This window comes from Aythya marila, assembly GCF_965140915.1.
Source record: "Aythya marila genome assembly, chromosome: 1".
Taxonomy (NCBI): domain Eukaryota; kingdom Metazoa; phylum Chordata; class Aves; order Anseriformes; family Anatidae; genus Aythya; species Aythya marila.
In genome coordinates, this window is record NC_139042.1 from 102,007,814 (window position 1) to 102,151,992 (window position 144,179).

General features: G+C 40.0%; 2 protein-coding genes across 3 annotated transcripts; both read right to left on the bottom strand.

The window, feature by feature from the left end:
* Positions 1-1,765: 1,765 nt before the first annotated feature.
* On the bottom strand, positions 1,766-9,524 carry ADAMTS1 (ADAM metallopeptidase with thrombospondin type 1 motif 1). Its single transcript, XM_082773324.1, has 9 exons — positions 8,370-9,524; positions 7,809-8,161; positions 7,235-7,367; positions 6,632-6,799; positions 6,048-6,334; positions 5,606-5,792; positions 5,328-5,503; positions 4,253-4,428; positions 1,766-3,872 (listed from the first exon to the last, which is right to left on the bottom strand). The coding sequence occupies exons 1-9, from the start codon at positions 8,926-8,928 to the stop codon at positions 3,131-3,133; spliced, it is 2,781 nt and encodes a 926-aa protein (XP_082629450.1). The 5' UTR covers positions 8,929-9,524; the 3' UTR covers positions 1,766-3,130.
* Positions 9,525-35,443: 25,919 nt separating this feature from the next.
* On the bottom strand, positions 35,444-83,959 carry ADAMTS5 (ADAM metallopeptidase with thrombospondin type 1 motif 5). 2 transcript variants are annotated; one of them, XM_082780793.1, is made up of 9 exons: positions 82,219-83,959; positions 70,822-70,954; positions 54,877-55,044; positions 49,074-49,357; positions 47,281-47,464; positions 46,705-46,880; positions 45,662-45,837; positions 42,009-42,127; positions 35,444-40,909 (listed from the first exon to the last, which is right to left on the bottom strand). In XM_082780793.1, the coding sequence occupies exons 1-9, from the start codon at positions 83,119-83,121 to the stop codon at positions 40,899-40,901; spliced, it is 2,154 nt and encodes a 717-aa protein (XP_082636919.1). In that variant the 5' UTR covers positions 83,122-83,959; the 3' UTR covers positions 35,444-40,898. The 2 variants fall into 2 exon arrangements, with proteins under 2 accessions (XP_082636919.1, XP_082636918.1); XM_082780792.1 differs by having other exon boundaries at positions 35,444-42,127.
* Between the last annotated feature and the right edge of the window lie 60,220 nt (positions 83,960-144,179).

Consider the following 144,179-nt stretch of genomic DNA (forward strand, 5'->3'; position numbering starts at 1 on the left):
ACTTAGCTATGGTTAACTACACGGCTGACTGATCTAACCCAGGTAATACAGGTGCTTTGGAAAGGCAGAACACTTCAGCACCTTTTGTTTAAAAAGGGGAAATTGCTGCGCTTACTTGGATCCAAATTCCCCTGAGCATAAAAGGCGGTTCCTGTGAAATACCATTGCTCTCTCCCAACAGCCTCAAGTGCTACTGCAAGATGTCGAGTATGTCAGCACCTTGAGCTTGCTTTAATTGATATGGGTAGGTATGAGAAGCTGTTTCCTCTGCAGACCTTTCTTAGCCCTACTGAGTATTTCTTCTAGGTTGAGAACAAAGTTGGGCATCAAGCAGAAGTTAATTGCCAATTCCATAGATACAGAACAGCCTTGTAGTTTCAGGACAGTAGCTCCTTGGGCTCTTAAACGGAGTGTTTCAGGTAACACCAACCAACAGCTATGTGTTAGAATATGAAGTCTACAAGGAGTAAGAGCAACAGCAGAAAATGAAAATAAAAATGAGTTTTCTTTCTCTTGCAAATGTATATATATGCCTAATTTAAACCTGCTGTAGTAAAATATAGACATACGGAGAGAGAGAGAGAGGATAATTTAGGTTGGAAAAGACCCTTAAGATCATCAAGTCTGACCATCAGCTAACACTACTAAGTCCACAACTAAACCATGTCCCTAAGCACCAAAGCCATACAACTCTTAAGTATTTCCAGGGATGGCAACTCCACTGCTTCCCTACGTAGCCTGTTCCAATGCCTACCAACACCTAACCACCTTTTCTGTATGTAAAAATATGTAAATAAAAAGCACTGACTCTTAGGTATTTATGAAAAAATAAAGTGATTGACTCCTAAATAATACTACGTATAATACTAAGTAAAACTTTCCCCAGCATTTGTGCATGTCAAAGACAAAGTAATACTCAATGAAGTGTGACGTGATGAGAATTTTTCTATGTGCTTTAGAGGGGCCAGGATTTTATCCATGGAATAAAGTGGGAACAATTTCTTCAAGACAGAGTCCAAACATTGGCAAAGGAAGTTTTAATAGATTTTTACATGACACAAAGCCAAAAGTATCCATAAATGACTGATGTCTCAAATTCCATGGCAAGAATCCCACTGAGCTCAACAGAAGATTTTCCCTCGACTTCAGTGGTCATGAGATCAGAAATGAGGGAGCAAAAATCAGTTTCTTAATGCTTAATATGTATTTCAACATTATAAAACGTGTTACTAACAGCATTAGAACAGTTCATTCATACAGTACTTCTAATTAGAAAAGCATGATCCTGAGGCCCTCCAGAAATTTGTGAGGGAAACCTCTGACTGCTAGTTAATGGTTTTAAATTTTGAATACATCTTTCCCAGTAGGGTAAAGCTAAGTGGAGCAGGTAAAACTGCTACTTTTGTACATATTTTGTTGGTTATAAACACCACTGACAGCAATATTCCCTCTGTAAGCCATTATTAAAATCAGTGGCATCAGTCTAGTGGCAGGTTTTTTTTTTTTTTTGAAGATGAAACAACAGTGCTGAGCACCCAGTTAGTGGTTAAGCAATAAAATACAAAATTACTCGTTTAAACGTGGTATATGACATTATGGGTAGGGTTTTCCAAACCCCTTAACTAACACAGTCAATTAGTAGCCTAAGCTACCAGTATTTTTGAGAAACGTGGTTTAGCTTTTTTTATAACAAAAAAAGCCTTAGAATTCAAGCTCATTCTGCTTGATAGACTAGTTTTACTCCAGTGAAATAACGACACTCCACTTCCAAAATTTATAGGGTTCATTTATTACCTCTAGTAACATATTATACTGTATAAATACTCTATCCTTGTTATATGTCCTTTTAAAAAAGCGATAACTTAGAAGATCACATTAGACAAGAAGTATAAAAATAAATACGCTCATTATATGCATTTATTACAAATTATAACCCTTCCCAGAAGGGAAAGAAATATAAAATACTTATAAAGTATGTAACATCTATAGTAATATATTTTACTATATACATATGGAAAGCCATATTCTCTCATTGTCTATGGACTGGCACAAACTTTAATTATGCGAATGTTGGCGTACTGCTGTGGATGGACCTGCTATCCTTCAGCTTTGTCTTCCCGCCTTATCAGTGATTTGAGCACTACAAACTCATCAGAGGCCATTTAGGAGAGGTTCCCATGCATAGCGGGATTTCTTTGATCTCTTTTTACACGAATGCAAATAATTGCTATTGGCTGGTGTAAAGGAAAAGACTTGAATGTCAAAGTGTTGACTCAAGCGCCCACTGCCAAGAGTCTGGTTGACAGGATGGCAGGACCAAGCTTGAATCCAAGAAGCTCATGGAAGGTATGCAGAACGCACAAAGAGCAACTACTCATAGATGCTACCTGCTCCATGAAGTTTTCCACTTTTTCTAGCCTCTGGACTACATATGTCACTGCAACGGCATCAGAGTGGATGAGAGAAATGGACAGACACGTTGGAATGACATAATGATGCTTTAAAAAAAAAAGAAATTCTAGTTATTTGTGGAATTGACTGTTCTTGACATTTCTTAATCTTTACAGGTAGAGAATATGGCTTTATTTTTATATAAAACTATTCTCTGAAACAATAGCAGCCATTAATGACTTAGTTAAAGCTCCTTTTCTAATCCTGTTTTTTTTTTTGCCCTTCGTGAGGTAGGTAAACCCTGACCAATTATTTTAAGCTATCTTTTCTGCTCCCCTTTCCTACACATGGGGACTTGATCAGTACCACAATATAAATGAAAAGAAGGGAGAAATAACCAAACCCCAAAATGTTTGCTGAAACATGCTTTGGCCACTGCTCCTGTTTGGTTTAATTTGTAACAGACTTTAAAAAAGGAAATTCTAATGCCCTAGGGCCTTATCTGCTGAAGATGAGTGAGTGACATTGGTCTGCTATCCTATCAAACTTGCAATTGGCAGGATAGTTTTAGGGTGCAATGCCAACTAAGGTTATTTGCACTGTCCCACCTCAATGGATCCTCACCGTGAATTTGTATGCAGAACGTATGCGCTGCCTCTAACCCTCGTATATTCAGTGCATTGTTCTGAAGGAAAAAATAAAAAATAAAAAAAAAATTAGCTTTCCCAACTTATACTATTTAACTGCAGTCCGTAATGTTGCAGAAGTCTATCAGGTGTTTCGGTTTCTTGGAAGGCTCACAGCTTTCTTGGGGCAGCACGCTGCCATCATAAGAAATACATTTCAACAATCTCTTCTTGAAACCCTTCCCGCATGTCTTAGAGCAGGGTGACCAGTCCCCCAGCTGCCACTGCTGGCAGGGCATGTCAGCGCAGGGACGGACATCGCTGGGCTTCAGCTCCCGGGCACAGTCGGCAGCTGGCCGCCCCCGGGGGTCCCGGCACTCCACTGCCCGCCGCTGCCAGCCCGAGCCACATGACTTGGAGCACTCGCCCCACTCCTCGATGACCCACTCGGAAGAGATGATCTCCTTGATGGCGTTGAAGGACTCTTTCTTTTTACTGGGCACCTTCTCTGACCCAGGCTGAGCAGGTTTCTTCACGAAATAGGTGAACTTGATCTTGGGCTGTGGCAGGTCCCCCACCGTGAGGACCTGGATGGTCAAAGGCTCCTTCAGAGGGCTGAAACTGCGGATCCTCTCCAGGGCAGCAGAGGAGCCGCTGTATCTCAGCACGCTGCCCTTGTAGGTGATGTCCTGCTCCAGTGTCGACAGCGTGTAGTCACCATTGAGGATGTAGGTGCCATCCATGGCTTTGATGGCCAGGAAGCTGCCGTCATGTCTGGCACCCCGGTGATTTCGCTGCTTCACCTCAATGTTCGTTGCCCCAGCTGGAATGGTGACGACATCGTGGTAGCCAGGTCTGTCCAAGAGAAAAGAGAAAGACTGAGCCCTCTGCTCATCCCTGGGAAAGGGAAGAAGCTGCCTGGCACAAGACTGAATTTCATTTGAAGCTGAAGCATGAAGCATGAAGCTCACGAGCTGCTGACCTATTCGAGCCAAGGGATTAAGGGATTTGCAATGCCACATCCCACGTTATTGCTATGGCAGAGGCATGCCCGCATGTCAGAGGCTTCCGTCCACTGGGATCGCACTGTGAATTATTATCAGCCAACTGTCTTTGACACATCAAATCTCAGTTCCAAGGATAAACCGAGACAGTATCTCACTGACTTGGAAACCAAAAGCTGACACCCACAAAACATTCACCAGAACAGAAAGCAGCTGCAGTCATGCACTCACTTTGCTCTCACGAGTGTGCCAGACACTTTCTTGCACGTGGATCCATTGCCACCGCAGATGCCGCATTTGTCAAACTTCTTGTTGGATCCTATCATACGGTCACAGCCAGCCTTTACACACTGTCCCTGGACGCACACAGAGGTGGAGTCGGGGCTACATGGGGTACCATCCACAACCTTAGCAGGAAACAAGCAGTAGGGCATTTGATTAGAAGATGCATACTTCTTTGAAAATGCGTAATACAGATAACATACAAAATGGAGAAGATGAATAGCGAGAAGACCTACGGCACCGGTATTTTCAAGGCTAAACTAAAAACCAAGCAGCCTGTAGACAGTTGGAGGTATGCAGTGCTACTTGAACTCACTTGAAAAAAAATAAAATGCCATGGTGACAGGAGAAAACAACCAATTTCAGCTTTTATTAACTCCCTTCCCAGCCTGGAAAAGAGCCAACACAGAACTGTTTTAATAATTTCCTATACAGAAAGAACATTTTTTCTCTAATGTCACTAGAAGGTAGTCATGTCCTCAAAGTACAGGACCAAAATTGCTTTTAATGGCGTAATCAATCCTTTCTTTCTAGGAGTATTGCTCGACAATAAACATCTGTGTCATCACCCTGGTAGTTACTGGCTCTCAACATCTTACGACAGTGAGTTCAAGTAGCTACGCAGGACGAATTATTTTTCCTTTTGTTTACTTTAAGCCGTCAACATATTAGTAACTGGTATGAGAAAGCACCAAAGTTTTGGCAAAGAACCACCACAGTTTTCCAAACATATCTCAGTTTAATCAAACTCGTGGAAGGAGCGGAAAGGAAACTAGGGTGGAGTGGGTAGATGAGGTGGTATGTGTGAAATAACTGTAGGGACTGTGCCAGAATATTTAAAGCATGCTTGCACTGATCAGATTGTACATGTAGGGAGAAGAAAAGTAAGAATCTAGCATACATACAAGAAGAACAAATATAATTTCAGAATTCTACATGTCTCGACTCTTAATTTCACATGCAGAGTCAGATGAAATAAAAGTCTGATTCATGACTAGGTAGATGAGGGAGAGTTTTGAAATACCTTTGGCTGTAAAACAAAGAAATATCCTGTTCCTTTTGCTCGGCAGACCAGCTTGCATCTGTCCTTTGGAGAGACACCAGCAAACTTGGGTGTCCACTCCACTGCAGGTCCGCTTCCAAAGGGAGACTTGGAAAACTCATTATGCTTTTCACATTGTTCCTCTCTAAAGGTTTTGCCTGTAGGCAGAGGAAAGACAGGTGGACATGAGATCATCTTCTCTACATGGTCTTCCTCTACAAGATCCCCCTTTTCCACCTCAAAAATAGGGAAAAAATTACCATCATTATCCGGACAGTCCTCGATGTTACACGACCTGTATTGCACCCGCTTCCCTTCGCAGTATTTTCCCCCGTTCCTTGGGACGGGGTTGTCACACTCCCTGAAGGAGTACTGCACTCCACCACCACAAGTCCGGGAGCACTCTCCCCATGCTCCCCAGGAGCCCCAGCTCCCATGCACCGGGGTCTGTAATGACAAGAAGGAGAACGAAAGTGTTAATATAGTAAAAACAAAACCACAAAACCTGCAGCCATGCTCTTTTTTTTTACTTAAGCCACTTTTTAAAAGAAAAAAAAAAAAAAAGCTCTAAGCCTGTTTAATTAGCTATCTACCGCCATTTATTCAAGCCCTTACAACTGTTTGATTGCTCTCACTGAAGCATTATCTGTGCTACTCTGCAACCCAATATATATATATACACACACACACATTTATACTTACATCATAATGCTTCTTCTCAGTTTTATTCACACACTTGCCATTCATGCACCATTTCCCTTCTCCACAACTGGTGCCGTCCGCCCACGGGAAGTGTTTAGTTTGGCACACAAGCAGTCCTCCCGAAGTGCCGGTACACCACAACGTTGTGCACGTACTGGCTGCATCAGGGCAGTGCTTGGACTCATCTCCAAAAGTGAACTGGCACTGCCTGTTGGCATCGTACAATGTGCCAGGCAAGTCAGAAGGAAGCTGGATCGGTTTATGGGGCTTGTCCAACAAACACTCACCTGAAAAGGAAGAAAAAGGGGAAAAAAAAGAAACAGACTCTGTCAGTGAGTTCAGTTTCAGCAGGGAAAAATGTATTTGCATCTCTAGAACTACATTTGCATTGTAGCATAAGTCTTCAAGCCAATTTGTGCCACAAGTTTTGTAAAGTTAAGGTCCTTCTAAAATCATTGGCAGCACATAAAAGGTTAACACTATTCTTTAGCAGAAAGCACTCCCTTAAAAGAAAAAAAAAAAAAGCAAAGCAGTAAAACACAAAACCATAAATGCCACATGAATGGAAAGCTTAATAATCTTACCATGACCATTATCCAAAAATGTTGTAATCATGTAGGCACTACACGGAGACCAAGGCTGGCTGCGATCCAGATTGGAAAGCATAGATGCCATCATGTGGAAATCCCGGCTTATTCCATTAATACCAGCACACTGCTTTGCATCGTCATGAGGCATGTTAAACACGTGGCCTTAAAAAAAAAAAAAAAAAAAAAAAAAAGGAAAAAAGTTGGTGATTTTAGGAAGTCTGTCCTATGCATTACCAAGGCTATTGTATGTATAACCCTAGAGCTACTCAAAGCCTGGCCTTTAAATGCTGAAAGAATATCCTGATCTGGACGGTACCAAGTTTTAAGCAGATTACAGTGTATCCTCCCTCTCCTCAAAGGCTTTTTTCCTGCAGCCACAGTCCAGCACACGGCTCTTGCAGACTGGATTTGCTTTCCGCAGCTCAACCCCACTCCACAGCAAAGCTCTGCCTCCTTCTGACTGTGCCAGGGGAGTGCAGGGGCCCCGCGCCCCGCAGGGCGAGCTGAGCCGTCAGCAGGGCTGGGGAGCTCTGGGCTTTACGTCATCGAGCCAGCTTCAATTAATCAGCCGGAACCTCATTTCTAAGTTGCAAGTACCTAGCTCATGGGCTGTTGTAAAGGCAGCCTGTAAGCCGTCGTCTTCAATGATAGAGCAACTGCGGTTTAGATCACAAACTGTTCCCACATCGGCCATCCCAAGAGTATCACATGTTTTGGCACCGCAGAGGTCCTGTAAAAAAAAGGCAGTTTCATTATTAATCAGATCAGAGACTTAACCTTGGCAAGCAACATCCAACCCTGGCAGTTTGCCTTTACTTATGGAAAGAGCATAAATATTCAGCACTTCAATGGGTACGATGGCAAAAATCTGTCTTTGGAACATACACAAGGCTTACACGTAGAAGTAAAATGCATAATTTCCATACTAGCCCTGCTGGAAATATAAGGCAGAAGCACGCTGCATATACCGTGAGTTTCACCTGGGACAGCACAAACGGTAAAACAAACGGCTAAATAAAAAGGGACTCATTCCAACTGCAGCCTGCTCTGCTGAACCTGTGATGCCACTGGATCGCCCCCGAACACATTTTTGGGGGACTCCCAGCAGACAGAGCCTCTGGGGGTAGGGGGCAACGTGCGCAAGGGTCGGTTGAGCCTCCTTGTCCCTCACCTGCCTGGTGAAAAGGATTGCGGTGTCATAGTGCTCCGCGTGCCGGTCACTTGGCGGATTGTGCTGCTTTTGCCAGCTGCAGAAGTTTCGCAAAGTCAAGGCGGCATTGGAAGAGATGTCAGGTCCCTTCCGCTCCTCGTAGATGACCATGATCTTCACCACCACCAGGCTGATGGAGTTGCGGATGCTGGGGTGCTTGTAGAGCTTGGCCGCCACGGAGAACAGCGTCAGGAGGTAGTGCTTCAGCCCGCTGCCGTGGAACTCAGCCATGGACTGGTCGGCCACCAGCATGGTCTCCACGTAGCGAGGGCTGGACACGAACCGCTTTTTCCTTTTGCTCCTTGTTTCTGCCTCTGGAAAGCAAGGGAGACAGGGGCAAAGCACACGTGAGCGGCACAGGGGATGGCCATACAACCCCACACTGGGGAACCCGACACCCACCGGGACTCAGCACCCGACCTCGGGGCACCCTTAGCCGCGTTCCCCCCGAGGTGTGGCTGCGGCAGGCCCCGTCCCGTCCCCCCGTCGGGGCAGCCCCTCGCCCCCCTCTCTGCCGGCTACCTGCGGGCCCCTCTGGCTCCGGCTCCTCCGCCCCCGGCTCGGCCACGGCGCAGCGGGCGGCGGCTGCTGCTGGATCTCCCCGTCGGGTCCCTCGGCGGCGGCGGAGGAGGTGGACGCCGAGGCGGTGCCCGACGCCGGGGGCCGGCTGGATGAGGTACTGGCGGCCCCGCAGCGAGAAGGCTCCGCGCATCCCCGCGCACAGGCTGAGGGCGGCGGCGGAGCCCGGGTCCCGGTTGACGGTGCCGGAGTAGAAGCAGCGGGAGAGGTCGTCCCCCGACGGCGGAGAGGAGGGCGAGGGGGAGGGCGGCGGCCCCCCCAGGTACTGCAGGGTGAAGTCCGGGGCCAGGAAGCTGCTGTCGGGCTCCAGCTCCAGCGTCAGCCGCTCCCCGAAGGCGTCCAGGCGGAACCGCTCCCGGCCGCCAGCAGCGCCCAGGCGCCGCGGCCGCACCAGCGCCTGGCGGGCGGTGGCGGGGGGCTCGGCGCTGCACGGTCCCAGCGCCACCAGTACCGCCAGTAACACCGGCACCAGCACCCCCAGCGGGCGCCCCCCGGTCCTCATCGCGGCCGCCGGGCTCGGGGCGGGGAAGGCTGGCTGCTGCTGGCCTGGCGGAGCCTTTCTGCCTCAGTCGTTAATTTGTAAAAGGCGGAGAGCGAGATTTGCTTATATATATGTATTTTTTTTTTTTTTTTTTTTGGTGGTGGGGGGGTGTTGGTTTTTGCGGGCGGTGGAGGCTTCTCTCCGCCGGCAGTCCCGCGATCACTGCAGAGGCGGCGGCGACTTCCCCATGGCAGCAGCGGGAAGGGAGCGAGGCAGGGTGTGCGAGGGGCAGCCCGGCCCCGCTCTCCGGGCGCCTCCCGGCCCCCTTCTCCTTCTCTCTGCTCCGCTCCGCGCCGCCGCTCCTCTTTTTCCCTGCCCTCCGAGCGGGGAGGAAGCTCCGGCGAGTCCCCTCCGGCAGCCCCGGGCCGGCCTCGGGTGCGCTTCCACAGGGCGGGTGCTGGGGGACGAGTGCCGAGACACCCCGCTTCCCCGCGGAGAGAAGCGGGACGAGAAAGCAAAAAAGCAAAAAAAAAAAAAAAAAAAAAAAAATTCAAAATAAAATAAAACAGCGAGCGAGCGGGCGGTCCCCTCCGCCCCGGGCCCTCCGCTGCGATCCGGGCGGCTCCGCCGAGCGGGCTGAGTGCGGCGGCCGGGGCCGGCGGCGGCCGCCCTTTATGGGGTTCTGCCGGGCCGCCCCCACCCCGCCGGGGCCCGCCGCCCCCCGCCGCGCCGCCCCCCGCCCCGGCCCGCTGAGCTCACCGCCTGCGTAAGGCGGCGGCGGCGGGCGGCCCCCGCCCCCGGCCCCCCCACCAGCCCCCGGCGGGGCGGGACGGGGCGCGGCGCGGCGAGGCGGGCAGCCACGGGGTCCCGGCCCCTTCCCCCGGCCCCTCTGCCCCTTTCCCCGCCGCTCCCCGGCAGCCCCGGCCCCCTCCGACGGCGGGGTGCCCCCTCCCATTGAGCCGCGGGTCGGGGGCGCGGCTTTTCCTATTATTCCCCCCCCCTTCTTTCCCCTACACACACGCTTCACCCGCTCCCAGCACTACTAGGCCGTGCACCTGTAGTTCTGGGAAATGGTTCGTGCTGTAAATCGCTTAAACAGAGGCGCGCACGTAGGGGCAGCCAGGGTTTTTCGGGCCGTGGTGGTACAGCTAATCCGCCGCGCGGCCTGAGCTGCGATGGGCACGGCTGCTTCCCCCTGCTGCGAAGGCCTTTTGGAGGCCGAGGGCAAAGAACTGTCGAGAAACAGTGTTAGATACAAACACAAGTGCTGCTGCACCTATCAGTGACAATCCCCAAAATAAAATGCTTCAGCATCAGGTGATGCCGTGACTTAACACAAAGGTAAAACTCACACGCACCATCCTTGTTACAGAAGCGATGGTTTCACACATCCACCATTCTCTTAGGAGCACCTAAATCTAAACCGAAGGGTTTTTGTCCTAACTCAACGTCAGATAAACGTGGAGCTGTATTTCAGTGTCAACTGCACAGGCCAATTATCTGTCAAGTTCAGATAACACATTTGTTTCCCACGGCGCTGTGTAAATCCTACATTTTTAGAAACATCCAACTTTTCAACTTGTGCAAAAAAAGCACATGGATAGATGAACTGGATTTTCCAGTTACTTACTCCACAAAAGTGCTGTTGTCCCACACAACGATGAGCAAAATCAAATGGGGGATTTTACTTGGGATACGGCAGCCAAAGTCTGTGCATTTTTAGCAGAGCCTTGGCTTTGAGAAACTGCAACTGCTGCCCATTAACAAGTTCGGGACAGAAATACGCGTTCAGTTTTAACAGAGGCCTGATTTTTCTCTCAAGACTTGGAGATGAGTGGTGATCTCTACCCTTACCTTTGAGATCCAGCAGTGTGCACCCAGCTGTACCATGCTTTTCCCAGGACAGGAGACATGACAGAGGTGTGGCCCACTCACGCTGCTAGTTTTGTGTTGCACACGATAGCAGTTATACGTGTTTTGAAGGTTTGGGGAATTATGAGTTTAGCAGTCTAGAAATATGGCATTTAAAATGTAGAATTGAAAGGGAGGTCTTGTAACTTATTTTTGAGCTTTAGATTGAAAATAGTTATGCTTGCAAAGAGACCCATTAAAAGTACGGCAACCTCCAGCCTGTCACTGTATGGATACAGTGCATGCATCAGGAGGGACTAGAGCTGGGCCACTTCAGTGGCCACCAAGCCATCTACAGCTTTGTGACAATGTTTTGCTGGTCCTTTTTGATTTAAAAGCTCCGATTTAAAATCTCCTGACCACCTTAAAATATTTTTTTTGTGAGTAAAGTCTTCACTGTGTTCCACCAGGTGGCACTCGCTTATAAAAAATTCTCTTGAACAATGTTTTACGGTTCATCTCCCAGGTTTCCAGCTATGCTCTGGAAGAAACGCTTACATTTCAGAACTCTTCTCAGTCCTTCTGCAGTTAGGACAGTTGGTTTAAAGCTTTTTATATAATGTCCAAGAAAGTGCTTTAGGAAAGTGGCAACCACTCAGCAATTGCCTTGTTCTCCTATTGCTGGATGTGCTGCTGTGAAAAAGGCATGGAAACGATTTGCAGTAAGTGAACATGGGTGAAGGAGCATTTACAACTACAAGCAAAAGGTCTGGCTCTTAGCGGACATGTAGTGGCACTACACAATGAGTTGTGTAGTTTGCATAAGACAATGCATTGTCTTGTGCAAGACTAGGAAGCACGTGTATGCATATTTGCAATCCATATCATATCAAATCTGCAACCATATTATGTAGAAATGAAAATCCCTATTAAAATTATGATATTTAGAAAGCTAAACTTACCGAAAATTTGCAGAATTTCACTTAATGAGATTAAAACCTAGAAAAGGTATAAAGCATTTTTTAATAAATCGCTAGTGTTCTAGTGTTTCTCGGGAAAAATTCAAGACCTTGTAATGCAAAGATAGCCACCAGATGGAGCTAATAGATCATCGTATTTTAGTCAGCAGTGCGTTTTTTTTTTTTTTTTTTTTAAGTGGATTACCCATAAATGTTTACAGCATCTGAGCAATATTAACAATGGTGAAGTTTCAGTTTCTTTTCCAGTGTTTGTATAAGCTGCTGTTTCCAAAATGGAAAAAAAAAAAAAAAGACTTTTTTTCAGCCTTTTTGTTCAAATGCTGCAGAATGATAACAGGATAACAGCTTTAAAAAATGATAACAATTTAGTATTAAAACAGCAGATGGCACATTAGTCCCACTGAACAGAGGATGGGAGACAAAAAAATGCTCAAAGGAACACTTCCAATAACCTTAATCCTTTTATTTTTTTCTCCAGAAATTGATCTAATTTTGCAGAACTCTTGTCCCATCACTGCTGGTTACTACTGAAAGGCTCACCCATAAACAACACTTCTATTCCCCTACTCAACATGGAGCCATCTGAGAGGTTTGGCTTCGTGCAGAGAAAGTGAATCCATTGTCACTCAGGATGAATGGCTGTAGCGAACAAGATTGTTTATGGATTTCTGATCTACTCTAATGTCTTTTGTGATATACAAAATTGCAAAGCTTATTACTCTTTTCCATTTATTATAGATTTTGATGTCATTAACACTTAATTTTTATTAAGCAGGATAACAAGATGTTAAAGTGGAATATGACAGAAAACTCTGATTTAATGACTTCAACTTTAATGACTAGTAGGAACTTTTTTGGAGGAGGGGAACTGTGATTCAATTTGGTTAACAGTTTTCCCATAGTTTCACCTTTTACATGAGCTAACAATCAAAGTTGCTGAAAAATACACAAATTTTGGGACCCACCAGACTTTATTCCCAAATAGCTTATATTATAGGCCTGAATGCACTCAAAATGAAGAACTACCATTTCTTTCTGCTTTCCACTAGTAAGCTTTCATCAGAAACGAACCGAATGGGAACTTAGTGTACCTCTGGCTGCATGAGTCAATAATTTTATTATTCAGCAGATATAATGCACCAGACTTTTGGATTCAGGATTTAGGCTAGTTCAATTTGTAAAGGTAAGGGCAGCCAGGAAGCTTAACTTAATTTAAACCAGTAGAAATTAGAATCCGTTTAGTTGATGCCAGTCCTTACTTAGATCACAAAGATATTTTGCACTGACTTAATGTAATACCACCTCAATGATTTTAATACAATTGCAGGCATTATAAATGATGGCATAATTTCTCTCTTTAACATTTTTTTGCTGAGCACAGGTAGAGGCATATGTAATTGAGATTACTTTATGGATCTCCTAAAGACCATGTTATCAGTTGCCAAACTAGCTTTCAGTTGATTTTTTCTTGAAGCTTCTTTATAAAAGGTTTTACAAGCAGTTTAACTGTTTAACTGTTCCTGAAATTAGTGTGGTGAAAAGTATATTGAGTTTTGTCCACAATGAAATATTTTTGTCCATTTTTGCTGTAGGATAGGAGCAGAGGGAAATTAAAAATAGGGAGGGCAGAAGTCAGCTCTGTGTACAGGGAGTGCAGTAATGTGTCCTAATGTTCCCTTATTGTTTGTTAGGCAGCTGTAAACCCCCTCTAGTCACCTGTTGCTCAGTGTCCTCCTCATTTTACAGCCACAACTCGTAGTTTGCTCCTGGCAGTAACAGCAGGTCATATCCAATGAAGATGATGATGTGGGTCACACTTGAATGGATGTAGAGCACCTTTCCTTCTGTGGTTGACTGCATCCGAAGGAGGATGGCAGTGCATCACTGATGGTCTATGCTGGCTGACACGCTTGACCTGAATTGGCTTGGTGCGGGAGAGTAGGCCTCCATCCTGATCAAGAGCTGGCTCTACTCATAACCATGTATATTACTGTCTACCATAGTATCCCTATCTGATCCAAGACATCAAAGGTTGTTAACAGCTCCTGGCTGTTTGTTGACTGATGTGCTTGTTTGGACCTGTGAGCTAATGCATTTTAAGTGATACATTCTGAGACTAGTGGAGGCAAAGCTGCACATATATTTAATAACACTTTTCTGGCTAGATCAACACCTGAGGGGGAGGGGGCAGCCTAGCATTAAGCTTTTTGTTAATCTCTTCCCCCAACTATTATCAGTCACATACCTTAGCAAAATCTGTTACCAGAGCACAGTTGGTCTGAATGTTTGCATCAGAATGTGAATTCAGACATGACCATATCACAGGCAAGTGGTTTAGAGGACTGTTGGGGTCTGACACATGTATTTCTCTTCCTGGTGGTAGAAGTATTCCTACTGAGGAATTTGTGTTACCATCTAAATGGCTAATGGAACAGCTGACCTAAATCCAAATTTTCATGGTCAAAACAACTGCTAGTGTCAAATATACAAAAATCTCCCTAGAAAGAAGGGATCAAATAAAAGGAATCAGGCAAAACAAAATGTTGCATTATAGTATGTCTGCAAAATGTTTCAGAAGTTAAATATAACCGTAACCATAACGTTGGCTGCAAAGTCCCTTGGCAACTGGCAAAGAGAACAAAGCACATTCGTGCATACCCCGAGTTCCACTGACATTTTGATATTTTTATCACGCTGCAATTTCAAGATACCACACTTTCTCAGTGTACTTTGGGCACAAGTGCTGCAAGAAGCGTTACACTTCCCATGAAAGTTTTCATAATGAAAACTCATCACTGTACCTATATATATATTTTTTTACCTTCAAAACATTCACGTGATGTAGGAGAAAATTATTGTCACAGCAGATGAGGGCATCAACCACTGATTCCAGGGAGCTTTCTATCTTGCTAGACAGTGCTCTCCTTATTGCTGTCCTGGTCTAACTGGACATCCACTGGTCTTTCTTTGTGATGGGAGCCTGATACTCATTATAATAAATACCAAGAAATTTAGACGCAAATAAGAAATATTTTCTTTAAATTTCTAGCTGGGCAGTTCATTCACCCTAATTCTCACACTGCCAGCCGCACAAGCAATTGTGTCAGTTTAGCAGAGGAGGTTATGATGCATCCCAGCAAGTCATGGAAAAGAGCAGCTCAGCCTGGCAGGAGAGAAAGAAACACTCTGATGTGATGTTGCTGTCTTACCATTACTGGGTTTATTAGCTGGTTGCAATACAGCTTCCAGACCTAAACTGCCACATACATGTAATACTATGCAGAGCTTAACTTGCACGAGGACTTACTAATATGAGGATCCATTCCTTTTTCTTCCTCACACTCTCCCTGTATGATTTTGGTAGTCTTGTTTACATCCTTTATCTTCCCCTTATTTATTTCAGCTCTTTCTGCTGCACCCTTCCTCCCCATTATGCTGGCTATTCAATAGTTGGCAGTAAGCATATTTAACAAAGAACAAAAATCATTAAGGAAAGTGCTTAACCACTTTCCACTCCCCAAACAATTTATATACATGTTTAGACTCATCTAATCCATGTCTTGATAAAAGCTGATTTAGATAAGATTTCCTCTTGATGTGCAGGGCTGGGTCTGGCCTCCTTGAACTGCAGTTCTTGGTGCTCCTTTTGGTCTCAATTGTTCTGAGAGGGTCCCTCTCTTTCTCCCTTTCCCTTTCCAAAGAGCCTCAACTTTTCTCTATGTGCCTGGAGATTGCTGATGTTGGGTAAAATGCTTTTGCTGTAGCACCTGCAAAAACTTTCTTTTTGTTTGGCATAATGTTTTTCCATCTTGAATAACCATGCCGTCTAGGAAAAAAAAAAAAAAGTTAGGCCTTTTCTAACTGTGGTTGTATGTGGAGTCAGTGTATAGTATATAGGTTGCAAATTGGACAGAGCCAGACTCTTTTCAGTGGTCCCTAGTGACAGGACAAGTGACAACAGGCACAAACTGGAACACAGGTACAACCTGAACATCATGAAACACTTCTTCCCAGTGTAGGTGACTGAGCACTGGCATAGGTTGCCCAGAGAGGTTGGTGAGTCTCTGTCCTTGGAGATCCTCAAAACCTGTTTAGGCAACCAGCACTACGTGACCCTTCCAGAGCAGAGGGGTTGGACTCATGGACATAATGATGACCTCCAGAGGACTGTTCTAATCTCAACCATTCTGTGATTCAGTGAATTCTGAGTCTTAAGGCAACCCTGAAACAGTAGCCATTTGACAATTAAATGGAGAAATGCCTTCATTGCTCAAAAAGCAGAGCAAAACTTTGGTCAAATAGCAAGTTAGGCATTTCTGCATGAAGCAATTGAATAATAAGCCTTCATAGTTTTGAGTTTTACTTCTCGAAAGAAAGGGATTTTGATGTGGCAGTGCAACTTTTATAAGGCAAAAGAGTAGTTACCCAAGGTTCCCCAGTGTTCTCACTAATCTCAGCACTATCTGCAAGCAATTGTAGTGGAGATCAGCTGTTAGCTTCTATCTTGCTGCCAAACTGGACCTATATCACAAGTGGAGAGGTGCTAGCCAGCCAAGCATGAAATACTCTTGCCTACATCTATTTTATTCTGAACTGATGGAAATAACATGTAAGTGAGTAAAAATCTCAGCAATACATACCTCAAGAGGGACAACCTTAAAAGGCAGCTTTACTTAACAGCAAATTTGGGGATTTGCATCAGGATCTTTATTTAGATGCTTTAATCCAGCCATTCATCAATTTATACCATGGCCTAAGCAAATATTTCGGAAATGCTACAAGAGATTATAATGTAAAGTCATGGTTTTAAGTACCGTCCTATGTGTATAGGATGTATACCAAAATTTTTTTTTGTGTATACCAAAATAGGATAAGATGTCTTTGCAGCTTTTGGGAGGCATAGCTCTGCTACAGACTCCTTCTGAGATGAGGAGCAAATCACCTAAACTTAGGTTTAACAAAAGCCATAAATATGTAGAATCCAGTAGCTGGCTTAACTTTGTTTTTTAAAACCTTGCTGGCTTTCCAGAGCCATCAGTAATAATTGCCTCCTTCTAAACACTGTATTTTTGACTCCCTCATTGTGCATATGAGACTTTAAATGAGCAACTCAGTCATTAAAGAGTATCAAAAGCCCATAGTGAACCTTATCTTTAATTAACAGGTAGAAAACTGAGGCACAAAAAGATTCAGCAAGTTATTAGCAGTAAGACAAAATACCTTTGGCATTACCAATGCAATTCATATATATCTTCAGAGCCTTGCAGAGCCATAACTCATAACTTCATAAATTCAACTGTAGAGCCATAACTTCAGCTACTGAAGACATTCAGGACAGGGCTCATTATGTTGTTAATCTGTATTTACTTTTTGACAGCAGAACCCACATTTTGAACAGGACATGGGATGGTTACCTCTTAGTTTTTTCGGCTTTTGATTCCCCTTGTTTTCTGTTTATAGACTGGAGCTTCAGATTACTTCTTTGCACTTCTTTAATGTTAGGTAAGGAGTAAGCAAGAAATTGCAGGATTACAGAATCACAGAATGGCTGAGGCTGGAAGGAACCTCTTGAGGTCAGCTGGTCCAACCTCCCTGCTCAAACAGGGCCACCCTAGAGCAGGCTGCCCAGGACCACATCCAAATGGCTTTTGAACATCTCCAAGGATGGAGACTCCCTAGCCTCTCTGGGCAACCTGTGCTACTGCTTGGTCACCCTCACAGTGAAAAATGTTTCATGATGTTCAGACTGAATCCCCCATCTTCCAGTGATGGGAAAGGCCACTGAAATGGCATGTTTGCTGCTGCCACAGAAACTCATATCCTCAGCTTTTATCATTTGCCTGTTTACAGTGTAAGATTTTCCAAGGCATGCAAAATCTAATACTTGACACTTTCTCTGCTCCTCTATAAAGAAGCCTCTTACTGCCCTGCTTCCCTTGGTATATATGCACTTTTTGCATGCCATTGTTACTGCACTCTTCCATCAAATGAGTACAGCAATGAGTACTGTCACTTTTGAAGAAAGTAGATGCCTACGCACATGAGCACTTGGGAGAGTATTCCAAAAAACCCACCCAAAACCAACAAAATGAACAAAAAACCTAACCACCGCCACGAAAAGCAGCGAAAGAAAGAGGGAGTTCCATTCATCTTAGAAAGGTTCCAAAGGATTGTTAGAAACTGTGATCATAACAATAACTTTTAGCTATTTTACAGAAATAGTTAAACCAGTGAAATAATGAGCAATGTGACCACCAGAACAACATGCCAGATCAGACCGGTAGCCATTAGCAGAAAGAATTTGAGCTTTGGGGCAGCATGATCTTCCCTTTGCTACTCCCTCCAGTTTTTGGAAGATTTTAAATTACTGTCATAGTTCACTGCACAGTCACACGTGCTATCTCCCCAGCCAATCTGGAGCAGCTCAAGTGAGCCACTCCTCTGGCACATAACCTTGCTTGCACAACTCCATATTAAGACTATTAATACATTTTGCCCATGTGAGGAGCCGTTATTGTGGTGATGTAACACACAGCTCAATCATATAATGTTAACAAAGAGAACTTGAGCAGACACGTAGACCCCAATCCTGGAAATATTTATAGTTAGGCTTGAGTTCTGGCATCTTATTAACCCCTCGAGTGTTTGCAGAATTGAAAACATAATAAAATGTTGGCTAAAATATTCTGTTTACAAATTATATCAAGAGGAAGCATGTGCAATGACTTATTCAAGAAATGTAGTTTTTAAAACAAAACTCCCTTCCACCCATGCTCTCTGTCAGGTTGTACCATAGAGATTATATGAGAGTACAGCAAGAAATACCCAGATTTGTACCATCACTCTTGTTACCAGTATATCTTCTGGAAAAAAAAAAAAAGTTCCTGCTTAAGACCAAACACCAATAAGCTGGTAAACAAAACCTAGTTGTTTTTTTTTTTTTTTTGGTGTTTTTTTTTTTTTTTTTTTTTTTTTTTAACTTCCATTTAGCATCATTAAATTTCTCCTTTTGGCTGTAATACACATTTATGCAAGTCTTCACTATACATGTGTAGATAGGTCCTTTGATTTCCCTCCCATGGACATAAATTTAAGCATGGGACCTCTGTTGATGTGCTGCCTTTGCTCTGCCACCAGCTCTTTTTTACATAGTGTGGCACAACTATGTTATAGTTTTGGGTATTAAAAAACTGAAATCAGGGAGCAAGCGACATTCATGATACCATTCATGATACGTTCTTTCATATTTCCTTGAGTGTCATGCTGAAGTCAATTTATTTGACTGAATGGTTCAGATTGCCAAATACATGCTTTAAAGTTAAAAGCTATACTTAAGGTAAAGGTAGATATTTGGGTATATGATTAAGGCTCATCAAGAAAAAATTATCAGGTTTTGAAATGTCTCAAATCTGCTAGGAATATGTGGATCTATATCTACCAACCAGTCTCTGTACTTTGTCTCATTCTCTTACTGTTGAGTTCCACCTTCTATTTATTTAAAGGGTTATGTGTTTTAATTCAAAATGTATTTATGTGTGATTAAAATATCATGGGCATAAATGCATCATAGTTTCACATGGATTTTTTTTTTTTAAACATAATAATTTTATGCCTACCTAAAATCAGTGATCATTTCTCATCGTAAACTGGGCATAACTGGAAGGCAAGTGTCACCCGCACTCACTGGCAATGCTCTCCTGTTGTGAAAGAGAGCTCAGTCTGATGTCTACTTTGGCCTCTGGCTCCCTAGGAGTACAGCTGAGGCAACCCCAGATTCTCTGGAACAGATCTGCTGCCAACCTTTGAAAGAAACCTTGGGTTGCAGCTGCCTCTGCCTGGGTCAGCTGTGTGCTGAGGGACGTTTACATGCCCCTTACAAAATACAAGTGGGTGAAGAAGCAAGAGAGTGACCTCCATGCTGCTTTTGACTGCTCTGGGCTGTTTCAGACTTGGGGGAGCTGCTGGCCCAAGTCACCTGGGCAATGATGGATGTGCTGCTCTTCAGTGGTGCACAGGCAAGAGTGGAGCGTCAGTAAATAACTCCCTGCCTGCAGCTCCCAGCAGGTCCCAACCCAGGAGCTTTTTCTCTTGCCCATGTAAGTCCACCAGGGCCAGCTCCACACAAGGTGGCACTGGGTTGGTCCAGGGACAGTCTGGGGAAGTCCTGTAGGAATTGATGAGGGGCACTGACTGCAGAGGACTTTCTGATCTTCTGGGGCTGACATCCCATGGTCTGAAAGCTGTTTGCACACCATGTGGCTTCAAAGGCATAAATGAAAACAGCTAGGGAAATTTTTTCTCTGAGACTGTCAAAGTCCCGTGGGAGGGTTCCTGTCTGAGCCTGAACTTGTTCTTACGTGTAAAAAGTAGAACAACACAATTCCTGGTCATCTAGAAGATGGAAAATCTGTTATTGTGTGTTGCTTTTCTCAACATTTTATTTCTTAAACATTTAAATTCTCTAGGTTGTTGCTCAAAAATATTTATGAACTGGGAGTAATATAAAAATCCTAGCTACAGCACAAATATGCACAGCTGTCACATGTAACACACTTTTTAAAACCAAAGCATCACCAGGTAAGTTAGCAAATATGTAAAAAATTCCACTTATAAGACCATTTATTTTTATAATTCTAGTGATGCCAAACGATCTGTCATTGCTTTATATGGTAAATACATGAGCAAAAATAGGTCGTGTAAAGAAATTACTAATGAGACAAAAAACTGAAACCAAATTTAACTGAGAGGGCCCTACCAACTTTATTAATGCGCATTTCAAAGCTTTCCAAGAAAAATGTTGTCGTTTTACCTTTTCAAAAGGATTCAAACTCAAACATAGTATGGGAAACAAGCTGAAAAACTATAAACGCTAAAGCTATGACATAAGACACCAAAAGCTCAGAAACTGTAAGTGGCAACATTAGCTCATGATGTTTACTTCAGGGAGGGCAGAAAAGCAAAAGTCAATTAAGGTGAGGACATCCACTGCTAAAACTGGCAGCACTTGTTGCTTTATGTTAATCTCTGTGGCTCTAATCCCACAGTATTTTTTACATATCGGCAGACAGCTGCGCTTGAACAGAGGCCCATTCACTTCATGTCATTTGAGCATCTCTTTTGCATTCAAGGGCTTTGATCTGTGTGGCTGAAAGGAGAAAGTCTCTTCTTAGCTTCTGTCCACAGCAGCGCCCCGGAACACACACACTGCTTTCTTAGTACAGTGCAGGTCTTTTGTACCACTGCAACTCTGCAAGGGCTATGGAAATACACACGTATCTGTTTTAACTCCCCTGTGGATCATTTGATTATATAGTTGTGATGTGAGAAGTACCAAAAGCTGTAACAATGAGTGATATAAATGGTGGCTGTCCACAAGCCAGACATTTAATTGTTAGTGCCAATGAAAGGACATCAGGTTATTGATGTTGGAGGCTGCTGTTCCTGTAGCCTATGTGGACCATTGCAGGTGCAGTTTCATGATAAGACTCGCTTCCAGGTGCACATGGGTAGATATGCTTTCCAAGAGGAGGGATGGAGGTAAAGGGCACAATGGCTGTAAAAGGGCACATGATGAATTTCTGAACTGAATTACCTGTATCTACCTCCTGTCACAGCAGAGGAAGGAATACACTAATGAAGGCAATACCTTCCAGGCTCACATGCCTAAAATGCTATAAACTATACAGGCATAAACTCCCTCTTTGGGCTTATTTCAACATCCAAACAAGCTTGTGAGCTGTGTTTGATTATCCAAGGGTAGGGGAATGCAAACCTTCTGACACCTCCAGAAAGCCTCCAACAAGCACTTGGCCTAGGAATTGGTGCCTAGGGAGCATTTCCACACAGAGATAAGTTTAATTGCAGACATCAGCATTTTGTTTGGGAGGCTGCCTTGTCCAAAATTTTGCAGTGTGTGCATATGTCATTTCAAGCATAACAGCTAGCAAAAAAGGGTCAGCTGGTGCTCTAGACTTCAAGGCCAAATGCTGTAAATATCTAAAGTAAATGTTACACACATGAATAATGCCTTTGGCTCTGTCTATACAGTCTCTGGGATCATGAGTCAGGAAGCACAGCGTGAACCTTGACCTGCTCTGTGTGTGCTTACCTTACTGGCAAGGGGATACCCAAAGCCCAGCTATCTCCAAGTCCTGTACTCTTCCTATGGCACACTTTTCCATAGGGAGTAGCCAGTTAGCATGTTTGTCCCAGGGTAGTAAGGGATTAGGAGAAGAAAGGCATCTCTCTTCTCATCAAGGTGGAAGAAAACCCTGCTGAAAGAATTTCATACTTCACTCCATTGAATTTGTTCTTGCTTAAGACAAAATCAGTTGACAACAGGCCTTTTCAAAGGGACATTGTCATCTAATCCTATCTTAGACCATCTGTGGAAGGGCAGTTTTATGGCTAGATTTGGTTATTAGTTACCACTACCCTGGGTGTAGTATTTCATGTAGGCATTTGATTTTATGGCATGGATGTAGGTGTGTAGTTGGATTTTTGGGTGCTTTTTTTTTTTAAATGTTTGACATATGATCTGTTTTTGGAGGTAGGAAGGAATATGGAATAAAGATGGAATAGAAGTAATGAGTTTACTGTTGGTCTGATGTTAGGAATCAGAAAGAAGAAAGTTTGTGATATAGGGTGTGACTGGGATAAATAGATGATTATCTTATAAAACTGAACAAACACGAGCCAAAGTTGGAAAAAAACAGTATATCTAAATAGGAAAATATTTTTTGGCTTAGGGTTTGGGGATTTGTGTTCTAAGAAAGGGTTAGGGGATTTTTTTTTTATGCAGCATGGAAACACTCCCAGCAATTCATCCTCACATTGAGCTTGTCTGTTATCTGACTACTGCCACTCAACCATGTATGGGCTTCACTTAACTGTGGTTGTAGAGAGGGCTGGAAGTGTTTTGATTCTGGAAGAAGATTAAAATCATGTAATTAAAGGTAAGCAATTTTAAAAACAGTCTCCTGAAAATTGAAAAACAAAAATAAAAATGCAGTTTAACATAGGTGTCTGCTACCTATCAGGGTAATTTGCAGTCATCATGAACCAAATAGTCTAAGCCAAATATGACATTTGATTGGTTTTGCAAGTATGGACATATACTTCACCATAGGAGTGCCTTAAAGGAGCTTACAGGAACTGTAATAGCTGTCCTGTTTCAAAGAGGTGCTGTGGGTGAGACTCCTCTGACCCATTTTTTCCCTCAACTCTGCAATTTGGTATGAGACTGGTAAGGCACTTCCCATCCCCAGCAGCTCCACAACACCCTCATGCCAAACCAGAGGTCTAAACACATATTTTCTCACCCAGCTACTGAGCACTGGTCTACCTCTATGGTGTATTACACTGGCTGTGACCAGTCATACCTTGTTGCATTCCTTTCATGGATCCTGGCTGGTTGGTCCCATGGCAGCAAATAGTGACCCCACACTTGCACCCCCAACTAGCACAGCCTGTAACTGGTGCAGCCCCCTTTATCTCTGCACTCTGTCCATTTGTTCTTTAGAGACCTTAAATGCTAATACACTTTAGAAAGCAAAATCTTATAGAGAGCTGTAATCTGAAAATAAAATAAAATAATTATTGTACCCCCAACCCTCCCCACCCTCAACCAACCTCCAGACACTCTAGAAACAAGTTTAAGAAGCTTGTACCACGTGGTTAGGAAAAGACAGCAAATGTGTAATTGATTTGAATAATCTGTTCTGTAGTATAAGGGCCACCCAAAAGATGGCACTAAAAAACCTTTAGTTGCTCTACCTGCTATATGGACATACACAAACACAAACACATGCATGCATAAAAATAGCTAAGAATATTCAAAGAAATAGTTCAATAGCTTAGTTCTGTAATTTTGTGTGCAAAAGTAGAAATCCCCTTAGATAATTCTATGTTAGACCAACAGTAAAACTGAGGACAAGCACACTTATATAAGCAGAAAAACTTTGTACGTAAATATTACTTTTCTACACCACATGAAAACATTTATACTTTTCTAAACATGACAATGCGACATTTGGTGAGTAGCATAATTGTGTTAAAATTACTCAGGAGTTAGGCACTGTAGTTAAAATATTTGATTCTTTCAGAGCTACCGATGCCACCACTATATATTGACCTCTGTAAATATGTGGTTGTTGGGCCAGAAGTGCTTTTATTTATGTGAGTGCAATGTGGAGTAATTCCAACAATCCAAACAGAGCTGCATGCATTAGCAAGTGTTAGCAAGGACAGACTCTGGCCTATTGTCACTACCTTCTTAAACATGTAGGGCTGATTATTTTCATTTTTAAATTAGCTTAGTTGGTCTGTGCCGGGAAGAACAAGACATATTTCTACTAGTCACCTCCCAGTTTATGATGAAATAGCTGAAGGTGGAAAAAAACAAACAAACACAACAAACAACTTAACGATGAGAGTGTTCAGAAAAAGCACTAGAGGAAGAAACTTTACATCCTAGAGTCATTTTTTTTTTTCTTTCTACAATTTCAGTTTCACGACTTTAATCAAATCTCACATGTAAAAGTAAACAACACAAATGAAAGAACACCGCCTTTGCTTAGAGCAGAAGTCACTTGGGTACCAAAAAGATTTGAGAGACCCATTGCCTTCCACAAATGTTTGATTCCCATGTATTTTCTCTTTTGAATGTGGTTGCCTGTTAACCCAGAGATAAAGTAGAAGGATAAAAACAAACAAACAAACAAACAAAAAACATCCCAGGAACTGTGAGAGATGCGGGGATCAAACAGTGTAAAGTCTGCTTGGATACAAAAACTTCTTTCACCACATTTTCCAAAGCTTGTTCCCTCAGTGAGTCTTTAGTATTTTGCTCAGTTCTGCATTTCTTACTGACACAGCCAGAATGGACTCCTAAGAAGCACTGAGTTCTCCATAGCTCTATGCACTCATGAATTTAAAGGCATTTAAATTGATTGTATTGGCTCAGAAAAGGAAGTCAAAATTTTATGTTTGTGGAGTTTTTTCTTCTTTTATTCTTTTTTGACAGCTCAGGAAAGGCATTTGACTCATATAATCATTTGGTTACAATATGATTGCAACTGCTATTTTGTTGTAATAAAACAGAAACATGGATGTTGGGATTTTCTTAAGAGAATAAATTGGAGTGTATTCAAGAGAACTGAGTGCCACCTGTGGAAAAGCTGTGCACAGGCATGGAAGCACCAGCTGGCTTGGTTGCCTTTATTCACTATGGGTAAAAAAGCCAAAAAAGAAGAGACAGCAGAAGCGCACAGAATGAATGGGTGAGGAGGTGGGTTTTCTTATTTTTTTTTTCCTTTTTTTAAAAAATTATTATTATTATTATTATTTTTTTAGCACAGGAAAAAGATCTGCTCACTGAAAGTGAGAGATTCTGCACAGCATGGAGCGTACAAAGCCACCATGGCCTTTTCAGGTTGTGCATGGTGACATTTTCAACCTTATTGTCACAGCTTGTTGAAGCTAAAGTCTTACCAATATTAGTTGTGCAATAGGGATACTCAGCTGCAATAGTCAGTACTAAAATATACGTAAGTAATTAACTTAAAAAGGTCTGGAGTAACATAGTATTTAAATATAGTATATTAAGGCTAAATGATGCAAATAACTTGGTGTCTCTCCAAGACTTTCATAATTTGATTTTAAACAACATCATATTGGTTAAAAATTCTGCAAGTAACAGTCCTAGAAAACAAATGAGATCCACTTACGCTCTACAGAAATATATTTTAAAGAAGGGGGGGAAGAGAAGCATTTTTCTTAAAATCATCACAATATGCATATACACAGCATTTACATTGCAAAGAGTTTTGAACTCACTGTAGATATTTTCTGTACTGAAGAGGATGTATAGTTTCTTACACAAGCTTAAAGATAATTTTGCAATGAAGTAAGAGTTGGAGGAGGTAAGGGGGAGGGATGATAGAGAGTAAGAGTCTGAACTGGAACATTACTAATTCTCACAATGGTAGCTCAGTGAAAAAAAATGCTGCAGAACAAACCTTCCTCCATCCAGTCAATTTTTGGAAAGAATTATAGTACCATTTGGAACTGAGATTTTACTTGAAAACTCCTTGGAAACAGGATATCTCTTGCAAGCTCTTTCAGCCCTTTTGAGACCTGGAATGAGATTCATCTCACTCAGCTTTAGACATCTGCATTGTAGCTGTCTGCATCTGAACCCTATGTCCCTTTGTCACTGGAAAGAAATACGCATTTGTAATGTGCAATTCATCTAGCCTATTATGGACATCTACCGTAGGGTGAAATTAATAGCATGTGTGAAGTGCCCATTTTCCTCTGTAGAATCTAAAAGGTACCTATAAAGACTATTTCATATGCAGATTCCAAGTCTAAGGAATCCCCTCCACAGTGTCATTTTTTATATTTTTATTTTTTGAAAGACTGAAACAGTTGCTACAGTTTCATGTATTTACATGCAAAAAAGGATAAGTGGAATAGTGTTATAGTTTATACTCTTGGCAGACAACATGCCACTGGAAATAATTTATGACAGCAGTGTTTGTCTTTATCAAACAACTTGCATAAATATCAACCATTGTACCATAAAGTAGTCTGTAGAGCAGTGTGAGGCCAGGGATGGATTCATCTGATCAACAGTGACAGCCTCCTCCGCATCTATTAACTTGGACACTCTCCACCCTCTTTGTAGTCAATTGAGAGAAACATGAACACAGTTGGTCTTATCAAAGATCAGTGGCAAAAGCCCCAAGTGTTCCACCTTCCATGTATCTGCTTTTCTCCATTGACTAGGTAAGGTGCCCAGGTTGGCTCTTTAAAGACACTTCAAGAGTTGCTTTAGGCAGAAATAGTACTTCCATCACCAGTGGGGAACTGCTTCTGTGGATGCAGTTGCAAGAGGAAGCCTGAATGAGAAAAATAACCAAGAGAGCCAACCTGATGCTGAAAGCAGCCGTTAAAAACACTGGTAGGAGAGGAACAGTTATTTTAGATTGCTGTTTGGGAACCTAGCAGCCCATGGTACTTTACTGGCTGTGCTTCTGCTCACTGTGTGACTTAAAACAGGATAACTATGGATTTTATGTCTTCCAGTTGCTTCCTCTGGGAAACAGGGATAATGGTATCCTCTGGTGCCTCTCTATTTGTCACCACTTCATTTGACCTAGGTAAACATAGGTGAATTCTGAAATCTTACAGTTCAATTTCACAGTTATCAGAAACTTGGGGATTACATTTTGAATGGCAGCCCTTTCTTTAAGCTAGCTTGGTCCTGGATCAACCCAACATAACTTGTTTGGGAGAAAATCCAAACAATGAATTTATCAGTGAATCCTTGGAAATATGAATTTTATTTTGTTTTGCAGTATGAACAACATATATCAGAAGGTAAGCTGCAGGGTTGTACGTATGTGTTTTCCCCTTCTTCTAATTTCTTTTCATTCTACTGTTGTATACCATTGCAATGCATTCTGTCTCAAGTTTGGGAACTGTAGACAAAAGCGAGGAGCAGACCACTGTTGGTATAAGCATTCTTCTGTTTTGGAATTGCAGAGTGAACTCACGTAACTCCACCATTAGCCATTTGCCTTCCTGGAAATCATAACTCCCGTGCATGCTAAGAACGTGTAAGGGGGGCACTTGATGACTGCTGCTATGAAGCTAACCAGTGGGAAGGGATTTCTAAATACCCTGAATTGTTGTTGCAACAGCTTTGTATGGTTATTGTATAAAAGAAGCCAAAATTCCTGACATAGCTATTTAATACATCACTTTCATGGAGGCAGTGAAAATCCATCTAAAGGCAAAAGTGTCAGTAAGATAAGTACCTCATGGGGAGAAAAAGGGTCCTAACTGGTGAAAACCATCGTGACACAGAACACTAGGTGCCACAGTCCTATTGCTGGGCTTGGAAGAAAAACTGTAGCAGTGTTGACCTCACAGTTTTGGATTGGACCTCTCTCTCTCTCTCTGAAGTTGCTTCCACTCTATTTTCTGTAAATTTTAAGCTTGTATATGTATATGTGCTTTTGGGTGTTTATGCTGCTTACACTGTGCTTCTGCAATTTGTCTGCAAAATGCCTTGTAGACTGAAGCTACTGTGGTGGAAATTATTAATGACAACGATGAGTATAGTGCCAAATTATTACTGGAATTCAAGTCTTCTTCTTACCCCCAGCTAAAAATTGAGGTGACCTATGTTGGTTGTGTTGTAGTTAAAAAATAAAAAACAAACAAATCCTAATTCAGCCTATAAGAGAACTCCTTGTAAGTGGCTATTTATCTCAACATTGTGGTTCCAGATTCATTGCATTCTGACATTCTTGTCCATTCACATTCATTCCCTGTACAGTGGCTTGAAGAACAGTATGTTAGAGTGTTTGCTGAAGAGGTCTGTTATAATGTTTTCTCATAATAGGAGAGCATGAAATCATCCAACTATCTGCTGGAAAATGTGTTAATTATTTTCTGAGTGGGTAAAAGGTCACAGGCAATGGGACAATGGAAAGACAAGGAAGCTACATACAACTGTGCATTGGAATTAAGCTGAAGGAGGGAAAGTAATATTAGAAATAAGTCCATAAAGATAATTTTAAAGCTTTTTTTTTAAGGCTTCGCCTTTGCTGTCAAGTGCTAAATTCAAGAATTATTCAGCTCATGGAAGCAGAGATTCAGTAGCAGTAAAGAACAATAACACTTTATTTTCAAAATCATAAAGGAAATGTTGATCATTATGCAGGAAATACACCAGACTTAAAAAAAAAAGTCAAGTCACTTACCTCTAAGGTAGAATAAAACAGAAAGAGACGGGAAACTAACTCACCAACTTCTTAATTGCTATTATGCCAAGACTTTTAGAGAGTTTGAATCCCAAACATGTATTCTAGGAAAGAAAAACATTTTCTTTCATTGAACAGACCTTATGAGGTGGATGGCTTTTTCTGCCCCATCTTATCCCTCCCTGAGATTTTTTTTCCTTTTTTTTATTTTTTTTATTTTTTTTTTCCCCTTGTATGTACGTGTAAAAGCACAAAATCATTTGTAAGAAGTTCACTTAATTCCTTACTTTCAGCTCACATTTGTTACAAATTTTGTTTGGCTTCCAGTTTGCTAGAAGGGAAGGGAAGAGTGAGCTCCAGCCAGGGAATGCTGCTGTCCACTGAAAAATGTGTTTGGATGGTGGAACGCTTTTTCATGGATGGATTGTGGCTTTTGGCAGCGGAGGTGGCAGGAAGCAGTTGCCATAACTACTATGCCATAAAAAAAAAAAAGCCTTTAAGTAAAGATACTTTTTTGAAAGTATGCTTTTATTAACAATCCTGGTAGAATCAATCAGTTCAATATGATGGGTGACAGAATGCTAAATGTGGTCTCCTGGTTGTATGCTAAGGATATGCTTCGAGGACTGTATTCAGGCATTGGCTTGTAAGGTACATAGGGGAGGAAAATATGTAGACAGCCAGAGCACTGAATATAATCTGCCTTGCGTGGGATTTCAGGGCTTGGCTAGAATCACACTGTGGTGTTAAATAGCAGACTGAAATATATATATGTGTGTGTGTATATATATATATATATGTTTTTAAGGATGGGACTTACAAATTCACTGAAATGATTTAAAGGCATGAGTTAGTCTTAAATCAAGACTAAGGGCTCTGCCTTAAGTGTAGACATAATGTATCAATATTCAAGTGGCAGATACTACTTAGATAAAAAGCACAGATACATTTGGTTAACACTAAGTATTACTGTAGTAGGCCCAGGGATTTTCTACAGGGGTGGTTTATACCGGGTCAAGCCCAGCAAAAAGTTTTTCATCCTCAAAATTACACCACACATTATTGTCACTGGCAAATTGCTTTGGCACTTTTTTTTTTTTTTTTTCAGTTGGAATCAGAAAATATTTCACACCACTGAAATAACCTCTGCCTACTGCCATATGAATACCAATTTAGTTTTTGCGGTCCACTAGCTACTTTCCTGCAGTGCTTTGACATGTGTCCCAAATGACCAGGCTCATTTACTCATGGCACCTTTACTGAACCAGTCAGGTGAATTGGACTCATAGTCCTGCTTGAACACTGATTCCCAGGCAAACTTTATCCTTTAATTCTCACAGTTGTCTGGGGTCAGCACCTATGAGACTGTTCTTCAATGAGCCTTTGCTACTCATTGTAATGATGCTCCTTCAGCCAGGACCCCTACTCAGGTCCAGCAGAGAGGAGGAGTGTGCCCACTCTCCTTTTCCATTCAGCCAGCGTCTCTGTTTGGAGACATGAAGAGCCCTGGGGCAGTAGTTAGTCAAGATCACATCTAAATCCCTTGTCTACGAGGTGTTTCCTATAGTATATCCTGCTGACACAAATACATGTATCAAAGAAACTTTCTATTCTGTCTACTAACAGTTTGCTTTAAAAGAAAGTGTTATATTAGGAAGTGCATCAGGAATGAGTTATTCACTCCCACCCCTTTGTGAATTGTAATGTATATTGCAGTTACAATTGCTTCAGTCCAAGAGTAGGAGCCTCCTGGCATATCTAATTCAATAAATCAACTATGACTTTATTTAAATTGTTAAAAAGACTTAAGCCCCTAAATCCATCTGGGCTGTAATTTTTTTTTTTTTTTTTTTTAAAGTAACAATATCCACATTCTGAGCTCTGCAATCTTCATCTAATTGAAGATCTAATTTCTAATTGAAATCTTGAAATCTGTAGATATTTTAGAATCTTTGTTGTTGCTGTTGCTTACCTTTTTCTGGTAAATTTAATCTCATATGAAATAATCCTAAACTGAACTCTCTTATTAGTTGTTTCTTGTCCTTCAATGTATCAAACTGAAAGTAAAATCTTTTTTTCCCCCTCTATATACTCTCTTATTTTAGCCGTTTTACTTTGTATTTTACATTTTCCCCCTAATAAATTGATTTCTACAATATCAAATTCAACCCCCTAAATTTTTCAGAGTTTTTGGACACTGCTTGGCTATGGCTTACATCCAGATTCAAGACAGAGGAGATACTGTTCATAGATACTCTTGCTCCTTGGACCTTTCCCCCCTTTTTTTTCCTTTGTAGTTGGAAATGAAATTCCCCCCCCCCCCCCTCTTTTGCCAATATCCCTCTTTTCTAATCTTCTAGGACTTTATTGTTCTCTTACATACTTCTAGAAATCTGGCTAGGTCTGAAGACAAACCAGGTGATGATTTAAATAAACATTATGAATGCAGCCAAAGAAAAAGGCTCTTGGGGTAGAACATGCAGGCTCTGGGGAGCACAAGCCTCAGACTGGAGTCTCACTGGAAAGGCCTTCTGCAGGCTGAGGCAGGCAGAAACCTTTTGGAGGCAAAGTTGTTCTGCAGCAACCTCACAGGTTGCCTTGGGTTCTGGCTCTGACTCTGCCTTGCGTTCAGAAACTATTTTGGGAAAAATAATAGCCAGAAATACATAACAAACTCATTCCAAAATAATAATTATTTTGATGGAGAGTGAAATAAAACATCCTTTGGTTCCTTCTCCTCTCCTCCAGAGGAGAAGTTCTTCATAAATAATAATTCACTTCGTTGCCTCCTTTTAACCTGATTAAGGGCTAGCATCTTGATGATGATTTCCTGTATACATTAAGAGGCTAAGCTTTGCACAGAGAAGTCCTGCCATTTCCTTTCTCCCTTTGAAGAACATTACAGCTTGCCTGTATGGCCAAGAGTCTGATTGTGTATTTTGGCATTTGAATGCCAGACTGGTTGGTAATTTCCCCTTAAATCCTTTCATAACTCAAATTCCTATCAAAAGAGCCCATCTCTCTACAGCCACTGGGTCATCATGCAGAGACTGTCACCGCTATCGTTGGTGGCCCCTCTGCCACCTGGTTTGCCCCTGAGGAGCCTGCCATTTCACGTGCTTTTGTTTGGGAGTTTTCTGCAGCGTGTAGTTAAATGAAATATTAGCCAAAAACCCTCTGGATAGCTGTTAGATCTCAGCATGCCACATAAATATTAGCGTGAAAATATTCCTCCCAGCCCACACAGAATGCCTGTAACGCTGTTTTTTCTGGACAAAAACATTGGTAAGTACAGCAAGGCCTTCAGAAAGGACCACTTCCAGTGGGCAGGGTTCTGTCTTAAACAGACCACTTTAAAGTGCTCAGAAAGTTTCCAGTATAATTTTCGTTACCCTTTAGTTACAGACCACCTTTACTAGGTAGCACAGCAGCCTGTTTGCCAACCCCTTGGGTCGCTGCCATGTCAGCAATTGCTGAGGTGGCCAGCCGCCAGGCTTCAACTATTTCAAGATGTTAGTTACCTGAGGCTGCTGGGGACGGTACTGGGGTGATGTTCCCTTCTCAGATGCATTTCTGGTCTACCAGCAGATGTTTCTCTGTGGTACTTTCACTGCTTTGTGGCTGCGTGCAGCAGGTTTCCAGTGGGCCTCTGCGGGATTGCTTGCTGAGGGTAATTTGCACATTCTTTGCAAATCTCTGTGTGTCTGACCCAGGCGTGTGCTCCTCAGTAGTTATCCACACAGCTAGAGCAGGATTTATATCTGCAAACCTCATCAGGGCATAATGGCCCTCTATTATTAAATAAGCAAAATTATCAGTCACCGTGAGAAGATCCAGCTTCCATCAACAGAGGGTCCAGGCAGAACACCTGCTGCCAGGGCACTCACTTCATGCTGTACTAAATTTCTGTGGAAAACAGGGAAGTTTCAATTCTGAGCGTTTAATAAGCACACACCGGTGCCTGACCTATTTCAACAACAGTTCTGCAAGTGAGCAGCTCTACACACACACACACACACACACACACAGACACAGACACACACACACAGACACACACACACAGACACACACACAGACACACAAAACAACAAAAAGAAAGCCCACACCACAAATGGGTAAATAGGAGAGAAACAGCGATTAGCAGAGCTGCAGCTATAAAAAGAACATATTTATGATGCACACCTGTGTGAAGCACTCAGCTATGCTGGAGATAGGCATGTTCTTGCACATCTTGCACACATGCAGGATCTGCAGGTTCAGCTGGCTTCGCCCACTAGCATTAGCTCCCCACTGCTGTGCTTCTGGAAGCTGCAAGGGCAGGGAGCCCGTTTTTTTTTTTTTTTTTTTTTATGCACCCACCTGGCTCCATTTGAGGGCTGTTTGGAAGCATCATTACTAATGTAAGTCTGGACAGCAGAACTTGGTCCGCTGCAGAGGGTTTGCTTTTAGTTCTGAAGACATGGGTTCTTTAGGTAAAGGCTTACTGGGACAGAGGAATGGGAAGAATGGAAGCAGTAAAGTGACATCATTGAACCAAACTGCAACACCTGGAGTAGTGAGACTGTGGTGGTGATGGCTGCCATGGCCATTTTAATAACTAAATCCTTAGGTTGCATGATTGCTACAACAAAGCTTTATCAAGCAGTTGCTTAAGATTTTCTTAAAATCTTAAGATTTTTAAATGTGTGCATTTTTCCTTAAGCATACTTTTCCCAGAATAATCAAGGGAAACCATGGAAAATAATAATTTCTTTCCATGGATTTTTATTATAATATTTTTTCCCCTACATTTTCACTTCAACCCTATTGCTGGGTCAGTGTAGAATGCTGAGTGGTGTAAGCATGATGAATTCATTACTTGGGTCTTTGCGTAGTGTAAGAAGAGTGAGGCAACAGTGTAGGCAATGTGGAAAGACTTGGGCATTTTCTTGTTTGATTATTTAATATATTTTGGTTTCCAAGATATTTTTTAAAGGATCAGTTTGGCTGGAAACTAAAATTGAATCAAATGCATCTTGCATCCCAAACTAATAATGAGACTTGGGTCTATAAGTTCTGAGTCTTGGGAGTAAGTCTCCCCCATCGTATGTAATTATGTGTGGTTTCTGAAGAGGTGAAATGTCACATTATGAAGAGATGGAAAATACATTAAGAGAGAATGAGTTCATCTTCCTGATACAGAACAGTCCCTGCACAGTAATGGAATTATGACAGCCTTGGACATTTGAGAAAGTCTATACTGCTGTCTCTGTTGTATTTGATTTGTATATGAATGGATTTCCATTCTCAGTAATGGCTTTTTCTGAGCTACTGCATACTCTAAAATAGGAAATAAAAACATAATTTTGTGAAGATAGCACCTGCCATAATCATTTGGTGACACTGCAGCTTGTTTTGCAGACAAAAATATGAAGGAAGTACTGAAGTATCACTGAGGTGTTAATACTTGTGGAGTCCTGTAACAGACAAAAAATACTTAAAAGTAGAGGACAAAATTATGGAATAGGTTGTACAACTGCTGTTTCTACTTGCAGGTGGGCAGGGGGAGATGAGGAATGAGTGGAGGCTTTGACCTGACCCGGGACCTAAAAAGATGAAGGGAAGGCAGAAAACCTGTTAAGTCACTTATTATTGAAGAGACTGTGGAACAGGTGAATAACCTCCCTCAGCCCTTTAGGCAGGATAAATGGTAAAAATGCACTCTTGCACAGGATTTTCACTGCATTCTTCACTGATGTTGAACATAGTATTCTTTCTGATGTGCAGTGACCAGTCTTAAAAACATCTAGTGTAAGTGTGTAAACAAGGTTTTCTGAAACGTTTATATACATACAGAGTATATACAGATATATTATATTGTGTGTGTATATATATGTAGATCTAGACATGTACTGTAACAAGCACTAGCCTGATCGTTCTTACGTAATGTGGTTCAAGCACACTTGTATGTAGTGTAACAGATTATTATACATTTTGGGCCTGTCTTTATAAGTACTGGCTGCTCTGTAAAGCTTCACTGCCATTGTATGAACAACCTAGGAAGAAAAGCTATTCTTAGGCATGAGTACATGGTTTCTGTAAATAAGAATCAACATAATTTAGAATCTGTAAAACAATATAAATCAAACAAACAACAACAATAACAAATAAGCAAAGTCCAAAATTCAAAAAAATGTCAGCAAACAATAGATTAGACATGCACATGGATGGGGTGAGACAGTTTTTGAGTTGGGTTTGCTCTCACTTTTGGAAAGAGCACATCATTTTAGGGAACGTGAAAAACTCCAACTTAGTGTTACGGAATTAGAAAGGATAAGCAAGAAATCAGCATGGAAATTGAATTATAATGCATAATATAATAGTGCAGTTCTATTGGAAAAATAAGTCTTAGTACTAAAGTGTTTTAAGAGCCATGCTTCAACTGGAGTGTGTAAGTCATTCTTTCTTAACAGCCCAATCGCCTTAGTTGCTGCTTTTCTCTTTCCTTTGATACATGCTTTACTACCGTTTTTGCACAAACTGTATGTTTTCATTACTTGTTCTGGCTGCTTTTTACTACTCTAGTTAGGTTTACATTGATAATTATGAATCTCACTCTATCTTAATCCACTGTCTAATTCTGTTGGATGATGCTTTTGTATAGGTCTCACGGATTTCATGGGGGCTTTGCAGGGGCTCAGGTGATCACCAGTGTATACTATATCTACTGGACTTTGTCTAAGGCTCTAGAAAGGGACTGTACACACTGTTTTCTGCACTCCTCTGTTATATTTAATGACTCAAAAGAACACTTTCACATAAATCACTTAATTTAGTGATCAGCTCAGTCTCTTTTAGCTTACCTGTCATTAGTGGGTCACAAATGGCAAACAGTAGCCCACAAATATACCATATAGAACAAGTACCTGGACCTATGATACAGTTTATATTTATTACTTTTACTGAAATCACAGAATCAAGTGTTTTAAGATTACAACTGGTAAATTATACATATGTAATAGTTAACAAAACAAAATATTGGCCTTCAATGTGTCATAGTACAGTGTAGACCTTGTACAATTCAGTTCAAATGAATTTATATTTTGCATAACATATTAATTATGGTGTAAACTGGCTGACATAGTAGTGCTCTAAAAATGTTAATTCTCTTATATTAGACACAAATTAGAATGAAAAAAAGTTTTGTGACACATCTTAGTTTTCAAAGGGTACCAGTATTTCAGTCAAGTTATCTATAATGCACAAAGTGACACTTTCCGGAATATGTTGACGCCAATAGAGTGTACAAAGAGGCACATGAAAAAAAATAAGAAAAAATAAAGGTTGTGCTTTCCTGTTAGTCTTCCCTAGAATACCTCTCTAATTTTATCTGATGTTAGGCAATGACCTGACAATAGAAATTAAGTATTTTTATTGCTATACAGGGATACACACTGTCTCCAATTTACTTGAATACAGTGTATTATTTCCTATATCTGATGAGATTTTAGCAATGCATATAAGCTTGACTGTCAAGGAGTATGTTTCATATGATAAAACTATTAGAAAACTTCACAGTTCATATGATAAATTGTGTAAACCAGTTCCTATAAATTACAAGAGAAATTATGTTGTCACCTAGAGTGGTATATGTCTGAAGCAGCTCCTGCAAAGCCAAATGATGTAAAAAAAAATACTCTGAATTTAGTTGCACTGGTGTTAGATATACCTACGTATTTTGCCCTGTGAATGGGACTAATGGAGACTCGAATACTTGTTCATGTGTATGCGTATGTGAACATGTTTATACATACACATGTATATGCAAGCGCACATACAAAAATATACATTTCCATTTAGCTATAGCTAAGTTCTGTGTGTCCACCTATGCATTTCAACACGGACTATATGAGATTCTATCTGACATGTGGAAATGCTTTTAGTGTCCTTACAGCTACTGTGAGCCTCTGCAGACAGGTTTCAGGGCAAACAGCATTGTGAGTTTTGGGTTCAATCTGTAACTCTGTACTGCGCAGAGTGGCTGGACACTATCAAGATGTTTGTTACAGGGTATCTGGAGAGAAGCTCTGCAGCCATTTACCTAGAAGATTAACAAGGTGTTTGGGGCTTTTCAGTGTTTGTGTGCTGCCACTGAAAACTGGCAGAGCTACCCCAGAGCTATATATTGTGATGCCAGCTGACTATCTGACAAGTTGTCTCAGGTTAAGAGTCATTACCACTACACATGATAAACCAGAAATGTTTGCATTAGCAATGTTTTTTGAAACAAGAATGCTGAACTACCTTTACTATACAAGCTGGCATTCAGTGTACCCAAACAAAAACAAAACAACAAAAAAACCTTCTTGAAAATGTTACCAATGGCAAGTATGAATGCAGTGATGTACTCTCAATAACTCTATAAAAACTAATCAGTTAATTAAAAAAAGGAACAAAGACCTCAAAATCAGCAACTTTTTTTTTTTTTTTTTTTTTTTTTCCCCTGAAAATTTCAGCCCATGCTCAGAAAATCTAATTTTGGCTCTTGCCATAGGCTCCATCTTCCTCAGTGACAAAAAACAGCACAGCATTCATGAACATGAGAAAAAACAGTCGCCTAAATGTTTTGCTGAAAACCTAACATTATTAATGTTTCATCCTTATGAATCCTATTTAAAGCCTGCCCTAAAGATTATCAAAGTCAAGGCTTACTGTCATTTCCTGGCATTTTGGAGTGGGTCTTAAGGGAGACCATTACCCATTGGTTGTTGTAATTTTATCTAAAGCCTTGTGGCTGGCTCAGGGTCTTGGGTAGTGCCTTGACGGCAGCAAACAGCGCACACAGAGGCTGAGCTGGAGTTTAACTTGTGTGAATCTAGACACTAATGAGAAAGGTACTTTTTGGTCATTTGAAATAGATTATTTGCTGTCTGTAGTACTGTCCTTACAGTGAAGTGGTTACAGAAATAATTTGTATCGTTAAATAAATTGATTTTATGAGTTTATTTATATTGCATTTTTCACCTCATAATGAGTCCAGTGCAAGTTCCCTTGAGTTCAGCAGAATTTGGACTGGACGAACAGTGGAAGTAAGCAGATACCATTATTTTCAAGGAAATACTTGGAATGCATGCTTGGCTGGATTTTAGTGTCTAACTTTGCCTGACGTGGTGTGATGAGCTGGAATATAATGAAGCAAATGTATGTAAGTATATAAATGGTGAAAAGACTGAAAAGGCAGCTTTTTTAATGGTTCAGTCTACATAAACCAAATCTGGTGCAAATGGTAGGACTCTTACCATCTTCAGTGCTAAATTACCAAGGTGCGTCATAAGAATTGCATGCACCTTTCGCACCTTTATGGAGTCTGTTGTCTGATCGCTTTAGGAGCATGGATGTGTTTTTTTTTTTTGGTGATCCACAGACCTCTAAGACTTGCTAGCTGAGAGATTCTAGAGCTGAAGTGTAACAAAGCTCCTTTGAGCATGAGGTGTCACAAACTTAGAAATCTACAACTTGTCTAAGGTGGTAGCAGAAAAAAGAATATACATCTATACAGTGTGCACACACGTATACACATATACTCCTGTTTCATACAGAAAGATTTCTAAATAAAAACAAACAAAAAAATAACCAGTGCCATACATTATGTAAACTCACAAGGTGTACTTTCAACACAAATTTGAAGCATAAATTAGAGAGAGAGCAAGAAAGAGAGAGACAGAGATGATAGCAAACATTTTAAATATAGAATTTGCACAATTGGTATTTTTGTTAAATAAGAATAAATAAATTCATTACATCCGTTCACATACCAGTTGTAAAAACAATAAATTATTTTATTTTTTTCAGTGCTGTGTTGCTTTTTTTTTTCTTTTTTTTTTTTTTTTTAACAATTGTGATTAATCCACAAGATTATTTCCTCTCTTCCTTGTGATAAAACTGTTTCCACAGGAGGGCAGCTAAATTGAATTTCAGGTATACAGGCAAAACAAAGATGATAGACTTTTTCATAATGAGGCTGTCATATTTGAAAAGCAGATGCTCGGAAGAACACAGATTTTAAGGGGCTGAACTCCACTGAAAGCATTGGAGATGTGTCCCAAAAAACCTGCAGTGAGTTTAACACTGACTATTGTTTACTTCCATGCACAGAGTAATACTCTGGGCTTCTTAGACTGTGTCTCTATCCAGAGGAAGCATTTTATGAATCTTGTTTGGCATGACTTGGTAGTAATATAAGCAATGTGTGGCCAACAAAGAATTTAGTTTGAAACACAAGTTGAAACGACAAAGTCACATACCTTGCATTGATTTTTCATTCATCAGTTACATGAAATAGCTATGACTGAAAAAAGCAAGGTTGGCAATTAGAGTCTGATTACAAAGATCTGCTAAAAAGCAAGTGTTAAACAGAGCAGGCTGGTCTAGTTCATCTTGCATTTTTAGGATTGCTTCCTTTGTCTGTCCCCTTTGCCCTCTCACCATATAAAGGAAACTTCTTTTGCACATATATTTGCTTTGTTTAGTTTCCATATTTATTTAATTTTTATAAATAATCTTTCTAAAAAAAAGATAGTCTTGATCTAAGAAAGCTTTAAATTTATACCAGCTTATGGTATTCTTCTGGAATCTGAGTAGCATCCAAAAGCTTTACTCATTTTGTTCGTAATAAATTACTACTATGATGCAAACACAAATACTTGTACGTTCTCTATTCTGATAAAACATAGGAAAAAGAAATGCCACTTAATAAAGCATCTGTATGCCAAGACAAATATTAAGTCTATGCACATTAAATCTCCTTACTTTTCCTTTCCTGATGGTTTATACTTACTATGAACTTTCGTGAGAAGTTCTGAAACATTTGTTTAGATGAAGCAAAAATCTTAACTTTCCAGAAGTTTGCAAATATTCAGAGCCTTGATCTAAGTTAATAGGGTGATGTCAGTTATTAACAAGAGAATTTTCCTCAAGACCCATGTTTTTTATAGGACTACTTCTATTAGGTCATACTATTCTTGAAAACCGAAGATGACTAGTAACATTCCTTTGTAATTCAGTTTTAGGGAGGATGAGGCCCTAACCCTATTCCTGTTTACTTATAATAGAGTACAAAAACAGATATTTCTCCAGTTTCATACTGGTAGATGTAGCAACTCTATGCTGTTTTAAAATCATCACATGCTTTCTAGAATTCACACAAACACGCCTCAGTTGCAAAAACATGTTTATGTCAGCCTGGAGTGAGACCTGACCTTCTCACTACACAAGCCAACATGTTTTCTTTACTGATTTCATGACTGGGATTTTTCCTAGAAGAGTCTAGGGAAGTTCAGTGCTCAAATACCACTGACTCACAGTTGTGTCTGAAAATGCTCCTACAGTTTTACATTCTCCTGGGTGGATGAACTGAAAAATAAAAGACAGATGGGCTTCTATTTTCATTAGCAGATCATGACCATTTCTTTTGGTACCTGTTATTCTAGGGCTTTATTCAAACCCTGATGATAAAAAGGAAGCAATACTAACAGGGTTGGTGTCAAGCCTCCACCTGTTATCTGTATATGTTGAAATACCCTTCCTCGGTCACACAACTTCAACCAGACAATAATGGGATTCAGAAGCTGCTGCCAAAGAAAATTATTACTAGCTACTGCCTGTACTGTGGAAACAGCCTTATTGATATTGGGTAAGTCTTCCACATCCTGATGTGGTTTGACTTTCTAATGACCCCTCTGCCTCCCAAATGTGGTAGATATACAAAATATGAATAAGTTCTACAGCTTAAAAAAAAATAAAAACAAACAAAAAAATCGACAAACAAAAAGACAAATAGTTACAAACTTTTGCTGGTAAGATGAATACCAGAGTTAGACATGATGGACAAAACAGTGATAAAATATTAACTGCTTGCTGTGTTTTCCGACCTTTATAGCCTCTTCAAAAGATGTAGGTGCATCACACATTGTTAGATTCAAGGTGGAAGCCATAGAGAAAATAACAGAGAAAGCAGTTGTATACAGCCTCAGAATATCTGAGTTAGAAGACACTTGTTTATCTTACCTGTAATTTTTGGTTCTCTAACTAGTTTCTACAAAATACAGTATGCCTTTGTTTTATGGATAAAAGGAACTAGCAGCTATTGTTCATCGACAAGAAAGGCCCCGTGCTGTGACACAGCTGGAGCTAATGGAAAGTTTACTAAGTCGAAGGTATACACATTCTTTCTAGCAGCCAAATCCTCCTGCTATGTGTGTGTGACATACACATAGTAAGGAGCTGCTGATGGTGCTGGTATTTGAGCAATGTACTTGTGGGGATCCCTGGTCTGTGAACTGCTGCAATGCTCCTTTTGAGAATTTCTTGGTGGAAACACAGTATTTGTCAGAATTATGATCTGCTGTCAGGAAATTCCTGGAACAAAAATGCATTTCCTTTTGTCAAAACCAAAAAGTATTACTTTTTAAAACCAGTAGCAAGCTCTTCATTTTCCAGTAAAACATCTGCAGCCATTTCTGAAGACTGGACCAAGTCCACAGGGCTGTAGATATACTTTGGTCAATCACTTTGCTTATATAGTTTGTCTTTTTTTTTTTTTTTAATAGAACCAAGTGATATAAAGTGACATACAAAATCAAATATATTTACAAAACAGTATAAAATAAGCTACTGTGGTATCATGGGTACAAGTGACATTTTCTAAGGACATACTGTATTAGAGGTAGGTGAAAAATGGGGAGATGATTCTGTAACCTTCAAATATTCCAGGATCCTCCATTCACTAGTTTTTCTTCTTTTTTATTATTTTATTTTATATTTTTGCAGACGCAGAGGGCTTATAACAACTTTAATGCTTAGGTTTTTGACATATTAAGATCACCCTACTATTTTTTAAAGCAGTGCACATCTTCATTTGGTCCAAATAGGCAGATTCTGCCCATAATTTGAGACTATATGTAAGTACATCGAAGCCTTTGCTTCTCTCTGTCTGGGCAGACCTAATACCGGTATGTCAAAAATGGCTTCATCAAACCTCTTTTAAAGAAGATCACAACCACAGGTTAACACTTTTTCAACAAGCACTGTTTAAATGCTGACGGTCTCTGAGAGAGAAGACATCCTTTAGCTAGTTTTCCATGCCCATCTTTGCACTGGACAGTCCTGGTGTGCCATCCTGTGTCACATGTTCGAGAACAAGAAAGCCACGGCCCCGTAACCCACCGGGGCTGCATGAGCTGTGGAGTTACTTTGCTATTGCTGCCACTGCCGGTGACAGAGTTAGTCATTTGCCCTTGCTTCTTTGGCACGAAGAAACTGTAACGGACATCCACGGGTTGAGTTGGGTCAGTTGCAAGTATCTGCACAATAAGAACCTCTTTTGTCGCAGAGTGTCCCATCGCATGCAAGAAATCATCTTTGTGACTCCAGCCACTATAGTTCATGACAGTCCCATTGATGTCAATGATTGTTTCTGAAGTGGAGATCATATATTTTCCATTGACAAGGTACTCACCATTTTTCTTTTTCAGGGCCAGGTAGGCAGTAAACCTGCTCTGGTCCTTAGTCTTGAATTGCCGAACTTTGATGTGAGTTGCCCCTTCTGGGATTTTCACTATATCTGTGTAGCCCTTACTGAATGAGGGGGGAGAAAGAAAAAAGAGAAAAAGAAAGTACTCAGTAGCTGGTGTGAAATAAACCTTAAGTCTAATGAAGTTACTGGTACGATGCATCTTTACTTGAATCCATCTGGCTAGCGGCACATCTAAGATTAGTTTAATCGGGTTTCGTTATTTGTCTTGTGTACTGTTCTTTATGTTCTTGAAGAAATTTCTACTGCACTTACTTCAAATTGCTTAATCTTTAGCATTAGTAATGATTTTACATGAGTCAGATACAAAAGGAATGAAGAATAACAGATAGCTTATATATTTCAGCAAAGGGTGGGAGATATGAAATACGATGCACGTTCTGCCTGCCAAGGAAAGATAATGAGATATGCATTGGTTACAGCTGTTTCTTGCTGTCTTTGCTATAATGATGATTAAGGGAAGCATGAGCAGAGTAACAGCTGGATAGAGGTACCTTGGGAACATTTTAAAATAATCTTGATCACTGAGAAAAAATTTGTTTACTTTGAAATTCATAAAGCCGAAGATTAATTGTTAAGTGTCTAACACAAGGTACACTCAAATGTTTAATTTGTACCACGAAGTTCTCTTAGTTTCTACTTTGAAATGTTTTAATGCAGACTTAAAAGAAGATATTTAACTTTTCTACCAAAAGTGACAAGCATTCAAAACCTGCAAGTGTGCTAAAATTTTTTACTATCTCAAGTATATTATTTGTTTTAACTGTATGGATAAACAGAAAAGTCTGAATGCTGTACAAAGCTGTAAGCTACCAGCTGGACTTTGGAAACATTTATTTTCATTTCTAATTTTGTGATAAAACCATTCTGCAAGTACCTCAAATCTGAAAAGGTTAGTGCTGAAACATCTAGAGGAAAGGGAATGAGAAAATATACTTAAAATGTATAATAGTGAATGGGGTCCCTTGGAATTGTTTAAAGAATAGACTACTACCTTTGCAAATTTTTGGTTGCAAAAGTAAAGACTGCAGAGACTGCAGATTAAACACTAGTGCTATTCCCATGCTATTTCAAGCAGTTATAGGACAACTACTAAAAGTCCCTTGATTTAGCAGCTCTATAAACGTGAAGGAATATGGTGCAAAAAACAGGATGGGTGACTCTGCTCCACAGCACTGCACAAATATTTTTACTTAACAGTTGCCAAAAGAGCTCTGTTAAAACATATTATTAAAGTTACAAAATCATTTCTTCAAAAATTAAAAGAAATGCTAGAGAACGCAACATTTTCTTCAATATTTCATGTGCAAAAAGAAGCATGTGCATCTTTCATTCTCCTATTTCCCAACTTCTGACTATTTAACTTTACAGCCTTTTAAAAAAAAAGTTATTACGAAAGAGTTCTCCAGAAGATTGTGTTTTGATTGCTCTAAGGGAAAAAAGTACAAACAAATGTTGTTATGGCAATTGTCTACAATGGAAAATATTAGTTTTCTCTTACACATTTAATAATTTCCCTGTACATTTAAAATACAGGTTGGTTTATAGTGGATAGCAAAGAGGGAGCTGCTATTTTTCAGTGGAGAAAGATAATTTTACTAGAGCCACTGCCCTTTTATATACAAAAATAGTTTACAGACAATTGAGATTTCACTATTTTAATGAAGTTTTTTTTTTTTCTTTTTTTGAAGTCAGTCACTTGCATAAAGGAATCATCTCAAACAATATTCCCAGTAAAAAATAAATTCTTGACAATGCAAATTCAATCAAAATCAAGTTAGAACTGCTTGATTATTTATTACTTTCTATATGGGACAGCTCTTCAAATGCACTGAGGTTGAATTAATATTTTATTCTCTGACTGGTCTCATTTCAGTTAAAGTCATGATTTTTAGAATAAGATGGTACCTTCATAGGTATAATTACAGTAGAATCTCACTGATTCCAAGTATATCTACACTACAAATCTGGCTTCACTAAAATTCATGGAGTCCCTTTAGCATCTTTGCTGGAGCCCGGTCTGCACCACAAGGATCATTGCTAAAGCACATGAATATCTTGCACTGCCTTCTTCATTTAGACAGCTCAGACATTTCAATATTTACAGATTAGAATAGATCTGGTTTATATAAGTACTAAATTGGATGGAAATTCCATTCTTTTTGGAAGAGGTGTTTTGGCATCCCTAGGTGAGTAATCATTGGTTTACTGAGAAGAATATTGGTTATATTTATTTTTGGAAAAAAAAAAACACTCAGAGATATTTTTGACTGCTATTAGTTAGTACGTTGAAATGTATAGAAATAAAAAGTCATTTCAGGACTCAGATTTCAACTTGTAGTAGCATTCCATATGCTAATTTGGAAGATACTAAGCAAAATAAAGTTTCTGTAAATTTTAAAAGATGGTACACTAATTCAGTTGCAAGATGCTGAGTATAAATGTTCAGCTAAAAGTTCCTAAGAGTAGGTCACTACAGTGGTCCTCTAAAACCTTGGAATCTATACAAATGATAGTAAAAAAAATCTCATTCTTTTATGAACCTTAAGAATGGAAGGGGGAGGGAAACAAGAATTCAGACAGAAGGCAGACTTATTTGACATTGGTAATCTGTAAAAAGCTTGCTGCTGCTCTCAATATGGTCAGGAAAAAACATGGGGATGTTGCTTTTCTTTTGTTCATATTAAGAAGTATTGTAGTTAAAAGCTGAATATTCTGACAGAAAAACGTCCTACAGATAACTGCTATAAATATTTTAACTTAAAAGAAGTACATCTGGAGATCAATATGATCCTAGTGAACACTAAGGGATGTAGAAAATGCCACTTCTGACATTTCATCTAGTCATTTAAGCTCCCTGTATACTGAGTGGTGTGAAAAGGTATTTTTAGGGTATAATCCCTCTCAGCTGCCAAGGACGACTTTTACAGCTGTACTCTAATGTTGTCTGCTGCTTCTCTCCACTAACTTACACAAGGATTCTGTCACTTAATCAGGTGGGATATACTTAGTGTTCAAAGTTAGATGAGATCAAACAGATTCCCAGAGCATAACTTCCTAACGCAGCATCACCTGGGAAATGCAGTTTCAGATACACACGGAGTATTCTGACCTCAACAACTGTCTGATGCATCCCTCTCTTCCCTTCCCTCTCTCCTCTACAAACCACAAGTCATCTGCCACAGCAAGACTGGCAAATAACATAAGATTCTATGCCTTAGTCTGCTCACCTGTATCACTTGTACTTTATGTCAGAAATGAACTAGGTACAGTGTTTTGACAGGTGATTATTTGCAAGTTTCAGGGTATTATTAAGAGGCCAGCTGTAAATATCTGTAAACATCAAGTAAATTGAATTCAGAGAAAGAAGGAAGGAAGGAAGGAAGGAAGGAAGGAAGGAGGGAAGGAAGGAAGGAAGGAAGGAAGGAAGGAAGGAAGGAAGGAAGGAAGGAAGGAAGGAAGGAAGGAAGGAAGGAAGGAAGGAAGGAAGGAAGGAAGGAAGGAAGGCACAGACAAGTAGAGATACTATTTGCACAGCAAGTATTTTTTAAATATTTGCTAATACTCTAGATCAATACCTCTTTTTGGTAAAGGTTCCCATGACCTTTGTGCAGCTGGAATTGTCTCCTCCACATACCCCGCACTTATCATACTGGAGCTTTGAACCGATGATGCCATCACAACCAGTTCGGATGCATTTTCCCCGGACGCAGACCGAATTACTGTATGGTCGACATTCAGTACCATCAGTTACCTAGGTAATCAAATGCCTGTTAGTTAAAATTACCACAGATAAAATAAAAATAAATTGGTTTGTGAATCTAACTGGTAAAAAAAGTTACTTATTTACGTGACCCATACAGAACAGAGTTCCTATCCCGGCAGCCCAGACTGAGTTTCTCTAACATTCACAGCACTAAAGCAGATGAGGTTTAGGCAGGGGCTGAAAGCAGTGACAGATAACTCTAGCATAAAACACTAAAATGACCCTGACTTTAATGATGAGCTTACAGTTTATTAATAATAATGATATCAGTACTTGTATATAGCCTCTCACTTGAGCATATCAGTTCACCTTATTAATGCATATATCCTCATAACATTTAGAGGCAGAAAACTGCAGATATAAGTGTAGGAGACATTTTAGTTCAAATTGCATCACTGCAAGTCAAATCTACAATAATTGGCTAATTATTTTATATTAATTGGCTTTGTATGAGTTACTCTAGACTCCCTTAATATATTAAGACTCCCTTAAATTCAGGGTAAAATTTGTTCTTTTACTCATGGCACTCTTTCTCCTCCAAAGGCCACCAGACTCACAAATGAGTCTGCAGGCAAAAAAACATTTATCCACTACTGAAAAGAAACCTGTGCAGAATCCACTAACAGACCCAGATTTTTATGAACCCACATATTGAAATGTGAAAATACTTGACTAATTTCAGAGGTCAGTTCTGGTCCTACTGTATAACCACTGGATCAAACCATTATATTTAATGACACAGTTAAAACTTTGAATCATATGACTAACTTATTTTCCCTTGCTGTACGGAAAGATTTCTAAGATACAGAATACTTCGCAGCTTGAACATGAAGTCATGATTGGAGATGCCATTACCTTTTGAGAAAATACCACATAATAGCCAGTTCCTTTGGCTCGGCAGGTGAGCTTGCAAACATCTCCAGGAAGCACTCCAGCATACTTGGGGACCCATTCAACAAATGTTTTGACACCCTTTGCATCAGACTGATAGCCATTCCTTGCTTCACACTGCTCTTGTCGAAAAGATTTAGCTGTAGAATTATTCAAATCATTAGCGACTATTGCAGACTGTGCTATAAAAATCATCACGCACTCACACCTATTATTCCAATTTCTTTTTAACTTGATTTTTGAAGTTACAACACTTCACCTCTTTTTAACTTTTTTAGCAATCTTCCCATGCTATGAAGGACTAGAGCTAGCATGATGGTTCATTTTCCAGGACAAATTTCTTTTCATTTCAACGTCCTTTCTGTCTGCAGTCAGTGTGGGGTTGGGGGAAGAATTAACATATTGTATGAATGATGAATGTCTTGCCTTGGTAAGCACATTTTAAAGGAAGTACAATAGATCTTTGTTGTTTCTTTTCTCAGTAGATGTTCAATATTTACTATCTATGAAAACAGAGGCTGGAGCAAGTACATAACATACCATTTACTGGGCAGGGTGTGACATTGCAGGAGCGATAGATGGCCCTCTTGCCAGTGCAGTACCGGCCGTTGTTTCTAGGAGCTGGATTGTTGCAGTGACGATACGCAAACTGAACGCCTCCACCACAGGTACGGGAGCACTGTCCCCAAGGTCCCCAGGACCCCCAGTTACCATGGCTTGATGCCTGAAACATATAGAACAGTGGGAGGTAAGGGTGTGAATAAAAGTGCTAAATCTCAGAGACACTGCTGATGTTTTCCACAACTGAAAAGGCATTTTGTTGGTCATTTTAACTGGGGATAAAAGGCTTTCGAGCCTTCTTTTTTCCCAGTAAAATTTATTTCTGTCTTTTATCTGCAGATTGATGGCACCTGATTTGTAACTGTGCATGCAAGCACAATATAGGCCTTACTCTTAAAGCCAGCTTCAGCCCGCTCATTGTAGAAATACATGCATCAGAAATATGGACTATATTTTCATGTGCTGCTCTCTTATTTTTTGCTATTCCCACCAACAGGCCCCCATAAACTAGCTCCAGGGGATTCAGCTCCCAGAACATGTTCATAAGGCTACCTACGAATAATAAATGCAATTATTATGATGAATAGGTATTGCTCTAAACAACATATGCAAGCGTTCTTAAGCATACCTGAATGCTGAATTCTAAAGGACAAGAGGCAAAATCCCTTATGTTGATGAGGGATGCTACAAATACAACACATGCTACAAATACAACAAACCACCCACAGTTTTGCCAAATGGATTATCTGTCCAAATTGTGGTAGTAGTCTACTAAGTCTAAGTTCAGGTGATCGCTGCTGTTTTTTCCTTTGTAAATAAATCATATTGAATTTCAGAGTGTTTTAAAGGCAGTAAATAAAGGCATAAAACAAAAATGTTGGCAGGGAAAGTGGAGTAAAAGTTCCTTCAGAACCAACTAGTTAACATTTCAAGAATACTGGCAAGAGGTGGAGCCGTCAGATACAGTTTGCAACTCTGCTATTTTGGCTCCCTAAATACAATATTGCAACAATTAACAGACATTACATGAAGAAATATACCATTCTACAAAAAAGAGTGTTACAAAGGCTGTAGCTTGATTTGAATGACTCTCATATTTTGTGTCTTCGCAAAGCTCTGCAAGGCTGTCTCTCTCCTGTAGGTATAACAGAAAGGGCAGTGCTACTTACTGTCTTCCAAGTTAATTTCAAAGCATTTGAACTGTGCAGTTGGCAATCTCATGAACCTGGCCACTCTCATGAACCTGGGGACTCTTAAGAGCTATTAAGTTGACAGAGGGGACTCTGTCACTATAAGTACAAACTATCTGATCCAGAAATTGTATCCTGTATGAATGTCATCAATCTTTCTCTTCACTACAGTTAGGTCCCTGGACACTTCTGGATGAGGGCTGTGAACTAGATTTACAGATTTAATTTACCTCAGAGTCCACTGCCAAGAAGTCAGGAAGCTATGAATAGTTCCTTGAGAATCTTTCCACACATCCTGAGACCTGACTTATTGAATGGGTGAGTCCTCTAGTCTGAAAGGATGTTCTCAGTTTTCCATGATCGAAGGCTTCCGTACTTCAAGAAGAAAACTTCCTGAATGAAACTTCCTGAAACTTAGTAGCATTTTTCCTGCATCCCTTACCAGTAACACTCCAATTACATGCTAAAATATACAGTAACTTTCAATCTGACTTTTGTCAAGTCCCTTTCCCTCCCACAAAAATCAGTGCCTTTGAGGGTTACTCCTTCTAAAATTCCCTAGGGTCATAGCAGGTAACTTACTGAGTAGTATTTTTTCTTCGTTTTGTCAACACATTTTCCCTGGAGGCATATCCTTCCTTTTCCACATGGTGTCCCTTCCACAGCAGGCAGCTTCTTAGTCAGACATACCATCTGACCTTGACGAACAACTGCACACCACAGGCGAGAGCACACATCCATACCAGGACACACCGTGTATTCGGATCCAAATGCCAATTTGCACTGACGAATGGCATCATAGGTTTGCCCTGGAAGCTCCTCGGGGCCCAGGATCTGCTTTCTTGGTTGGTCCAGCAAACAGTTACCTAAAAGAGCAATCCAATCTATTATTACTCATTACCTTGTTTTCTCTGCAGTGCTACTAGTCTGTCATTCATATTACGAGAACTGATAATGACAGTGAGAATGACAGTGTCAAAGGACACTGATGTCAGTGGAAAGACTCTCTGAGGTGTCTGAGGTTTTGTACAGGTCTCTGAGGTTTTGTACAAGGTCATATTGCAACTGTTGTGTCTCCCAGGAGTATACCAGGTGTCAAGCTATTTCCAGTCCAGGAGTGTAAATTGGTTTTATTCAGGTCCTTTGCTCCTTCATTCTGTTTTCCTTTATTTGAATTGACTCCGAATACATTCCACTCTATCAATATGTGATTTAAGGAATGATCAAGACTCATGGAAAAGTAAACAAAATTCCCATTTGAATTTTGAGCCAAAACATCAGTACTACTGAGAAAGAGAAGCCAGAAAAATCACAAAGAACAGACATTTAGCTCATGAGGCACTTAAATACAACCACCACCACCAACAAAAACAAACAAACAAACAAAAAAACCCCACAAAAAGATCAAAGGAAAAACAGAAGTTGCATATTGAAACTAATGTTGGTGGTAAATCTGGACTGGGCTTCCCTTGTAAAGAATGATAGTTGGTGGCTTCTGGAATTAGTTTGAAGAGGGCTATCAATTTTATACAAACATGCACAAAACAAATAAACACAAACAAAAAAAACAGACAAGGAAAAAATAGCATAAATATAAAATACAGAATTGAATATGTGTGTTGAAATATACTGCAGAAGTAAAAATTTGTCTGGCACACTGAAAATGAGAATTTGCATTTAGGTTCTAGACAAGCTACTAATAGATTTTTTTTTTTATTATTATTATTTTTTTTACTATTGAAAAAACTCAGTTATTGACATGCAGAACTATTTATTCAGCATAATCTCTTTTACACCCCATGAAAGGGGTATGTGGTCTGGGCAAGCTTCACTTATCTTTGGCCAAAATAACTTAACACAATTTACATCACTTTGCAACATACACCAGTATTCTTTGGTTGGATCATGAATGAAAAAAGGCTATCTAGAAAAACTTCACTGTTTAAACTAACTGGAACTGAATTTCAAGCTACAGCAGTGAATTTAAGAAAATCAAATACCCCATCACTCAATGGCTTTTGTTTTCCCTCTAGAACATACACTGTAGCTTTTTTTTTTTTGTCCCCTCTTAAGGCTAAGGACAATTAGCCAAATGAGCCAAAAAGTCTTTCTACATCATCGCTTACTACCAAAAAGCTATCTTGTTAAACTTTTTGTATTTATCCTTTGCTGACCCAGATTTACTCTAGCCTTATCTTTCATCTGGATTATGCTAGCTTCTTAAATAGAGACAAGGTGTGCCAATGCTAACCGATGAACGGAGCATCATGAGATAAAGGCATTTGAAAGTATCCTAGCATTCAAAGTCTTTTATAGTATAAAATATTAAAGATATGGTAAAAAGTGAAGAAGCACAGATTTTTTTATTCCTGCGGTTGTGCTATTTTTTAAAAGCAAGAACAGCAATTCACTACATTATAATGTACAGAACATGTATGTACTACTACTCTCATTTTTTGTCCTGAGTATCAAAGAACATTAGGGTGCCTTGGTCTAGAGCAACATACTTGACTGATGACAGTATTAATCAAGACACCTCATTCTCTTTCCTCAGTGTTATGTGCAATATAGCCTGGAAGGCAGAATAAAATTTGTGCAGGAAGCAGATAACCAGGATATAAATTAATTAAATTAGAAATAGTCCTTTCATTTTTTTTTAATTTTTTTTTTTTTCAGGTTACAAAGAACACCAAGCACTCTGACAAAACACAATAAATTGCAAGCAATAATACTACAGTCTAGTGGCTGGCATGACAATAAACGCAATTATCATCTTAGGAAAGAGTTGGCTAAAAGCAGATGGAAATAAATGTCACTGTATTCTGGACACTAATTGAACATTTTCTTTCTAAATGTCAAACTGCTGTCTGGGGTCATCTTATGAGTGTAAAACAAATGGTGATATGATGACAACGATGATTAAAGTTCTCAGAGTGGGCCTCGGGAGACAGAGAATCAGCATATTGATCATCCCCAGCCCTCCTGGTTGACCTTGGGTGAGACATTTATACTGAAATTTACTTAGCTGACCATAACTGTATGTAATGCTGGTGTCTGCAATTCAGTCAGCTGTCATATGCTTTACTAGTTAGTACAGGCAAACGAGTCTGTGGTGTAATTCAGGGCCACTAATGCAACTGATGACATCAAACCACTTATGCTATTGATTACTCCCCTTCATGATGCAATGGGAACTTAAAAATCTGCTTTAGGTGGAGCTACCTACATAGCAAATATACACTTTTTATAAGATGAATCTACTTATCAATACAACTTTCCAAATATATAAAATACGAATCTCAGTTCTTGACAAATGGATGTCACAAAATTCAAGAGTTATGATGATGTTTGCTGTTAGAGTGGTATGGAGCGAGTATTTAAATCTATATAGATAACTTAAAGCTTTGACACAATATTGACTACTTGTTTATAATAAAATACCACTCAAAGATCCAGGTTTCTGGACTTTATTCACATTTCATTTTGTTTAGTCATAAGGAGCAGTGGATGAAGTACTTCATATATTTATTTCCTCACACCAATACTGCTATGCCTGGTTTATCACAAAGCACACTTCATAAGCTCATGCCCATTCAAATCGAAAGCACTGTGCAGAATGCTTATGTTGCACATTAAAGAACGGAAGAGTCTCTTCTTGCTCAGTGTTTTCCACATAAACTTCCTGTGACTATACAAAAACCACTCACAAGCATCTTAAAAGAAAGCCTGGTATATGAAGATCTGCATTTTCTCATCATTCTGTTGTAACTGATATTTTGTGCCTTCTTTGACAACATTATGCCTGCAGCACTCCTCAAAAGTACATCTGAATGGGTATTTTTTTTGTTCTCTGCTAGCAGTACTCGAGAGATATTCTCGAGTAGAGGAGAAAGGATTTTCTCCTTTCAGTGGGAAGACTACAAAAGAGCACCTTATCTAAAACAAAAAGGGAGAGAAAGCATGGTAGCTACACAAGTAATAAGTAAGTACATCTGCCACAGCTAAGGAAAAAAAACTAAGAACCCCAAAAGCAGAAGTATGCTCATTCTGAAGCAAACATGGAAATATGGCACATTTGCTCTGTTTTATTATCAGCCCAAAGCAGTCTGAAAGGTGGCGTCATGCTCTACTAGGATTCTGTGGCTTTTGGTATACTCAGTATGTGTTACAAATGAGAATTACAGAGCTATGGATTTATTCACTGGCTGGAAGAAAATAAAACCAGAAGCAGTTCCATTCCTATAACAATACATGTCCTCTCAGCACAATAATTTGAAGAAACTGCACTTTAAATCATTGACCTTCATCATTATTTCATAGATTGTATTTGTGTTTTGCCAAGACAAATCTTTGATTTAAAATAAATAGCTAAAAATGTTAAACTTCAACAGAAAAGGAAAGCTGTTATGTAGACAATGTCTCTGAAGGCTTAATCTATCAAGAAAACAGATTTCCTAAAAATTGTAGTTTTGAAATTGTAGCAATAGTATCAGTAACAAAATTAGTTCATAGATCTGACTGGAGGTTCACATTTTCTGTGAGTTATTTTGTCCTATTGATAACTCTTCGAGACTACACGCCTGAGTGGTAACTACTCATGAGTATCAGAAAGGGCAATATACCCTAACCCATCCGTTAACAAACTGACAGATCCTAAGCATTTTGTGTGCAGCAAAGAATACATGACTTTGTGAAAAGTGTCAGCAATGGAGGACTACTAAACTTCTTGTGCAGGAAGGCAACACTCATGCTGAACATGGAAACCATAATGCAGCCCTTAACGATTTAAAGCGCCTACCGACTTGTGCTGAAAAAAATGGCAAAATCATATTTTTAGACCTGTAGGACAAATTGTTACAGCCCTGCTTAATTTCCATGTTCAGACTAGGATCAGACCATGGATAAAAGTCCAAATTTTGAGCATTCTGCAGTGCAAACAAGCCAAAGGTAAGATGTATGGTAGAAATGCTCTTTCTTTTTGTTATTATTGGAGGAAGTAGCTGGCTGGATGCATAGGAAGGTGAAAAATCCAGATCACAAAAAAAGGGAGAAAATGAATACAACATTTCAGTTTGGATTGGAGATTAACAGAAGAGGATAGATATAGATACATACAGACAGATATATTCATAGATCTTTATACTCTGTACATGGTCATACATGGGTGGTGAGGAAGGTCCCTTTTTTACCCCAGTGAACACATACTGTAAAATTCCCAGGTGAGAAGAAAGGCAATGAATGTACCTAAACTCAAAAAGGAAAGATCTCTTCACATGTGGAAACTAACTTGGTAATATTAAGTCAATGCCAGAGTAATATGGACCATAAAATAGGACAGCACAGATTAATAGATCTAATAAAACTGGAGAGAAAAAATGAAGTCATTCTCCAGATAGGAGAAAAAAGGAGAAAATATTTCAGAGAGCACTAAAATTAGCCAACACAATATTTAAAAGCAAAAACTTTACATTCAGCAGACTTACCATACTTTTTATCCATAAGTATTTCAGTTACTATAACAACTTGATCCATTCATTCAGTTATGTCATTTTTATCTCAGCTTTTTGGAATTTGAACGGTTTAAGAACTGCAGTTGCTTTGGAAGCACAATGCAGACTTTAAAATTCATTTAAGAGTGCAGACTATTATTACTACTTGGTGGAAAAAATGAAAGTTTTGTACTTATTCTCCAAAGGGTAAATGACATGTTTAACGAATATTACTTCTAAGACTTGGAGGGTAAGCTGCTGGGGCAGAAGCAAACTTTTCTCATGTACAGAATAGAAGAGTCTTAATACTTGCTTATGGCTCCTTTACATAAACATAATAAATATTGTAATAATAAATGCTGTAAATGGTAAGAAGAACATATACCCTTTGCTCATATCTATCATTGCTCATATAGTCCAATGCTATGTAGATCATAGTAACCTCAATTGCTGTGAGGAAGAGGAATTTGCTTGTGTCCTCTGTTTAAAATACTCTCTGAACTCCTATATGTGGCAAAATTATATTTTTAGACTATATTATATTTTAGATTATATTTTAAATTTTTAGAAAAAAATATATTTTAGATATTTTAGGGAAGAAAAGTCTAATTTCATGTTTAAAAAAGAAAAAAAACACACTCTGTTTCAAAACAAGTTACTGCCAGCACATGCTCCATCAACTCTGTTCTTTTCTTGTGCATTTGAACCATGCAAAGTCGGGGTGAGACCCTGACAGTCTTTTAGACTTTCGCCTTGTTTTGCAAGCACTTCCAAGATAGTTCTAAAGATGAGCAAGGAAAGAAAAATCTGGCATAAAGTGTTCTTATTGCAAAAATGGATTGCAGCAAAAACTGACATGTAACTGATGCAAAGTGTGTGAAGCAAAAGATACATACCATGACCATCATCAAAAAACTCTGTTATAGTTGCTGAAGTGCATTTGGACCAGGGTTTGGAAGCATCAATGCTAGTCAGAATGGAGGACATTAGGCGCTTATCTTCCATGGAGCCAAAGTTTTCCTCACAAAATTTGGAGTCATCGTGGGAGAGACCAAGCAAGTGGCCTGTAGAAATGAAACAAATATATAAAATGAAACAATTATCCATAGCAGAGTTTACCAGCTGGAGCTCACAGTCAAAGTAAAATGAAATGCATTATTTTTTTCTCAAATTTCCAACAGCAGCCAAAAGCTTGAAATCTGGTATCTGCTCAAAACCAAAAAAGGTGTAACAGTTCATACCATTACATATAGAAATGTCCGCAGCTTATATGCCATGAAATTGTGTTGATTTAGATCTGATGAAGACTACGGTGAACTGTACTTTTTTATATTAGCCATGAATTTAGTTTTCAATGTTTACCAAATCATCTGCTGCGAGAAAGACTGATACTTCACTCTACAAAGAACTTCTGTGACTTCTTAGAAAGGTGTTACATGATTTTTCGAAATGAACACAATGATTTTTATTTATGGAGTAACTAAGCAAACTGTATGTGAATTCTTACACTGCGCTCCTCATTGAAGAGTGGCACCTGGACAAATGAGAGCCAGATGTGTGCTCAGGTGGCCAGAAGGCTAACAGCATCCTGCATTGTATAACATGGCCTGCAGGACTAAAGAAGTGATTGTCCCTCTGTACTCAGCATCAATGTGCTGGAACATGTCCTGAAAAGGGCAGCAAAGCTGGTGAAGAGCCTGGAGAACAAGTCTTATGAGGAACAGTTGATGGAAATGGGACTATTTAGCCTACAGAAAAGGAGGCTTAGGGGAGACCTTCTCTCTCTCCAACTACCTCAAAGGATGTTGTAGCAGGGTGGAAGCAGACTCTTCTCCCAAGCAACAAATGATAGAACTAGAGGAAATGGCCTCAAGTTGCACCAGGGGAGGTTTAGGTTGGATATTATGAAAAAAATGTTCACTGTAAGGGTTGTAAGGCATTGGAAGGGGTTGCCGAGGGAAAAAGTTGAGTCAGCCTCCTTTAGAGATCTTTTCCAAACTAAATGATTCTATGTTTCTACCCTCTACAATATATCAAACAACTGGAATAATGTTTTCCAATAGCCTCTTCCATGTATTGTGCCTTATTTTGTGGGAGGGTGCTTTTTAGTATTGTTTTGGTTAGGGTTTTAGCTTTATTTTTAAAACTATATGGTATTGGGTATTTATATCACAGAACACAAAACAATGTGAACACAGAGCAGCACATGATGTAACTTGCAAAAATCCTGAATAAGATTTTTGAATATGATAGGTAGAGTTCAGGATTTTTGAATATGATAGGTAGAGTTCATTCCAGTGATAGATTATTTCCTATAAACGTTGCAGCAACTTTCACTGTAGTTCAAAGATCCCTACCCTCTCTAGCCTTTGGGCAACAATAACAGATTGCAGGCAACCCACTTTGTTCCCTCTGTAAATATCCTGTTTAACATTTCCATGCCCACAATGGATTATCTCATTGCCAATTTACTATCCAAGAGGTAGAAGACTGAATGGGTACCAAAGCTGTAGGGAGCTCAGGCCTGAACTTAACATTCACAGCCCAGGAGATGGTTTGTTGGACATCCAGGGTTTGACCAAGAGGGCTTTAATGATAAAGGCAAAGACCACCAGCCCATCACAGCCACTGCAGAGGAATAAATGTGACATAATTTTATGTTTTGGTATAACTGCTGTACCCTAGCTTAAAAGTGGCAAAAGTAGAACGGCAGAATATCATACTCTGATAGCCATGACAACAGTAATAACAATTACAATGCGTACAATACAGTCTGGAAAAAGCAGAGTATCAGCAAATATCTATTTTCTGCTATATTGTTATCATCTGCTTTTGGGGAGAAGCCAAGAGGAAAGAGATGGAGGCAAAACTCACTGTCTAGCCATACTTGAGATTAGGAAAATAGCTATCCGATCAGAAATATATGATAAGGCTGCAGAAGACCAGAAATCATGGTTTCTGGCAGCCTTACTCCCAGTGATGCTGGGTTCCTGACCTAAGGATGTAGCTACAGCAGATGTGACAAGAGGCCCTTGATCTGTCATTTCAGTTGAACCAGTGATGACAAAGAACAGACAGTCTTACATCCACAGCTACTAAATCTGCACTGGAGGGGAGAAGGAGAATGAAGAGAGCATTTCTTTTATTCCTCTCTTCTCCTGATGTGCACACATTATCATAGAAACACAGAATCATTAGGGTTGGAATAGACCTTCAAGATCATCTGGTCCAACCATCAATTAACCAATATCATTCAGCTATAGCTACTATTTGAAGAAAAGGCCCTATAATATTATACAAGCTATCAAGAATTTATTCAAGCTACCTGGGTTAATGGTGATAAGAGTCAAATAATTAATACCCCTTTCCTTGCTGTTATTTGCTATTGCCATGCTGCACTGTTGCGTTCACAAATACATTCCCACAGGAACAAAGTGATTCAAACTTTTATACCAAAGGCACATCTAATTACTCCTGTGTTTCATATGCTAGATTCAGGACTATTATTTTCTTATAGGTAAAAACACTTTCCTCTGGTGATGCTTATTATATACGGGCCAGATAATGCTACTTTTATTTTGCACTGTCAAACAGGCTGAATGTCAGAAGGTACATGCCAAATTTCAATCTGATATAGCATTACCAAAATACTTGCTCTGAAGATATGACATCTTTGTTTTATTTAAGCCAAAAGCTGGCGTTGAGCAAAATAATTCACTAGTAGGACTATTATTTCAAACAGACACATTTCTCTGACAAATAACCAAATAATCAGTGCATCACTTCTAACTTTAAACAAATTCTCTGGGTGTCACAGGCTAAGCATTTAATGAATCAGCAGTTACTGTGCCAATGAGGGCTACCTCCAACTTTGCCAAAGTCTTAATATGCTGACAATGAATATCTTCAGGAAATATGAAGATGGTGTTGGTTTTGGCTGCCTTTATATAAGATGTTATCACTATGCTCGTATTCATGCTAATGCAGTGAATGGCACCAGGTCACACTGCATGTCTGAGAAGAACAACAAGCACAGCTGACATGTTAATGAATCTCAACAAATATCTAGTAGTAATATTACTAGAACAATTTTCTGCTGACATTATGTAACGTTTTGTAGCAAGTTACACCAGTATTCTGCAAACATAAGCAAACATTTACTAGAGTGGGCTTTAGACCCATCCACTAACTTTTGTTGAGGTACTCCTGTATATACAGCGTGGTTCCACACTTCAATCAGGTCTGCATATACACTGTTTTGCTGAGTTGTTCAGGAGTTTCAGCCAGTTTCTTGTGATTTACTTGAATCTGTCCAGTTGAATATGAATATATTTCCAACCAATTAAACAGAAATATTTGCACAAAATAAGCCCAACAAAAATGAAAATACCATGTTGATTAGACCTAAGTCTCACTATAGCAACCTTCTCTGAGGCAACTTGTATGCTTAAAGGTCACAGGAAGAATGCTTTTGTATTTATTGTCCCAAGATGGCTCATAGTTTTAATTTTAACACTGCAAGAAATTACTTCACTGCAGCATGTTTGTGAAACAAAGTAATGAGGTTCTGTTAGTGAAAAAGAAGTTTCATTTTAAGCCACTGTACTTGGTACTGAACAGCTCTGTGTGAATAACAAAAGCTGGAGGACAGTTCTAAAAGGTACATCTGAGTAATGCTATATGTCACAGAGCGCATGTTTGGTGTAGGATATGAATAATAGTTGGATCTGAAACAGCAATTAGAGAGCCTAATTCTTCAGAGTGCTCAACATTTTGTACCATCACTGAGAACTACTCCAAACTCTGTGATATGAAGTATTGAGTCTTGTAGGGCTGAATTCAAGTTTCTTAACCTTAACACTCTCTTGTACCACTGCAATGCTCTTACTTAAGATACAACTTCACTTCTATAAGAATCCCTTTCTTGCCTAATCATTCTTCTCTATTCCTAACTGACAGAAATCCTACATGAAAACTTTTTTTTTTTTTTTTTTTTCCCCCCACAGTTTTTAGCCCCTGCTCCATTTGCAATGAGATTTGTAAAAAAAAAACAACTTAGCTTAGACTACCTAGCTGTCAGAGCAATCTGGTCACAGCACATTAAACCATGAAATCCTATAGCTGGGCAATGTGAACGCCCCTCACCTGAGTATGTTGTGCTTGAGCTTGCTCTTGGCTTCCAGGCCTAAAGATGGTGTAGTTTTTGTGCTTCTTTACTCTTCTCTCCAGCCCAACCATCCTCTCTTGTGTTCTGTGAGTTGAACACAATGAGGATGGACCTCTCCCTGGGCAGGAATCGGCACAGCTGATGTTGGAATGCTGGGGACCTAGCAGTGGAGCAGCCTGCTGAGGATGAGGGAAAGCCCTGACCAGACTCAACAGCCCTGAGCTACAACACCTCCAAGATGCACTGTCTCTACAAAGAATATAACTCCTGAACTGCATCCTGAAATTAGTTTCCTTCCTTTCCTTTTTCCTCCTCTGTATAGGACAAAAAAGAATATCCTTCATAAACAAGGAGCAACATTATAGTCAAATTTCAAGCTCTTCACTTTGAGCAGAGAGGCTTCAAGTTTCCCCATAAAATGGTTGCAAATTAATCTCCCTCTTGGAAATGGCTGGACAGTCTCTGTAGTTCAGAATAAATAAGATGAAATGCTTCTCAGGCAACTATTCAACACAGAACATTTCAGCCTAAATACTTTGGCAAGAGTACAGGAAACTGAAAAAGGGTCATCTTCTGGAAAGTGTCAAGCTACTGGCTTCACCTTTAATTAGAGTGCACTGTAACTTCTAAACTTCATGGTGATAAATGAGGTGAACTGAGGACATACCTCATTAAAAGTGTCTATTTTGTCATATTAAATTAGGCCATTGTTCTAATGCATGATAAGAACTAGACACTAGACTTAGCATACCTAAGCTTTTTGTGAAGCTTCTCAAAGTATTTGTAAATGTCTCTGACTACTTTTAAAATTAAAAAAAAAAATCTTTGAACAAGCATAAGAAAAGAAACAGTGAATAATTTCCAAAATATTGAACTCTGATTGTCAGCATTTGAGCTTCTAAATAAGCCATCAATGACATGAGTGAAGGTAATATCTGTTCATGGCATTAAATATATGAATTCTATCTGTCCATATTGATTTGCCTGTTAGCTTCGTATATATGTTTACAAACACTGAGAATGCAACTTTGAAAGAATTTTATGAAACTAAAATTCCCAATTCTTATCACAACCTAAATCTTTCTCCATCCTAACTTCTACTTTTAAAGCATTATAGCCAGACTCAAAACAGTTTAAAATATATGACAAACTTCCAATGACTCTTAAAACTGTTTTGGCTTCTCATTAGAAACAATCAAAAATCAAAATATCACAGCAATCTGTGACCTCCAAGGTATTCTATTTTTAGTACAGATGTAACAGCAACAGAGTACTTCTACACCAGTGCCCTTCATCCTTTTGGATCTAAGAACTAAGGTAGGGACACTTCCCTTTCTACTTGAAAAGTCTGTCCCTTTCCCACTCACATGCATGAGCATGCTGGTATTATCACATATTGCTCAGGATATTAGGGTAGTTACTGGCATTGACTGGTAAGGGTGCTTCTTGTCATAAGAACCAAAGTGAAAAGGTTATAGGTGATTCTTCAGGAGATCCTCTATGTAAGCATGAATTAATTCCAGTGAAAGCTTTGGGCAAAAGCTAAGAGATGTAAAGAACACAAATTTTACAATGAAAGCTTTTAAAAAGTATGCCAAATTTAGAGAACTTCAAACCAGGCTATTCAAAAAAGAAAAAGGGCTCCCAGCAGCTGTGTAAAATGATGACTGATTGAGAACGGGTTAGTAGATCATCTCATGTTTTCTACTTAATGAAGCATCTTACTGGTGTTGACAATTCCCACTGAGTGAAAATGACATAATATAATTTTACCAGCAGGATGGTGTTTAGTTAAGTTATGCTGTAGGAATGCACAAAATGGTAAAAGAAACAGATGGAGAGGAGGCAGGGGTTTACCCTACATGCAAATGAAGAGGAGCTAGTCTTCTTGTAAACTGTTCCCTTCCCAAATGGCCAAAAGACCAACCAGCTAGAAGGACTGACAGCCTTTCCTAACAGTCTTTCATCTCCCCCTGAGGTAAGAGCAGGTGTGACTACATCAGTAAACTGTCAGAACAGTATGAAAGCAACCTGCAGACTTTGGACCATAATATATTTTGGAATGTAATCTGCAAGGGACTCTTGGCACAGCTCAGTCTGTTTAGATCCTCAGACAAGAAATGAAAGAGTCAGCAGCAGCCATCAGCCCCCAGACCCTAGTTCACTTTCTGCATTCCTGATAGTGAACCTTGCACTACACAGGCTTCCTTACCCAAACAACTATTGAAGGCCAACACCTACTACAGCCCAACAGGGAACAACCCCAATGGGATCAAAAATGAATTCCTGCATCTGGTAGGAACGGGCCATATATTCCTGAAATAAGGTGGGAATACGCCAAAGCATTTATGGAAAGTCAGATAAAATTTCTGTCCTCGCTAAATATCAGGATGCAAAGAGCTCTGCAGGTAAATCAGGAGCACATCAGAACTATGCTGGATATGTGGTAAAGCACATTATACAGCAGCTATTTTCTTCCCAGGAACACTGGGAAGCAAAAGAGAAGTTTGGATATTTCCAAATTTTTTTTTTAAGTATGTTGTCAGACTATCTGTAGAGGTTCTCTGAGTCTATAGGGTGCAAAAATTACAATAATCACATTAATTTTCCATTGATATCTCAAGCATAGTAATAAAGACAGCAAAAAGCAGCACCAATGTATGGCAAGTAAAGGACAGCTTTTGCTAAAATGTAAACCATGATGGTTCATTCTTTTGGAGGAAACACCCTTGTTTATGGACGTACCAAGATCTCTAGCACTTGATCTGAAAAGCATACCAAAGTATTGCTCTTGCACTGAATTTGACCACAGCACACATGCGAAGTGACACAGCACATTAAAAAATGCTACAGGCATTGTAATTTGTTTTCTTAGAAAAGCTCAGTGCAGATTAAGCACGTGTTTTTTAGTGAGCTCATGCCTTTCACCTAATTTTCAGTGGGGACAGCTGAGGTACAACAGAAGGTCAAGTGACTTGCCCAAGGTTACCCAGTGAGTCACCGTATCTCCTGGGATCAGGATTCAGGAACCTCCTGGCTCAACATTCCTTGGTCTAATCACCACCCCATGCATTCTGCGCAATCCTTTTGCTCCCTCCTTTTCTAATAGCAGATTGCATGCAGTAACTCTTTTAAAATAAAGCCATTTCTTTCTGCATGCATTGTTTTTCCAATTTGTACAAGTACTTGGTTCCTCGTTAAGAACTGCACAGTGGTATCACTCATAGATGGAAATCCTTTTGAAGTAGTCATGGGAATTTTGAGTAACAAATGATGAACCTAAGCAATAACAATTAATAATTTTTTTTTTTTTTTTTTTTTTTTTACAAAACAGCAGTGTTTTGAATTACACAAGCTTACAAAAAACATTCACAGAATGTAAAACTGGCTATTCCCCTTTCTTCATACTTGAACTTTCCTTCCAATATTCTTTTTCTTTGACTGCTGTCCATCACTTATGAAAGGAAAAAAAAAATCACTCTCTCTTTTAAATCCCCAGCCCAGAGGCAGTTTTTAATATTTCTGGCTTAAAAGAATTCTTCGGACTGAAAGAAACAATAGTCTGAAGTGCAGTTTCTTTTCAGGAGCAGACATAAAAAAAGCCACAATCAGACATTCATACACCAGTCCTGCAGACTTTACACAAAACAAACTTCTACTGAAACGTCTTGTTATAACAGACTTCTGTGGGAGATCACAGATACATAACCCCAGTCAGACAGACAATTTGCAGGCAAGATTCTGTCCAGGCAATGCAGACTAGGCAATAGAAACCACTGTGACCACAAAGACTCAAATTATCATTAAAATATGTTGTCCATGCTACATCTGCTATGCTATGGGACGTGTACAAGTGAAGTCAAGATTTTAATGAAGTGGGATGTGGCAATTCCCATTTCATGTCTCCCAATTCAGAGTAACTCACAAGGAATATAATTTGCTGTAGCTTATTGTAAATGAATGAACTCCAGGAGAGTAGATAGTGGAAGAACGAATACATTACATTGCCTGCTGCCTGTATTTTTTTTTGGTAATTCTGCCTTCTTCTATACTTTAATATCTTCATCGATGATCTGGACGAGGGCATCGAGTGCACCCTCAGTAAGTTCGCAGATGACACCAAGTTAGGTGCGTGTGTCGATCTGCTTGAGGGTAGGAAAGCTCTGCAGGAGGATCTGGATAGGCTGCACCGATGGGCTGAGGTCAACTGCATGAAGTTCAACAAGGCCAAGTGCCGGGTCCTGCACCTGGGGCGCAATAACCCCAAGCAGAGCTACAGGCTGGGAGAGGAATGGTTGGAGAGCTGCCAGGCAGAGAAGGACCTGGGAGTGATGGTGGATAGTCAGCTGAATATGAGCCAGCAGTGTGCTCAGGTGGCCAAGAAGGCCAACGGCATCCTGGCTTGTATCAGGAACGGTGTGACCAGCAGGGCTAGGGAGGTGATCGTCCCCCTGTACTCAGCTCTGGTGAGGCCGCACCTCGAGTACTGTGTTCAGTTTTGGGCCCCTCGCTACAAGAAGGACATGGAGGTGCTTGAGCGGGTGCAGAGAAGGGCGACGAAGCTGGTGAGGGGCCTGGAGAACAAGTCCTACGAGGAGCGGCTGAGGGAGCTGGGCTTGTTCAGCCTGTAGAAGAGGAGGCTCAGGGGCGACCTTATCGCTCTTTATAGGTACCTCAAGGGAGGCTGTAGCGAGGTGGGGGTTGGCCTGTTCTCCCACGTGCCTGGTGACAGGACGAGGGGGAATGGGCTTAAGTTGAGCCAGGGGAGTTTTAGGTTAGATGTTAGGAAGAACTTCTTCACTGAAAGGGTTGTGAGGCACTGGAACAGGCTGCCCAGGGAAGTGGTGGAGTCACCATCCCTGGAGGTCTTTAAAAGACGTTTAGATGTAGAGCTTAGGGAAATGGTTTAGTGGGGACTGTTAGCGTTAGGTCAGAGGTTGGACTCGATGACCTTGAGGTCTCTTCCAACCTAGAAATTCTGTGATTCTATACGGTTGGAGTACTAACTTGAAAAAAACTACTTGATAGTGTTTATCTGCCAAAGAGGAAATCAATTCCTACTTTATTCTGCAATATGGAAGACTGTGGGTTCAGGCATACACAGACAAAGCGAACTTGTATTGATAATGACTGTTCTGAAACATTAGGCAAAACCCTGCTTCATTCTCAATTCCCTTATGGTTGCACAGATACTGATACTTCACTCTATCTATTTTGCTTCATGTTATGATGTTTCAGAATCCACAGCAGCTTCTCAAAGCATGGCACTGCTTAATCCAATTCTTCATGAGGTTACACATATACAAAGATCAACATAACACCAGAAAACCTCTGAAAACTCAGGCAATGCTGCTGCTGTGTCTGAGTCGCTTCCTGAAGTCTCTGGTAGAGAATTTTGCCCTCAACCCCCTCGCTTCTCTTCAGGATTGCTTCACAGTTGGTGGGAAGGCAAAGATCCCTAATCTAGTCAGACTCAGCAGTACATGGTAGATAAAGAAAGGCTCAAGCATATTCAGGACCTGAGGACTCATTTTTTCCATATCATACCAATTTCCTCCTTCCCTATCTCCAATTATCCACACAAAGGCCATTACAAACTGGCTCAGTTTCACTAAAAATGCTAGATTTAATCGCCATGTGTGCTGCAGGTGGAACAATTATGTATTGCATTTAACTGAAGTTAATCACACTGTTATAGGACAAATGAGGAACTTTTAGTCAAAAATTTTAACCAGCACCCTTTTGTACATCAGATGCTTGTGTTTTGAAACATCGTTTAAAGTTTCTGCCCTACTTTTCACCTCTCATGAAGTTTTGACTGTCCATCTTCTCTTGTAAGCAAAGGGGATATGTTGATGAGGGCCTAAATCAAGTGCTTCTGCTAATGGAATTTAAAATAGAACCTTGAAAAAAGGTTCAAAGAGAAGGAATCAAATAATACTCCTGATGTACGTCATCAGAGTAGATTTGGATGACTCTACACTCTCTCTCTCACACTCCCTTTTTTGTTGTTTTAAGAAAGCAACTCTGTCTAATTATCATTACCTGGATATTTGCCTAAACTTTGTCTGTCATGAAAGAAATATAATACGAAAGTCAAATATCCTTCATCATCTTTTCATGTTCCTCTAAGATTCTGTGCCCTTGGCAATGTATCCCCCTTGAAATGAAAGGCTACAAAAGATTTGTACCTGTCAAGTCTGAAGCTTTCTGTTATCTGCTTTATCTTGACAGCCTTGAAATCAAAGGGCTAAATGTTCAGTAGTGGCAAAGAAAAGATGACTCTGTACTTAATTATGTTGAGTGCATATAAAATGACCACACGTGGTAAAACATGGAATTAGAGTATTTTTGGTTCTCCTATGTACATCAAAAGCAAGACTACTACTTAAACATCATACATATTGTTCTTGGTTTCAGTTTCTCCTGCAGAAGGGTCAGAGTCATATAGTTTTTTTCTAAAGTTTACATAGGTTAGATGTGGTATACATGGCCCTCTTTCTACAACTCTACTTCAGGCTCGGGCCCTGAAGAAATACTTTCAACCCCACTCAGAACTCTGTATAATGGTATTTTTGATGTATTTCAGTGAACTGCCTCAGTTCACTCCAGGAGTGATACCTCAGTTCTGAAATGGTCTCCTTACATAAAATTGTGCTCTTTAATAAAATCACTACACTTTGTTGACTGCATTCATGTCATTGTTGTCTTCAGTGATGGTATGTGCCACAGAATGGTGGCATACGGAAAAAGATTTGCCATTAAAAATGTTGTTCTCTAGTTTTAGTTTCTGTACAGGTCCTTGATTTTAGGTGTTCAACTATGTAACACAGCTGGAGAGGAGGCTGGAATAACATCCACAAAAAAAATGAGGCTGAGAGGAGACCTTGAAAAGTCGTCTTGTCCATCCCTCTGCCATGAGGTAGGATCAGCATCCCCTAAGCCATGGCTGTTTGGCCAGCTGACTCCTGTAAGCCTCCACTGATGGAGATTTCACAACCTCCCAAGGCAATTCATTCCTGTGCTGAACTGTCTGTATGGTTAGATGACTTTGGCTAACGCTTAAAGAAAAGCTCCCCTGCTGCAATGCAAAGGCCGTTACCCCTTGTGCTGTCCCAGGTGGACATGGAGAATGATTTATTATGCAAATTTTTGCAACTATTATTAGATATATTTGAAGACTGCTTTTATGCCTCCCCTTTAGTCTTTCTATCTCAAAAGTCACATGTTAGAGATAAAGAAAATTAATGAACAGAGGTTTAATTAGTTCCATGTAGAATTTTTTAAGCTATAATCTAAAAATAAAATACTTGGAAAGAAGATCAGTAAACCATATTACTCAGGAGGATACAAGGAGTAATAGCATGCCAGCACAATTATATAATAGAGAAATAGGAACTTTGCAAAAGGTCAAATGGACAAGAAGGCAGAGCTTTCTCTGTATCCCCTCTTAAAAAAAAAAATTGAAGATTAATGGAAAGAATAAAGATGCATGTAATTTAAGTTATTAAACTCATGTAATTTTCACTGAGCTAAACTGGAGCCTTGCCTGCTTAAAGACTGCAGAAAGGATGCTTTTGTGTTTAAGGAGTAGATTGAAACCCAAGAGGCAAATTTAATCCTTGGCTTTCCTTAAGACTTAGTTTGTGATTTTGGCAGTCACCAAATTTCGGTATCTCAATTACCAATTGATAAAATTGGCAGTAGCTCCAGTTCTTTTCTCCTGAACTCTTCTTATTTTGTTTTTGCAGATGATACACCCTTCAGGCTGGTGGATTGTTTGCACTGAAGCATGCAGGACTCCAGCATAGGAAGGGCTGAAGTCATCAAAGCCTTCTGAAAGCTACTGCATGACGAAACACAACACCAGGCTACTAAACAGAGAATTGTCATTATGCAAGAGAGACGTTAAATGTAACTTGAAATGTGTTGATTGTATCTTTAGAAGTTGTTATATTACAGACCTTTAGGGGATGCATAGGCTGGTTTATAATTCAGCATCATAAAAACAACAAAATCTCCTATCAAAAGGCTAGAGTATTAGAGTAAAAATTAAAATCAGTTATTTTTGTTTCCTGACAGTTATTTTAATAAGGGATATATGAATTAGCAATATGCCAGCACTGACCTATGAAAATATGTTAAATAAATGTTGAGATCATGGATAATCATGGGTTCTTTAACACTTTCCTCCAGATGTTTCTGTGATGCAGGGAAGTACATGAAATAACAAAGCATCATTTTTTTTTTTCTTTTTATAGTCCATAGTCTGATGACAACAAAGACTTGGAGAATATCTATATGCTGTGCCTAAGACAGTTCTGAGAAGAAGCTATGGAGTGCAGGGCTATGGAGGAATACCATGAAGAAGTTGCTTAAAGTCCCATAAGACATCTCTGTGCCACAACATGGAGTTGAACTCATGACTTCAAGAAAGAATCCAAAAGACTGTTTTTGTGGCAGCAAAGCTACTACTGTCTACACTGATAACAATGAGTCTGCTGTGAGAAAATAACTGCATACGGATTTACCACTAGTGGCTGAATGTCTTGACAGGCTATGATTTTAAAATAACATTTATGATGTAAGCATTTATACTCTTCATTCTGAGGAGAGACTATATTATCACTTTAAAAGCTACAAGATATCCTTGTTAGTACTGTTTTTGTTGTTGTTGTTGTATTTTCCTCATTTTATGCACTTGACACTGTACAGAAATTATTCCTGATTTTGCTACACGCAACTAGGACAAGATTTGGGTCCTAGATGCTTTGTCAATCTTTATAGACAGGTCTTCACATCTTGTCATCTAACCAGCATACTAAGAATTTGGTTGTATCTATTTCTTTCTGTGCTTTTGTTTACAGCTCTTTACAGATCTTGCCTGTTGATTCTGCTCATTCATATTCTCCCCCTCAAAAACTACCAGTCAAAATCCAACTATTTTTTTCTAAAAGGAATAAAATAAACATTTAATGCATAATGTGGTAGAAACTCTGGCAACTCAAGCAGCATGCTTTATTCCACAGCAGGCTGCTTTTTGGCTTCCTGTACATGTATCCAACCCGAGTCCTTGGGCTGTGCATTGTCCTGTTTGGTTGAGCTGCAGTTCCATTTACTTTGGTTGCCTTCCAGGGAAGGAACACAATCCTCAAAAATGCTCTTGGATCCTTCAGAGTGGAAACAGGAGCACTCAGGTCACCTTGAAGTCAAAGTAAGGACACCCAGCCTTTCTTCGGAACAAGTCCATACTAATGATGCTGTATCTACTACAGATGCACACTTGGCAGGGTTATTTAAAAAACTGCAGACAGTGACTCCAGTATGCCTAGCAGCTCACCTCACTCTTCATATTGACAAAAAGGAGCAGCTTATGCTTCAAGCCCTGAGAATCCCCTCTGTCTTGCAGGGCATCTCCTACCCTGCAAAGTGAACTACACCAAATAACTAAGCTGCTGTAAAATTAAAACTACACTCTACCCACAGGACAAGGGGGAACTTTAAGACTTCTGGATTGAAGGAAGAAATCTGGTCTCCAAATAAAATAAAGTAAGGTTTTCCTCAAAGTGCTTAACTAAAGAGTATCCTTGCCATGCTTCAATTTTTCATCCTATTTTGACCTTTAATTTAACGTAAGTACTCAAGCAATTTTAGCTGTGTTTTCTTCTGAACATCTCCCACTTAAGGCCACACACACAAAGGTCATTCTGTGATTTGACACCCCTCCTTTCTTCAAATCTTATGGTAAGGAGAAAAAAAAAGGATGTTATTTTAAACAACCTCAAACTAGAGTTTTTTTATCCATTAGGGTACTTATTTATCCAACTGTTTCAATTCATGCCTTTTTTACATTGAAAATTATAGCTTTTTATGGATTCCTATAAACTTCCAAGGTATGAAAATGGCTCTTTTTCAAAAATGTGCCTCTAGATTACTAAAAATAATTCACTTGTGTTTACATTTTCTTTGAGTGGAATTCAAAGTAATAATATGCATATCTTCTGTTCATCCCTATCTTGACTGATCTATGCTTTTCATTTCTAATCTATTTGCACATATATCTATTGATAAAATGACAGTTCAGACACATCGCCCATGACTTCACACAACAGGTATATACCAACACCAGCATCCCCAAAGGGTCCTTCATACAACCATGACAATGCCTACAAACTGTCATCAGTAATTATCACTTTTGGATGTCAGAAGATACAAGCCGTCCCTCTATCAGACTGGACTCTGCATGATAGCCTAAGTGAGACAATCTATCTTTTTGTCCCAGTTCTAGATCAGATTCATGATGAGTTGTCAGCTTTATGGCATCCAGGTTTGATGCCACTAAACTCACCTGTTGTTCAGCTGTCTTTAACGTATTGCCGTACTTATCTCGAAATGCTCTAAACTAGCAATTTCAGACAGCTTTTCTTTTATTACCAAACCATCTTGTTTATTGAAATAAAGTATCTATTCTGGGGACTCATTGTGCTGTAAGATTTTATGCTTTCATGCAACACATGATCCCTCTCCAGCTTCTGACCTCAATTCTTTGAGGCACTGTATGCTGTAGTGTTAGTATCACTAATCATTGAAGGGCCTGGATACTACCATGCAAGCTGATTTTTCATACTTGGTGACCTCTGTTTGCTGAGCCAGGTATATAGCAAACACATAACTCTTAGGCTCTACCTGCTAGCTACTTGAAAATTGAACTATTGCAATGATACTCCCAAAGCAAACTTTACTTTGGTTTGGCAAGAGCTACAAGGCAATTCAGAATTTGGCTCTCTCAAAGTTCTCCTTTCCTTGTTATTTCCTTCCAAGAATGTTAAAAAAAAAAAAAAAGTTCTCCACTTTTAAATTGCTGTTCACTCATCAAAATGAATAGCCCACATACCAAATGTATTTCTAGTGAACACAGGTCACGAAACATTAGTAAATTAAAAATAAGCAAGATGGCAGCAGTCTCCCTCAAGGAATGTATCATGCCAGAATACAAAATTTCTTCTGTCACTAATTCTATCTTAGATCTTTTGAAGGATACAAGTAAGGTTGCTACATTAAATTGCTGTGCACTGAAGCGGAGACTGAAATGAAGTTAAGCAGTTTTTTAAACAAATCTTTAGCACCTAAATACTATTTCACTTATTTCAGGATTTAGATTAGTACCACATTTTACCATAAAGGTGGAATTTCAATACCATTAGAAAAATATTAGCATTTTGCTGTTTTCCACTAAAGCCTTGTCTGCAGGCAGTACACCTTCCCAAGAAAAAGTTTCATAACAACAGAGCATGCAAGTAGTTCAAAAAGGTGTGTTACTTTCCACTGTGTATACACTAAATGAATATGAATTATACCATATAAGCCAATAAGCCAAACACCTTCTCAGGAGGGATATGTATTGACATTTTTGGACAGTAGCAGCAGCCTTTGAATTTTCACTCTGACTACTGCTTAAAAACGACACTGTCAGAAAGGAAACACCTACTGTGCGCCTTCACTTGCCTTCTGATCCCTTATTAGTTAACCCTGAAGTGCATATGTATACAGCCTTAATCCCCAAGCGAGTATCTGGACCAGGGGAAATCTGGAATTAATTGCAAAGTATTTTGGTTACTAATGCAGCTGTTACAAGTGTTTGATTTGGCAAGCGAACAGAAAAGGCACTACATACCAATTTCGTGAGCCACTGTAAAAGCTGCATGGAGGCCGTCATCTTCAATCACTGCACAGCTGCGCTCAGGAGAGCATATGGTCCCAACGTCTGCCATTCCCAGAGTATCACATGAATGATGCCCACATAAATCCTGCCCAGGAAGGAAAAAAAAGAGTCATTAAAATAAATTTTTACACCCATAGGTAAGAACAGGCTAAAGTCACCAGTCTTTTGCAAACAGCAGAACCAGCAAAAGAAGTTTTCACCTATAGATCTCAATGCAGTTTAAAAGCATGATGATCCAATCCAATCCCTGCTAAAGTCAATGGGAGAATTTTCATTGCCTTTAATGGGCTTTGGATATGATCTATAATTAATTATTTTTATTTACATTTGCATTTCTGCAGTGCATACAGATGCTCAAACTTCCATTGAGCTAGATATACAAAACACATGCCACAGCAACATTTCTCCACTGACAATAAAAATAGAAGAAATATCGTCTTTATTTACAGAAGGTGAACCCAAACCCTGAGAGCAAGTTTCATATTCCTAATCAGTTCTTCAACTACAGTTTGCCCTCCTTTTCAAAAGGCAAGTCTTATACTTGTACCTAAAGAAATGAGATTGTTATATATTAAACCTCATGTCACATCTGTCAAGTAGTACAATGATTAATAATGTATTACCCAATATACCAAGTATTTAAGCAATTCTCAAGGGTTGCTTAAAAAGTCAGCGACAGGACAGAGTCTATTCCTTGATTCCTAGTCCTACTAGCTCAATGGCTAAGTCACATACTTTCTACTTGCAGATATGGGGTGTCTCCAGAAACCATGCAGGTAGCACTAGTTTTTTTCTTTCCATTCCAGGATAGCACTACTACTGAAAGAGGCAGCTTTGGTCAGACATACAGCGTTTTAATTGTCAGTAATAACTTTTCAGTACTGCTGCTGAAGCAGAGGAAAGAATATCAGTTTTAATGGACACATGTACATAGGGTTTTTTGATTGAGAAGGAAAAGTAGGTACCATGGCATTTGGAGCGCTCCCAGATTTTTCATTGTGGTTGAATGAAAATGTCATTTTCAAGGCATTATAGTATTATCAAATGTTATTATCAAAATGATCAAAGAGTACTTTTTTCCCCTTCATTTTTAAGACTCTCTTCTTCCCTTCAGATCTCCTTTTCTAAAGAATTTCTTTAATGAAACCTTTCACAATTAATCCATCTACAGATATCCTGTATGAGGCTCCAGGTCAACAATATTCACTGATTATAGCAGTTCCAAATGTATGCGAGTTTGAAAACACATTCAAGTCCCACTGAAATCAAAGAAAACACTGAGTTAACAGATAATTTGAGGCAATATATCTTTACAAAAAAAAAAAAAAAAAGTCATGCTCAAGTTAGATGAAATATTAGATATAAGGAACAAGAATTTCTGATCAGTTTTTCCAGCTTCCAAGTGTCTGGGTATCTGGGAACTCTTTTTTGTAAGTGCACTCTAGGTGCTACTTAATGTCAAGATTTAAATGCCAACATACCAATTACCAAAACAGTCTTACCAGAAGAGAAGGAATAAAGTTCAAAAACATTTCAATTCCCAAATTTTCACAGGTATAACCCATGGCTTAAGTAAAACTGCCTCTCTGCAGCAATGCAGGGAATTTTATTTATGTCTGAGTCCTCTCTAACTTGGACATTCAATTAGATCCTCAGATTTTGCTTCTGGATCTGCACCGGTTATGGGAAGATACAGAATAAGGATGCATGTTTTCAAGGACTCTAAAAGAAATACAGTTTTTCAAGTTTTATTTGGGCAAATATTATCCTTTACAGCATTTCTGGACCAAGGTTGGAGAGGCCCTGATTGAGGTCATGTAAGTATACTGTCTATAATCTGGGGCATATTCAACAAGGAAGATGCAATACTTAAATTCATGTTAGTTTTGCTTAGGTTCGTATCAATTTAGCCCTCTATGTATCATGCTGAACCTGGCCCTGTCAACCTAAGGGTACATTTTATGTAAGGCGATTTTAAGTGGTTTACCTACAGCAGCATAGTTCAGGTAACAAAACTCAGAAAAACACACGGGCATCGTACCAGTATAAATACCTTTTCATGGTGATATAATTGGTCTAAATGAATGAGTATAAGCTGTATAGGAAGTAGGATACCTTTATAGTAGTTCAATTTTAACTGAATCCACACAAGTAGTTGAACTGAAATTTTTACGCAAACACCAAAAAAGCACATAAATCAGATAGAAAGCAGCTTACTAGAGGAGGTCTGAACTACTCTCATGTCGAGTGTGCCAAGAATGGTATAAAATACATTAATTCGGGCCTTGTTTCTACATGCAGATTCTGTCATTTGCTCTTCTGTTGTACCTAGGGTGTCTTTATTACTCTTTATTGCTTACATTAGGACTACTCCCAGTATGGTACAACCATATCAGCACACATATGGCTCGTGCCAGTGCATGATTTATTTCCATCTGTATACAAGAAGAAACTAAGCCAGTGATATGGCTATGGAGCTATACTAGCAGACACAACCAGACCTCACAGTGATTATCTGGATTAGACAACACGAGTATAATTAAAATTATACAGTCTTTCCAAATAGGCAATCTCAGAAACTTTCTTAGAGTTACTTCTGATGGGATCTGTGGATTTTGGAAAGTTATGACAGGGCTGTTAATCATAAGCATATATTCTGACTTTTGGCTGGTTAGTAACACTACTATAAAAATTTCCAACACTATGCATGGGTTTGTATTGTGCCACCTTCTTTAGACATCAAAAAAAATAGCTTTGCACATATGCAACCACAGAAGGAAATAACAATGTTCAGTTACTTTTCATATGTTATGTGTTACTGACATTACACTATATTGCATGTCCAGTCACTTCATCAAAGTGTTGTTTTTCCATAACTTCCCAGAGTATGAAACATATTCAAGCATCTCAACATCTTACTCGTAACTTTCAAGCTCATTTGTGTAATAGTCGTCTAGACATAACAAAGCAGGCTTTACGCTTTCTTTAGATATAATTGAACTTCAGGCCAGATAAAGTGAATTTCTTGATGGACTTTATCAGTTATTGGTCACTCCCAGAATATCCCACCTACTACCTAGCTCCTGCAACATCCCACGGGCAGCTGAAAAACGGTTGTCCTCAGATAGCGGGAAGGTGGTGGTGTGGGACCAGAGATCCCATAAGGAAGAAGAGAGGAGAAAAACTTCACTGTGCACAGAAAGTGGTGGGCTGATTGAATAAAATTGCATGTCCTTCAGGCAGCTAAGTGACCACATCTGGACTGCTCCCCCAGCATACTGGGCAAGACGGTGTGGGTAGTCCTACAGCCAGCTACTGAATTCCAGCTGGGCAGTGGTGAAGCAACGTCATAAAGAGTCTTGGAAACAAGGACAGGAAATATTTTCTGGTGTTAGCTTCTTTGCATGAAGTTGTTATTGGAGGGATGTCTACAGGTTACCCATCTGCTAGCAGAGCAGTGTGTGACTAAACTCTGAACAGAGAACATGCACAGAGCCTTCTGGTTTTCATTGCAGATGTCAGTCCTTAGTGATTGCATGAGATGAATTTTTTAAACTAATGCTGACATTGTCAATAATCAGGCAGACTATCCAGGACTTGGCTCCACTCTGGTATCAACTCACAGTCTCATTTACTCTTTATTTCTCTTGCCTCTGTATGATTTGAACTTTACATTTCTTCTCGTAACGTCCCATGGTACATACTACACAGACAATTAAAGGCTATCAAGTGGCACTTCTGAGACAAATATTGTGAAAATTTGACTATTGGGTCTTTTCTTTCTTAACTCCTCATTCCCCAGTTACATACTCTTTCCCAAGAGCATGATTTTTTCTTATGGAAAATCACACCTGTTTACACTTTCACTCATTTAGATCTTTATAGCAAACTTTCTTTTGACTTACACCTCCTTGACACCACAGATGATCTGTTAATCATCTGTTAATCAATATCTGCATTTTTAGTTTTCCTGGACAGTTTTGGAAAGCAGTCTCAGACTCTTCTAAAGTAGTTTCTGGGAGATTAAAAGTTCTCATTTCCCTTTAAAACAGTTTCTCAAAAACAGGCCCTGATATAATGATGTAATCTAAGAAAATCCATGTGCATCTCTTTAATTTTTCGAACTCCACCTAAAGCACTAGGACAGCAGGGAGTCACATGATGCTTAAAATCAGTTTTGAACAATTATTTCACCATGGTGTGTAGCTTCCATTTAAAGAGTTGGTTGCTTATTAAGATTTGAATACTCATTTAATTGCCTCCAAACAGCAGCAGAAACTTCTAAGAATAAGTGTTGATATTTCTAAAGAAGGAATGCAGTCTGGCTTTTGATCTAGATTATAGTAGTTTCAAAATAGAGGAGTGAATAGGAAATGCATTTGCTACATGAGAGACAATAGATGTTAAGCCTTAAGCTTTGGCAAACAAATGACTTAGAAAAAATGAGCTGTACATCATAAGACTAGCAGTTAATTAGACAGCCTATTAGAGGCCAGGTTTTCTTGGCATTTGTAAGTACATCAAGAACAGCTGGCTGTTAGCCAAGTATACGTGGCATTGTTGTGAATGAAGATAACTGTCGTGGCTCCCTGCTGAAACAGCTGATTTATTACACCTGAAATTCCTTCATTTGTGCAGTAGCCTTAAAAATGAGAATAAACTGTTTAGTGGAACCTGGTATTAGACCAGAGCCTGTGGACTGGATCCAAAACAGTATTTAAGCACCAACACAAACAGTTTGGTGGAATGTAAGTGCAGAAGAACAAAACTAGCTCATGTGTCTCCTGGTATTTGAGTTCCCTATCCTTCACGGGGCTTGTAGCTTGTGACCTTATGGGCCCCAAAGTACCACAGTTTTACAGTCCTGAGCAGCTTAGCACTTATCTTATACTTTTGTCCTTTATGGGAACCCCAGCCTACAGATGCTCTCAGACTGTATCTATGAGATGGGATTATCAAACACAGTTCCACATCACCTTCTTTTAAATCACAGCTAAAAGCTTTTATATCTCTGTGTTTGCTTGCTTGTTTTTCTGCTTTCATTATGATGGCCCAGCAATTAAAGACTTTGCCCCAAAAGACTCAGCTTCAAATTCCTCTGAGGGATGAGGACACTTAGAAGCATGTTTCTTAGAAAAATGCCCTAACCACCAGACTATGGTCTGCAATGAAGTCATGCATGCGTCTGTACGTGTGGGGAGTCGGGGATCCTCCTGTTGCAGCCCACGTGCCAAAGGTTTCCATAGCCCAGACTGCAGTTAGTGCTTCCAGCACTTGATTGAGGGACCTCATTTTTGGTCCCTGTTCCTCAGACTACTTCTGTAATTTACATTCAATAGCCCTTCAGTAAATTGCAGAAACAGTCTTCCCTATGCTTTGGGAACACAGGCCTTCTTGCTCAAAGCAGTTCACTCCAATCGGCAGCTTCAGGTCATGATTTCTCTCCTTCCCACCACATGTATCTTGAATTACTTACTAAATGGTGACATAGCTTTGGTCAGAGGGGTGGAAAGTTTCCTTAACACCTGGAACAGCTTACAACCTACTGGTTAAGGACCTCTCCTGGGAGGTGGGCGATACAGACCTAAAATCCCTCAGGCAGAGGAAGGAATTAAACACGACTTTCCAACTTCCTGCACAAGTGTTCTCACCACAGGCCTATAAAAGGAGGGTGGGGTCGCTCCATACTCGGGATCCACAGATCCGTCCTCCTGCGCTCAACCCTGGAAAGTAGGTGAAAGTTTATTAACCTTGCAGTGACCGGGAACAGCACCTTTGGAGACAAGTGTGAATAAAAAGAAGATAGAAAGACTAAGGCTTATCCAAACAGAAAGGATTCCCAGTATCACCCCAGGAGAGCATGATGTCTGGAAGGCAAAAGGAGTGCAAGACTGAAATTGACAGACCACTAATGGTACACTGGAAACAAGGGCTAACTGGTAAACAAAGTAATTAGGGAATGGTCTATTTTACCCTTCAACTGATACTATGACACTTAGAAAGAGAGACTTTACAAGCCCAAATGGTTCAGCGCTGTTCTGGAGAAAGCCTGCTGTGAGAAGTCCTCCTAAGAAACTGGTGGGTCTGGCTGATGGGGATGTCCAGGTAGGGGCACAAGGGAGCAGGCCTGGCAATCGCTATGAAACAGTCAGACCTGCTCCAGACAGACCCACTGAGACACTGCTTTGTCCTCACCTGCTATATTTTGAGTGGAAAGAATGAAGCCTGGTTAACTTTTGGGGAAAACAGGAGTGGCTATACCCGCCATACTTACAAACTGAAAATCATATATTTCCCTTCAGTAGGGAAACTTAAAAACTGAAGTCATCTTCCTTTCAGGTTATTACGTTAAAGTCAGGAATAAGTTTGGGGTATTTGAATACTGAGTAGTCTTTCTGAATTCTAAGTGAGGAGAAATTCAAAAAAATCCAAGGTATTTGTGATGTCCTGTTGGGACCTCCTGATCAGACTGGTAATTTAGACGTGTTCTTACTCTTTCCTTGCCATCCCAGGACACCCCGCAATGAAGTATTAGAAAAGGTCTAAACTGGACTAAGCCTTTGTGCTCTGAATGGACAAAGTAACAAAACTACTTTTATTCCTACAGCATTTAAGGAAAATGCAGTGGGATTATGTAAAGCACAGATTATTTTAAAATATTGACAAAATGCACAGAAAGCTTTTGCACTTTGCACGGGAAGGGAAAAGGCAAACACAATTTCAGTTGCAAAACAGGTGACCGGTATTTGATTTAGCTTTCCTATCCCATAAGTCTTTTGCGCAGAAACTCTACACAATTTCTGCGATTAGTGCAAATCATACTGCTTCTCCCACACAAATAAAATGGCCCATCTTATTTTTCCCTGGGACAGTATCCAAATGTTTTAGATTTGCAACAAAACTGGTGAAAAACCTACAAAACTGATTGATATCACATTATAATTTCCTCAAAGTAATGAAAATAATAATTAGTGAAATATGTTCTATTGACAATTGGTACGGTGACCTGTTTACAGGATAATAATTGTGAGGGGATGATAATACAGAAAAAAAAAAAAAAAAAGAAAAAAAGAAAAAAAGAAAAAAGACCCAGAGCCAAAGAAAGCATGTGCTCCACTCAATGAAATTATTATCTATGGAGTTGAAATAATCCAAAGCTTGCTGTTAAACTTCAACAGCACTGTCAGATTGACAGTTAAACTAAATCACATACACAGTTACCCATGTAATTACTGTGTGGAAAAAGGCAGGACAGTGGCCTTTGGCTCTAGTATGAACTTTATGTTAGAGCCAGGCTTGATGGCACTGTCACAGATGATACTAGCAAGCACTTAGGAAAGTATTCTTTCTTGTTGCCTGTATCTACTGTGAGAAATATGTGTTTAAATTTTCACATGATTCAGAGTTGGGGGGAAAAGGAAAGGAAGAGAACTGGATTTTGTCCAAGTGCACTCAATAGTTCACTTGAAATTTAACTAAGAGTCACTAATGAAATAGATTGGAAGAATTCTAGAGGATAATTACAGAGCAGGCTGGAACTCAGAAAAGAACAGTTGGAGTTCAAGTGCAGTTTGCAAGTCACAACTAATATGTTTTTGTACTGTGATAAATAATCTGGCATGTATTTTCTGCATTGATAAGAACCTGAAGACTGAAGATAACCTGTTTCCAGCTTCAGAGAACCATTGACAATAAAGGAGTCCAAAGCAGACAAAATTTGCTGTTGACTTCACTGACATGGAGAACAAAGTGAGCTAATCTCTAGGGGAACAGGGGTTTACAAGCTCTTCTTCCTTCCCACCACACAGCCACTTCTCTACTGTCACACAGAGTGGAGGACTCACCTGGCCACCAGATGATTGAACCCTTGCATCTCTGTATTCTGTGGAGGATGCTCTGAGGATCCATGTGCACTATGGATTTACAGCTTCTGCCAAGGACTCAACCACGAGGTAGTTGAACAGCAGGGGATCCATGTATTCTCTAAGATTGCTAAGGCCATATGGCCCTAATGAGAGGTCTCACAGGATTTATCAGAAAATTACTACCTTTCTGTTACATTTCAGTACTGAGAAGTCAGACCCCCGTTGTGCTTGATACAGGCCATACTGGGTCAAAATAACAGATTGGGAAAATTAGATATGGGGAATTTAAAATAATCACTGTGGAACCCAACTGAGTTTCTGCAATACTGAGTAATAGATAATTACTGCATCCACTGAAGTTTTGCAGTCTCCTATACAGGTGATAATAATGACCAGATGTTACTGTAGTTTTCTGGTCGTTACAGAGTAAATGTGGGATTCACTGCATCTAATGGATACAGATACACGGTCTGTGCCCCCTCTGATAGCAATATAGAGCATTGTGGTAGTTTTAACACAAGTCACCTGTATCACCCAAAGCTGAACTCACGCTCATGTTTATTTACTATTTATTATGCTCTGCAGCATGAGTGCTTTAAAACACTTTTCAGGTTAAATTATCACAGAATCACAGAATCACAGAATTAGTAGGCGTTTTATTCCAGAATGAATAAATCTCCCTCTAAAAATCTTTTTCCATGGGAAATACGTCTAGTATGAATGATGATGATAATGATTTGAACCACTAGTACTAATTTTATAATAAAGGAGAGCTGCCAGCATTCTTAGTCTATCAGTGGTTATTCATTTATCTTTAAACAAGTAATGACAACAGAAGAGGAGGAGGAAGTGATGGTGCTGAATTGTGAGCAAGACTCTTTTGGTGTCAGAATAACACCCGAGTCAATGTGAATACAGGATAAAGATAATTATTATATTAGAGACTTGTACAGCAATAGGCACGCATAACTCAGGTTCTAGTTCCACATAAACAGTTGCATACAGCTGAAGACACATGTTCGACTGACAAACGATTTGCAAATATTATTCTGTTGACGCAGAGACACAAAGTTCGAGGTGGCCTCGGTTAGTAAACAAAGATGGAAAATGTACCTCACAGATTTACTCTGTGCCTCAAAAACAAGCCATTTAGAGGAAGACATCTGGATGTTCAAAAATTAGCACGATGGTATTCAGAGCCCATCAAAACACTCAGCCATGGCTTGGCGTCTCGTAGCTAAGCAACGTACTTCATACATTCAAAACATAGTTGTAAAAGTTGGATCCTCCTGCCAATTGCTGCCACTCTCATTGAAAAGCTAAACTGGAAAAAATCTTGCTTTAGCTCAAAGTGTAGCTGTTTTCTACAGGAAACATCTCTGTTCCTTTCTCATTCTTTAACCCTTTTCATGTTTACATTCCAGGAAGAGCAGATAGCTTCATGTTGACACTTTGACTGTAAGCATATAACAATCACGTGGACTCCCTACATAGAACACCATGAAAACATGTAGAGAGAAACTACAGTCCTGTATTTTCATTGAGCCAAATACTGAAATACAATGCCAAACAGTGTCCCTGTGCATGCAACTAATCATTAAAACAGATTAAGTTAGTGTGAATGGCACTGTTAGATGCATTAAAATGTAAGCCAGGCAAACTGAGGCCTGTGCTTTTCTCTTGCAATGTACTTATGTCCCTAAGCAACAGCACAAACGGTATTTGCATCTTAAGAGGAGAAGGTGATCACAGGAGCTGCAACATTTATTTTATGTACTACATGCATCGAAAAGAAGTAATTCTATGCATGAAAGATGCATTATTCTGGAGTCTTCGAAAGTGGATTACTGATCAGCACACTCGTACTCTGGCGCGAACACGTCCATCTAAAGAATTACAGATAAAAGCAAGTGCACTTTAAAGCCACATCCTAGGTTAATCCAACTAAGTTAAATAATTAATGTTAGGATTGACAGTCTGCCACCTTGAGAGTTTCTAAATCACAAAAAAAAACCAGGGAAATAAATGGGAATACTGGCAGGGAAACACACCCCTTAGTGAAAGAGTGATGGATTCTGGCCCAAGGTTAATTAATAACCCATTAGAAAGGATGTTTATAGCAAAAAATAAGAATGGTCTGACCCATCCTAGGTAGCCTGCTTTCATTCAGATTGTAATGATAAAAAAAAAAAAAAGAAAAAAAAAGAAAGCTTGCAAATTGGACTGATGGATTTTAAACTGCCAAAAAAAGGCTCCTGTTGCACAAGTGATGCCTGACTGACACAGAACCTAATGTTTCAACTATTTACAGCTATAAAAGCAAGCCAGGCACTTTTTTTTCCCCCACTTCTGGAGCAACTCCTTCCACAAACCATCCAAGGCATCCTTTTTGGCAGGCTCCTGTGATGTAGAAAAGCAGGAGAGCTCGAACTAACGGAAAGTCATGCAGTTATTTTTTTCGTACTTGGGGAAGAAAAAAATAAAAAAAGAAAACACCAAACCCAGACCGCTGAGGGAATATTCTTACAGAAGAACTTCATTGCATAAACTCTACCACATGTCTACTACAGCAATGTCCCTTAACGACCTCTGGCAATGCAACTAATTAGCAACTGGGCAGGGAGTGAGGCACAGCTTCGCGTGGGTGACTGGTAGGATGTGACCCTCAGCTGCTCAGGACAGCCACTTCTCACTTGAGGAACAGGAAAGAGGCTGCATCCCCTCACCAGCAGCCCAACTCACTTGACTTCTCCAGCTCTGTTTACCTGCGGTTTGCATTTACGTCCCAGCCTCGAACCACAAGCGCTGCTGGCTTCCACTGCAGCGGAGCTACCCTTTCATGCTGGAAATAGCATGTCGACCCACTCAGCGAGGAAGTCACATGTACTTTTAAGGTGTTCTGCACCAGTTTTGTTAACAGCAGAAGGGGTTCATGTGGGGACTGACACAGGGTAGGGAGTGCCACCAGCCCCTTGAACAGACCATCCCCCAGAGAGAGGGTGTGAAAAGCCTGCTAGGGAAGGACACAGCGTCATCTCTCAAGAGGGGATACGTTGGACGGCGCCAGCTGAGCCCCCTGATCAGACAAGTTGCCACCTCCCCAGCCTGGCAGAAGTCCCAGCACCACACCGATGTGGACAACCACTGACCCGCGGTGGGACAACCTTGCAGGGGAGGGCACACGCACAGGCACAGCCTCAACGTGCCAGGTTTCCGGCCCCACTTCATCCATCCCTGGTGGCAGTGCACTTGTGTGCTGGTCTCTGCAAGAGATGCAGCACAACCCAACCAAAAGCCAAGGTCATGAGTGAGAGGGCAATCACCAGGTGTGGCACAGCGTTGCAGCTCCAAGGCAGCCCTCAAACATGGGAGAGCCCAAGGACTGCCAGGGTGTCCCTGTTGTGCGCATCCCAGGATGCCTGCGGGATGGTGAGCGGCCGTCGGGTGCCCTGTTGGAGACGTCGTGCTGTTGAGGTTCACCTACCTCGCGTGTGAAGAGGATGGCGGCGTCGTAGTGCTCGTCGTGGTCGTCGTCGAGGCGGTTGTGCTGGTGCTGCCACTTGCAGAAGTTCTTGAGGGTGGTGGCGGCATTACGGTTGACCTCCAGCCCCTTCTCCTTCTCGCCCAAGACCACCACCTTCACCACGGCCAGCCGCACGTGGTTCTCCAGGCTGGCGTGCGCGTACAGCCGGGAGGCGATGGAGGCCAAGGTGAGCAGGTAGTGCTGCAGCCCCTTGCCGTACTTGCGCGCCATCGAGGCGTCGGCCACCAGCAGCAGCTCCACCTGCCGGGCCCGGGAGACGGAGCGGCGCCGCCGCCGCCTCCGGCCGCCCCCCGCCGCCCCCTCGACCGCCACCGCGTCGCGGGTCCCGCAGCTGTGGCGGGCGGGCAGCGCCTGGAAGCTGAAGCGGTCCCTGCGGAAGAGGTGGGGGACGCGGGCCGGGCTCTCCCCGTAGATGCCGGCCGCCTCCCCGCCGCGCCGCGCCGGCTTCACGGTGTAGCGGGCGCGCCCCACGGCGAAGTAGCCGTCGAGGCCGCCGCAGAGGTTGAAGACGGCGAGGGAGCGGGGGCTGCCGTCCACCGTGCCGCGGTAGGAGCAGCGAGCCGGGGTCCCGTCCCGAGCCCCCAGCGCCTCGTCGCGCTCCAGGTCGAGGAGGAAGCGGCGGCCGCCGGCGTAGAGGACGTAGCCCGCCCTGCCGCCCCCCGCGTAGGTCGGGTCGAGGCGCTGCACGACGCCGTTGGCCCCGCGGGGCGGCCCCGGGGGAGGGCCGCGACGGGACGGGGGAGGCGGCGGCGGCGGCCGGGCTCCGGCGGCAGGTGCCGGCGGCTGGGTCGCGGCGAGGTGCAGCTGGGCGGCCAGCAGCAGGGAGAGCAGCCCCCGCAGCATGCCTGGCTCGGCGGCGGCGGAGCGAGCAGCGGTGGCGATAACAGGAACGGGGGGAGAAGGAGGGAGAGGGGGAGAGGGAGAGGAGAGAGAGAGAAGAGGCGAGTTGTCCCTCCCGAGCGCGAGTCAAGTGTGGGTGGGAGAGGTAAGGATGTCAACAAAAGCCGCTCGCGTGTGAACTTTGTGTTTCTCTGCAGGGAAGAGCCGGGAGCACATGGAAGGAGAGAGAGAGGCGAAAATCCCAAATCGCTGCTGCTGGGCAGGCAGAGGGGGGGTTGTGGGGGAGAGGAAAAGGAGGAGAGGAGGCTCGGAGCCGGCAAGCGGAGAAGTTTGAGCACTTCCCACTCCTCTTGCACTTCTCCGCTGTAGTCACTGGATCATCACCATCAGCAGCAGCAGCAGCGGCAGGGGCAGGGGGCAGGTCTGCCGCGACTCGGCACTTTCTCGGGCTCCGGTGGCTCCCTTTCTTTCCTTTGCCCCCTTTTGTTTTGAAGAGAAGAAGGAGAAGGGGAGAGAAGAAAATCAGGCACCAAAAGCCGTCTCGATCGTCTCCGGTGAGATGATGGTTAAAAAGGAGGAAAAAAAAAAAAAAAAGACGAAGAAGCAGAAAACGTCCCGGATTTTTGTGCGAGCCCCCTCCCTTTATCTTTTTCTGCTGTTGTTGTTATCCCCAGTCTGCCGATGTGAACAAGAGGAGAAGGGAGAGAAATGTGAAGATGAGAGGAGGTGGAACAATGAATTTATAGCGGAATGCCATCCTGCAATGGCAATTTCAACAATTCGTCACTGCAGGCTGCCTCTTAAAGGGAGAGCTTCAAAACCACCACTCCCACACTTCCTTCTCATTTAATCAGACAGAGGGAGAGAAACTTGAGGGGAGGGGGAAAGGCGGGGGGGGGGGGGGGGGGCGCGGGGGGAGGAGAAGAGGAGGGAGAAGGAGCGAGGGAGAGGGCGGCAGGGGAACGAGCGAGAGGGAGGAAGCCGGGGAGGGCAGGAGTGAGCGGCCGAAAATGTTTGTGCACGGAAAACACCAGATTTCCTTTGAATCGCTTTAAAGCCGCAACGGAGCCCGCCGGTTTGATATTTCACAACTGGCCGGGGGCGCTCGGGCCGTGCTTACCTCCCGGCGCTGCCGCTCATCCGGAGCCTCGGGGGGGAGGGCTGAGGCAGCCTCGCCCCCGGCTGCCGGGGGGGCCGGGAAGCGGCCGGAGCCGTCCGGGGGTCCCGCGGGCTCCCACCGTCTCTGGGCTGCCCCCCCGGGCTCGTCCCCTGCCCCCGCACCTTGCCGGGGCCAGCGGCAGCGCCGAGCGTCGTCCTCCCCTTCCTTTGTCTCCGCGGCCGCGGCTCGCCCTGCGACCAGGCTGTCATTAAGTCCCGGCAAGCTGTCATCTAGTTTGGGCAGACCGTGATTTCCCCCGAGCCCCCGAGGAGGAGAGAGGGCGGGGAAGAGTTAGCGCTCGCTTTGACCTTACGGATGACTTCAGATGCTTAGATCATCCTCCGCGGGCTGACACACGCGTCCACTCGCGCCGTGCCCCCCTGCCCCCTTTCCCCCACCTCCGCGCTCCGACAGGACAGCACAAAGGGCAGATGTCAGGGCTGACTTTTTCATCTGTCCTGCCCACGCTGGCGCTGCCTCTAGGCAGAACAGACGGGCAGCGGCTCGCTCAGGACAGCGACCTGAGCGCACGACCCCCGCCGAGGTGCCCCCTCCAGCAGCCGGTGCCCCTTCGTGCCTCCGTCTCCCGGCAGGCACAAGGATGCTCTCGGCTCCCGCTGTGCCTCGAGCCGGGTGCCGGGAGCAGGTGCTCCGTAGCTGCGGGACTCCAAGAGGGAGGCAGCTTCCCAGCCCCGCCCGAGCCTGCAATCAGCCCCCCGCCCCGACAGCTCCGGCTGCAAGGGGTTGATGTGTGCGGGGCTAGGCCCGTGGCGGTGGGATGCTCGAGGTGGCACACCGGTGCTCTACCTCCAGAGCCTGCAAAGAACAGGTTAACTGGTGCCACGAACGATTCAAATAATAATATTCCCGGCTAAAAGATTACATTAACATACACCAAATCTTTAATTAGATCACCCTGGGGTTATGCTTATGAAATATTTAACGCACCAGAGTTTTGCAGGTGTTCTTCTTTTCTTTTCCCATTTTTTTTTTCCTTCTGGAAACAGTGATACCTGCAAACAAAAGTTCATTTCTCAGACTCCTGGTACTTCTTTTTCTACATTTCAGCATTTTGCCATCACCAAAGTTCTTGACTGGAGTCAGTAAATTCCAAAACTGAGTTATATATCAGGAAGGTCACATGACATTTTTTGGGCATTTATCCAAGGCTACTCAACATTTTTTCAAATTTAAACATTTTCTCAGTTATTTTTAAAAAGTTATAAAGTTATTTTTTCTCTTCTCTTCTCTTCTCTTCTCTTCTCTTCTCTTCTCTTCTCTTCTCTTCTCTTCTCTTCTCTTCTCTTCTCTTCTCTTCTCTTCTCTTCTCTTCTCTTCTCTTCTCTTCTCTCTCTTTTTTCTTTTTATTCTCTCTGTCTCTCTTGCTCTAAAGGGAGGCAAAGACAGAGAAGAATAAGACATGTTTTGATTAAAAGAAGAACCTGTAATTTGTCTTCCACTTTTTCTTGGATGACTTTTAGTTTTCATTTAAGCCTAGTGTTCAGCAACACCAAAATTTTTATTGACTTCAGTGGGACCTGATCAAGTCCTGGATTCACATATATGTTTAGGTCCAAACTCCCCAATACCTCTGGGAGAGGTGCTAAAGATGAGATCTGTAATACGGAATGTAGTTTGGATAACAACCTCAGAAACTCTCATTAAAAAAATGTTAGTTTGTTCATGAATAGGCATATAGCACACAAGAGGCCACTGTAACATTCTCCCATGCTACAGCATAATTCCAACTGTCCAGCTAGTTGGACAGTTGTAGTTAGCCTAGGAAAAAGAGAAATGCTTAGATGAGTTAATGGTAATTAAATGGTGCGTCTCATTGCTTGTCTGCTGTGTTGATTTCCCAACTGAGATGAAAAGCTGGATAACTTTCCACAACGTCCTATTTCACCAGGCAAGGATCTAGGTTTTCCAGGAAGATACAAATTAACCCATGCAGATTACCCCATAGATTATGAAGTATTTCCTATTTACATTTCGAAACTGTAATAACTCATCAGTGCAACAGTGGAAAGATAGGTCAATCATGCCTCATATAACAAGAGGAAGCCTCTTCTAGTCTGAGACTCTTGAAGTTGAAGGATAAATCACTTAAACGAGTTGTCTTCTTTTTCCTCCCAGTTTTGCCCTCTTAGACCCTTTTTACAGTTACAGCATACCCTTTAAACAAGAAAGCCTGTTAGCATGTCCCAAGTTGTAGATGGCACTAAATCCTTCTCAAAAAGTTCTGACCTGGAAATCACAAAACTGACCTTTTCTAACTGAGAGATAGAGAGCCACAAATCCTCAATTAGCTTTAAGGCACAACTTAAGTTTTGTGCACTTTGGACCAAATTCCATCCTGATGTAAAAAGATGCAGTCCTCTTGAGTCTGCAAACTGCTTTCATTAAGGCTGCATTTCAGCCTTTGGATTTGTCCATGAAATTTAATTCTTAATTATGCTTAACTCTTTCTTCTAGGGAATTAACTTTTCTTCAGGTTTTGTTGTTTAGGTGTTAAGGATGCCTGTAATTGCACAGATGAATCGATATGGGAGATAATAGCTTTTTATTGTTGTTTTCTATAAAACTATATGAAGACTGAATCAAACACAAGAAAATCCCCCGCTCAATATGTTCTAAAGTAATATAAAGCATGCATCATTTGATAAACTTTGATCTACACAAACCTGATGGTGGGAACTGGACCAGGTTTTGGCAAGTTCCAATCCAAGCATCTACCTGCAGCAACATGCTTCCTAACATGGGGCAGCTTTGTCTCTCCTGAAAATAGAAAGCCTCTGTTTACTTTACGGGACATTTTAAATATGGATGTCATCAGGATCAAGCTCACGTGACAGGAAGCTGTTCCAGTCTTTATCTCCCACAAGTCTTTATCTATCAGTGATACTTAACCACCTTTCAAATTCACCATGGTTTATTGGTCTTGTCAGCAGTTTTAGCAATCCAAACATGATTATAATGGTCAAGTTTATTCATTTTAAAGATTTCCTATGGTGATGCATTAAAACCACTGAAGGCATTTATTTCTAAACTGCTCATTATTAAATAAAATACTCATTATAAGTCATTTTGCAAAGAAGTTTCAAAAATGTATATTTTTGGTTAATGTTCTGGAAATGTCTAGATATATTGGTATTTGGAATAAGCTATACAGCTTTTGACTCTTATCCTAGGAAAACGACATAGTCTAAGTTGTCCCTTATTTGGACTATGTGTCTTTAAGTGGCTTAAATGTTTTTGGAAACCCATTCAGGATGGAGACCTCCTGGTAGTTGTTTTGACTGAGTCTAACTCATGCTTTTTGATATTGAAGTAGGATTGTGGTTGATAAATAAGCCAACATCACCATTACTGGTGTACCTTCCCACCAGTCTTACCAGATGAGTCGGAAACTGAGTGCTTCTGGAGACTGAGCAAACTTCTTCCTCTTTCTCATATTGCACGTGGCAAAGACAGTAGTGAGAAGTTTGCTCTTGGCTGCACATTGTCTCATTTCAGGGCTGGCATTTCCTCTGTATGTGGTTGTCATTTCTATGGAGACCAGGCTGAAGTTTTTGTAGACCCTAAATTATTTATTTAAAGGTCTAGTAATGAAAATTCAGACTAACTTCAGAAAACTCAAACAATTAGAAAATATTTTCATTATGAAAACACACCGACTGGTGTTCCTAGGTGTGTGAACTCCTGAATGGCATTCGTACTTCTGACAAGCCACCACTGCACATGACCAGCAGCTGTGGCTGATGTAACTGGCCACCTTTACAATAAAAATGTCTTCAGTTACAAGAAAACTATGAGCTTAAAGTAGTTGTATTTGGTAAAAAATGTAAGTGTTTTGGGTGTGAAGCACTGTAGCTTTAAGGCAAAATGTTTTACTTGCTTCTTTATGGTCAATGACATCTTCTTCAACTAGAGCCATGTGGGAGCAAAGGAGACGCCTTTGGCTTGGGGTTTATGTTTTTATAAGTGGCATGTGTAAGTAATGTATCAAGTATATAACAGTTCCAGCAGGCTGAAAATTTTACATTTGACATCAGCTCCATTTTTCTATAAGGGCTAAGGAGGCAGCCTTAAGGGGTGCAGTGTTAAAGCTGGGTTGGGCACAGCTTAAATAGCTGTATTGTTTTAGTGTAACAACACAAGAATATTGTGAATTTGTGGGTACCGTATCAAATTAAAAAAGGAAATTGTTTGAGGCCTGGCCAGAAGTCAAATTATTAAGGTATCCACTTATAGGGAGGAAAAGAAAAAGCTAGTGAGATTTTTGTAAGATTAATCATATATAAAAATGTATCACATAATAAAAATATATCTCTTGCCTGCATAGCAGTATCTGGAGGAGGGGTGTGTTTACTGATTGAAAGAAGGTACATGTATGACATTGTCCAGTCAGGAGGAAAAGAAGGTGCAAATGACAAATCATATTTCCTAGGTATTGACCTAGAGAAAAGACTGGAATTCAGTCCCTCACCTTTCCACAACTGATGCAAGAAATGAACTCACATAAACCATAACAAAAATGAATAATTGTGACCATTGAACCTACTACAAATTTTGTTTAAAAACACATGTTGGGTGGAGGTAGTGTTCTGCAGGAAGTATCAGATGTTAGTGTAGTAAGTATAAGACACTTATCCTTATTATTATTATTATTTTTTTTTCTGAACAGCAGCAACATAATCAGAGGAAGGGTAAGATGTTAAACCTATAAAAAATGACACTTGTTATAAAAATACCTTTTAGGAGTGCAAGATATGCACATGATGTATTCTACAGCTGTTCTTTCAGAAGACTAGAAGGCCTGAAAAACTCTGGAGTCTAGTTTGTATGAAGAGCAGCAGACATTTAATTAATCTCAGTCCTAGAATTTTATAGCCAATATGTGGCCTCTGAACATCTCTGCTCTAGTTAGCGGAACATCTGTAGTAGAAAAACAGAACTTAAATAAATCCAAGTATACATGTACCCCTCCAAACCTTACCCCTTTTTATGGTTATTTCTTTAAACATTTTTCCAAAGATTTGTATATTCAGCTTCTCTCTGTCCTCCCTGCTGTAATGAGCCATGTCTAAACAAAAAACAATTCAGTACAGATTTAGCAGGCAAATAACCTGTTCTCCTCCCCTCTACCCAAATCTTCATTCTTTTTTTTTTTTGCACATAGGCCAGGTATATGTTCTTGCATATATCCTGAAATAAATAGCTGGATCTGAAATACTGGGGCAATTACAATAAAATAAATGCTTTTTTTTTATTATTAAATATAATAATAATAAAAAAAAAACCACATAAGTAGTTCTCAAGTAATACAAATTGGGATAGTTCCATGTGGGCAAACTGTTAGAGGCATAGCTTTATGAATTTACACATCCATAAATGATATTCCAGTACTGTAGGTGGAATATCTTTTTCCATGTCATTGGAGGCATAAACCAGAAAATGTACTTCCCTAGACTTCAAAGTTAAAACTGAAAGAGTGATTAAAGAGACATTTAAAACAAACATTCAATTGCCAGATCTCACCTGGCATTAATACACACACGGCACCACTTAAGATATCAAGTTCTGGTTGCCATGCACACAGATTTTTCCATCTGAATCCCAGTTGCACTGGAACTCGAGGAGAGAGAATTTTGCAGGTCCTCTGAAGCAGGAGGCGGGGGGGGAGCACTGTCAGGTGGCACCACTGCCTGGCACAGATCTCCCTGTTACTTGCCCTCACTCAAAATACAACCTCTTCCATGAAAGGGAGAGTTTGAGAGCTTACTTCCTTTCCTACGGAAATGTCTGTAACAGCAACCTATGGTTGGAAACTTTTTGTGAACACTTCTTTGTCTTGTCCTTTGTCTCAGAAGGCTCATGGGTGTGCACAGGGCACATCTGTGGGATGGTCATGAATGTGCTTCTGGAGTGACTCTCCCAGTCATTTCTGCTTCCTCTGCTCTGGTGTGCCTTAGGTAGAGGTCATCGAGCACACAAATGGGATCCATTTGGGATGAAACAAAACCAGAAGGTATGCTTCAATGGGCATACAAGGCACGTAACTGCATTAGAGATAACTCAAATAAATCCACTTATTCTCCTCCTATTCTGTATTCCCCCTCCTCCACCCGCAATACTCGTTAAAGCAGACAGTCATTGTTACTACTGTTGAGGAGCATCAGAGGGATGAAAACAGGCTGCAGTATCAGCCAAATGATGCACAATATTCCTTCCCAATTGCAAATGTTTTAGACACTTCTGCAGGCTAGGACGTTGAACAAAACAATGATAAGAGAAGACATACGTAAGACAGGGAGGTAGTCTTTTGAAAATATTTTACCATCTTTAATGCTGGAAAGCATACATTATAATGATTAGCACTTATCCTGTAAGGCATGCACCCCCATCAAAAGGGCCAGGAGGTCCATGTAACATGGAAATGCTTTGTTAGTCTTATTCTGAGGGCTTAAATGGTTCTCAAGAGGTGCATAAGACTCATGCTGCCTTGGGCATAAGGGTACAATTCACCCTAAAAGAAGAGACCTAGCATAAGTCTCATCACAGCTGCAATATTCATTTCTGGAATGCACCCAGCAGGTCTTATCCAAGCCACTACAGACAGGCAGTTTGAGTTTTTCCAGTTCCTAATGATTACACAGTATCCTGGAGTCACTTGGACAATTTCCACTGAGAGTGAAACTCTTTGTATTTAATATCCCCCTAAAATAAAAGTGGTAGAAGAAAAGGGCCTCAATCTTTTTCTTCTTTTATTGCTTGTGTTGAAAAGGTTTAGCCCACAGGGGTTGGAGCACTGGGCAAAACTACAAAATATGCAGCACATCCTGTTACACTGAAGTGGGCAGATCCTCTCTAGTAACAACCAGACTGGTACAATGGAAGACTTTGTCTAGTTTTCCTGATCATATGGTATTATAGCATGCATGGTATTTCATTATGGTTTCCATTTCAGGAAGTGAAATGGTGGAAATCCCTAAGTATCATGACTCCATTTTCACCATTGCTCCAGGGGGAGTGGGGGGTGGGGTGTTAAAGGAGTGGGCAAATCTCGCTGGAGCTGTATTACATGATACTGTAACGTACCACAGGAAATTATTCCCCACTCTGCTGGAAACTCAGAATGTCATCAAATATAAGTCTTGACAAACTTCAGCTACTATGTTGCAAAGAAATTTGCAGATAAATAAACAAATGGAGTTACCAGCAGATATATCCTATGGGCAGAGCAAAGAATAGCTTGATCTTATGTTGATCTGAGCAACCAGTCTAGCAAAATCCATGTACCATGAAGTTCAGTGAAAGAAAAATCAGAGCAGGTCCACTAGACAGCAACCATACCTTCAGTATGCATCATTCTAAAAAATGCCATTCCTACCTCATCTGACGTGGAATAGATCTACAAAGCAGTGTGCAAAAGACAGGCACCCATGGAGGCAGCTTACCTCTCAACACAGTATAAAAATATGGGTATTAGGACAAGGGCAAAAAACCTCTGTATCAACCAAAATTTCTGTTCTCCTATTTAATCTGAGTTACAGAAATTTCATCATAGCTTCAAAGCTTGTTCCTAAATTACCTACCATCTCTCTGAACCCTTCTGTTTCTCTGCTCCTCTGCCTGTAATATTTTCAGATATTTTTTCTCCCACGAGGGCATTTTGAAATGCACATGTCACGGTCCAGATCATAACCACACCACGCAGCCTCCTTTCCTCCCTGAGGTTTACGGGGTTTTATATTCTCCAGTATGAACTGAAAAATGTGTATACTCAAGCCCTTGCCAATGAACAGCATGACTTTCCATGCTTCATAAAAACTCACCCATCCCCTGTGTAGCAAAGCCATTCTCCTTTGCACAGAGCAGAAGTTTGCTACTTCAAAACACAGAAACCATATGGTGACATGTTTTAAAAGAAAACATAAAAAAAAACACAGTGAGAAACAAAACAAACCTTCTTCTCCCATCCTTCCCAACCAGAACCCAACTTTTTCACACAGGAAACTAGACCAATGTGATCACCTGGTCTACCACAAGGTTCTCTCTGCTGTTGCATAAGAAAGAATGAAAGTTAGCACTGTATTTGTGTTTGGCAACTTTAAGTTTTCCTGTTGTCAGCCTTTCCACCTTCTAATGTGGTCAGTGCCTTATGCCCTAAGCAGTGAGAGGGCAGAAGGGTGTTAAGAGGGTGTTAAGGGGTAGTTGTGCTTGAGCCTCTTCCTCTGCTGTGGCTGGGAAGGTCTTAAAGCTGAGCCTCCAGGCTATGTGCAGGGGTGTGTGTACATGGTTGGGTTTGAGAGGGGTCACATGCTTACACCCAAAATATACAACTTGACCCACTGCCTAATGACGCCACTGGACTTCTCTGATTTTCTCCCTAGCTGGAACAGATTATTTCTAAAAAAAGTTTCTAAACATGATTTTAATATTTCCAGGGAGGAGATGACAGCCATTGGGGTTCCCACACTTATTAACCTACACCATTTAAAAGTTGCGGCTGACTTTTAGTCAGAATTCATTTAGCTTCAGTGCTCAGCCATTACACTTTATTAAACTTTTGCCTGCCAGTCTGAAGAATCTGCTACTTTTTCCCTAGTTTGTAAAATCACAAATAATGGCCATGTTGCTCTAACGTTTTCTTTGAGAGGCTATAATGCAATAAGTAACTTGTGCCTATGCAAACATATTTTTCAATACTTCAGTCATTCTCAGGTTCCTTCTCTTAGCCTCCTTCAATTTAGCAAATCCTCTCTAAGCTGCAGCTACTGCATCTGGATAAAGTGACACTGCTCACGCCAGTGTAGAATACACATACAGCTTGACTTGCTGTAACCCCATTGGGCAGTGCATCACACTGGGAGCTCACATTAGCTATTAGCTGCCACAGCCTCTTCCTCGTGGGGCTTCTTCAGAGTCCCCGCTTCTCTGGAGAGCATGTTCCTCTTCTAAGGTCAGGGCTTGCATTCTTTGTTTCCAGATGTGTTGCTTTGCCAAGTAGCTATTCTTCAGGATCCTAAATTCATGTCAGTGACCAGCCTGATTTAAAGCTTAGACTGCCTCCTGAAATTATTTTATGATTATACGCCTATTTCTAGGTCACTGATAAAAATACAAAATTGCGTTGTGCCAAGAATAATGGTCTTTGGTATGCAGCAGAAAAGTCTGGCTTGATAATGAGCTCTTCTTTACAATCACATGTTGAGGTCTATCAGTTTTCGACAGTCAACATTTGCTGCATATTTTCTATGCGTAGGCAAATCCACATGAACCACACTGAGCAACTACACTGTAATAAGGCTGAATAATAGCCGTCTGTCTTACAGTGACTTTCTTTTCCTCTGTCTGCTGGAGCGTTTGTGATTCAGGCCCCATGGTTGCTGTCTAGAACATTGCTGCTGGGGTCTCACTGAGCAATGTGATGCTTCCTGGGTGGCAATGACAGACGTGACCTCACTCCAGCTCTGTTTTGTCTGCTCATACTTACATGCTTCTACTTATAGAGCTCAAGTAGCACCTCCCTCCTGTATATCTCAGAGACACACAAAAACCCATCTTTTCCTGTCTGCATCTTCTGAAGAACTCCTCCTGGTAACTTCTCATTGCAGATGTTTTCCTCTTACTCAGAAGGTCTGCCTACACTTTCGTGTGACCTTCACCTCATAACTCTACTCATAAGTTGAACTCAGACCTGTTTCTAGTGAAGGGCAACATAGCTGTCTCACTTCCTGTTATATTTTAAGAATTATGGTGAAAGACATTTGGTGAGGGAAGGAAAATCTGCATATTCTCAATAAAAAAGACTTAACACATATCACTGTGCATATAGTGTATTATCCATTTCCATTTCCCCTTAGGGAGTCAAAGCTGAGGCCCTGAATTCAATTTTATTTATTTATTTATTTATTTTGAATCTGCATGTTCATTAACTGTGATACAGAGTAGTCCTCATTATAGCTGACAAGGGAATTATGATGCAGCAGAGTCTTGCTCCCACTTTGCACATGAGGAAATTAATGACTGCACAAAAACGCAAGGCAGTGGTGTATCAGACTGTCTGTTCTCTGCTGTATAGCCCCTGTAGACCTTTCTCCTCTCTCATTTGGTTAAACCTGTTTTTACAAGCACCCAGAACAACTCAGCTCAATTGTTCCTGCTGCTCCTGCTCTGCAAACCCAAAGTGACTCCTTCACATATTTCTCTTGAAGCAGTGACATGCATGGGGCAGAGGCAAAATTCCAAAACAAAGTAAGCAGACACTGTTGGTCCATGAAAGCCACATGAAGTTGGAGCTCTGATGGCTTTCATTATGTTGTGGTGTAAGCACCCTATGTTCACATGGCCTGGTGAATTTTAGTAAGCTCAACCACTGTTTTGAGTTTCAGAGTTTCTGCAGATTTGAAGGCAGTAGGTAGGCGTATATATTTGGCTGCACATGGTGGAGATTTTATTTTTCAGTGTTGGAAAGCAAATCTCTCACTCTTAAGCTTCTGTACTTACACTTTGCTGGGATAGCAGGGAAATGCTAGAAGAGTTATTGGTCAATAGCTCTTATAGTAAAAGTTAGTAATGTTTCCCAATAGTAAATGTTGTGGGAAAGACATGAATTCCTTTCAAGTTCTGCATCAGATTTTTTTTTTTTTTTTTTTTTTCCTTCAGTCCTTTCCTCAGATCTGGGGAATTCCAAAAAGAAGGGTTTTCGTACTGAAACCAAAGACATCTATATTGTTAATGGGACTGTCAAACTGCTCTTTTTACAATGTGTGATTCAGAGAGCTCAGCCACCCACATGCTAGCTGTAACCACAACAGGCAACACTTCAGAGCATCCTATCTGAGAATCCATCTGTACGGACATTGCAGACAGACCTGAGGCTCCTTTGCTTACGCTCCGAGCTGCCTGGAGAGGAGCCAGCTCTAATTTAGAAGTCCTGTAGACATGTTAGCTCAGTTCTGTGTTTGAGCAGATATCAAAGTCCTTGCAATCATCTGGGTTGAGATGATGCCTTGTAGGTAAGCCTCAGTCCTCAGGTGATATAGAGCATGTTGCCTCCATGGATGTCAGAAGAATTTTGCCTCAGAAGAAAAACATGTAAGGGAGTACGTGTTTCTTTACTTTCTGTTATGCATATGACATAACCCTTCCTCTTGCCCAGTGCTCAGCCTACACCCAGCTTCAGAGAATACCTGCTTGCAACCAGCAGCCTCTCCTGGGAAGATCAAGCAGCTCTCTACCAACCCCCACCCCCAAACCATCTTTCCCTTCCTTTGTACCCACTCATGCCTGGCCAAAATCCAGTCCTCAACTGAAGCTTGTAGAACTCCTTTCCTAGTACACATACTTTACAGATAAGAAAGTTAAGCTTTGCTTTAGGGAAAACAACAACAAAACAAAACAAAAAAACCCTAGCCTGAAGTCACATGTCACACCCAGAAACAATATCAAAGGCTCTTGGTCTCTGCAGACAACAAGTTTGCACCTGAATCATTTGGAAGGCAAAATCTTTTCAGGAAAAAGGCATTCATTCCAAAATACAGTATCAATTCCTTTGTTTAGTTTAGCTGAATCCCATGGTTTTGTGTTTTCATCCCTCAATCCTCCCTACCAGAGAAACAAATCTCCGGTAATTTGAACACATGTATGGTCTTCATGAACTCCCAGCATTGGTAACTTGTTCCATATTCTCAGTACCATTTGCATTAAGTAGTTCTGCCACATTCCCCCTTTACTCCCAATGCAGAGAAACAGATGGGTAAACAAAGCAAAGAATGACCATGTCTCACTGTACTTTTTTTTTTTTTTTTTTTTTTTTACACAAACTTTGGGACTAATTAGGTCATTTTATAATAAGGGAAATTCCTGTAAAACCTTTTTTACTTCAAACAAAATGAAACATGGAAGCGTTCTGGATTACAGCATGTAAACTGATGTGGAGATAAGATAGTCTTTGTTTTGTTTGAGGCTCAGAAAGATACTTTAGGTAAAGTTCCTTGTCATTGGCAGCCTACTTACTTTACCAAAATGGAATTTAAAGCTATCATTTCCAAGTTTTTTTTTTTTTTTTTTTTTTTTTTTTTCCACAACATCTTTACAGGAGCAGGAGGAAAGTGGTAGTGGGAAGTCTTTCTACATGAGGTTTGCTGAACAATTATGAAAGTTTTGTTACACTTAAAAATTGTACAGAATAACTCCTTTGTTTTTTTTTTTTTTTTGTTTTTCCTCCCCGAAAAGTCAAACTTGTGGATGTCTGTCTTTTACATTATGTTGATGCTGCCTACAGCTTTGAAAAAACTCACCCAAAACCAAAATTCATGAAACCTCTCATCTGTAAAAAGGGTGTACTCCAAAAGGCTGTTAGGTAGCATTTTAATCAGAGCCTGAGACAACTGGTATTTTACTGACTCAGGTGACTGTGCTTAATGATTGTTAGCAGTATCTAGTGACTGTGAATGTTCAACCTGTATTTGCTTTCCCTCCTCTTTTGCCTCTGTCTGCCTCCATAAACAAGTGATGAAAACCCACCAAAAGCCAGGGAGATTTTTGTGACCTTTCAGTGCATTTGCTACACGTTGTGCTTTCCAGTTCCCTTACCTCCAGCCAGCAGCACTTTCGATAAATGTCACTAACAGGTACTGTCTCAGTATTCCTGTTGGTCTCAGTCACAGACACAGTGTCCTCTGCTTGGGCAGCATTGGTAGCATGGCCTCCAGCTGCCATGGCTGTGTGGGTTGGTGGCTTCTTTCCACCTTTCCCCATGCCCACGAGGCTGTTTGCTTCCAGCTGTGTCCTGTTAGGAAGGGCTGGTGGCTGACTCCAGGTTGATTTCTTGCTTGCCTGGAAGCCCTTCCCTGTCACGGAGCTGGGGAGGGAACAGGGATGAGGCAGGAGTGACTTCTTGTTGAGAAACAGGGGCTAAAATTAAATGAGACCAATTGCAATTATAAAAACAAATTAAAAAAAAAAAAAAAAAAGCCTTCACAAAATAACAAAGTTGTCCTTAGCTTAATGGCCACAGTTGTTGCTGTTGTTGTTGCTATTTTTTGTTTGTTTTGTTTTTGTTTAATATGACACCAACAGAAGTTCTTTGATTAAAAATCAGTACAGATTTGGTACCTGGCAAGGCTAATGTCTGCTTCTATAGATTTCGGAGACTGCAGCTTTTAGTCTGGAAACTGGAGAACTCTCTAAGCCCACAGCTCAGTGGTATTGAAATATCCACTGCCTCTTGAATATACATAAAAATCTGTAGACATAATGGTTTTAGTGCTATGCTTGGTAAACAAGCATATTCAAAAGCTAGCTTTTTATACCCCATCACAGCTATGCTCTTTTATTGCCAATTTCTCCACTCCTCTGGTCACCAAATAGTCACAGCAGGAAGCTACACGGATTCAGTTGATAAACATGTAATCAGGCTAATAACAGGTGAAATTATCCATAAAGGGACTGACACCAGGCAAGGAGCCTGAACAGCATCTATTTCTCCAAGGTCCCCTTTATCACAGCATCTGAGACTCTTGCAGTCACTTGCAGTGTGGCATTGCACCACAGGGATGTTCACATTACTCTCCTTTTCAAGCAAAGCAGATTAGAAAAGTTGGTATTTTAACATCAGGTATTGTGGCCAGAGTCACACAGAAAGTCTGGCCTGAAGAAACAAACTACTAGAGCCAAGGCAAGCCCAACAGCAAAGGTGATTTCATTTAAACAGGAACAAAAAGTCAGCCCAGCAAGTAGCAAAGGACCAATACATCAGCCTGACCTGGGAACACAGTGACCCCCATTACCATAAATTGTTTCCTCTGAGACCTGCTGACGGGCTGTGAAATGAGAGCAGGCTGGGCTGCAGTCCCGGGCATGGCAGGTACTGGAGCTGGAAGTGCTATGCTGCTCCCCAGCACAGCCCCTGCCGCAGCACCCGAGCAGATACAGGGCAGCTGCCTGCTAGCAGTGAAGGGGCAATGCTGACGCCTCTAAGGATCTTCTGGTCTCCTCATTCACCACTGATTGAATCCTTCAAGTACTTCACACTGCTCTGTGTGTTGCCTTTTGTTGTTTCATTACGTAAGGGATCAGGTCTTTGGCCTTCTGGCTTGCAGATTCATGGATGATCAAAGCACAAAGAAAAGAAAGACAGGCCAGTGTAGTGTCAGCTGGACATCCTGGCTGAACCATGACATGCTGATGGGCCTCGAAGCTGTGAGAAATGAGGAATCTTTCAGAATTTATAACATATGTATATATATATTTATATATATATATATATATATTTTATTTTTTCCTTGTTCTTGGACTTTTTCAGGATATGTTGAATGTGGCAGAACCTCATCCAAACACCAAAACCATTCAAATTTGCAATAAGCTGGAGTGTGTGCAAATATTGTATATGACTGCTTTTGGGAAGTTTGAACAAAACCTTTTCCACAGGCTTCCAAACTCACATTCCAGATTCCAGGCCTGAGGCCTTTCTGGAAGTCCTACGTGCCATTAAAAGTCACTGAGAAATGGCTATGGGGTTTTAGAAAACACCACATAATTTAGTAATACATTCAGCAATCCATTGAAATGGCATACTTTGGAAAAAAACATTAATGTGGATTTATTGTTCCAAATCACAGAAGATTTTGAAAAACCTGTGAAAAGGCTAGTCTTTTTAGTTCTAGAAGACCTCAGCTAGCATATTTTATCTTCTCCTGCACCTCTAATTCACTTTGTTCTCGAATCTTGGAACAGATGAGCTCTTTAATACCCAACCATTTTCAAGCACAGTTTTCTTACTTATGTCTAAAAGCTTCTAAAACCTATTAATATTATCACTATAATATTGAAAAGAGTCCTGCTATTTCATGCATTTGACGTTAGGACTATGCAGGCAAATCTACAGCTTTGCCTAATAACAAAAATTGAAAAAGTAAGATTTTACAAAGCATTAATTTTACACGACACAATTTTATTTTTATAATTCTGTTTGCCTAAACAAAAGCAAACTTGCCCTGCATAATTTTTCCTTTACTGATGTTAGTCATACAAATATTTACTGACTCACCTAAGCCAGGGTTTCAACTAAAACAGTGTTTATCCAGGTAAATAGGGTAATTTTAATGGTAATATAACATTAAAAAGAAGAATTTTCATATACCTCAAAATGTAAGTTTTTCCCTTGGTAAAAGGGAAGGCAGCTTGTTACATTCCAACTTGAACTATGCTTTATATTATAATGCAGTAAATGAATTCATCTTGCTACCTATCAACTCAAACCCAGTTATAATGGCATTGTCATATATCAGCCTGTTCAGAACCTTATTCTGCTGCAAAAATCAGGCCGGCCTCCCTCCCTTCCTTCCTTCCTTCCTTCCTTCCTTCCTTCCTTCCTTCCTTCCTTCCTTCCTTCCTTCCTCCCTTCCTTCCTTCCTCCCTCCCTCCCTTCCTTTTTTTTTTTTTTTTTTTTTCTTAAAACAAACAACCTGGGAAATTGGAGGGGATCCATCCTACAGGAGCAAGGGGCAAACCCATTGTGCAGGCTGTCTGAGAGATCATGAGCTCTATTTGTAAAGATCTTTTTTTCCCTGTTGTCTTATTTTAGCTTTTTTTTTTTTTTTAAACAAACAAACAAACAAACAAACCAAACCAAACCAAAACAAAACCAAAAAAACAAAACCAATAATAATAAAAGGTATAATACCAGTTATAATACCAGTTGTCACAGCAGTGTTAGAAGTAAGCAAGTACTAAATCTTTCTTCATCTTAGGCCCTGCTTTATATTTTGGTGATGTGAAAAACAGAATGTGAATATAAATGGGCCCATTGCTTCTTTTCTAGTTTTCTCTAATTTTATTACTTTAAATGTAGCACCAATTGTCTGTTTCTGAGGTCATGATTAATGAGAGCAACCCACATCCTTAGCAAAACCAGGAATGCCTCCTTGATATTTTCCAAGTCTGCACCAGCTACAATATTCCCTGAACTCCAAAAGAGTCATCCAGTTGACCTCAGTGGTTTTGAGCTCAGACTCAAGGTGTGTGGTGGTATGTGCAAAAGAGAGGATCTGGATCAAATTCCCTTTTAGTGTCTGTTTTATAGAGGAAGGAACTGGTTAGTGGGCCTTCCCACCTCAGGTCTCGGTGCTCAATGATTTCATCATCCGAGAAAAGGAGGAGAGTTATGAAGAGTCTCTAACTGTTGTTTTCTAAAAAAATGCCTTTATAATGCCTCTGCATTAGAAGCATCTGTTTTTATTTATGAAGTTTTCCATATACAAGGGGATATCACACATTTTCATTCTGGAGAGCTTATTCTTGATTAAAACAAAACAAAACAAAAACCCATAAAAGGAAATTAAAAAAAATAAAACAACAAACAAAACAAAACACACTCAAAAAAAACCCCTCATACCATGGAAGTATCTCCAAAGCAAGTGAGACCAGGCACCTGGCTCCTTGATGAGGTAATGTCACCCATGCTGGCCCTGGTTCAGCAAAGCACTCAAGCTCATCCATAAGCCCTGTTCACTCCAGTGGGCCATTAAGCCTGGGCTCACATTGGACTTTCTGTAACAGCTGTCGAACAAACTCATCGTACTGCCTCCCACACAATGATGCAGAGAGAAACCTGATTAAAGATGATGTAAGAGGCTACCAGTGAAAGCCAAGTGCTCTGTGCAACAACAAGTTTTATTGATCTCATAAAACTCAGGAACTCTTCTGTTAGCCAGCCACCTATTTTTGACTGCCATATACAAACAACTAATTTACTATTCACATATATAGAGAAATAGATCGCGCTTGCAATAACTCCCAACATTTAAAGTATGCCATAATAGAAACATCAGCACTCTTCCCACTTGTGCAGCTACATAAACCTTGTCTCTCAGTTGGATATATCTAAGGGCATTTAGGCTGCCAAGGGTTGCTCTGGCTGCTGTCTGCTCAGTGCTATTGCAGCAGAGGCAGGGATGTCAGAGGACCTCTGTGAGTGGTTATGGTGCTCAGTGCAATCCCAAATTGCCAGAAGAAACTCTCTTCTCTCCATCATCACTGGCCACTCTTTCATAGCTCCCTAATATTTGAGCAGGGAATGAACTTTTGCAGGTTTTAAAGTTGTGCTGCTTTTAAGACAATATTCAGGAGATGTGAGAGTTCCATGTTGACAGTATGGAGAAAAACAAGGCTGTAGCAGAAAGTGACTGAGGATGGTGGAGAGAAAGAGGATGAAATAGGGAAGCCCCACTCTGATATATCACCCATTTAAGGCATTATTATTACCTGTTTAATTATACTTACTCATTTACAGAATTGCTCTGTTTCATTTACAGTTACTTTGTTTCATTTCTCTTGGCCTGGTTGTGCAGAAGGCTAGCTAGTTCCTTGACAGGTTTCAACTTCAGCTGAAATCAGATACTAGAGGAAATGAATTGGATTTATGCATGTGTAGAAGGGTTGGTCAGGCAGGATCTATGTTTATTAAAGCACTGTCTGGCAATTCTCATAGGGTGTCTTTATACCTTGTAAACTTCTAATACAAAAGGACATTCAAAATAAAGTAAAAAAAAAAACAGCAGGGTTTACATTTGCAGGTTCATGCATTTATCCATCTCCAATCCTATAATCCATCCTTTGGTGGTGACTTGCATGATTCTGGCCTGATTCTACAACCCTTTTCATATGGAAATACGTATGCTCATACGAATAACTGTTTAAAATCAGTGCTGGTTTTTATTATATGGTTTATGCATTTCAGAATCGGACCTTCTGAGAAAAAATCTGTATTGTTTGCAGATAAAGTATTCAAGACAGAAAAGGATTACTTACAGACAAATAACCAAATGGGAGACTATATATGCATTTCTTTCATATGAGGAAAACAGTGCAGATATAATATTTCTGGGGTGAAAGGAAAATACTTTAAAAAATATTCACTTGAATTTAAAGCCATAAAAATTAGCCTTGGAGAATCATGAAGTGGTCATCCATTCCACATTTCTGTTGAGGTTATAGATTGTAATGAGAAAGAACGAAAGGGAAACTTTGTCTGGTGTTAATTAAGTTTACTAACATAAAAACTCTTTTGTTAGTTGTTGATTAGTTCTTACATTCTTAGAAGAAAAAGAGTCTGTTATTATATGGCCAATAAAGGATACCATCAGCATGTACTTTCTTTAAATATTTGTCTTCTTAATGTATACAATGCTTTTCCATTTCTAATCCAAAGATTATTGTTGAATGGGTATCCCAGTATGGAAAACTTATAGTGAGCAGACAATTACATTTTTATTTGTTTTTAATTGCTAGTACTTATTCTATTCAAAAAGATATTATTTGAACATGTTAGACTCTCCAGCTCAGCAACATTATCTGTTATTCAGAACAGATAATTTATGAACAAGCACAGGTTACATTTCAGGTGAAATAACTACAAATCTGTAGTTTCTAACGACATGGTTTTGTTGAAGAAAAAGTATTTTGGAATTAGTTACCTGAAATGCAAATTTGACTGTGATACCAATAGAACCTTTTCACTAGAAATAATTTATTCTATGACAATCAGATTATCTTCTGAGCCTGAAAAGAAAAACAACTTCTCATTCCCACTAAACTGGACACCAAACACTGAATTTTCACCTTTCTGCTACTTCTGGCCCAGTTTCTGGAATAAATTAAGCCATAGAAGCTTTAAATAGGGAGGGCTCATGGTGTCTGAGCTTGCTTAGTGAATTGCTTGAAACAACAGACTCTTGGCATCAAAAATTATTTGAGATGCTCTTTCCATTGTAAAAAGGATTAATAATAACAAAATTTGCTATTTAATGTCTCCAGAGTCCTTAAAGCATGGAAACACTGTGTAGATGAGGTAGAACCCTTCACTACTCCCAGCATTCAAAACCCTTCTGGGTACTCATAGTCTTGGAAATGTCTGCTTTTAATTATGCACATTGCTGTTCTGCCAGATAGCAGGTGGAATAGCTTTCAATTCAAGAGGGAGCTAATATAAACTCCTCTCAGCAAATTCTCTTTAAAAGGATTCTCTTTCAAGGCTGCCTGTATGAAGCTGAGATTCTAGATATGCTCACGAGAATATTCTTCTCAGCTAATTGCACAAGAAACAAAGTCTTCTCATATGTACTGATAAAATTCAGTAAAACTTGAACTTCCTCTGCTCCTCTGTTATCTGTCTACTAACCAGATACATGTCTGCACTATAGTTTGGTGAAAAAACACTCTCTCTGTATCCGCCTTGGCATAACTAATGCAGACCTGCCATTAGTTTTAATTCATTCTCACCTTCAATTCAATCTGTTAGGAAATTTTTCTTCCTTGTATAGCAATTTTTTTCAGGTTTTCCCCGCATTGTCTATGGACAGAATGAACGCAGCTGCATACACGGCACGACTGAAAGCCAGGCATTCAAACTCCCTATTTTGTTATGAGTTTGCATGTGCCAAAGGGCTTTTGTGCACAGGGTACTTGTTGACAGACATAAGGAGGTAGAGGTTTGAAAATTCCTGGAGATATTATTACACTATACCAATAATATCTGTCAGGAATCAGGAGGAATCATACAGAACGAGTGTCTGATCCTTTAGAAGGACTCGAAACACTTTGGTAAAGTTTAGTTAGAGAAGACAGCTGATTATGGACTAAAAGAACATTTGTTTTTAAAGCCCTAAATCAAGAAAAGGCAGGCCCTATTGCTTTGCTGAATAAGTGTCAATTAAATTAAAACCCCAACCAAATGAAAATAACCAAATATCCCCAACGTCCCATAAGCCTCTTTTCTCCTTGGTTTCATGCCCAGCAGGTTTCTCTGGTGTGTATGGGAGAGGGAAGCTTGTAAGAAGACAATATGTGCTGAGCACAGCTACAACTTCTTAAAGTGTTAGTATTTCTCTTGAAAACCAAATGAAAAATGTAGGATACTACCACTCAGTAACTGAATTGTACTATGAGAACTATAATCACCAGTCCAGCTGGCTTCATATTGACTTCTCAGCACTGAAGTTCAGCACATGAACCTTTCAGTTCAAGGTCTTGATTTTGCTAGCAAAGTGGTAAAAACTCTCAATGGCATTTCTATAAAAACAGCAGACACTCTACACCACAGACTCATTTTTTATTCAGGAAGAAGCTTTCCCCAGAAAAGATAACTGATTCTTCTGGTACTATGAAGTGGTAGAAAGAGAATCTGGTCAGGAACTTACTACCTCTGTAATGGGTCTGTAATACAAGCAGGTAAATAGCAAATGTAAGAGGGCAGGAGACTATCTGCATTTTGCTCAAGAAGACTGCTTTGAAAAAAAAATAAGAAAAACATTTTTAACTTCAGTCTCATGAAGGTTATTACATTTCATTCCCAAACTCTTAAAATGTGAGTTCCTTATACATATTATTAACATTTCTTAAAGCAAGCGATCAGCTCCCCAGCTATTGTACAGGGATGTTACTGTAAATTTTCACCAGTTGGGGATGTAGCCAAAAAACATCAAAGGAGGGCTTAGGTGGAGTTTAAGATGGGTATAAGCTATTTGCAAAGCCTATGGAACAGCTGGCATGCAATATAAGTGTGTTTCAACCAGCATATAGCAATGCTATGTCTGCTCCCCATATATGAACATTTTCCTGAATAGCCTGTTAATCCCCTCTATGACACTGAACACCATAAAAAGTATGAGACCCAGGCTAACTGAAGCATGTGCAAGACTATGAAAATACTTGCATATGGTAGTGATACCTAGCAATCTTAAAACAAAACAAACAAACAAACAAACAAAAAACAAAAACAAAAACAAAAAAACACACACAAAACCAATTTTGACAAACATGAAGTAGAATAATAGGAATGATCCCATGACTATTGAAGGTTCTCTCTTACTTCAGTGTGGTCATGAAATATTGTATGACTCTAAGGCCCCTCAAGAGGCAGTACACCACCTTGACATTTAATACATTTACTGCGCAAGACCCTTCATATAGTGACTGTGGTCACTTAGGTAGTTATTATAAACTATGTATAACCGTTGAAAAGAATATCAGATAAAAGTATGAACATTAAAATGGTAGGTAGTATTTCTTGACCACAGTTTTTTTTTTTTGTTTTTTGTTTTTTTTTGTTTGTTTTTTTTCCCTATTTCAGAAATCATCTGTTAACTGCAGTATCGGAACACTTAATATAAGATACTAATGCAGCCAATTAAGACGTGGTCCTTTATGCCCAGGTTGCTTCAAAGCATGTTCCAATACAAGAAATTTTTCCTGTGTCTGTCTTACACACCCAACAATAAGAGGAAATGATAAAGCTGGACACTGTGGCAAAAGGCTTAATGGAAGGAATGTGCTTCACTTCTCACCTGTCTTTCCCAAAATGTGCTGGCAGCCAAGTATGATATTTGAGACAGTTTCAAAAGAATGCTTCTCTTCTCAAATAAAATGAAGCTTTATTCAGATACTCTTTTTAATTCTGAAGCCCAAAAGAGGCCACGTACTTAACATCCCCAGAAGCTGGGCTGGATTAGAATGGAAATACTGGAGCCAGCACATATGTTGCTACTTCTTTTGGCTCTCTCTCTCTCTTTTTTTTTTTTTTTTTAAAGTTAAGGTCATTATTAAATGAGCCAAAGGGTTCAGTTTTGCATGGTGCTGAGTGACCTGAAACTCTGGGAAGGCAATAAAAGTTGAGTAGTTGAGAGTGCTCAGCCTCTTCTGGGAGTCTCCATATGGTACCTGACAAAGCATACAACTTCCTGACATCTGCTGAAGCAGCAATACCTGCAAAGTGGTGACTCTGCTCAAAGAACTGGGGGAGCACTGGAATCTGACTATTTAAAGATGAACATCACAAATATCCCAATATATCAAATAACTCCTGACATCTGTAGGCCAGAGAACTGCTTAGCATTGCTGTACTGGGTAAGAACAACCATAGAACTATATCTTTAAATTTAAATGGAAACAGACATAAGCGCATAACTTGCTCAAATGTGCCCTCTAAATTTCCACTCTGTGCAATAGGTTGCAAGCAAATCTATTGCCCTTGCAAAGAGGTTGTTCGAGACCAGAGAATAAGGTCTAGTATTTTACATGACTTGGAAATTATTTCTTTAAGTTCTGGAAAATAATCTAGAAAAAGCATGTAATGTCACAAAATTGTATAAGATAACATTTACAAATAGGTCACTGAGGAATTTCCCCAAATTTTCTGACACATTCTTTTTTTTTTGTTTCCCACACCTCCATCCCTTCAGAAAGCTGTGTATTTTCACAGAACAAAACTATACCCTGTAAACATGTGTTTTCCTTTTAAAACAGTAACAAAAATTTCTGTGAAAAAACATAGACTTTCACATGAAAACTATTTTTTTCGTGGTTTTCAACATCAACAGATTTCAAAAATCAACAGATTTCAACTGTTTATATTTTCTCTGTGGCTGCCAGCATCTTGTTTTTATTAATTTTTCAGAAACTTACGTTGATCTTACAATAAAAAGTTTAAATTTTCCAGAGAAAATTTTCTTGTACACATCAGTCGTTTTCAGTGAAGAGCAAAAGTATTCTCTCTTGCCCTGATCATATCTGTTTCATATTTATAGATCTCTCTTACAGAGGAAAGAGGAAGGGGAAAGTAAGGATAAATAAATGAGAATCAGAACCAGTCCAGCAAGAATGGCTTTACCACATCCCAGCTTCTTTCCCAGCCCCTCTACCAAAGCGTCTGACACTTCATGGCTTCCCCATCTATCAGTTTACTGTCACACCTTTACTTCCACAGCAAACAAGACTGGACTGTAACCAGAGGAAGACCAGAGCTCCATGTGGTCCTGCCCATCTCACAAGTCAATGAGACACAAGCATTTGTACTGTGAGTACTTGTGATATCAACTATTGCAAATCGTCATCATTTTGCATTTCTCTTTCCCCAGATCACCTGCAATCTAAACTGGATCACACTCAGTTTAAGATATTTAACAAAGAAAGAGAGAAAAGCATTTTCTACAATTGTATTTTGGTGTGGAGCTTCAGAATGGCTTTGAAGCAAAGTGCTCTGCTTGCCCTCGCTTACTGCACTTTGGTTCAGTTCTCAGGGGAGTTCAGCAACTGATTCATTTCAGAGGCACCTAAACCAGATGCTCTGTTCCAATTGGACACCAATTATCTTTCAGTTCTTAATGAATACCACAGCCCAAAGCAACAATGTGACCTTTTGGCAGATTCAGATGTGATGGGGATGTTCTGTGCAGCAGCCCAGACTAAATCTAGTCTAAAGTAAAATCCCCGTGTTACATGTAACAGGTAGGGAGGGGACTGAGCACCATTTGCCCCTACAGTGCCAAATTATTTGCTAATCTAGGAGTAGACAGAGAGTGTTAAACACATATTTGCATAATTGGACAAATAATTTTTTCTCTGCCGGGGAGTTTAAATTTTCAATTTTAAACATGCTAAACCCTTTAATAACAATGACATGATTGCTATTATTAAACCTCCATTATTTTAAATTTTGCTTCCAAGCACTTACTTACTACTGCTTACTATAAAGTGCTTTCATAGTCATAACTATAGTACTTGTCAACAGGTGCCTTTTACTATGCACTAACTCTGCCTGCTTTCACTGCACTCAATTCATTAGCACATTTTCTCGACACGATTGTGTGGCAATGAGCTGAGAATGAAGCTCTGTTCTGCTTTAAGCATTCCAGAGCAGCCTAAGGATTGAGTAATTTCTCTGGCTGTACCTCTCTATCATTTGGAAACCTTTCCTCTCACCACCCCTTCCAGCTCTAAATGTTCTTGTGTTGTTACTCTTCGTTTTTTCCTTCTTTTTCTCATGTGGCTTTCTATGCAGTTACACCCTTCACTGGTGAGGTAAAAAGTCTATAATGTCATTGCAGATCTTGCGATGGAGAGTGGCCAACATCAGACACTGTCCCAAGGAGCTTTACTGGCTCAGCGAAACAAGGTCATAGAGAACTCCTTCCAGTATTTCTTTTCCCATACAAGAAGCTGCTCCCCAGAAGAACCATTTAAACCTGGAGAATAAAACATCTGGAAGATATACTTATATTGTGGTTTTAATTCACACACCACTTAATGACACACAAAATTAAGAAAACTTTTAGGAGTGCCTGCTTCTGATCTTGAGTACATGCAGTCATTGTGCATCAGCTGTATTTTTCTAACTTTTCTTTAAGAGTGAGTTGTCAAGTCTTTTAAATAGCTTCCTTTCTCACTGATAAACCATTTTCATATTTCTTCCTCAGACTGACCTTTGTAAATAATGAGGTATACGGCACATATAATATTTTAAAAATCTTTTGTGGACTTGCATGTTTCTTCATTTTAAAGATCTATTAACTCTTTTCACCTCTCATGGTCACTGAGGCCCCTTCCCTTGTAGTTGAAGAGGAAGTTGATTTGCATAAAGCAAACCTCAAGGATCCAGAAGTAGAAAAGTCAAATGCAACCCTGCTCTTATTTGCTGATTACAACAGAAACTCACAAAATGTGGCACTCTTCAGGGGCAGTCCAAAATGGTAGGACTCAGTTGCCTAAGTGTAAGAAAGCTGTGCTATTGGAAATGTCTTGAACTAGCTGTGACATCCATGCAGGGCTGGCAGCACTAGAAAATGTCCTGTGGGAATCTTGTGTCCTTCTGGATCAGCACTTACAGACCAGGTGGGATCCCTAGGGCATCTTGAATGTCCCTAAACATCTGTGTTCAGGCCACTGAATCAGTACTGAAATGCAGCACTCACATTAAAGGAAGTGTGATTCTGATTCCAAAGTCTGTGGTGCTGTTGAACTGATGGAGAGAAGGGATACTATCTAGAGGAACCTGGACAGGCTTGAGAGGTGGGCCTGTGCGAACCTCTTGAAGTTCAATAAGGTTGTGCATGTGGGTCAGGGAAATCTCAAACACAAATACAGGCTGGGTGATGTGGAGATTGAGAGCAGCCCTGGGTAGAAGGACTTGGGTGTGTCAATGAAAAACTCAACATGAACTTGCAAGGTGCACTTGTAGACCAGAAAGCTAACTGTATCCTGGGCTGCATCAGAAGAAGCGTGGTGAGCAGACTGAGGCAGGTGATTCTTCCCCTCTACTCTGCTCTCATGAGACCCCACCTGAAACGCTGCATTCAGCTCTGGGTCCTCCAGCATAAGGACAGGGACCTGCTGGACAAATTTCAGAGAAGGACCATGAGGATGATTAGTGGGCTAGAGCATCTCTCCTATGAAGAGAGGCCGAGAGAGTGTTGTGTTTAATGCAGTAGGCACCAAAGCACTACATACATATTTGCTCACTCCCTGTCCCCTGCCCTCCCACTGGGAAGGTAAAACTCATGGGTTAAGATAAAGAAAGCTTAATAGGACAGAAAAAGAAGGATAATAATAATAATAGAAACAAGTAATGCACAGTGCAACGTGCCACTTGCCAACTGATTTGAGTCAGTCCCCAGTCAGTGACAGCCTTGCTGTCCAGCTCCCCAGTTTTGTTGTTCCACATGACTACATATGGTATGGAATATCCCCTTGCCCAGTTTGAGTCAGCTGTACTGGTTGTGTCCCTTTTCAGCTCCTTGTGAACCCACAGCGTCCTTGCTGGCAGGGCAGCATGAGAAGCTGAAAAGGCCTTGGCATAGTTTAAACACTGCTCAGCAACAAATAAAATATCAGTGTGTTATTGACATTATTCTTCTCATCCTAAATCCAAAACATAACACCATACCAGTTAATAGGAAGAAAATTAATTCTATCCCAGATGAAACCAGGACAGGGAGTTGGAGTTGTTCATCCTAGAGAAGAGAAGGCTCTTGGGAGACCTTATAGTGTCCTTCAAGTACCTAAAGGGGGCCTACAAGCTGGAGAGGGACTCTTTATCAGGGAGTATAGTGATAGGACAAAGTGTAATGACTTCAAACTAAGAAGTTAGATTTTGATTAGGCATTGGAAGAAATTCTTTACTCAGAGGGTGGTGAGGCACTGGAACAGGTTGCTCAGAGAAGCTGTGGTTGTCCCATTCCTGGAGGTGTCCAAGGCCAGGCTGGATGGGGCTTTGAGCAACCTGGTCTAGTGGGAGGTGTCCCTGCCCATGGCAGAGGAGTTGGAATTAGATGATCTTTATGGACCCTTCCAATCCAACCTATTCTGTGATTCTACAATTCCTTCATTTCATAATTCTATGATTCTATGACTAAACTTACACTGATGACACTCCTGATAAAGGTAATGAGATAAGGACCAGTTTTTAGACTTCACAGGCTGAAAATAACTAGTTGGAAAAGTGAATAGGTAAACCATATTGATGTCTCACTATATTTTTAAACATATAAATCAATTTCTCCTTTAAAACCATTATACTTCATAAAAACAAAACAAAACAAGAAACAATTCACTGTCTCTGTTTTTTCATTCTTGTTTCTAATATATTAAGACACCCTCTTTCTATGTTGATCAGTTCCTGTGTATAATTATAAATGCTTGGAAGGTTTTATTTTTTTCATAGTTATGTTCTAGGACATACATAGTTTTAGGAGGTAAAGGTATAAAAAAGAGAAAAAATAAAAATACAAAACATTAAAAGAACTAAGTTTTTGCAATACTGGAGCTAATGAAGAAACAGAATTTTTCAAAGCTAGAACGTAGAAGAACTGAATATGAATATGAATTAGAATATGGGTTCCTGGAAAGCCTATATGTTTTATGGAATGTTTAGCAAATACCTTATGCTCCATATATATCCCAGGTTCCATTACCTACTAGTACATTTTAAATAAGTAACTATAACTAAGCCAAGTAAATATAATTGATCATCACTTCCGATTGTGATTTGATTTTATGAAGAGCTGCAGAGTTAATTTGCAGAAGTCTTGTATTGTATGCATCCACTTTTGGCTTTGAACTTACTACCTCTGTGACAACATAGAAAGGTTATTTTCAAAGCTGGTAAGGCAGTAAAACATAAACTTTCATTATAAAAACCTGAAACAGAATATTTGTTTTTCAACAATGAAAAATTAAAAAAGAAAAAAGTTAATACTGACCATTGCTTACTAAGACCTTTAAAGGTCATTTCCTTTTCTTGTCTGATTTCTATTCATTGAAAGAAGTGGAGTAAATGAGGAAGCATTAATTTGTGTACCTTTATAGCAATAAAAGGTATTTTCTAGTTGCAACTAATCTATCTCTAAAAAGGAGTTGCTTTGTTTTTTAAGCTTGAGAACCCCTGCTTTTTGATTAAATCTTGGATTAAGGCCTTCTGGAGGACAGAAAGAGCAATCAGTAACACTGAAAACCTGGATGATTTACAGGTTTTATGGAAACTGCAGAGGGGTTAGGCAGTGGGGCCAGTAACTCTCTTGTTTTATAACTTCTGCCTTGCTGCTGGTGCTTGCAGCAAGAAACCATTTTATCAGGCAGGTGGCCCTGACAAAGAAGGGTCAGTTGGTGGTAATCTAATCTTTGAAAGAGAGAGTGTTTTCAGTTGCAGGGATGAGAATGATTCAAAAAGCTTCTCAGTGAGAAAATTAAGTAGGGACAAAAATCTATTAAAAATAATCTTGAAACAAACTAAATAATGGACAGAATTTGTCTTCTGTTAAAATGCTATGTGAAACTGCACTGGAAACAGTGATAATAGTTAAAAAATAGCTTTGATTATAGATAATTTCTCAAGTTGCCAACCTGTCTTATTAGATAGTGCCTAACTCCATAAAGAGAGAGTGAACTGTTGTCAGATTTTCTGCTGCAGAAAATACTCTCCCTTTTGATTGTTCTGCTTATCTTGGATGGCTTGGGAACATGATGAAGAGAAATTCTGCCTGGTGTATGGTGTGTGATTTCACAGACTCAGTGGGCCAGGAAACCTAGTAGCATTACCATATTATTGCCACCACTGAATCACATATAAAAAGATAAAACATATAAATCAAATGAAAAGTTAAATCATCCTATCTGCATACTGTTACTGAAATGTTCTTCACACATGGTTCACTTACCTTCAGAATAGAAATAGGTTTGGCAGTACAGGTCTAAAGACAATATATATACGGAGTTTGTTAAATGTAGTGGAGACCGTACTTAGCATTCTATTTTAAAGCTCCTTTACCCACATTTTTACTGGGCAGTAGGCCCTGCTCTTACATCTATGAGTTATTTTACACATACTTTGTATAAGTCAGTGCAGCACAGTTAAAAGTGAAGAAAAATATGACTGTCTAAAAATTGGCCATAGCAGACAAGCCTAATTCCTGCCCCATATTAATTGTGAAAACACTGATATTCTGTTGGCTAGAAGAGGAGTACATTCAGCACCGATACATGTTTTTTTCCTGATCTTCATTTAGTTCTGTTTAGAACAGATGTTTTGTTTTAGTCAGGTACAAAATTCATCTATTTCTCTATGTGGAAGCTTTAGGCTTTAAAAATTAATTAACAATCAGTCTGTAATACTGACTAAGACACATATTCAAATCAGTAATCTGGAAGAGTGGTAGATGATAAGGGACTCAGCTCAATTAAAGTGGGAATCCTGGACATGTCTGCTCTAGTGATAATGATTTTCTTGTTTTCCCTTCATTTTTTACAGCTGCTTTCATTGAAAATTCAGATTAGATCATCCACCAGACTCCAAGGTATGGAGACAGGCAAGACCAGCAGCAATATTGTAGTGGGTTTATGTGGCAAAGTTTTGGTAGCAGGGGGCCATAGAGCTGTCTTCAGTGAGAAGAATCCAGAAGCTGCCCCATGTTAGGTAAGGGGCCTGCTGCTAGCCAGAGCTGAGCCAATAAACAATGTTGTTTGTGGCGGTGAGAGCATATTTAAGAAAGGGGGAAAACAGAATCACAGAATTTTCTAGGTTGGAAGAGACCTAAAGATCATTGAGTCCAACCTCTGACCTAACACTAACAAGTCCTCCACTAAACCATATCGCTGAGTTCAACATCTAAATGTCTTTTAAAGACCTCCAGGGATGGTGACTCCACCACTTCCCTGGGCAGCCCATTCCAATGCCTCACAACCCTCTCAGTAAAGAAGTTCTTCCTAATATCCAACCTAAAACACCTGTGGCGCAACTTTAGCCCATTCCCCCTCGTCCTGTCACCAGGCACGTGGGAGAATAGACCAACCCCCACCTCGATACAGCCTCCTTTAAGGTACCTGTAGAGAGCAATGAGGTCACCCCTGCGCCTCCTCTTCTCCAGGCTGAAAAAACCCAGCTCCCTCAGCCACTCCTCATAAGACTTGTTCTCCAGACCCCTCACCAGCTTTGTTGCCCTTCTCTGGACTCTTTTGAGCACCTCCATGTCCTTCTTGTAGCGAGGGGCCCAAAACTGAACACAGTACTCAAGGTGCGGCCTCACCAGAGCCGAGTACAGGGGGACAATCACTTCTCTAGCCCTGCTGGTCACACTACTTCTTATGCAAGCCAGGATGCCGTTGGCCTTCTTGGCCACCTGAGCACACTGCTGGCTCATATTCAGCCAACTATGCACCAATACTCCCAGGTCCTTCTCTGCCTGGCAGCTCTCCAACCACTCATCTCCCAGCCTGTAGCTCTGCTTGGGGTTATTGCGCCCCAGGTGCAGGACCCGGCACTTGGCCTTGTTGAACTTCATGCAGTTGACCTCAGCCCATCGGTGCAGCCTATCCAGATCCTCCTGCAGAATCTTCCTACCCTCGAGCAGATTGACACACGCACCTAACTTGGTGTCATCTGCGAACTTACTGAGGGTGCACTCGATGCCCTCGTCCAGATCATCAATAAAGATATTAAAGAGGACCGGCCCCAGTATGGAGACTTGGGGAACACTACTAGTGACTGGCCTCCAACTGGATTTGACAAAACAACAACAGCAACAAAAAAACCTGCTGGGGAGCAGTAGCTGGGAGAGAGAGGAGTGAGAAACAGCTTTGCAGAAACCAGGGTCAGTGCACAGGAGTGTAAGTTCCCCTGCGACCTGTGGAGAGGCCCTTGGTGGAGCAGGCTGTCCCCCTGCAGCCCATGGGTCTCACATGGAGCAGATCTCCACACTGCAGCCCATGGAGGAGCCCCCAGTGGAGCAGGTGGATGTGGCCTGGAGGAGGCTGCGGCCCATGGAGAGGAGCCCATGCAGGAGCATGGGGTCTGGAGGGAGCTGCCGCCCAGTGGGGGACCTCTGCTGGAGCAGTTTGCTCCTGGGGGATGGATCCTGTGGTACGGAGCTGTGTGGGAGCAGTGCTTGAAGAGCTGCTGCCTGTGGGCAGCCCCCACAGGCTCAGTTTGGGAAGGACGGCATCCTGTGGGAGGGACCCCACGGGAGCACGGGCAGAGAGGGACCGAAAAGGAGTGGCAGAGATGAGGTGTTATGGTCTGACTGCAGCCCCCATTCTCCATTCCCCTGTGCCTCTCAGGAGAAGGAGGTGGAAGAGGGTGGATGAGAGGAAGGTGTTTTTTTATTTTATTTCCTTTATTTCTTACTTGTCTAGCTTGTTAGTAACAGGTAATAAATCTTACTATCTCCTTACCCTGAGTCTGCTTTGCTCATCACGATAATTATACAGTGATCTGCCCATCTTTATCTCAAACATTGAGCCTTTCGCATTGTATTTTTTTTCCCCTTTTCCTTTGAGGAGAGAGAGAAAGAGGTTGCAGCAGAGCTTGGTTGCCCACCCAAGTAAAACCACAACAAATATTCAACCATCACAGCTCCCTTCTCTGCAGCAGAATGTTCTGAATCCCAGCTGACAGGCAACACCATCAAAATTTCCTGAGGAAGGTCCAATTTAATTCCTAGCTTTTTTTGAGAAAAAAAATCAACTTTTCAGTCAGCAACACCACTGACATCTTCTGAGAATAGGTCCCATGGAACGGTGTAACTAATTCTTGAGCAATTGCAAATGACTACTATCCTTTGCAAGAATATGTTCCATATTTCATGAAAAACACTTAATTCTGCCAACGACTGAGAGCTGCACAAGTTGCCCAGAGATGTTGTGGAGTCTTCCTCCTTGGAGATAATCAAAAGCCACCTGGACATGATCCTGAGTAACCTGCTCTAGGTGGCCCTGCTTGAACAAGGGGGTTGGACCAGATGACCTCCACATGTTCCTTCCAACGCCAACCATTTAGTGATTCCCTGATTCTATGATATTTGGTGATTTTCTGTCACTCTGCAAGTGCATTCCAAGAAAACACAGCAATGAGCTGTGAGGTACTTAACAAGGGTTAAAAGCCTTTTGAGGGCATATATTCTTCTCCCTGGACCTTCCGTGAAACACATACATGTATATCATCCTTAAACGTTCCCCTAGGATGCTCTTTGAAGGACTGCCTAAAATCATTATCTTCCCATATCTTGAGGTTTATGTGATTTAATTTGTGTGGGTCTCTTAAGAGCTATACCATCAAGCATGGATATTAAAAGTCTTTCACTGGTACTGACAGTGGTGTACAGTTTGCCAGATGAGCGTATCTTCAAAACCCTGTAAGCCTTTTTTAGTGAAAAGGACCAGGGAAACCTGCTTGAAGAGGGTGTGCCTTGTGAAGGAAGAATGAAGACAGTGGCAGAAGGAGAGGTAAAAATAGAAATGATAAAACATACCAAGTTGTTAGTCTGCACTCTTAATTAACAAACATTTCTCCTTGATTAGGATCTTCCAAGTAATGGGAACAAATTCCAAACATTTTGAATGTCTTCTCAGAACAAGTCCTGTTCCTCAGTCTGTCCCACAGCACTTGAGACAGGGAACTGGACAGACCCAGAGGTGGTGGCCAGGCCCAACCAAGAGTCCACATCATAAGGTAATGTTGTGATGAGAGAGATCTGTGTCAAACCAGGAAGTCAATACATAGGTCAGGGCCAGGATCAAGTCCTATAATTGTTGTGTCTGGCTGTGGGACCAGAGCTGGGCCAAGGCAGGACCAGGATGTGGTCCCATGGCTCAGTCTGGTGGAGCAGGGGCCATGGCTGGGCAGGATAGGGCAGTGAGACCAGCCTTGCTGTGGCCTTACTGGGGCAGGGGCTGATGTTCTGGGGTTCTGGGCCCTGAGCAGGATGGGGAACTCAGACATTTAAATATACATTTAAAGTCTCCTAGGCTGATTGAGCTGAAATTGTGCTGTAGAAACCCGAGAGGGGGGAAGAGCTCATCTCAAGGCTCCTTGTCTCGGATATTTCTATGATTATTCTGCTGAGAAATCTGAATTTAAGGGTCTTTCATTACAGTATATTCTTCTGTCTGTGTATCAATTATCCCTTTCTCAATAGGTGAAAGGTGGGAAAGAGTTCTCTTTGGGAGAACATCTGGACCATATAGTTTTTGTGCCACAGGAAATGGAAAATAGCACAGAGAAGAGAGGAAGACAGAGGAAAAACATTAATGGAAGAATCTGGTACAACAAAACTTGTCAGCGTGGACTGGAGAAAAATACATTTTTTTAACCTATTGTTTCTGTTTTCAGAATAGTCAGGGTAAACAATGACACTGTGATACACCCAAAGTCTCTCACAGAAATTAAAAAACAAAAAAAGCATAAAAATTTTATGGGATTTAGTGTGTTTGTTTTGATTTAAAATATATTCGATAGTTAAAAACTTAAAATAGTTCAAAATGAAATGTGGAATGAATCTAAAACAAATCACAACATTAATTCTATTGGATTCAGCAGCAGAATTTCAGATGAGTTCACTGGACTGTCAGTCACTGAAGCCCATCTGACCTGAAACCCTCATGCTATTTTTTCATTGTATGGAATGAATTTTTGAAGTATTTTCCTTTTCCATATCTCACAGAAACAAAAATGGGAAAACTATAATGGCAGACCCTTCCTAAAAGCTCTTTTGTTTATAATGCTTCTCCTACTCTAGGTTCTACAAGCTCTTTTTTATTCAATTTTACTCTTGGAAGAAATGGTAGTAAAACAAAATGGAGAGCTGTCTCTAACCAAATGCTAAAGCAGCAGCAGAAGAAACTGACATTAAAAAAAGACAGAAAATCAAACTAAAGATAACATTCTTTTTCCTGATATCTTTCAATTAAACCAATCTTGTAATTCTCAAGAGTCTATCCTTTATTTTTAAAATAATGCTTTCTGTTTAATTAAAATGACCCTATAGTAGCTTTGGAAAATTCAAGATCATTTACATCTTGTTTTACACCATCTTTTAATGTTGTAAGATGAGAAGAAAATAGTGTCTGGCATCACTGCTACACAGAAGTCTATCTAAAAGCCTTTGCATTTGTTCTCATACAATAGTCACTGTAAAATGATATCTCTGCCCATGGCTGGGAAGTTCTGAAAGATTAAGCAATCTTCATCTAGCAGAATGCAAAGCCCAATTTTCCTCCTTTTCAAGGCCTCCTGCACTGTACGCTTACTAAAAATTCAACTTTGCTTTGTGAAAGTGTAATGAAAGGATGTGGAACATCCCTTTTAAGTCAGTTGCTTTGCATGATTTACTGTAGTTTGTTGGAAGGCACTACTCATTATACTGTGTTTTATCATGGCTATTAACATTATCAGTCGGTACTTGATATAAAGATTACTCTTGTATAATGAGCACGATGAAAGACCTGTTTGTGTTTCTTATATCAAGCACACTGAAGATCTCTTGCACACTAATTAGCCATATGAGAGCACTTGCAAATACAAATCACTCTAAAAACCTGAGCTCATATTTCTTGCTTTGTATGGAAATATACTCAAAGCTTAGCCTTAAATGAACTACGCTTTAATTTGCACCTAAATATATAACAAGAATAACTTCTCCAGCTCCAGTGCAACTTTGTAAAACCTAGGGATCTTCCCAAACAGATCAAATTAAAAGTTTGAGGGCTTTATTTGTTAATTCAACAACATCAACATACTAGTGAGTCATCTGGGAGCTGTTACATATCTAAAATTACACAAAAATAAGGCTACTGTTGTTCTACAACCTGATTCCATACTACTATGGTCTGATGGATTCTGGTTTAAAGAAAGAGCAGTTTCAGACCAGAAATGTCATGATGGTACTTAGCCAAAACCCTTATTATGTAAGGCAAAATATACGATGAATAGCTGACATTATTCATTCTCTGAAGTAAGTCCAAAGCAATTCACCATAAGTCTGTAAGTGCTAATTATGATAAAGTAACATTATTGTCCAGGATCAAATATCCTTGTATCAAATGAAAACTTGCACTCTTTCAGGGATTTTGAATTTACAAAATAAACTGTAAAGCAAATAAATCCATATCTGACCTAAAGTCAATTAACTAATGTTAAGTTTTCTCTCACAGCTATGTTTACTCTATGGTCATGTTTTCACTCTCAGGAACTACCTCTCCCTTCCTTATCTTGTGCTACCTGTAGCAGATATTGCACAACAATAACTATAAATACAAAATAACAGGAAAAGATATTTGAGATCATGATGCCAAACATGTAGCAACAGCAAAAAGAAGGACTGAAACAGGCCTCTGACTGAAGTAATAATGGCATGCAAATTAGTAGTCTCACTGTCTGAATTATGTGATGCAGCTGGCTTAAAAAGTAGTGTATCTTAAAATTATAGCAAATTATTTAATTAATAGATGAGACACTGACAGCATTTATCCAGCTACTATTTAGTACCTTCAGAGGAAGATAATGTTTTTTGCACAGTAGTATTAAAAATATCTTATTTGTAGGAGCATGTCATTATTTGCTACAGGCATGCCAGTGGGAGCTAGCTAAAAGGGTAGTTTGAATGACTGGGAAGGGGCAGTCAGTTACAGGAGCCAAGGAGAAGAGCAGAGGTGTGAGAGGCCTTGCTGGCTTTTGGTAAGAGCTTGAGCAGATTAAGTAGTGAAGGGGAAAGCAATGAAAGGCTGGAGGGGGCAGGTTTGACAGGCAGAACTAGCAGTTATGAAGACAATTTTGGCAGGAAGTACAGATGCACTCATGCATTCAAGAAGAAAAGAGAAGGCCTTGATAGGGAGAGAAGTTGGAAGGCAGAAAAGCTGCTTAGGTAGTGGAAGAATGTCTTGTAAGTAGTTTGAGAGGAAAGCAAAGAAGAGCTAGATGTGTGGGGTGATGAAGAAAGCAGTGACAGATGACAGCGTTTTTGTAATTCAGTAGGGCAGGAGGGTAGCAATATTTCTAGCAGTAACAGAAAGATAGGAATGCAGAGTGGGTTAAGATCCTGGCCATGATGTATTTAGGATAAACTCTTCAGGAGTAAGTATCAGAAAGACAATATTGTAGGAAATAGATGAAGGGAGGCAGCCTGAGTTCAAAATAAAACAAAACAAAAGGGCTAAGGCTGACCTTTTGTATTCTTGCATCTGTTTTTCCTTAATTTCCAAGCAGGTAAACAAGTAATGTAGTTTTCCACATTAGATAATAAAATCACTATATACTCCCTCATTAGCTTCAGGAAGGAGGAGAAAGATGCAAAATGATTTTTTTTTTTTTATTTTTTTGCAACAAAGATGCTCACATTATTACCCTTCAATCAACAGAGTTACTTTACCTGTTCAGTTTATCCTGTACCACACTTTTTCTACACTTTCTGTTTGGCCAAGCAGGGTTTTATTCTGTTTTTCACATTTTGGACCATCCTTCAGGTCTGCACAGACACATAACATAATTATGCTCCAGCATAAGAATTTCCTTTTTGCTGTCAGCTAACAGCACACATGGCAGTTCACATAGCTTGTGTCAAAGCAAGTCAGAACTCATTACAAATTAAAGGGTGGCCATATAGTGTTTTCTTTAGGCACTCAATTAAAGGCAGGTGTCTGGCCCCTCATCAGTTGTAGGTGGTCTTTTCCTTTTGAGTTGTTTTTTCTTTTCTTGGTGGTGACTCAAGTGCTTTCTTCACTTTTGAAATCTGTAAAGCAAACCATGATCATTTTGCAATATTCTCTCTAGTTACATGTGCAAAAGTTTCCAAGTAACAGTCAGGACTTGGTAAGTCATTTTTCTTACTTCTTCTAGGTACACATTTATTCCAGATTTCTAATGGTGGTTAGTGATCTCAAAAGAAATGGAATAACAGATGCACAAGTGTAAATGGCAGAAGAGCCAATTTTCCATTGATGAGTTCAGAGGACACTGTAAATTATGCCTGCTGCCGGAAGACCCCAGAAATGGAACAGTCAATCAGATGATTCCTGCTTTGTTTATCCTACAATTCTAGGACTTGAAATTTAACCCTTCTCTTTGTCCTTGTGTCTCAACAGAAAAGCTGAGAAGGCACCACATGTTTGGATTTAGCTGCTTTTGCATGTAATTGCACAAAATTCGCATTGCCTCTGGGATCTTTGCCAGGGTACATGCTGACAGAAGACAGCGTAGACCTTGGTTTGATAATGAACCTTTCTTCAGTCATCAATATTTTACATGAAATAGTCTAATTGTAGGGCAACAATGTTAATCTTAGTGTGAAGAATTGCAGAGATCCAAGCTTGGCCTTTGCTTAACACAAAAAGACCAGAAAATGCTCATGGGACTACAGGACCAGTATATTTTACTGTAACAAAAATTTCATTTAAAATGGACTGCTTACTAATATGACTTTACTAAAGATGAGCTCCCTCTTTTGGAAAAAAAAATAATTAATTGTTCTTCAGTAAATAGTCATTCACTTGCAGTTGAGCCATATCATGCTTACCTTAAATAAAAAAAATGCAAACACCGGTTGTAGCATTTCATTTCTTATTGTAAGCAGTGGTGCAGAAGTAAGTTTCACCCAGTCTTTATACAGCTGTGCCTTGCAGGAAATGGTGCATGGAGCTGCTTCCTTCACCTTTCCCAACTTCCATGTGTGCCAAGATCATGGGCTGTTAATGCTCTGTAACTGAAGGACTCACCCCTCCAAAACTTCCATAGTGCATAGCTAACTGAAAGCGGGTGGACAGGGAAGGAGTAGAAGGGTAGGAAAAAGGTGATGGAGGGAAAAGCGCCTGCCTGTGTGTCAGGGATTTCCAGATGGCAGGGAGGCCAGCTGGGGCAAGAGCTGAACCAGGCTGCCTGACACCCAGAAGCCGAGGACAAATGGCTGCTGCATGCACACAGTATGCACAGAATACATTAGATTTGTCATGCATGTGCAAGCCATCTGTGAAGCAAATGCTTGGTAGGCCTGGTGAGCTAAGATGGAAACATGAGGGCCCCTGCAGAGCACAACTGTCACTGTAAAGCAGCTCCTTCCTGAACTGGCTGAGGTAGCCATGCTGTATATCAACATCCGACTGCCAGCATATAGGGTCTTCCAGTGACAGCATGACCATGAAAATACTATATGAAGCTGTGATGCAAGATGTGCCAATTGTGCCCATGAAATTCACATCTTTTTAGGAGTGGGTAATTGTGTACATCAATAGCTCATTTAGTCAAACTAAAATAGCCACTTTCACCATTTTCTACACGATGCCAACTGTTGCCAGTGAAACATTAACCTTTCATCCCTTCCCTTCATTACATGGCACTGTTAGAGTGTAAGGAAAACACATCCAACAGTCTGTTTGTAATTTAACCTGTAACTACTGCTATTTTGAATTCTTCAGGAACTGATTTTAATGAGATATTCCAGAATCAGAAAGCCACAGCAAAAATTAGGTTGGAAGGGACCTCTGAAGGACAAGTAGTCCAAACTCCAGATTAAAGGAAGGGTAGTTACACATTTACACAGGGCTATGTCCAGATGAATTTTGAAAACTTATGATGATGGAGATGCCACAGCCTCCCTGGGCTAGTGCTCAGCCACTGTTATGGTGAATCAGTCTTTCCTTCTGTCTGGCTAGGGCTTCTTTCATTGCTAGTCATTACTGTTGTCTTATAGCCTTTCACTGTAAACTCTGATAAGATCTTCTCTATAATGTATTCTCTGTAACTCTCCTTTAAGTAAGAAGGGGAGAATTTTCAATGACATTTGTATCCTGCTCATTTTTTCTTCTATTTAAAATCTTTTATTCTTTGATCATTATTTCAAAATTACCAATGAGTTGGTACACACTGGAAATTAGCATTTCACACACAGGCCCATTTCTTCACTGCACTGTAGTAAGCTTGTTACCAGAAAACATGAATAGAGAACCATGCCTAAGAATTAGAAGAAAAAACAGTTCTAAAATTTTTAAATATTGTCTTCTTTCTGAGAATATTTGTGTAGTCTAAGCAAACTACTGCTATCCATTCCCCCCCCCCCCCCCCTTGGATTTATAGACTGGAAAATGGGACATTTTTTTAGGTAGATTTTTCCTACCACACAGGAATATAATGAGCATAAATGCAAAAATTGCTCTATGCATACCTCAGAGAAAAATGTGCCTTATTAAACAATTTTTTTCATGTCTTTCCAAAATCCAATCAGAAAAAAAATCAAAGAGACAAAAGACACACATCAAACTATTACTGAAATGCACTGGGTATTATACAACAATTGACCATTTGTTGCTCTGAAAATCTAATTTCTCTAGCTATAATCCTCCTTGAACCGGTCTAAATCCATGACTGGCAGAGTGGAATACAAACATTTCTCATTAAAAAATTGCTACATCTTTGATTCAAATTAGGCTCCTCAGATAGTGATACATATGTGTTTTAGGTCTTATGACATGACAATGTTCATCATAATGCAAAGATGCACGATACAAAGGTTTTGTCTTTTCTACTTGGTTTGTTATGTTAGTGCAATATGATCTTAACTGGACATCAGAAATGCAGAGATGGAGATGATGCAACACTGAACACCATTTTATCCTATAAAACAATTGGAAGAAATGCATTGAAGCTCGTCTTAAGCAAACAGTTGGTATTCATCTCATATACATAACCTAAATACATATACTATGTATATACAAAATGCAGATTCCATGGAGATCCTAATGGTTGTCCTGGCACAAAATTTCTGTGATTTCTCTCTGTCCAAAGTACCCCCCTACCACTCACATTGTCTTTTCAAGAAATTCTACACTTTTAATTATTTTCTAATTTAATATATATATATTTTTCTAAAAATATCTCCAAGCATAAGACCAACTTGCTAAATGTAAAGATCCATGATTGAGTCAATCTTTAACAGTTTCTCAAAGAAAAATGTATCAGAGTTCTTTTTGTCTCTGTATATTCATGACACATATTGTCTTAGAATGGCAGCAATGAGGGAGGGGATTGCTAACAACCATATGACAAGATGAGACAAAAGTGACTATTTTTTTGTGGTCTTCACTAGTAATCTTTGTAACAGAGGTACAATATGAAATGCAGACATCCCTCAGGTTAGAGGAAACGTTTTAAGTAGGAACAAGAGTACGAATCAGGTAAACAGAGACTATTCATACTCTATTGGAGGCAAGTAAAAAGGCTATAATGAGCAGCTAAAGACAGGCAATGACATAATGACTAATGAAAAGTAATAGGAAAAAGCAATTGGAAAAATTCCCTTCTATGAAAAATCAGTAGGAAAAAAAACATGCTAACTGGAAAAAATGCAAATCTCAAAGGTGTCTGATATCCTTCCTGTTATGTTAAAAGAAATGAGGATCTGGAAGCAAACAAGAGGGAAAACAAAACAAAACAAAACAAATAACTTGTTTACGAGGAAGATCATAGCAGCTGCATGACCAGCAGGAATGGAATGGGATGGGACAGTCTGGCCCAAGCATGTGCTCCAAACACACACAGCCTCCCCACAGGAGTGACAATATCCTCAGCCAATAATCTCTTAGACAAAAATATAACTTCAGCACTCCTCCCACAGGCTGATGAGTAATGCTAAGCACGGGGCCATGCAGCTTCTGAGACTGGATTAACTGTCCTGTGGGTTTCCTTTTCTGCTTTCCCAGTTTTCCTACTTCTGATGATACATATGGTTAGATCCTTCCCAGACACTCCTGTACTTGCTGATTTCTAAATCAGCTGCTATTGAGCCAGATGTCCCAGCATAAAGGCACATCTAACCTGTCAAAATGGTTGGGACTACAACTCCTGGAGACATGCCCAAGCCCACAGGGGTACTTCTGGCAGTGCTGTTGGAACAGTCCTTTGAGCATCCTGAAAACTATCCAGGCGTTTTGTCTACTCCAAAGAAAAATGCAGGGTTATTTCCTTCACTTGCTGTGTATCTATTTCCTCCCCCTATTTTTCCATCTCTTTTTCCTACATTTTTTCTTTTCCCTTTCTCTTCCCAGTATCTCTTTGTTTCATGCTCACTGTAATGCTGCTATTCCTCTGTACTTGGTACTTCCTCTCCTCCCCTCATTTTAGTCTTTCTCAATTTCTCTCTTAACTTATCTTTTACTTTTATTTATTCATCTCTGCTATGATTTCAGCTGTTCCCTTTTTAGTTATCTTCATCTTATTCCTGTCAGATGCTTCTCTTTGGCAAAGTTACCCTGTAATACTCCATTTACGTTCAAATTCTCCTTTCTTTGCTACACATAGAAAAATGCTAGCGAAAACACTCACATACTACATGGACTCAGAGGACCTCAAACTGCTGAATCTCTGTTCTTCCTGAGAAGGCCCCAGATCATGTTAGTTCTGTGATAACTACTGATAACATGAGCATGATAACTTTTTCACAGTGGCCTCCATCACTGCAGTCCCACCTGCCCCCATACAAACGTACTGTTCGATATCTTTATTAACGACATAGACAGTTGGATCAAGTGCACCCTCAGAAAATTTTCAGATGACAAGATGACAAGAATGACCAAGATGAGTGGTGCAGTTGATACCAAAGAAGGAAGGGATAAAATCCAAAGGGACCTGGACAAGCTTGAGAAGTGGGCCCATGTGGACAGAATGAGGTTCAACAAGTCCAAGTGCAAGGTGCTGCACCTCGGTCAGGGCAGTCTCAGGCATGAGTACAGACTGGGAAAAGAACTCATTGAGAGAAGTCCTGCAGAGAAGGACTCAGGGGTTCTGATGGATGAAAAGCTCGACATGAGCAAGCAATGTGCTCTTGCAGTCCAGAAGGCCAACTACATCCTGGGCTGCATCAACAGACGGGTAGCCAGTAGGTTGAGGGAGGTGATTGTCCCCCTCTACTCTGCCCTTGTAAGGCCTCACTTGGAGTACTTGTAGTGGGTTTATGTGGCAAGGTTTTGGTAGCAGGGGGCCATAGGGGTGGTTTCTGTGAGAAGGATCTAGAAGCTGCCCCGTGTTTAGTAAGGGCCCCTCTGTTTTCCAGAGCTGAACCAATAAGCGATGTTGTTTTGCGCCTCTGTGAGAGCATATTTAAGACAGGGAAAAAAACGCTGCACCACACAGCAGCTGGGAGAGTGAGAGGAGTGAGGAACAGCCTTGCAGGTGCCAAGGTCAGTGTAGAAGGAGGGGGAGAGGTGCTCCAGGCACCAGAGCAGAAGTCCCCTGTGGCCTGTGGTGAGGACCATGGTGAAGCAGGATGTCCCCCTGCAGCCCATGGAGTACCACGGTGGAGCAGGGTTCCACGCTGCAGCCCATGGAGGAGACCATGGTGGAACAGGTGGCCCTGCACTGACGGAGGCTGCCACCTGTGGAAGACCCCTGCCGGAGCAGATTCTGGGCCGGACCTGCAGCCCGTGGAGAGGAGCCCACGCAGGAGCAGGTGATCTGGCAGGAGCTGCTGCCCATGGGGGAGCCAGGTTGGAGCAGTTTTCTCCTGAGGGATGGACCCCGTGGTACAGACCCATATCTGGAGCAGCTCTGGCAGAGCTGCTGCCTGTGGGAAGCCCACGCCGGATCAGTTCATCAAGGACTGCATCCCGTGGGTGGGACCCCACAGCACAGGGGACGAGAGTGACCGAGAAGGAGCGGCAGAGAAGAAGTGCTGTAGACTGACCATAACCCCTATTCCCCCGTTCCCCTGCGCCGCTCGGGGGGAGGAGGTGGAAGAGGGTGGATGGGGTGGAAGGTGCTTTTGGTTTCTTTCCTTTGTTTCTCACTTCTCTAGCTTGTTAGTAATAAGCAATAAATCTTACTATCTCCTTATGCCGAGTCTGTTTTGCCCATTACAATAATTACTGCATGATTTTCTCGTCCTTCCCTCAACCTTTGAGCCCTTTTCACGTATTTTCTCCCCATTCCTCTTTGAGGAGGAGGAGTGAGAGAGCGGCTGTGGTGGAGCTCTGCTGCCCACTCGAGCGGAACCATGACAGTACTGTGTTCAGGTCTGGGGCCCCCAGCACAAGAAGGATGTGGAGCTGTTAGAGCACGTCCAGAGGAGAACCACAAAGATGATCAGAGGACTTGAGCACCTCTCCTGCGAAGAAAGGCTGAGGGAGTTGAGGATGTCCATTCTGCAGAAGAGAAGGCTCTAGGGGGACCTCATTGCAATCTTTCAGTACTTGAAGGGGACTTATAAAAAAGATGGGGAGCAACTCTTTGCTCAATTAGATGATGACAGTATGAGGGGGAATGGTTTTAAACTAAAAGAAGGGAGATTTAGATTAGAGGTTAGGAGGAAATTCTTCACTCAGAGGCTGGTGAAGCACTGGAACAGGTTTCCCAGAGAGGCTGTGGAGGCCCTATCCCCGGAGGTGTTCAAGACCAGGTTAGATGAGGCCCTGGGCAACCTGATCTAGTGGGTGGCATCCCTGCCTATTGCAGGGGGGGTTGGAAGTATATGGTCTATAATGTCCCTTCCAACTCAAGCCATTCTATGATTCTGTAATTCTACGATTCTACTATTCTATGATTCTATGATTCTATGACAAGTTGTCCTCTCTTGCAGGCTGTGATGGGGTACTGAGGTGGTGGAAGCACAAAAAATGATGAATTCGGCTCACAGAGAGAGTGCTGCAAAGCCGCACATGCCACTGGAGTAGTTCAGTGCTCAGACACCCAGCAGATGAATCAGGGAGGGAAAGGTTCAAAGAAGGCCAGCATCTACAATAAGAAACATGTTTTGGGCCTGAGGACTAGAAGAGTTAAAAATAGAAACATGTGGGCCTAATTACAGAACAAAGGAAAAGGGGCTAGAAAATGGAACAATTTGGGGAAATTAGGAACAGTTGATCACCCAGAGTTTTGCAAACATCAGATACTGTTCCCACTTTCCTTACAGAAGAGATCTGCATCACATAACAGATGACCCACACTCTTTTCATGTGAATAAAATACATAGGGGACTGATAACATGGGATATGCCCTTGACAAAATAATCTTTGCATGGAAAGAACAGAAGTTTGTCCCCACAGAAACTCCACAGACAGAAAGGCTCTGCCAGCCTTCAACGCCTACAGAATACAAAACCTGCTTCCACAGGTGTGCCTGTCCTGTCACTGAGCAAGTTAGTTCCCATCTTCTTTCTCAGTCTTTCACCACCTTGCTCCCACTTACACTGTAGACTATAGAATTGGATGGATTTTCCTTTGGTTACTTCAGCTTTCTCTGGCTTAATTAAATATATCTATTTATACAATACTAAGACTTTGAAGAGTGTCAGGTTCAGTTATACTGGCTCTTTTGGAATATGGTGTTTCACCTGGTATATCTGTATTTCCACAACCTTTTCTAGGCCTTAAAATTCTAGCCAATACAGTGATAAATCAGTAGAAATTATACAACTATGAGAATGCAGTGGCCTCATGGTGGCAGAGTGTAATCAAACGTGCTTTTGATTTGGGCCTGAATCCTGCCTCAGGGCTTAGATGTCTTGACCCAATTATATTTGCTGTTTTGAGTGGCCTCCATTCTTGTACAGATGATAGAAGACCGTCTCAGCCAGGAGGCAAAGAAAAAACCTATCGTAGTGAAATTGTGGCCAAACCAAACGTGGAAATTACTGGATCAGTGTGTCATACAGCTTCTTTTCTTCTCTTTCTGATTCCAACAAGGCATGTTTAAACTTCTGTCTGGCTCATGCACTGCTCCAATGCTCCAGCTGGACTTTTGTTTTCACATTTGCCAGTACCACATGAGAGTGAGGGCAATGACTCCTTTGTAATGTCTTATTTTACCATGATGAAACCATGATGAAACACCATTATAAAACATTGTCTTTTCATTCCAGCATGTATAACACAAATTTTGGTATACTGAGTCTGGATTAAGATGAGGATATTATATAGATACAAAACTGTTTCTTTCTATTAAACTCTTATCAGAATAAATAAGAGAAATGCCATGATATTAACATGGTAAAATCAGAGTCATTATGAGTTTTCAGAGACCACAGGAAACCTTTATGGAAGAAATGTCATCTAGCTGATACAGAAGCACTGAAAATTTGGGTGATCAGTTTTGATGATCATCTCTGGTGATTACATAGGAAAAAGAACTTACTTCCTCTCCTAGCCCAATTTAAAAGTACTTTACCCTCAGAACAACAAGAAATATCACTCAACCTTGAGAACTCACACTCCTATCCAAACTCTACCCAATACAGAAGAAGTACAGAAACTAATGTAGCACTAAACTTGCTATTGAACCATAGAGCATCATATTCCCATAACTGTTCTTGGATACAGAGATACTTAGATACTGATAACTGAATAGTTGTTTTTACCATGGAAACCTGTATGCACCTAGTGCTGCTCAGATAAGGCATAAATAAGTATTTTAAAGTAATTGGAAGAGATTTATTTTTGATTACCTTAGAAGACAGCAAAGGAAAAGTAGCTGATTTTAGAAAGCACTCTGATTCAGGAATCACAGAAATTCAAAGAGCCACTGAAATGTATTGCAGAGACCTGCATTTTTATTTTATATTTTTAACTGATTATTGCATTTTGGTTTATGTCTGGCCAGTTTGGCTTGGCCAGAATAATCTCATGTTTGACTGTATTTGTTCAGAAATCTGTGAGTTACGAATAGATAAGAATTCCCTTGAATTAATCCACTTTCCTACCCATGGGTACCTGGTACTTGAGGGCATCCTTCACAGCATTCAGTTGTGCTTGAGAATAAAAGTCCCCTGCAAACCCAGATCTGCCTGCCCATTGCTAATGGGTGCTGTAAAGCATTTCAAACGTGTCTGAATCAGGCCTTGGAAGTAAATATACTAGGTAGCTAGAAGTAAGGTTTTTATGAAATAACTACTGGTTTGGGATTGTTCAGGTATTGCATATATGCTTGTATCAATTCTCCAAATAGCAGTGCACTCACAGTCTGAATTTTAGATGAACTGTATTATATGGAAAAGTAAAATGTAAATGTGAAAGCTTTTTTTTTTTTTTTTTTTTTTAAAAAAAAAAAATCAAACAGTTTCCATCTTACTGCTTTTTTATTTTTAATTTTACTTTACTCCTGCGAGTTTCCAGTAAGGAAGCCATATTGCATGATAAATTCCAAAGCAATGTTAAATATATAGTGCCTAAGCCCATACACCATTTTACTGAGAGTTTACACCTTAGCTGAATTATTATATCACTGTGTCATCTGCATGTTATTCTTGACAACTAGAAAGGGTGGAAGATAATTAAAAATGAATGTATTTGAACTGATTTCACTATGGGTGATATTTAAAAACTTTCCTCTAAACACAGATGTTCTCTACTTGTTCAAAATAATAAAGAAATATCTGAGAAAACATTATTTTGGGTCCAAATGATTTCCATGGCCAATCTGACTTCCTTTTTAAATTTATCTGTCTTTTGTATGGACATTGTCACCTATGTCTATCTGAAACTGTTCTAGGAGACAGAGAGAGAGAGAGAGATCAGTTTTAGAGTAGATCATAGAAGTTGTCTCCTATGGACATTAGCAAATGGTGAGGAACAGGTTAAAAACAATATTTTGTAATTTCCAAAGAAATATTTGAAAGAAACTTTCCTCTTTCCTCCCTGAGATATTACTGAAATGACAATTTCTTTCTATTTCCAAGCAAAGAAAGTTTCCATAAATGCTTTCTTAATTAACCCCAATATATTGCTAAGATAAAGTTTAAATACTTCTTTTCTGCAGCTCCCAGAGTTTGATTTCTCCTTCTTTATGTATGAGTGTTTTTCAAAGCTTGATCTCCAGTGTCTAAATGTGGAAAGGATGATAATTTACACTAGAAATAGCATTTGGGAAACTTGGGTATCTGGAGAGCTGGTTTGAAAAGAAATTGAAAAATGCATTGAAGAAAAAAAACTGTCAAAATTAGACTGGCATGCTTAAGGATTTAAAACACTGAGCTTATTGCATAATGGACTGATTAGCTACACTTGAATTCATTACTGAAAAATATTATAGTTAATTCTGTTATTCTTCAAAACTATGCAAAGATAAAAAGTCCAGCTAGTGTTTGAATACATAGACTTGAGCTTTGGGTTATTCTTTTAAAGTATATGGTGTGTTCAGTATTATGGAGTACTGGGCATGTTCAGACAACACTCTACTAAGAGGGTGGCTGAATATTCTCTTCAGTTTGACTCCAGGGCACTGTTCTTGGTTTAAGCTTACCTTTTCCCCCAGTGACTGTGGAGCTCAACTTTGCTTCAGTGGGAATATATTCACACTGGCAAGCTGAAAATTTAATTTCCCTGTTCCTGTAACAAATTTTTGAGTTTGTGTTCAGCCATGTTTTTGCATATCATGAGGAAATTTGTTGTCCGAATGCTTCAACTAAAATGTTGCTTCAGCTACTGCCTTGGTAAATGGGATGGGAACTAATGAAAAAGCTCAAGACCCCAACCTAAATTCAGCAATGCAAAAAGCTGTAGGATGTTAAGGCCTTCTTTTTTTTCCCAGATATCTGCTCCTCACCTCTATCTGAAAACCCATCTTTACCACTGCCAAAATTAATATCCTAGATTGTGAGCTGCACACATTTAGGTATATGCAGATAGGAGTTCAGTCATCTTTTCTCTTCTGATTTCACAACAGTAAAGTATCCCTGGGAGGAGTCCATGAACACCTGAGCTCAGAGGTACTGGGCCTAACAGCAGGACAGCAATGTTTGCCTGGGTTGTGCAGTGAGCATTCCCAGTTTCTGACTAGTTGGTTCCTGCACCAACTAGTTGGAACCAACTAGTTGGTTCCAGCTCTCACAGGCAGTAAATAGTTTAAGCATGGAGAGAATTGTTCATGCTAGAGGCCAACATATCCAGTTTTTATCCAAATTCTCTATCTGGTCTTTAATCACAAAATTTCATGCACAAAACTACTCATTGGAGAAAATGCAGAACATATGCCTTTAACTTTGCTCTGTGTTGTGTGTGGCTTCATTCCTAGCTCTGCTACAGAAACCACTTTGAGTTAATGGGAATAGTAAGAAATTTCATGCTTACACATGCTAGAGATTCATTTCAGTGACATTATTTATCTGTCTGACTTTGCCAAAGGTAAGAAATTCATGTTACAGCATGCAAAAACAGCATCTAGAAGGAAACAGGTTCGAAAGATCTCAAATTTCGAAAGCACGTGCCACATGTGGACTTTCACTCAACTCATTCTTTTCTTGAGATTTGCATTTGTAGTCAGAGTTTTCTTAGTTAATGAATTGCAACCTTGTAAAGCACTTAGAAAATGAAAACACATTCCAAACATTAAAAGGACCACATCGAAATAAGCTCACATTATTTTTTGGAAAAACATAAAGAGAATTTAGGGAGACTTCATGCAATATTTTTCAATATTGAAAAGAGGTGCCAGATAAAATGGATTACCTAACCATGCTAACTCTTGAAGACAAAATGACTAGCACACTTTGTGTATGTCAACTTACAGAAATCCTTTAAGTCCATATAAGTGTTCTTGTAACTTTAAACATTCTGTAGCCTGCATGCTCCCAGGATAAGCTTTCTAACATTACCTTTTGTTTTTCTATAGAAGATCTTGCTACATAGAACTTAAGTAAAACCTTTTAAAAATACAATGAATCAAACACACAAACACAGGTAATTAATCAAAGTAAGTCTTGGAAATGGCTGCAGTTAACTGTGGAAAAAAAAAAAAAAAAGTAAAACATTTGAGCTAATTGAGGAATGAAATGAAAGGGAGATCCAACAGAAATTAATTCTATTTCCATTTCAAGCTTTGGATGTGGATACTATAAATGAAAGAGATAAAAGTAAGTCAGAGTAACTCTTTTTACCACTACCTTCTATTTCTAAGTTGATATTACAATTTTCTCTGATTGTGTCACTGCAGTTTCATACCCGATTGTGCTCACTAACACCCACTTTAACAGCTTGCGTAGGGGCATTTGACAGCAATAACAGCAAGTGAACAGACCAGATAGTGAAAAGGAAAGCAGGTCAGAGAGTAGCAGATGGCACAGTTCTGCTTGGTGCTGCTATTCCTAAAAGGCTTATTTAAATAACAACCTAGAAATAAAGAATCCCATATGACTTTCAATTAGTTTTTTTTTCTTCTTTTTTTTTTTTTTTTTTCTAAAACTAACTAGAAAATTTAGTTCATTACTTTAAAGGAACTGTATTTGAAAACTGAATATTTTCAACTCAGATTAGCCTATTATAAAATGTAGTAGAGGATGGGAAAAGAGTCAATTTATTTATTTTTTACATTTTCCCTTCATGCAAATTTTCACCATTTGGAGAAGTTCTTTACATAACAATAGCCTTCCTAGATGACATCAAAGATTTGTCCAAAATTCTTTTATTCTGCCCATTGTGTAGGAAAGAGCATAAAAATGGGTGTGTAAGAATACTTCCCCCCCCCAGGATGCTCTTGCAGCCTCCAGCAGTTTGTAGCTGAGAGATTCCCTAACTCTACACTAATATTCTTGTGCTTAATGACCTTTAGTGGGCTTTTTATTCTAGGATTTTAATCAGTTTCTTTCTGAACCCATATAAACTCTTAGGATCCACAAAAAATTCCACAGCTCAGCTAAGTAACACATAAAGGCCCTCAAAACATATCTGTTGATGGTATAATGAACTTCAGAACAGCTGCTTTTCTTCATGCCTAAAACTGAGATACAAGCTAGATGCTTGTGTCAATGAGCCAATATAGCAGCCTAAGTAATTTACCCTTTATGTGTAATATTCTGGACCCTGTTACTGCTGAGAGAGTGGTTCCTGTGTGCTATATATTTTCTGTATATAATAAAGGAAAAAGAAATGCCTGTACTGACAATTTACAGTGGCTAAACAGCCAAAGTATCGTAAAGAATGGCAGTTTACTGAAGAATGTGTGAGTTGAATGCAATGTGTTGTGCTCAAGGAAAGCCAGAATTAATATTGTTGAAGCATCAGGACTGGTTTTGTGAGACAACACACATATTGTAATTCCTAAGAGTCTAAGTCACCGTTATATTTAATCTTCCTTTCCATCCTTAGTTTACTTAAAACTGTCTGGAGAAGGGACTTTCTCAGAGCAAGCACCTCTTTGTATTCAACTCAACAGAGAATTTGTATTAACTAAGGTTTATAAGATGATACTTTAATAGGATTAATAACCAGTAACAGAATACACAGTAGTCACAGCTAGAGATATTAGGGAAAGACTTCAGAAAGACATATGTTTCTATTGTCGGTTTGACACGGAGAGAGAGAGATAGAGAGAAGGGAAAGAGCACAGAAGGGCCATGTCTGTTCCTTACCTCTCCTTTTTGTAGTTCTTGGCAAGCATTCTGGGTTTGTACTCTACACAGAGGAAAGAAGTCTTAAAATTCTGAGGAAAATATAGAAAGGAAACTTGGTATATTTCTTCAGGACTGATGGGAAGATGAAAATCAAGAATGCTGTTAAATAATAATATAGACTCAGTAGAAAATAGAAAATGAGATGGAAAATACAGAGTACAGTTGGGCTTTAATGATGGATAAAATTTTCCATTACAGGAAATATAAAACACTGGAAAACATTTGAAGAACTATCATTTAAAGTTTTGGGTTTAGTGGGAAATATTCCTGCCCTAATTGTATTCATGATACAATCTCATAACTATGGGAACATAAGTTCCCTTTAAAATGTTGACCTTTCTTTTTATTTTTTTTATTTTTTTTTTTTTTTAAGTCTTTTATATTGTATTAACTTCTTGTTTGCTTTGAAGAGAAAAACACACTCCTCTATGTTTCCATTCCCCTCCCAATTCTCTTCCTTGAATGAGATGTTTGACTAAAATATCATCTTTCATTTTACTCTTCTCTTTTTTTCTGCTCTTTCTGCTTTATTCTCTGGCAACACCAGGCTGCTTTCTTACTTCATATAGCCAAACAACTTTCTTAAACCCAACAATTCTCAAATCAGCACCCAAACCATCATTTCTGTTGCCTGTAAATGTCTTGAGCATATATTCTTTTTTAATTTGTCACCTTACTCTTCAATTCTTTCCTGATTGTCCAGTTTGTCTTGGTTCATTCTCCTTGATAGTTCCTTCTTTGGATTTAAGATTGCGGTGACTAAATACCAATAAACAGTTTACATCATCAGCTCATGGAATAAGTATGTTTCTTTCTTACAGCCAGGCTTTCCCAAACATCTTTTTTCAGAGACACTTCAAGGTATATTCAGCTGTATTTTAGGCAACTACCAAGGCAAACAATGTAAATGTTTCTTGTAGTGGATATATTTAGGTAATTAAATGTGGGCACACCTCATTTCAAGGTATAAATCCAGCCAATGTTACTTTCCATTCTGATTCTCTCCTATCTCTGTAGCTGTTACTTCAATATATCCACACATATCTCAGTCTCTTCCATCTCTAATTGATTTTTCTAATTTATTTTTGGCAACTAGGCTGTTTTATCAGTTTGTGAGTTTGCTTATTCTGTAATCCTGTCACTGCTGTTGAGCAGTTTTCTACTCCTGAAGTTAATTTATTTCTACAGCCTGAAAACTACTTTCAGCTATGGCAGATTCTCTTTATTTGGACTTCTCAGACTGGATAGATATGGCTTTCTGTATTTCATCTGCCAAGAAATGAGCCACATTTTAGGCTGTTATACAAATACAACATTCCTCTTAGTAGATCTACAGCCTTTTGATAGGAAGCCTCACTTTGTGAAGAAATCTGCTTTCTAAAGAAATGATCTTCAAAGAGAATGAAAAAAAAGATAATCGTTTGTTAAAATGGGTGCATATGGTTCAGACATTCTGATTTAATTCCAATTCAGCTACCAAATATATCCTTTTTTTTTTTTTTTTTTTTTTTGTGAATACCAACCTTGCCAAATAAGATAATTTGTGATGAAATTAAACTCCTTTGATAGATAACTTCCCAAATCAAAAGGGAGATTTTGTGTAACAATGAAGAAGATGAATTTTGAGCTGAACATTAACTAGGAAGAGAACAGGAACCACCCAAATTACAACATAGTAATTTGGCAGTGGCAGTTTCCAATTCAAATTCCTTAATTTCCTGTGAGAGTCAAACCTATCCTAAGAAGATGAGACAAAGATGAATAAAACAGATTACTGAAGCATTTCCAATTTTTGTCATCATTGATGAGATTAAAAGTTCAGATCTCTAGTAAAAGGTGAGTCTTAAATTCTCTTGAAATGTAATTTGCACTTTCATTGTGTAGATCAGATTGTGAAGGTGACAGTGAATGTGGATATAAAGTTTTTTTTTTTTTTTTTTTTTTTTTTTCCCCCAACTCTGACTGGTGGGGATATCTATGAGATAGATACCTATGAGATTCTAAAAAACTTCTTAGTTCTGTTTATCTACAGTTCCATTACTTGGGAATGGGGGGTTGGGGAATATTTACTGTCTTACTGCAAAACCTAAGAGTTATCTATATAGAACAACAGACAATTGTGCAAATATCCTTGAGCTAGTGGAAATCTGAGCCAGTAATTCCATGTGATATACTGAATAGCCTTGTATGATTGGGAGCAGTCTAACCACTGTTAGATGGAAATTTGACAGAGGCTGGGTCTGCACCCCTAACAATAGACACGATTAGTTTAGATCGAGCCTTTTGGTTATGTAGACACCAAATTGACCCAGGATACATGGGCTGTACAAGCCTACCTCTGAAGATGTGTTGTAAATTTGGTCTTGCTCTGTAACAGGCAAGCTCCAAGCTTACACAAGTCAGTGGATATAGGTAGCCTTATATATCTGGATAACAAAACAAAACAACGCAAAACAAAAACAAAAACAAAAACCAACAGAAGAACCCACTAAACATCTCAACTGAAACATGCTGTACACTATTTTTGTTATGCCTAGCCTTACCATTATTATTATTTGTACAACAAAATGTACATAATCCCAATGGGACAAAACCTATCAACTTCAGTGTGACCAATAGGTCATTCTCTCTGACTGGAATTACATTTACAGTTTTCACAAGATGAAAAACATTCGGTTGCATGTCAGATTAAAATGAAATTCAAAGAAGATTACTAATTGCTTGAAATTTGCTCACTAAAAATAAGGAAATGCTTGTCATTCCAATGTGAACATGGTTAAATTTTGACAAAAAGCCATTACTAAAAGCTTAGTGATTACTATGTGTTGTTAGTAAGGAAGGTAGTTTTTGCACAAGTACAAGCTTGGTGAGACTTATAAATTCATTTTAAAGGAGAAACAAAATTTCAAATTGACTAAATCAATTGGACTTGAGAGCACTTGCTTCTTTTTCTTAACAGTCACAAAAGTGCATAAGTATTTCAGGCAGCTTGACATCTATATTACATAAGCAGAGAGCAATTCAGCTGCTTGGAGAGTATAAAAAACAACTCTGACCTTACAATGGAGCCATGCTTCAAAAGACTGATTATTCATACAAACAAAATCGCTCAAAAAACAACTGCTTGAAAATATTCTCAGAAAGACAATAATTTAATTATGATACAACAAACTAGATTGCTATTTTCTTTTAATTCCTAAGGCTTTTTCTTGGGTAGATAGCTCAGGCTCCATTCCTGAAAATACTTATTCAAATCCCTAACTTCACTGCTGTGAGTAGTCTGGGGGTTTCAACATGTCAGACTGAAACCTGTTTAAATGTTACTGAGGCCAACTTTCTGTTCCCCTCTGTTAACTGCGGGTATCAGTTCTTCACTTTGTCCCACCATTTCCATTTTACCTCGTCAGACTTTATAAGTCTGTGGATCCATGATAGACTTGGACTCCTCTATATGAAGAAGTTATGGTGTCTAAACCTTAACAAGGCACTCGAAACACCATCTCTCCCAAACTGGGTTTGATTGTTACAGTGCATAAGAAAGAAGTGGGTTCCAGCTTTTTTTTCCATTCTCTGAAACAAACTATAGTGAAAAAGCCACATAATGGTAATCAAATGTTTTGAAATAGATCTTTCAGGGACTTTTACTGAGCATTTTTGCAGCTTCCAGCACTTCAGAACATTGTCTGTCAGCTGGAGTCTGTATATGCTAACATAATAAATGTTTTAATCATTTTTTTTTCTCTACTCAGTACATTAATAAAAATGAGTTTATTTTTGTTTTACATCTGCTGATATTAATACCTTGATAACTGTGTAAACATGGAAGCAAAAGATCAGTTATTCCATTTTACATCTAAGCCAACTAAACTACTCTTGACAATTGACATACATGTTCTGATTTTATTGCATCTGCTTTGATCTGAAATATTTTATGTAATTATATGTATATATAAAAATGTTACAGTCTCTGCTTATTCAGAGTTTTATTTCAGTAGCAGAATACAGTTCTGCAGTTTGAGAGTTGCAAGGTCTAAGGACAGTCCATCCATACAAAGGATCCACCAACTGGCAGAATACTTAAGGCCAGCAACAAATGAGTAATAACATTCTTCAAATCATATTTATCTTAACTGTTCAGGCCCGTATCAGTGAATTCCCATGAATCATCTGAAAATCATATGTGTGATATTTTCTGATAACAGGAAACGGAAAATATGTCCATCACTTTACTTAACATAGTTGTTTTAATAGCTTTTGTACTTTCACAACTTCAGTGTAATTTCTGTATTTATTTATTTATTTATTGCAAGTACCTACTGAGCTCCTGGGATACAGAGAAAACCATTGTGATTGCTTAGAAGCTGATTCCCAAGAACCTGCATCATCATACTAAGCTTTAGTCCATAAGCAAATGCTGTAACCTCAGTTAAAGTATTTGGTTCATACTCAGGTGTTTGCATTCATTTTTAATTCAGGTACTCCTTCATGCAGTGGTCGTACGTCCTTCATGGCAGCATTGTTTTTATGTAGTTTATTAATCACGTCAAGCTAGTAAATTGCCCTGTATTTGATATGAAAGTTTTCTGAAGTTTTTACCATGCAAGGGAAAACAGAGATTTCAACTGAAATAGAGTTAAACAAACAAACAAACAAACAAACAAAAACACTAACAAAGAAACACCCATTAACAACAGATATTTTTCCCCAAGCTAGCTGTAACTCACCTCAGTGAAAACATTTCAAACTAAGGTTTTCGTTAAGACTCCAGTGATCTGGTCCCATAGCTCTTAACAGTGAAACGCCATTCTGATTAAACACATGTTAAATTGTTTTAAAGAGGTAACTCACTTGGTGCTTCAGATGCATATCCTAATTTTATTGGTACGGAATCATATTTGAACGTTTTTCTCACCAGACAACATCTAAGCTTATGTTTCGCTATCTTACATTTTTCAAATGCTTTTTAAACACAGAGAAGGAATTTTGCACCCACAATCAAAATAAGCCAGTCAGCAGAAATGTTTCATTTTCCACCTCTTAATAAATCATGTGGAGTCATCATATTCATGAATTCCAGTGTAATTACATTTATGTGTATGTCCTCAATTTCCATAACAGAGGTTGTAATCCAATAGGAAAATTTGAACTGATAGTCACCTGCTGAATTTACTTTCAGGCAGAACTCATTCATTTATATCTGCTAGTCTCTCAGTGAAGAAAAATTAACCTTAATACTAATATTTTTTATTCCCTCATTCACTTTTCTTTGGTTTCAGCTGAAAAACTGAAATGCTAATTCCTACCCCCCCGGCTCCTTTTAACATTGTTCTCTTAATTGCTACACAACATATCTCCCTATCAATATAGGTCAAGAAAGGACCATAAAAATGTCACACCTATTGACTTACAAAAGCAAAGAGTAGCAGAGAAGGGCAACGAAGCTGGTGAGGGGCCTGGAGAACAAGTCCTACGAGGAGCGGCTGAGGGAGCTGGGCTTGTTCAGCCTGTAGAAGAGGAGGCTCAGGGGCGACCTTATCGCTCTTTATAGGTACCTCAAGGGAGGCTGTAGCGAGGTGGGGGTTGGCCTGTTCTCCCACGTGCCTGGTGACAGGACGAGGGGGAATGGGCTTAAGTTGAGCCAGGGGAGTTTTAGGTTAGATGTTAGGAAGAACTTCTTCACTGAAAGGGTTGTGAGGCACTGGAACAGGCTGCCCAGGGAAGTGGTGGAGTCACCATCCCTGGAGGTCTTTAAAAGACGTTTAGATGTAGAGCTTAGGGAAATGGTTTAGTGGGGACTGTTAGCGTTAGGTCAGAGGTTGGACTCGATGACCTTGAGTTCTCTTCCAACCTAGAAAATTCTGTGATTCTGTGATTCTGTGATTCTATCGAAAGCTCCTTTCCATCAAGAGACACACGGTGCACACAGTGTTACTTTATTTGTAAGATGCATTGTATGGCCACTAACTCATGCCAGCAAGCACCTCTTCATTCTGAATTAGCTCTGCTTCTCATGAAATTGATTATTTAACTTAAGCGTTCTGATGAGCTCTGCTCCTCTTCTCCAAAGGCTGACATTGCTAGTGCCTTTTCCCTGGAGCCAAGAGGAAGGCTGCTCCAGGCACTCTTTGCCAGGGATGCTGAAAATGAAGCAATGGGGTCCCACCCTTCCCCTGTGCTGAGTAGGGGGCTGAGGAATCCAGATTGATTCATTCCACAGCTGAGGTCTCCGAGTTCACAGCATAATGTGCTGCAGTCATGTCCCTAAACTGGCTTCCTATCAGACTTTAAAATGAAACATTATGCTTTCTTTCTTCAATACTAACTTTGCCAGAAAGGAGTTTTTCATTTTGAAAACAAAAATATATGCATGGGGTAGAAATATTGGAAAAAAAAATAACATCTGTGACCTGATACCTCTTTGTTAGGAATTATTAGTGTGATTCAAAGTACATAAATAGAACAATTAATTCAGCTCCTTCCTGGTAAGAAGCATCACATTTACTTTTTCTTCTGTTGATTACAAATGTTGCGTGATTATTTTTAAATCCAAAAGCAACAAATTTTTACTGACTGCTTAATCTGATCTGTAAAATGAGCTTTCTGTTTTCATCAGTCACTGATTTATTATATTTTTGAGAGATAAGAGCCAATGTTCGATAATGCTTGGTTTTAATGTACCACATCTTTTTTCAGTTCTTACTTTTACTACAGTTCTGTTTACTTGAATTCTTTCTTCAGACAAATTGAAACCAGTAGTGACCAGTAAGTTCCAAATCTATTTCTTCAAAATTTCTTTCTTTCTTTCTTTTTTTTTTTTTTTTTTCTCCAGGTTTTCCACTTGAGCCACAGATATAGTACCAAGAACCAAAGACATTTCAGATCATTCAGCATTAGTAAAGTCTACAAATGCATGTAAACTTCCTTTGTGCAGTTCTTATAATGGCCAAATTCAACACTTTACCCTGCCAGAAAACGCCAGGTGTTAAGAGAGAAAAATTGTAGGTACTTTCTTAGCTGTATACCAGATTATGATAACATAAATGATAATATAAAACAAGTATTAACTTGTCTCTTACTCCTGCTTGCACTTGCTATAGATGCAAAAGACCATTCATGTAAGTGCCATGTATTGTGCAGTGTAGAATAGATACTCCAACAAAATCTGGTCCCTGAAATATCCAGGAAGAACCCTGTTTGAAAGTCCTCAATGGGAATAGAAAAAAAAACAATGGAAAAAGTATATTATTAATATTTTGTGGTTATAATTTGAAGTGAAGAACATTAGGAAATTCACAGTTTTCCTTCACTCAGTAACTGTAACAGAGACTCTTTGTTCTCCTGCAGACCATATTCTCAATTATGCTTTCCTGCATTTCCAGGTTCTGAACCACAATGACCATATTAGAACATGATACTGGGAAATATGTTCCTTGGCTTATTTTCTAGAGTTTGCTGTGGAAATGGTGTAAGGATGAGTATGGAGAATTGAAAAGTATGCTGATGATGGCTTGATCACACTTGATGGCTGGTTTCTCACCTAGTGCAAACTACTACAGCATCATTTATAAATGAAGTTATGCTAGTTTAGGTCAGCTTGGCATATGGTTCAGTATCTCTCTCTATGTGTCTCCTGGTTAAGCCACAGCTTCTCTGAAGGAAATTAAAGCAATGAGTGAGCTTTAAAGGGATTGTACATGTCTCTTTCAAATGAATGTTCCATATAATAATATTACAATTAAAGGCTGTATCTTTATTTAAAACATACCTGGCTAAAGGGGTATTTGTTAATTACTCATCTGTGAAACATCACAGAAAATCATTAAAAATGAACCTATGAATGCAATTATTTACAAGCAAAGAAAAACAAATCCATCCTCCCTTCAGCCCCCACAATAAAAGGAGAGGTTGAATCTTTTTAATTCCTGTGGAAATGGATAAAACATAGGTGCCTTTTGTCTCAATTTCCTTTCACATTTCTGTGTCCTGGATTTTTTTTTTTTTTTCCCTCAGCAAAATAAGACCTGAAATTATGGCCTCTCCATGCTGCATTACATGCCTTAAGAAAGAACACTAAAGAATTTCAGAAACTGTATTGGAATAAAGTCTTCCAAACTGCAATATCAGAGTGATTTGCTTATTGTTTGAATATGAGAGTGATCCATTCCAAATGCTCTGGAGAAATATCTCATTGTTCAACCGTCCCTTCCTTCCCCCTCAGCTCCTTTTCCAGGCTTCCTCAGGTTATTTTCATTTTACTTTTAATGGAAATTCCTTCTGACCCTAATCTGGTGCTTGATGAATTCAGTCTTTCGCATGTAACAATCATACTAGCCTTTAATCCAGTTTACAAGAAGCAAGGGAGAACAGAAAGAAACAAAATAGAGATCAGTAGAATCATGACAGAATCAAAATCCACCCCCAAATGGGAGAAATTAAACAGTCTTCTGACTTCAGTAACTGAAGGACTTTTTAAATATCTTACTGCTTTTTACCTGAGTTTGAGCCAATGTTCAGGATCCTCTAGCCTCATCAAATTATGGGTTATAGTGATGCTTCCAAAGTCTGCTTGGCAATTTCTTTCAGTGCTCATGTAGTCAAGGTCTCGTAGGTATTACAGGCCTCTGGCTGATCTCTTATTGAGCATGCATACTTTGCATGCCTGACTGCATAAGAAGTTCTCATGACTGATCTACCTCAAAGCCAAATAACATGTCCAGACAGACAGCCATCAGCACCATCTTGTGGTGCTGGCATCACCAAACCTTTAAAGTTGTCATGGCACAAAATCTGGAGGGGAAGTCCTGGAGAAATCAAACAGACAACACCTGAAAAATCACCATGAATATGAAGCTGATTTTGATCTACAGCCTTATTAATGCTACATCCCATGTAGCTTTACACAAAAAATCAGATATATTTCAACATAAAAAAGTCCAGCTATACTAAAAAAAATTCAGTTAGCATTTTTCCTTATAGCTAACTGATAAACTGAGAAAGGGTCAAGATTTTATGGAGGATTTCCCCACCTACAGCCATTTTCAAAGAAGCAAAACCTTTCCTCTTGCATTGTGGACTGACAGTTCAACTGGTCAACTAATTTCCTCACTCTTTCACTTGCTTTACTTTATCATAAGGATCTGATATTTCTTGAGAAAAGAAAAAAAAACAAAAACACAACAGGTTGATGAGTGAGACAGACTCAAAACTCCAATTTTTATGAGATGTAATTTAAGAAACTGCTGGACTTGTTGTTAAATGGAGGAGCTGTACTTTCCCCCTTTTCACCTGCTCATAGGTATTTTCTTCTTTAAAAGGAAAGGGTAAAAGACTTTTTTTTTTTCCAAAGCATGAAAACTGGTGAATGGGAAAACTAACTAGAGTAGTATAGGAATAGTGGTCTTGTAGTAGTGTTCTTTAGGAATAACTTCAGAATACCCTTGCACCCACAGGAGCACTATATCATAGAGTAAATATTACTTTATTCCAGAATAATCATTGTGCTTTCAAAGTAAAGTTATCCTTCTATGGAGGAAAAACAGGAGAGGGAGGGAGTGCAAGTCACTTACTCTGGGTTGTAATTTCCTAGCAGCTGTTCCATGCAACTCAACGAAGAAGTTGTCTGGAAAAAAAATAAAATCTGGAATACATAATGGAAAAAGCCTTATCATTAAAAAAGCTGAATAAGAAACAGTTAAAAATGAAAAGAGAAAAACAACAACAACAAAAAAAAAACAAAAAATCTCAGCAACTATCACCCAACCCCAAAATACACTGATCTAATACAAACACTTATCAACATGGTCCAGCCCCAACTGTTGCCCAAAATAAATACTATTCTTTTATCAATAATCCTGAAACATAAGACCAACTTGAAATCCCTTTGGAAAAGAAACACGTGTATTATTAAGGCTCAGATAACATATCAGATTTTAATAAGAGTCCATGCAAGTTTCTGAAAAGTGTGCAAATGTGGAGATGCTACGAAATATGTTAAGGCTCTTTCCTTTCTGTTAGTTTTGAACTGAGTCCATTACCACAGATGTTTCTGCAAGGTAACATTTAATTTTAGTCAAAATATTAGACAAAGATTGTAAAAAACATATCTCTCTCTATATATATTTGTGTATGAAAAGTTTTGAGAAAAATCTATTCTCTTCCTACTAAAAGCTGTGGTCAAAACAAAACAAAACAAAACAACAACAAAAAAAAAACAAACAACAAACCCAGACCAAATCAAACCAAAACAAAAACTCACACACACAAAAAAACAAACCATGAATGGTTGAAAAAAGACTTCTGTAAAAAGCCTTAGTTTTATCAAGGGATTAAAGTTTGCAGACAGATTGTAAGAAACCTAGTTTCTGTGCAAGAATAAGACTTCAGATATTAGCTTACCTTTTTAAACTAATAGTAAATTATGTCTGAATGATGATATTTTT

Bases quoted from the DNA above. Each gene is read 5' to 3' on its own strand.
- ADAMTS1 (XM_082773324.1), bottom strand. From the start codon at position 8,928: ATGAGGACCGGGGGGCGCCCGCTGGGGGTGCTGGTGCCGGTGTTACTG. The intron at 8,162-8,369 runs GTAGCCGGCAGA...CTTGCTTTCCAG, and splicing joins GGAGCCAGAGGGGCCCGCAG to AGGCAGAAACAAGGAGCAAA. The intron at 7,368-7,808 runs GTGAGGGACAAG...TTTTTTTTACAG, and splicing joins CAATCCTTTTCACCAGGCAG to GACCTCTGCGGTGCCAAAAC.
- ADAMTS5 (XM_082780792.1), bottom strand. From the start codon at position 83,121: ATGCTGCGGGGGCTGCTCTCCCTGCTGCTGGCCGCCCAGCTGCACCTC. The intron at 55,045-70,821 runs GTATGTAGTGCC...TCATTTCTACAG, and splicing joins TACAGTGGCTCACGAAATTG to GCCACTTGCTTGGTCTCTCC. The intron at 47,465-49,073 runs GTAAGTTACCTG...TATATGTTTCAG, and splicing joins CGAAGAAAAAATACTACTCA to GCATCAAGCCATGGTAACTG.